Raw genomic sequence first — 104,802 nt, 5'->3', positions numbered from 1 at the left:
GGACACAGTAACTTTTGAGATGTGACACAACTTCATTTGCTTACCTTACATGCGATGCAAACAGGGTATTGGACCTGATGATCCTGGAGGTCCCTTCCAACTGTCATTAGTTAAAAAAAAAGTGTGGTTTCCCTTATTTTGTGACTTTTTGCTGTTATACACCCCACTCTGCTCTTCCAAAGCATCTAGAAAAGGGGGGCAGGTTTAAGCGGAGTGTGGTTTTTAGACAAACTTATTAAGAAATGTGACTTTTTATAAGTGCTATATCACTCCAGTATCTGGGTGGTGTAAAAAAATTTCTATTTAAAGATACAACTAACTTGTTGTAATCAGTGTGCAACATTTGATAAATGTGTTGCAGATAAGGCAACAAGGCTTCCAGCAGAAAAAAGCTAAAATCTTTCCCCTAGATGTATAGCCCAAGCCTTCATAGGGTTGTGCCATGATTGAACGTTAACCCCTATCCGCAAAGTACAAGATAAATTCAGACAGGTGGGGGTCCACCTGCTCAGACCACAGTGATCCTGAGATTTGAGCTGTGGCACATCCTGAAATGAGAGCAGCGGTGACCACACGTGCACAGCACCGTTCCATTGATTTTAATTGGGCTGCTGGAAAGAATAGCCCAAGTGCTCAGTTATCTCCACTTGAGGATGTTTTTTTTTTTTTTGGTAGAGTTCGAAGGGACCTCCATGGTCATCTGGTCCAACCCCCTGCTCAGTGCCGGAATTCTATTCTTGGGAATGGTGGGAGTCTCGGTGGTCAGACTACCAGGGAATTTAAAGTTATCCCTTTATCCTGTGGATAAGAGTATAACACTTAGTTATGGCACAATCCATTTTAAATGACCATTCTGGGTGACACCTGTTCGTTGGACCTCCTTTATCGAACTGTCTAACAGTAAGACTGTCTTTATTGCCCAACCAATCAGAACTCTGCTTTTTGTTTCTGAACCCTGGTAAATGTTTTACATTTCTGAGCATGTTCGATGCTGAACACATGCTCTGGCTGTTCATCAATGCTAGGAGCATCTCTTGAGCATGTTCTCTAGCTGTAACCCAACAATATAAAAATGAGGGTGCATTCAGACAAACGAGCGCGATATCCATGCGAAGAACTTAGACTGATACCGTGCCGCCTCATATCTATATACACACGTGAAAAGATCAAGCGGTTTCAATAGAAAAAATTGCAATTGCATGCAAATTCCATGGTGTGAAAGTGCAAAAAAATTTTTATTTTTTTTTAAGTTTCCTATAGGGATAATGGGCAATTCTTTTTTGAGGAATTGACAAAAAAATACATACAGCGCTTTTTCAATCTCACAGCAATGTTTGCAAGTGTTAAATAACTTGTGAATAAACACACTGAAATCGATGCGTTATCATGCGAGTTCCGTCCATATTGCTATTGGACAGAACTTGCGCATGAAACTTGCCGGCGTGAATTTGCCCTGAATATGTCTAAAATGAAAGCTGAGTACTGATTGGTTGCTATGAACAGGGACGGTCTTACTGTTAACTCATTGGGTCTTATGTCCTGTGCAGGAGTGAGGGGTAGCGGTGTATCAGTCCCCGGTCTAGGCGGTGCATGGGGTGTAGGTGTCTAAGATGTAACCTAAAAGGTAAAGCAGTAGTAGAAGTCCATCCTTTATTTCCAGACTCTTGAATCCACTTCTGATTTTTAGTGTTCTTGTTCGTCGTTCAGTTTCTGCAGGACTAATAATCACTGTTGGCCCATTCACTTGTTCGGTTTTAAACACTTCTTGCTCAGTGTTTCACGTAGTGAATGTGAACAGCAAACTTAATATCTGATTGTTTGAACAAGCTAAACGAGTGCAAACAACAATGCAGTGTAAAAGTATCATTAGGCTACAATCACACGGTTGAGCGCGATAATGACAAACTCGTCCCGATATCGCACTTGCTAACGTGCGTCTACATGCGGATGCTATGTGGTTTTGGTTCAAAAAAGCCTGACATTTCTGTGAAACTGCGATCTTCTGAAGAGCGTAAAACACCCATAAGAGGATTGCAAGTGTTCCCCATTGTTCATTTTCCGGTATACGAGTGCATGCAATGTCTTTACCCCTTATTGCCACAGGGCGTATGTGTACGTCCTGGCTGAAGGGTACTTAACGCAACAGGACGTAAACTTACGCCCTGTGGATAGCGCGAGATCGGAAGAGACCCGTGCCAGCCAGCCTCCCACTGCAACAGCTGAGGTGCATCAGGACAGGGCCCCCCACTCCACTGCTGTTGACACCTTACCTGCCAAGATCTATGGAGATCGGGTCATGTAAAGGGCTCACAGAGGGAGCGTGCTCCCTGTGTCGTCATCGGACCCCATGATGTCATCGCCAAGGACCGATGAGTTGTCATGGCAACAGGATGCTAGTGTCCTGCTTTGCCATTGCATTTTGCCTCAATTTTTTTAGGGTTTTTTTAATTTTGCCTCCCAAAACGCAATAAAAGTGATCAAAAAAGCTGTATGTAACCATAAAAACTACATGTGATTAGGTAAAGTCCTCACAGAGCTCCATCCATGGAAAAATAAAGTTATAGGACTTTGAATGCAGCGATTTGGAAAACTTTTTTTTACAAAAGAAGGGTTTTTATTATGGAAAAGTGGAAAAACCTAAAAAAAAATTTTCTTAGAATTTTGGTATCATAATCGTACTGACCCACTAAAAAAATATATTGTCATTTTAGGTTCCACGATTAATGCTCTAAAAAAAAAAAAAAAATCTGCAAAAAACAATGCCACAATTGATGTTTTTTGTCTTCCTGCGATCATAAAAAAAAAAAAAAAAAAACTTGTAAGTTTTACAATATAGTCTATGTACTTAAAAATGTCACCAATACAAACTACAGTTTGCCACACAAAAAGCAGGCACTCATATGCAATGTTGACATGTTGAAAAATAAAGTGGAGATGAAAATCCCCTAAAAATGTTCTTAAGGTGTTAAAGGTCCCATTGAAAATAATAATGGGCGAGGTGTTCCAAAGGGCGCCAAAAAAATAGGACATGCAGTGTTTTTTGTTTTTTTTAAATTCTTCTAACCTTGCAGCATTGCTGTGAGGCAAAAGGTCCATTCAAAATAATGGAGTTCACATTCGTGCGTCTCGCAGTGCACAAAACTCGTGTCTAAAGAAAAATTCCTCTGGCGGCTTATTGAGGAGTCTGGTTGTATCGGAGACTGTGTACTCGTTAGCTCTTGCTGATCACTACAATAAGCGGACTTCAAGTGGGTTTTTTTGGTGGAAAAATAATTGACTCGGTTGCCTTAACATGATTTTGTTAAGACAGATACTTTGTGTCTTTAATAATGCTAATCTGCTCCAACTCAAGAGACCAATCAAGTGTGTATTATTTTAGATCTAAACTTAATTGAATGGGAGAAATTCAGTCCTTTATTACTTTGAATGGTGGGACCGATTTTTTTTATTTTATTTATTTTTTTTATTTATATATTGCACTACACATACAACACTACCTTGTCTGGCAGCGATGTTGAGTGCATCGCAGGCAGCTACTAGAACAAAGTGTGGTACTTTTCACGTATCCCTTTTCTTGTCCAGCATTCCCTTTAGGAACCCATACAACCCAGCACGCCGTGGCTAGAGGGGACGTCAAGTGCATCCATTACCATATCTCTTGTCAAGCTCCGTTTCCACCTGCTGATCTCACCTTGGAGGGGACAACGTCAAGTTCCCTCCTTCGCTCATGCAGCCTGTCTTTATTTTCTCCAAGGCTTTGGGTGCCATGTCCTATGCAATAGCTTAGCCACACAATTCAGTGCAAAGCTCTTGCCTTAACCCTTTCCAATCTACTGTCTCACGACATTATGATTTAAGGCTGTACAGCTCCGATGTTGGAAGACGTCCTTCGGACTTCTCTTACTGTATATTGCCAGCCTCTCTGCAGTCGGAGCCTATCCAACGTGTCACCTCATGCAGTACTGGCTCTAACCAGCAGATAGCGCCGTTGTGTTATGGCAGAAAAAGAGTAAGCCCCCTAGGAAAACCAGGATACAAATTGGATTGGAAAGGTTTGTGCTAGGACTAAGGGCTTATTCTCATGGGGGAGAATCTCTTGCGGGTTTTGTGTGTTGCGAGGCACAAAACTCGCATGTATATGAATGGACTTATTCACACGATATTTGCTGCAGCAGCATGTTCTATTTTTGGCGTCCCAATGGAGCGCCTCACCCGTTGTTTGCAATGGGACCTTCAAAGACATCGCATGGAACTCGCATGACATTCGATGTGCTCTTTCACTTTGAATTCAATGGGAAACGCTTGCTGATCCTCTGACGTGTGATCGCAATTTCACTGAAGTGATGTGAGGAGTTTTTGAATGAAAAACTCATATCGGTGTGAAAAACGCATGTTGGCAAGCGCAATATCTTGCTCGCCCATCTGCATACAGTCTAACAAAAAATCCCAACTCCAAAAGTGCCTGGATTCTCATTACAACTATTCTCTAAAATAGGACCAATTCAACTGTATTAGTAATGCAGGTTGATGGGTAAGATGGAGAATTGCTATTTAGACTTAATTTGCCTGCCGATTTTATTTATGAACTTTGCAAATATCAATTCAATCAGCATGAATCGTAATGATAGTAGAGAATACTTCTTGACCTTGTATGTTACATCCTGAACAGGTTAGTTTGTATCTGTTGGTGATCACTTGTATCTGTTGGTAGCATCACTTTACAAGCCCTAGGCACTGCTCTCCATTCCCCCCTCCCCCCCCCCCCCCCCCCCCCGGACTGATGACAAGTCCTTTGCAGGCCATGCAAGCAATGTTTTTTGCAATCTACTATATTTACTATATCAGAGACTTGCTAATAATCTCACATCAGTGGAAGTGGCAACATATCTATTTCAAGGCCGCCTGCAGACGGCCGGGTTCGATCCGGCAGCGAGAATTCTCGCCGCAGGATCCGACCTGAGTGCCTGCAGAGAGCAGTGTGTACTCACCCGCGCCCCGCAGCTCCGGATCTTTCATGTGCCGGCTGCCGGTGAGTGACATTTCTGTGCGGGGCTCTGCAAGCCCAGCACAGAAGTAGAACATGCTGCGGTTTGTTTGGTGCGCGAGATTTCGCGCGGACAAACCGCAGCCGTCTGACTAGGATTGCGTTTGCTAATGCAATCCTATGGCAGCTTCCAAGGGCGGAAATTCCGCGAGAAATCCCGCCGCGGAATTTCCGCCCCTGTGCAGTGTGCCAAAGGCAGGGGTGTCAAAGTAGTTTTCAGGGAGGACCACGTCGGCCTTATGGTTGTCTTCACAGAGACCATTATAATTCTATAGTAAGGGTTCGTTCACATGAGCGTACTTGTGCAGCGCAATACGCAGTGAATAGAACCCATTGATTTCAATAGGTATGTTCAGATAATTGTATTTTTTCACATAGTATGCGATTGCGTAAAAAACTACATGGCATGACCTATTTTGGTGCGTATTAAAACTGCAATAGCCCATTAAAGTAAATGGGCGGGTGCAAATATGCAGGAAATGTGCATATTTGCGCACAATTTCAACGGATCTGTCTGCGTTCTCTTTTGTGTGTTCAAATACGAAGTGTATTTGTATACATAAAAACATGCCGGAGCGGCCGGAAAACACTGGTGGAGGCGATTTTCAACCACGCAAACATGCAGTGCATTTGCACGACTAAAATGCGCTCGCACCCGGTGTGAATGAACCCTAATAGTGACCTCCCATAGTGCTCTCCCACTATTGGCCTCCGGCTGGGCAGCGCCCATACAGGATTTCCACTCGCCAAGTCTGCAGCCACTACCAAGTTTGCCCTCTCACCCCAGTGTCGGTACTACCTATAGGATGACACATACAAACGCTGTCTGGGAGAGATCAAGGTTCACAGACTGCACTGCCGCCAACGGACCAGAGCTGCAAGGACTGACACTCTTCCCTGACTGATATGGCTGTGGATAGGAGCTTTGGGCAGGTTGAGTTTCAATGTCCAATCCTTTTGTTCTTAAGGGAGATGAGGTTAGGGTCGATTTTTAGGCCAATGTAATGAGCACCAATGAACAAATTATTTAGAGTGCTGCTACTTTGTTTCTTTTACAGGGGTTGAGAATCACTGGTATGGATATGAATTATTAGTTGCCATGATCGTTTGACCCATAGAGCCAACCGTACATCTTCCCATTCACACCGGAAGTCTTATAGCAGAACAGCGAGCCTTTTTTGTCAGCTAGAAAGCCACAATCAATCAATCAACCAACAAGTGAAGGCTGATTGTTGTCCCATTAGATGGCCCAATGATCGAGCCGTGTGTTAAGAACCCCATTCAGAAGACCTGCACGCTGTTCTGAGCATGCAAAGGGTGGTCTAAAAGAATAGTTTTGACTAAACATGCCTTCGGCCAACAGTTTTTGAGCGTATATGGGTATTGTAAATGTCCCTTCTAACTCAACATTCAGGTAACGTTGGCCAAACCCATTGGGGTAGAGCTAATTACCTGACATGACTCCCCATTGAAGTCCCACATTACCTTGCCAAACTTCCGAACTCTACAGTTTAGGCCCCCTGCACACGGCAGAGCCTGATTCTGCATGCGCAATCCGTCTCTGCCAGCAGTGGCCCGTACCTGATCACTTTCATTTTCATCTGTGCTGCGGATGGTCCGCACGGTGAACCGTTGGGCATGGCAATACAGATTTTTTTTTTTTAACTCCTTGGTGATGTCGCGGAATCCACGACCTTTCTGCAATCTGATTGCGGAAGGGCCACGGTTCGGACGACTTCCATTGACTTCAATGGAAGCTGTCCATGCAGAATCTGCAGAAAAAATGGAGCAAGCTTCGATTTTTCCTCCGCTTACGGAAACTGTAATTGGTTTCCGCAAATGTGCAGGAAGAATCGACTTCCCATAGCATGCTATGGGCGCTATTTGCTGCGGATCCGCAATGCGGACGCCCACCGTGGATATCACAGCAAATATCAGTCTGTGGGCAGGAGCCCTTATAGTAATACGTAGGATTATGGTTGCTGGAAATGTTCTGTATTTCTGTATAACCCTCCTTGACCTCTTCGTGGACAGATTCTTTCCAGGATGCTGCAGTATATTATATTGCTAAGTTAAGCCCAGCTTTGTTCGGCCTTTTGTCATCTACTCTACTTGCCGTTACAGTTAATGCGGGTAGCTTAGACCTGTTGACTTTAGCTTCCTCTACCAGTTTGCATGGATATAACCTTTGTCCTGCTGTACATTTTTTTTCCCTCCATGACGAATGAAGCAACATTGATTTGTTTCAGCGGGCCAAGGTCTGTTAATAAAAAATTCAAGACTGTAATAATGATTTTGCAGCAGCAACAATATGGCGTGTGGGAGGCACGTCACAGAACACGCCATGCCGTGGCATGTACTCAGTCATGGCTTAGGGAATAATGCTGCCTTTCTAAGCTAAAAAGAGCTGGGAGAACAAAAGGCTGATTGTCTGCTGCCGATGCTAAAAGCTTCTCTCGGACATCTGAATTGAAGATGCATTTGTGTCCTCTGAACGTACAAGAGATTGAATGATGTCTTACAAACTTTCCGACATCAAATACTTGGCAAAAAAGACGACTTCGGGGTGAGCCTTATTTATTCGAGAGTTGGGCGATTCTCAGGATGCCGGGGAGAAGCAGATGTAAGAGACCTTATATTAAATAACTCGCTGTTACGGTTTGCTTTGGCGTTCAGTAAGCCTAGAATAGGTTAATTTATAGAAATAGCTACTAACAGCCTGATTGAAAGTATACGGGACAGTAATGTGCGCCATATTTGTTAAGATTATGTCATTTCCATGTTTTTTTAGTCAGTGATTCTCAGGCCGGCTTTACACGACTGGGTCGGATCCCGCAGCAGATTCTGGCTGTGAAGCCATCGGTGACCCCACTTACCTGTGGTTTCTGCATTGCGTATGAACGCGGTCGGTCGCCGTCGGTCATGCGCAGTATAGATTTTTTATTTTTTTTAATATTTGGATTACCTGCGCGGGCGCTTAGCAATGATGCGGGTATCTGCAGCCCATATGCAATGTTAATCGCATATGTGCTGCAGGTTGGATATCGTCCATTGACTTCGATGGAGGCCGTCCACAGCAAAACATAGCACGCTGCGATTTTTCCTCCGCTTGCAGAATACGCAATTTGTATCCGTGAGTGTGAGCGGAAAACCGAAAGTACATGCCTTTCAATGTGTGCCATTCGCTGTGGATGCTGATCGTGAATTCTACAATAGGAATACAGTCGCTTGAAGTCGGCCCAAGGGTATACACTTGGCTCTATACATTCCAACATATGTCCCAGGCCTGTATGTAGTATCTGCCACTGGTACTGGTAGAAAATAAAAAGTATGCCCCACATATCCTTTTTATTTTGTAGGACCCCTTGGTTTATAACATAGTCGCCTAATCATTGCAGTACAGTATAAGGGCTCCTTCACATGGCCGTGTTTGCGGATGCTAAATTCAGAGAATGGAACCCAATGGGTTCGTTCTTATAAGTGCGTTTAGGACCTACTTCTATTTTCTTGTGTTTTGCGCTGCAGAGGCCCCATAGAAGAGGTGCAAATAAGCAAGGGGAAGGGTGAAACACTGTGCAAAACGCAGGAAAAAAAGACAGCTGGTTTAGGCCTTAATAGCCAATCAGTTCCACGGAAAGGAGTGTGAATTGGCCCGCGCGCGCAAATATTAAAGTAATATGCGCTAACACGCTCGGAACTCGGAGTATCATAATACTCTGAGTCGAGCCAATAAACCTCACAGTTAGGCCGGGACATGCATTCGTATAACGGACGCAAAAATGCGGCTGTAATATGTTTCTCTGAAATTGGCGTAAGACTGGAAATCCACATGGTAAAAATCCATAGCCTGTTTCAGGGAGAACCGCAACAAATAGCTACATGTCTAATGCGACTCATCTACAGGCAGATTTAACCTGCGACAAATCCAGTCTCGTGTATGTAACTTGAGTTTTATTGATTAGAGAATAATTATTTTTATGTTGGAGATGTTTTTTAGTTGGGCGCGGCCGTATTGGACATACACAATTCTTTCCTGTGTAGAAGGGCATGTGCTTTAGAACAGTTAACTTCCAGATAAATGTTAAATTTGAATGCTCCTGCGATTCTCTTTGCCCAATCGAATGAGCTGATGACGTCATCACCAGTTTGTTCGAGCAGCCCGTTAAGATTGCATGATTCGTTGCGTCCTCAGGCATTTATTGTTCAGTGGGTCACATTCCTACGTGGGTCGGGAGGGGTATCTATCTCTCCTTAAGCTGGTCTAACATGGGTGGATTTGAATTGCGGAGTCTGCACAGAGGATCTGCAGCAAATTGCATGCATTGCAAGGTATGTAAAAATCGCGGGTACCCACGTCATCACAGGAAAAACATATATAGCGAGCATACTCTGTCATCCACAGTACAGAAAAAGAAGGTATGCTGGGTCGCCGGCCAGGGTCACAGCCGGATTATAGAGTACCTAGAAGGCAAGTGGGGAGACAAATATTTCCTCTGGGAAATATTCTATCTTCCTTATTTGCATATTACTCAGAGGAGTATACATGGCCTTATAAGTCTTCTCACACACCTTCTAGGTGCTCTCCTTAAAGAGAAATGATATCCCCCCCAGACCCACATCATAGACCTCTAACTAGTCAAGCCAGAAACCTACCGCACACTGATGAGGGGCAAAAACCCAGAAACAGCTGTCTGTGTATGGTATTCTGGCTTTTGGTCAATTCCCAATCATTGTTATAAAGACCTGTATAAAGGGTTGGACATTAATTTGCAGAAATGCTGCAGAGGTATTGTTCCATCTTCCTTATTTACGCATTCCTATGTGAAACACGGAGCGATCAGTGTGTAAACGGCACGATAAGCGCACGAGCTGAAGCTGATGTTTATGCCAGCTGAAACGGAACGACAAGAGAAAACCTCATGATTCCTGTTCATCGTTCATTCGTTTGCCTGTGTTTAAACTGAGCGAGTATCATTCAGTTTCATTCATTTAAATGTCTAAACAGGGTATTAGTCTTCCGGAAGTGGTGCAGTACAGTCCTATCCCCCCAGAGACCACAGAGTGATAAAGGAGATGCAAACACAGCCTTAGGCCAGGCTCGCATGAGCATATCTCGCAGCGTGCCGCCCCCGCAAGAGATATGCGCAAAGGACGCAGGAAGTACGCAATTACATTGTGTATTTACTGCGTGCCACCAAACGCCATGTAATATCTTGGCATGTATTTACGTAACATGCGCCAAGGTAGAACATGCTGTGATTTTTCTTGTGAGTGTATTTTGCGTAATTCGTGTGAGCATTGGTACAGCGTATTCCGCACGCAAAACCTGAGCACGGATTACGCTATACCAAGAGGCTTGTATGAGCTTATCCTTACCTGTGTGTGTGTAGTGTCGCTATCCTGTTTTATGTAGACCTCCAGCAGTACAACAAACAGATCATGAAAGAGGTTTTCTATTGATTAACTGTCATTGTCAGGGTTGGGGTTGGAGACGGAAGTGTCATAGCGGGCTAGGACTTCACTCCCATTGAAATCAATGGGAGCGCTACCTCCTATTACACTTCCGCGTTCGTTGCCAGTGTCAGAGACAGAAGTGTAATATGAGGCTTCAGCTCCCATTGATTTCACTGGGAATGAAGCCCTCTATGACGCTTCCTCCTATGACCTTGATGATGAGGTCTTGCCATGCTGCGGGCCCGAGTGGCGGGTTCCCGGACGTTAACGATTAATGACCTATTTCAAGGATAGCTCATTAATAGAATTTGCCTCGAATGCCCTTTTAATTCCTTCAGCCTCTGCTAATCATGTCCAAGTCTCCATAGTTAAGCTGACAAATGAGTTGGACTACTTTTACACGAGATAACTATAGCTTCTGTGCTTTCACACAGGAGTGCTAGTTGTTCTGTGAATGGAGGAGGAGCGCACCGGAGATCTCTTGGGGCCGTCCACCTCCATTCACTGAACAGGTAATCGTTCACAGATGAATAACTGCCTGTGTACGCTGAGCTACAATTCGCTCACTAGTTTTGTTTTAGTGAGCTGAAACAAAGTGACTAATGAGCGGTTTCGCGCTCAGTAGCCTATTGTGTGTACTCTAATAGCTGGTATGAAAATTGGAATACTGGTTTTACAAGATTTTTCTTATGTGGATAGTGAAGTTAAAAAAAAAATTAACCCCTTAAGGATGTATCCTTTTTTTTCATTTTTCCTTTTTTTCCATTTTTTCCTCCCCACTTTCAAAAAATCATAACTTTTATTTATCCATTGAAATAGCTGTCGGAGGGCTTTATTTTCGCAGGAAAGCTGTATTTTTCAATGGTACTCTATAATGTACTGAAAAAACTATTTAAAAATTCCAAGTGAAGTGAAAAAAACAAACAATTCCCCCAACTCTGGAGGGGGTCTTGTTTCTATGCGTACATACTGCAGCAAAAATGACCTAATAACTTTATTCCCTGGGTCAGTACGTTTACTACCATACCGTGTGTGTGTATATATATATATTTTTTTTTTATTATTTATTATTTTTATTTTTTTTCTGTAATACTTTTAAAAAATAAAATATCTCTGGAAAAAAATGTAATAAATTTCTGCTGCCATCTTCTGTCAGCCATAACTTTTTTTATCTTTATGTTGACAGTCGTGTGAGGGCTCGTTTTTTGCAGTACGTCCTGTAGTTTACATTGGTATCATTTTGGTGTACATATGGCTTTTTAATTGTTTTTTAGTAATTTTTTTCTTGGAGATAGAGTGACCAAAAAATATCAATTCTCTATTTTGCATTTAGATTTCTGACGACGTTCACCCTGCGGGGTAAATAATGCACTGCTTTGATAGATCGGACTTGCTATAATCCTAGTGTTTAATCTAGTAAAAGCCAGTAATGCTGCTAATTGCGGGGTAAGGTAGAACTGTAGACCAGTCAGCGGGGTTAGGAGAAATGCCTCCAGGGAATGTTTGTTTTGCAAATGTCGTAGTGTTATAGGGTAAGGCCTCATGTCCACGGGGAAATTTGGGCCTGCACAGATTCTCCAGCAGAATCCTGTGAATCTGCCCTCCGTCGTGGCCGGGTCTTCTTTGTTTGGCCCGACGGATGTGCTCGGCACACCGGCAGCGTGCCATGCGCATACGCCGTGCACACTTTTTTTTAAACTCCTGCTGTCCCGCGGCATGGACGCAGTGACAGCTGCGGGAGCCTCCGTGTGGGAAAACCGCATAAAAATGGAGCATGCTGCGGTTGTTTTCGCCTGACGGGAAAATGACATCTGCAGGTAATTAACTACCTGCGGGTGTCCAATGATTCCCTATGGGCGCGGATCACGTGTGCGGGACACCCGCGCAGACTTCTTTAATCCATTTTGCCCATGGACATTGGGCCTAAATGTCACAGAGATAGTTGCAAAGGGTAATGATAATATAATACAGGGCGGCCACGGAAAAGTAGTCTCCCACCATAATCCTATGAAAGCTGTCTAAAAGAACATCTTTCTTCGCTGCCAATAGCAACCAATGACAGCGCTGCTTTCATTTTACCTCAGTAGTATAAGAAATAGCAACCCCCCGTAGATGTGTAGCGTACAACTGATGGTTGAAGTATAGCTTATACCATTTATGTTGGGTTTGGGGTTCCTATACCATTTTTCACCACTCTGTGGCGGAATTCCTGAACAGAAACACTCACTGTTATGAGTGAAACAGAGGCCACTTTGGTGACCGTTTTATAAGGTTTCTGTTATATTCGGAGTGTAGAATAATTGCACTATTCGGTACTCCAAAGTACAACGGAAATGGACAGAACCCTTATTAACCCCTTGAGGACCAGGGTGTTTCGGTCCTAAAGGACCACACACTTTTTAGGGATTTTATGCCCCTACTTTTTTTTCTTCAGGAACCAAAATAATTTTTGCTATGCTTTTTTTTTTCCTGTGATATATAGGGCTATTATATCTTTTTTCACAGATTTTTTTTTCTGTTAAAAAAAAATAAAAAAAAAAAAAAAATATATATATATATATATATATATATATATATATATATTATATATCTATAATTAGTATAGTCTTAAATTACTGGGTGCATGTGGCGACGGTTTTGGTTGGCAGTGGGTCGCATTCTTTTTTTTATATATATATATTTTTTATTTCATTCTGTCATTTTTAAAACCTATTTTTGTAACTATTTTTTTTACCATCTATGTCCCCATGACGTTATATAAGACCTCTGGGGTCATTCCCATTGTCCCTTTTTTTTTTTACAGTTTTCTACCATAGCTTGGGCATCCATAGGAGCCCCAGTTACAGGGAAAATAGTGACAGTAGTCACTAACAGAGCTGATCTGGGTCTGCTCGGACCCTGCAGCTCTTATGTGACAGGGGCATGTGATCGCCAGGTTGAGTAGCGCAAGTGGCATTTCCGCTTTCTGAATTCACTACATACTGCAAATTGGGCAGTGTGTAGTCTGCAGGAGAGAAGGTGGAAGTAGTTGGTCACAGCCAAGGACCCAACCTTCAGCTGGTTTCCAAGAGCTTTAACCAATCCAATTTTGGATTCAGGGTTTCCTAAAAGGCTTTCTCTTTTTGCTGTTATACAACGGTTCCATCTGCTGGCTAAGGCCAGTGCGTGTGCACTAGAGAGGCTCCGACGGAGTGGCTGGAAGTAGACGGTACGAATACCCTGTCGGACGTCTTAGGATATTGGAGCTGTACAAGCTTCAATCAGAATGTCGGAAGATGTCAGACAGTGAATTGGAAAGGGTTAATCCTTTGCCGTATTTATACCAAAGTGGTGTCCATTTCAGAAGTTGCAGGAAATGGTTGTTCGTTCCCGTTTGGCTGTTTTCAGCACCTGTGACGAAATCCCAAATCATAGTGAAAGATGATGTGTGATCGCTCCCTAACAGCCACTCTCATGGCCACGTGGAAATGTCTGTGTGGTCCTCAATTGAGATCTGAAAGTGCAAAGCACGACATCTCCGTCTTGGACAGACTTGTGCATCTATGGATGAATGAAAGAACATGTGTATTATGGAGCGTGCCAGGAGTACAAACATCTGTGAGAGATTGGTGCAAAGTTGGGATGACCCAGCCCTGAGCCACTACAGAAGCCCTAACAGCCGTTGTGAAAGATGTTGGGAGCAGCCTGTGAGTGAGTTGTGCATGATGCCCTGGAGCCTCCGATACGGAAGAGAAATAACCGGGCAGTCGGACCACAGTAGCTGTGGTTAATACAGTCGTATTCCGCTGTGTTGCTCATAGACAGCAAATAAGGGAGATCTTTATATAAGTCTTATAACTGGGAATTAAAAGCCAAGCCAAAATCCATACATGGACAGCTGTTTCGGGGTGTTTGCCCTTCATCAGTGCGCAGTAGGTTTCTGTCTTGGCTAGCGAGAGGTCTGTGACGTGGGTCAGGAACGCTATCTTTTCTCCTTAGGGAGAGCACCTACCGTAGAAGGGAAGTGAGGAGACTTATAAGGCCATTCATGCTCCTCTGGGTAATATGTATCTTTTCTTCTTAGAGAGAGCAGTCATTGTTACAAGGCTTTTATAAAGAGTCTAACATTGACTTGCAGGAATGCTGCCTTCCAATAGGTGGCGCTGCAGAAGTAGTGTTCCGCGTTATCGCCTGACCGACGGTCATCCGCAGTAGAGAAAGAGAAGGTACGAGGGTTCGCCAACCAAGGTCAAAGCCGGATTCCGCTGCGGTATCCCGCATGCAGAATCCGTATCGTTCGTGTGAGCCTGACCTAAGTGAATTGATTTGAATACCTGGTAATGCTAATTGTTGTTTCTTGCTTTTTGTTTTGTGCTCCATCTCTTAGTCCACCTGCACATGGCGGTCCCCCACACACTGTTGATCACAGCTGTTAACTGTTTAAATGCTCCAATCGTACTTTAGGGGTCCTGAACAGAACTGTCCTAATAGAACTATTAATTAGTCCGCATGGTGAACGTCAGCAGAAAAAAAAATAAACAATACCAGAATTTTTTTGGGTGGGTTTACCCTGTTTTTAAGAAACAAAAATTGATAAAAAGCAATAATAAAAAGTCTCGTACATTCCTAAATAATACCAATAGAAACCACGGGTTATCCCACAAAAAACGAGCCTGCACACAAGCCTATCAACAGAAAAATAAAAAAGTTAAGCCGATCACTGCTAAGCCTGCTTATTATGAAGTGTGTGAAGCATTATGTAAAAGGTCCTCTCTGAAAGAAGTGTCATCGCTCGTCGCCCACACTCAGTCCCACATTATAGTGATATTGCAGATGGCTTGCCCACGTTCGTTTAGAGATCAATTGCAGAAATTTTTACTGCCCACCGGGTTACTGTTGTTCTTCCCTTTATATAACAGACTGTCTGGTGTTCATTATATCACATTCAACCAAACAAAAGGAGAATTATATGGAAACAGTGATTCATGAAGCACTGAGCTGTCTGCCATGGTCAATTTTTATAGAAATTCAGCCTTTAAAAATCTGCAAATCAAGGTTTTTGCTAACATTGCTCAGTAAAAGTTTCGCGTGACTGCTACTTTAGTGCTGATCTATTAAGGGACTTCAGACACTCTCCAATAAAAATGTAAAAAATGTGAACTTTTCCATTGACCTCTATAGACTTTGCATCGGTGGAAAACCAACCATCCATTATGTAATAGACTTATTTTAAAGGGGTTTTCCAACAGTAAAAGAAAAATTGCATAGGCAGAAGATGGGCTGAAACTACAAAAAAACATGACTCACTGGCTAGATGATGCCTCAGTCCAGTGCAGGAGCTTGGTTCCTGCCACTTTGGGCCATGAAGAAGGTGAGTGTCATGTGCCATACATGTTACCGCTCAGGTAATCATTAGCTTTAAAAGGGTTGTACCGAAATTGCAAGTTATCCCTTATCAAAAGTAAAGGGGGGAACCTGCTGGTCGGTGGGGATCTCACCTCTGAGATCGCCCTCAAAATGGGGGTCCCCTTTACCCTACTGCAGGTTTACTGCACCCCCTGTAGTGAGGAGAAGACTGAATGAAGCGATCCTCACGAGATGGCTGAGCAGCAAGTACTCCTTCAGTCCCATCGAAATGAATTCAGCGCTGTCTGTGCATGCTCAGCCATTCACTGTGATGTCAGGTACAACCCCTTTAACGGTCACATACCGTTCATTGCAGTATTTCCACTGAAACCAGTAGTTGGCTGAGTGGTCATATGTGCAGTAAATGGCACAGGACTGCTACAGGTTCTTCCGGGATCGGAGCAACAGGGACCCTTCATGTAAAGTTTTTTTTTTGTGAAAAAATTTTATTCTTTGTTTTCCTTGTTTTTCAGTGGCTGCGATGGCGTCTGGGATCCTGATTCAGAATGACCTGCTGTGTTGTACCGCCGCAAACAACATGCAGCAAGCGGCAATGAGTTCAGGTACTAATCTTCATATCTATTGCTGGAGGCAGATATTATGAGAACTGTGAACCCAACATTACACATATTAGGCCAAGGTTTTATTACCTACAGTTATTTGAGGACCACCGTGGTGACATCTCTGTGCACCAGGTGCACCAGGAGCTCCACTTTGTGCAAACCAGTGGATGTAACGATACCAACTATGTCGTCTATATGAAGCACCCAATGAGATACTAGGATGACATGCTCCACATTTGCTACCGGTAGTAAGTTTGCCCTCTTGAACAATCAGCAGCACAAATTTCTTAACAAATTGCAGAAAAAGGACATATCAACTCAAAAATCACTGACAGCAGCCATACTTACTGATACAAAATACGAGGGCAGGTGAAGAACCTCATTCCCCAGCATGCAGACTGGCAGAGTGCTATATGAGTGAGCATTGCACACGTGCAAAATACTGATCAATAACCACTCACTCACCTACCATATATTAAGGGGTAAAGGTGGTCTACTTAGTATTATACTATCTATCTATCTATCTATGTAGTCTGGGCCGACTCTCGGACACTTTATGGATCAGCCCTCCATGCGGCTCTCTGTTGTACCGCTTCCTTCAGTTCGATCATTTGCATGTTGGTGTCGGGTTTGATAGTATCAACCAGCACATTCTTTTGCCGCTGACCATTCCAAGCATTATCCATGTAACTAACGAATTAGCTTGCATCATGTGGCCGAAGTATGGGAGTCTGTTTTGTAATTTTGCCCTCCAATGAAAACTTTGGTTTGATGCGGTCTAGAACTGTTTTCTTTGTGATCTTGGTGATGCGAGGAATTCGTAGGAGTTTCTTCCAGCACCGAGGTTCAAAGGCATCAATCTTCCTCCGATCCATTTTCTCCAGTGTCCAACTTTTACTCTCTTGTCTTACGTAGTCGTAAAATGTGCCCAGCAAAACGGAATCGGTGTTTGATGACTTGGGAGTAGAGTGGCCGTGTTTTCCAGAGCAGCGTTAAATTTCTCTATGCATAACCCAATCATAGTAAATGACCTTGAGCAGATGACGAAGGCATCGTTGTTGGAAAACATCAAGTCACCAGTTGACACGTGTGGTTGCCTTCCATGTTTCAGAGGCATATAGTGCAGTTGAAAACCACAATGGTGTTCAGAAGTCCTATCTTCATTTGTAATGAGGCAATTGTGCATATAGGTCGTAAATGTTGGAAAGTTGCCCGTGCCAGTCCAAACTTTATTGTAAATGACCCCTTCTGTCACACCTTCCTTAATGTCTGAATGGAATATGAACACAATAACAAGATAGATTGATGGCTGATATAGACGATGCAGGAGTAATGTAGTAGTTCCATTCAAGCCCTAGTGCCTAAAGAGCCTGGAAGGTCTTTCTGTCACATAGGAATACATGCCCCTGACTGTAATGGTTGCCACCCAGTACCCATTAGCCTTACTGAATACCACAATGCACGTTAACTAATCTTAACCCCTTCCCGCTCCAGGACGTACATTTACGTCGAGGTATGTATGAAGAGAGGTTGCGGGGCGACCTCTCTTCATACAGCGTGGGCGTCACCTGTTTATTACAGCTGACACCCGTGGGCTATAGCCGCGATCGGCCGATCACGGCTATTAACTCTTTAAATGCCGCTGTCTATTCTGACAGTGGCATTTAAATCCCGTCCCGTATGCCCCCCCACCCACCCCGCGGTGAGATCAGGGGAGCCGTGCAGGTGTCATGGCAGCCGGGGGCCTTCTGAAAGGCCCCAGGGCTGCCTTAGCTGACTGCCCATCAAGCCATCCCCACGGAGTGGCTTGATAGGCTGCCTGTCAAATTGCAGTATGACATAATGCTGTAGCATTACGTCATACTGCAGGAGTGATCAAAGCATCGCATGTTGTAGTCCCCCAGGGGGACTTAAAAGTAAAGTAAAAAAAAGATCAATAAAGTTTTTTTAATTGTAAAAAAAAAAAAGTAATAAAAGTTTAAATCACCCCCTTTTGCCATACCTATAATTAAAAAATCTAAATAAGAAAATAAAAATACATAATTGGTATCGCGGTGTCAGTAAAAGTCCGCTCTATCAAAGTAGCACATTATTTTTCCTGCACAGTGAACGTTGTCTGAAAAAAAAAAAAAAAAAGAACGCCAGAAATGCACTTTCAGTCACCCTGTCTCCCAGAAAAAATGCAATAAAAAGCGATCGAAAAGTCGTATATATTCCAGATTAGTACTAACGGAAACTTCAGGACATCCCGCAAAAAATGAGCCCTCACACAACTACGTTGACGGAAAAGTAAAAAAGTTATTTTGCGCACAAGATGACAGCAGAAAATAATTGAAAAAAATTAAATGTCTTTGAAAAATAAAAAGAGTAGTATAGTAAAAAAAAAAACTATACAAGTTTGGTATTGTAGCAATCGTACCGACCCACTATCATGTCGTTTTTGTTGCAGTTTGTGCACCATAGAAACAAGATGCACTGAAAGATGGTGGAATGTCGTTTTTTTTTTAATTTTACTCCTCTTAAAATTTTTAAAAAGTTTTTCAGTACATTATATGGTACATTAAATAGCACCATTGAAAAATTCAACTCGTCCCGCAAAAAACAAGCCCTCATACAGCGACGTCGATAGATAAATAAAGAAGTTACGATTTTTTTAAAAGGGGGGACGAAAAAATAAAAATGGGGAAAAAAAGGGGCGGGCTGCATCATTAAAAGGTTTAATGGTAGCCATTATCACATCCATAGCAGTTGTCATCTGCATGTCCACTGTGCCTTCATGGCATATAAATCTTGTACAATGCTACATTCCCCATCTCCCTCTTTTCTGCCGCTCTGCCTGTGTGTCAGCTGCGTACTCTCTGTATGAACGATCCTATTGGCACAGATGCCCTTAGTGAACTCGAGGCTACCTCAGAGGACAGGGTGCTATAACTCATAAATTAACCCCTTCATCCTAAATGATGTACATGTATGTCCTCCATCATCAGGGCTTGTATGCGGTGGGATCAGGACCCGATCCAGCTCTATATACAGCAAGGACCAGCTATCTTTGACAACTGCCACATGCCCACAACAGCTGTGATCAGCGTTCACACTGATCACAGCTGTTAATGCTTTAAATGTTGCTGTCAATTCTGTTAGCAGCATTTATGCCCTAATCGGAGTTCAAGGGGTTGTCTCGCGGCAGCAAGTGGGGTTCAGCACTTCTGTATGGCCATATTAATGCACTTTGTAATGTACATCGTGCATTAAATATGAGCCATACAGAAGTTATTCACTTACCTGCTCCGTTGCTGGCGTCCCCGTCTCCATGGATCCGTCTAAATTCGTTGTCTTCTGGCGTTTTTAGACGCGCTTGCGCAGTCCGGTCTTCTGCCTGGTGAATGGGGCCGCTCGTGCCGGAGAGCTGGTCCCACGTCATCATCGTAGCTCCGCCCCGTCACGTGTGCCGATTCCAGCAAATCAGGAGGCTGGAATCGGCAATGGACCACACAGAGCCCACGGTGCACCATGGGAGAAGACCCGCGGTGCATCGTGGGTGAATATCCCGGCGGCCATCCTGGAGAAGGAAGAAAGAAGTTGTCGCAGAGCGGGGATTCGGGTAAGTAATATATATATATTTTTTTTTTTAACCCATCCTTTGGGTTTGTCTCGCGCCGAACGGGGGGCCTATTGAAAAAAACAAAAACGTTTCGGCGCGAGACAACCCCTTTCAGTGGTCCTGAATGGCTCCCCTATGATAAGATCATGAAGTGCTGTTCAATTGTACATTACAAGTAATGCAAAATACAAGCATTTTCTTAAAAAGACATGTCAAGTGTAGTCATAGGTCCTGTGAGCACAGATTTCCTGTACAATCGCATGCAGTCCTAACAAACCTTCGGAGCTTCCAGGGTCTGTTAACTCCCTAAGGACGCAGCCCTTTTTTCCTTCCATTTTCATTTTTTCTTTCTACCTTATAAAAAAATCATAGCCATAAATTTATAGCTGTGGCTTATTTTTTTGCAGGACGAGGTGTATTTTTCAATGGTACTATATAATGCACCATATAATGTACTGAAAAAACTTTTTGTTTAAATTCTAAGTGAAATGAAAAAAAACAAACTATATTCCGCCGTCTTTAGGTGCGTCTTGTTTCTATGGCATACACACTGCAACAAAAGTAACATGTTAACTTTATTCTATGGTTGAGTATGATTACTACTAGAGATGAGCGAACACGTTCGGCCCCGCCCCTTTTTCGCCCGAACACCGAACTTTGCGAACACTTCAGTGTTCGGGCGAAAAAGTTCGGGGGCCGCCGTGGCAGCGCGGGGGGGTGCGGCGGGGAGTGGGGGGGAGAGGGAGAGAGAGAGGGCTCCCCCCTGTTCCCCGCTACTGCCGCCCGCGCCGCCGCGCATCTCCCCGCCCCCGGCGGCACCCGGACCTTTACGCGCGAACACTGCAGTGTTCGGCAAAGCCGGTGTCCGGGTGCGGATGTGTCCGTAACGGACATGTTCGCTCATCTCTAATTACTACAATGCCAAATTTATATAGTCTTTTTTTGCTGTACTACTTTTATGTTTTTCCAAAGATATTTAATTTTTTTAAATTATTTTCTGCCATCACCCTCATTGTATGGAGATTGATCGACCCACGATCCCCCTCTATACATACCCTGAACCTGCAGGACAGAACTGTGCGTCCTGTAGCGTTAACGGGTTAGGCCTCGGTCAGACGACTGTTTTTTGCCGCGATTTGTGGATTGCATGACAGATGCGCATCCGCAAATCGCGTGACCGGGGCTGACGATTCACCAAAAAATCTGCAGCTAGCAGCGTTTTCGGCAAAACGGGCTAGATCAAAGGAGCACTGTCCGCCCATTGAAATTTAATGGAGCCGGCAATACAGCCGGCTCCATTGAAAGCAATGGGCTGCCGGCAAGCGCAGGATGAATTTTCGGGAACGGCTTAAACATATAAGCCCTTCCCTGAAAACTATCCAAAAATGTGTAAAAATAAAAAATATATATATACTCACCTTGTCCCTGCAGCCGGAGGTCAGCCGCGGCCGGCAGTTCTCCTGAACTGCTCTGTGTAGTATTCAGCAGGCGGGAATTTTAAAATCCCCGCCTGCTGAATGGGCTGCCTCTGATTGGTCACAGCCCTCACCAATCAGAGGCAGCTCTCACTTACCCATTCATGAATTCATGAATGGGTGAGTGCTTCCTCTGATTGGCTGAGCGCAGGAACCAATCAGGGGCAGCTCTCAGCTGTCATTCAATAGCTGAGAGCTGCCCCTGATTGGTCCTTGCGCTGAGCCAATCAGAGGCAGCACTCACCCATTCATGAATTCATGAATGAGTGAGTCAGAGCTGCCTCTGATTGGTGAGGGCTGTGACCAATCAGAGGCAGCCCATTCAGTAGGCGGGGATTTTAAATCCCCGCCTGCTGAATACTACACAGAGCAGTTCAAAACTGCCGGCGTCCGCGGCTGAACTCCGTCTGCAGGGACAAGGTGAGTATAAATTTTTTTTTTTTACACATTTTTGGATGGTTTTCAGGCAAGGGCTTATATTTTTAAGCCCTTCCCGAAAATTCATGCCGCGCTCGCCAGCAGCCCATTGCTTTCAATGGAGCCGGCTGTATTGCCGGCTCCATTGAATTCAATGGGCGAACATCGTTCTTCTCTGCCACAGCTGTTACAGATAGGTGCGATCTGCGATTCGTCGTGTCCTATAATTTATCGCATATCCGCATAAAAAGCGGATATGTGACCGATCCCATTGCGAAGCAATGGCTCTATATATGCGCAGACCGCATGCGCAAATCGCGCGGAAAAACGCTCGTCTGACCGAGGCCTTAATCTGATGTATTTTTTAAGGAGGACCTATGACCACTCTTGACATGTTTTTTTGTTTTTTTTTTTATTAGAAAATACTTATACATATTCCTAATGCAATAACAATTCTGCAGCATTTTTTCTTAGAACTCTACAATGTGCATTTCCTCTATTATTCCTCCTGGAAATTGTATGAATAAGTTGACAGTTAGCATTCCATAAGGGTGTCCATAAGCATAAAGTGAATGCGAGAGCATCCAGGGTGCAGTAAAAGCAAGATCTTTATTCTTCCGTAAACAGCAGCAGGCGCCTGATCAGACCCAGCGTGTCCCACTCAGCTCAGAGCAAACAATCATGTATGCGCATGCGCAGACCATAACTGGCAGGCACATGCTAAAATCTGCACCAGATTGCATGCGCTACTAGTTGCCACTAGAAAGAGGCATCCAAGCGCTGCTATGGCAACTTCTATGTAACTGATCAATACCCGATCATATGATCAAAACAAATCAATCTGCAGTATATCGATCCAAACTAGAGAAGTGGACATCATCATATACAGTTGACATCCAAAATAACTTACCACAAATAGATTTTATTATACGTCAAAAGAAGCAAATAAACATAAAAGAAAAGAAAACCCTTTATCAAGGGATAAAATATGCCAGTCATGATTCATCTGTAAGTCATGAAGTATGTATGCACAAAGGTCGGGGCTGGCAACTTCCTTAAAGACTGCAAAGAAACAAACTTACAATTAAAATCACATATAACACACCATAAACTCATCATACACAGAAGAAACCCCAAATCCCAGCCTATGCAGCTAATACAAGGCTGACCTCTATATTCCGTATTAAGCCCCATTGGGAACATGCTGTCCAATAGGTAAATCCATCACAATTCTTTCTTTTTAAGCAATTCACGCGATCACCTACCCTTTTTGAACATGGCACATGGTCAATGACCCTAAAATGTAACGATTAATGCTCACAATTCGTTCAACCAAACGAAAACGTGTGATAATTGTTACGTCTAAATGCACAGCCATCTCGTGCATTATTTGTGTATTTTTCGTTTGTTGCTCACTTTAAACCAGCATAAAAATCATCACTGGATCGCTGACTTCTCGCTTCGTGTAAACGCTTCTGCTCAGAGCTTTATATGGAATAAGAAGCGATGAGCGAGAAACCAGCGGTGATCTGCCTGTCTAAACACTCTGCACGAGCGCCAACAGCTAGTAGGCGTCACTCACTCTTTCAGTTGTTTAGACCAGCAGATCATCCCGTTTGAAGGGGGGGGGGGGGGGGGGGAGACTTGTGATTTATGTAGCACCAACTTTTTCTGCAGCACTCTAAGGTAATTTATTTAGTACTCCCCAGCAAGCTGGATACGTATTGTACCGGCCTCAGAAGGATGGAAGGCTGCCTGAACCACGCGGGGATTGAACTCGCAACCTTTAGGTCCTGAGCAAGAGCTTAGGACTGCATACTACATACCCCTCGTGTATGGTATGAATGCATTGCTCATCTCCATGAAGTGTCTAGGGATTGGTTGGTCTATAGACTTTAGTCTGTATAGTGCTCTTATGTTTGACTATGCGAGAACGGACTTCCATTGTAGCTTCTCTCAGCTAGATCAGCCCACAAGGGCGCACAATCAAGTACACGATGACATACACTATATGGACATAAGTCTTTGGACACTGCAAGTGATTTTTGCTTGTATCACAACGGCAGCACGGTGAGGCATACTTTCCACAAGTTCTCTGTATGTCTGGGCAGGAATAGCTCGCCATTCCTTACGCAAGGCTGTAAGAAGAGATTGTTGTGAAGATGGGTGTGGGTGGCAGTGTCGTACCCGTCGCTCCAGTTCGTCCCACAAGTGCTCAATCGGATGAATGAATAGTTAGTACGAAATGAGCAGCTTTTTACTTTACCCATGCCCTTCCCAGCATGCCGTTCGGCAAACCCAGTATTTGCATGTTTGCTGATTATCTGCAGTGTCCAAATACTTTTGTCCATATAGTGTACATGTCTACCTATGTTTAATCTTAACAGATCTACCTGTAAGAGGATGAGTAACCCTATCACCCTTCAGCAGATTGTTACAGCAGGAGCAGTTGAGGCACTGGAAATTATCCACGTTGGGGGGGGGGGAACAGGACCAACCAAGTATTTGAACCAATCAAAATTTTTACCAGCTTATCTCTCAAATTGGGGCCCTGTTTATGACATTATTGGCATATTTGCAAATTCAGGAATGCTCGAATATCCCTTAGATGCATCTTTCTTTTAACAAGTAGAAGCGTGTGTGCTCTGGCGCAGATTCGAGCATGCACCCTAATATGGGTTCACTTGTGCAGACTAGTTATTGTTTACGCATGCACATTGGTGAGGGCTCACACATCCGCATACATGATTGTTTGCTCTGAGTGGGACATTCTAGGTCTGATGAGGCAGCGCCATGATGCATATGCACGTGGGTTGACATGCTATCACGTTCCCTTTATGGTTTGCACATTGGGTCCATGGATCCTGGTCTTGTGTAACTCCGCATCGTTGCCCAGCCACTAGGGTGTTTGGATTGTGCTGTTGACTACCTGTTATCTTTGTGGGTGCCAGTAAATAGTCTGACACTAGCTGCTCTGATTGGACAGTGTTTGGCTGTAAAAGGACACACCCCTAAATGGGAACACCCAGCTGTCAATTTATTCTCAAATTTCTGTGAGAAATAACTGAAGAATGGTAAAGTGTAAAGTTCAGTGGAAAAATTATCTAGAAATTCTATATATTGGGAAATACAAATATTTACTAAAACGGACTTTTCAGGAATACTTGTCAGGAATATGTCAGCTCCTAGGAACCCCATAAACTAAGGGTATGGGTTTATAGGCCCGAGGCCACTGCGTCTGGGGATATGACTTACATACTCACTTGCACTGTCATTCCCTTTCTGTCCACCTCTGAAGCCGGCACTTGGTCCATTGAATGGATTGCTTCTCTTCATTGCATGGCCACGCTCTCCATGATGAGAGTACAGTCTGTGCACGGATTCACAACGAAAAGTTCTTCATTCCATGGACTGATTGGTGGTTTCACAGCTAGGAAACAACGAGGCAGGTAAGTATGAATGTCATTTGAATATGTTCTTTCGAGCAATTTATTATTTGGCCAATAGTCATCTCATATTGTCCCATTTGAGTGCCCTCTTATATAGTAATGACGCCATACATAGTAACATTGCCCCCTTATATAGTAATAATATTACTACATAAAGGAACAATGCCTCTTTATGTAGTAATAATGGCACCATAAAAAAGAATAATGCCCCCTTATGTAGTAGATGTAAATCCCAGCATGTGATCTGGACTTTGCACTCAGCTGCATTTTTTTGCATGGGCTGCTGTGGGCTGTCAGCTGAATACAATGTAATCAGCTGCTCCCATGGAGAACACAGCGTGCGGTCCCTGCTATCTCTCTCCGGCTGAAAGATGGATTTTATGCCCACCTAAAAATCATCGTTCAATGGGAATATTAACCCCTTAGTGACCGGCCTATCGTGTTTTTACGTCCTGTATCGCCAGGCTATATATGAAGAAAGATCACGCGGCGATTTCCCTCCATACTTTACGGCTCCCAGCTGTTTCTTACGGTTGACAGCCGCTGGCAGCAGCTCTGATAAGCCGCATGGCTCATCGGAACTGTTAACCCTTTAAATGCCACTATCAATTCTGGCAGCAGCAATTAAATCCCCTTAACGATATTCGGGGGTCCTGTACGGCCCCCCACGATTAGATCGCAGGGAGCCGTGCGGGTGTCATGGCAGCCGGGGCCTTCTAAAAGGTCCCAGGGCTGTCATGGCAGACTGCTTATTAAGCCATGCTCATGGGTTGGCTTGATAGAATGCCTGCCCGATTGCAGTGTAATGTAATGCTATGGCATTACATTGTACTGCAGGAGTGATCAAAGCATCTCAAGTTGTTGCCTCTGGGCACTAAGAAAAAAAGTAAAACTAAGATCAATAAAGTTTTACTAATTATTAAAAAAAATAATAATAATGAAAGTTTAAACCACCCCTTTTGCCATCTTTTTAATAAAAGAATATAAATAATAAAACAAAAATACATATTTGGTATTGTTGTGTCCATAAAGGTCCGATCTGTCAAAGTAACGCATTAATAAGCCCGCACAATAAACAGGGTCACCCTGTCTTCAAGAAAAAATGTAATAAAAAGCGATCAAAGAGTCGTACGTATTCCAAAATGCTGCCATCGCAAACTACAGGATGTCCCACAAAAAATGAGCCCCCGCACAACCATATCGATGGGAAAATAAAAAACCTATTGTGCGCAGAAGATGACAGCAGAAAATAATTTTTAAAAATATAATATCTTTAAAAAACATCCGAATAGTACAGCAAAAAAACTCTATAAGTTTGGTATAGTAGTAACCGTACTGACCCATAGAATAAAGTTATCATGTCATTTTTGTTTCAGTTTGTGTGCCGTAGAAACAAGACGCACTGAAAGATGGCGGAATTAGAATTTTTAAAAATTAAATAGTACCATTGAAAAATACAACTCGTCCCGCAAAAATCAATCCTTCATACAGCGACATCGATGGATAAATAAAGGAGTTATGATTTTTTAAAAGGGGGGTGAAAAAAATGAAAATAGGGGGTGGGGGGGGAGCTTGGTTACTAAGGGGTTAAAAAGTTATGGCTCTAGGAATACAACGATGAGAAAAACTGAATTAGTTGGTCAGCAAGGCGCAAAACAAGGGGTTAAACCGGATATAATAGAAAGTTGTAGAATTGTTTCTAATCAGTTTTACTGACATAAATCTAGAAAGTCTTCTTAGGTTCTGATATTTGTATGTAACAGAGTGATAGAAGAAGGATAAGAGCGTCACCGTACGGCACAGAGACCACTCTGAACCCCACATGGCAGCTGCAGGTGTAGACTCCCTGAGTTGGTCTAGCATGGACCTATTATTTTACTCCATCAATGAGTCAAGCTGTTGGTTTCTATAGAAACCTCGCAGCCTATAGAGACGTGCAGTCAGAGGCTATAAATTCATCGGCACATTCCCAGCAAGTTGTATGCTTCCCAGCAGTTGAGTGATAGGTCTAGCACAGCTGGCTCTACACAGCTCGCCATGCAGGGATCACACCGGAGACATTCAGCTGTGAGTATCCTCAGGAACTTTCTCCATGGACGCAGACTTTCCACCTCTGCTCCTGTCATCTGCCTCCAGCGACGGCGCTCATCAGCCATTGAGGTACTGTCCGCTTCTACTCATAGGGTCATGGTGGCCATGACATCAGTCAGCACAGAAGACGGGGCTATCAATATCTTCAATATAAAAAGTTAAGTTTTGAACATTTATACATTAATTCAAGGGAGATTTTTGATTTGGTTTGATTTTTGTAAATTATGTAATTTTTATGATTTTTTAAATGGCAAATTCGGCTACAACCTTAGTATATTGTTTCTGAAATGTAAATAATGTGTGTGCTCATTTCCTGAATTCCACATCCTTCACCTTTTATGTAAAGTCATAGGTTTAGTACATAAAGTTTAATAGCCAGTAGTCATAGAGATACAATAAGAACCTAATGTATAGCCACACTGTTACCCTGTTTCCCTGAAAATAAGACGTACCCTGAAAATAAGACATATCATGATTTTTCAGAATTTTTGAGGATGCAAAATGATTTTTCAGGCTTTTTGAGGATGCTTGAAATATAAGCCCTACTCCAAAATTAAGCCCTGCTGACAGTTAATTAAAAAAGCCAATTTAAATAGTGTCCAGGCAGCTATACATGTAAAAAAGTTAAACCTTTTTGAGCAAAAATTAATATAAGACACTGTCTTATTTTCGGGGAAAGACGGTAAGATTTTCTGTATGGTGTGCATCGTATATATCACCCACCATGGTAATGAAAGGTAATGGAGAATTTTTGTAAACCGGTTACAGTTTGTGTTACTTCATACGTTATTTACGTCCAGAAGAATAATATAATAATAATATAGTAATAATTTTTACACGGGACGACAGTCGCCTGAGTGATCATGCGAAAGAGCAATTGCGGATGACTGATGGCCCGTATGAACATGGGACCCAAAAGGGCAACTGAGCAAGAACCACTCACTTGTTAAAGTCACTTGGTTTTTTAGCTCATCTAAAAACCAAACAACTGCCGTCCTATATGAACACAGGATGCAATAAAGTATTGCAGACACGACTGTCTTTCTACAAGACCTTCCATTCCTGAATATCCACTTTAAAATTTCATGTTTTCATAAAAACACATTCTAAAACCTCCCTCACACAGCTGGTGACCCCCCCCCCCATGTACCTGTCTGGATTGGTCTTCTCTCTGCTGCGGATTTGCCGGCCGCCGCACATGCGCAGTGCAGAGAATGCTGCGCTGGTGCTGACACGGATCTGCGGCGATTTCTATGTTCATTGCTTTTCATTGGCAAGAGAAGATCATTACAGCTCCCTGTCACTTCATTAGGATAGAACTGACAAGGCGGCGGACTGATCTTTTTATTGGCAGAACAGTAACACTGACCTATATTGTGACTTAGGCCGGCTTCACGCAGATGTATTTGTGTGCACAAACTTTTTGCGCACACCATATTTAGAGGATAGAACCATTCATTTCAATGGGTTCGTCACGTGTGTATTGTGACACACGCATTTCATTTTTGTTGCATAACAGCTTGAGATTAAAATGGATCTTTTGGGATCTGTACCATTTGATTTACACAACATGCTGACCACTTTGAGGGTGCAAACGTTTTTTTATTGAGAGACAAACAATAACTAAGACAAAACAGGGAGAACTTTATTGTGGCTAAGTATTCGTCCCCTGAAAGTGGACACCTTGTGCAGCAATTACCGATGCAAGTCTCTCGGGGTATGTGTCGATTAGTTTAGAACATCTAAACACTCAGACTTTTGCCTATTCTTCCAGGCAAAACTTCTCCAAGTTGGATGGGTTGTATGTTGGACAAGATGGCGCCAAAATGTTTGACTTTTCTATACCATAAATATGACTCAAAACCTTAAAAAAATGTGCATCTATGTGGGTTGGTATGGATGTGTATAATCCCTGGTGACTCTTTATACATTACACGCATCACAGGCTGTTCGTGCGCCTAAGCAGAAGTCTACGCCATCAGCTGGAGCTGAACTCTGGTATAAAGTATCTGGAGTAAAGTATGTTTAACGCAACACTCTGGTCCTGGACAATCAAAGATGACTGCATGGCTCCTCTGACTACCAGATGCACTCTGTGCATTAGTAGTCTAAGACACTATATGCTGCTCTGACTGGTCAGTGGTGCTCACATGGGTAGTACTGGCCAATCAAAGCAGTGCATAGTTTCTTAGACTAATGATGCAAACTAATACACAGTGTGCACCAGGTAGTCAGACATGGTTTAGCCATCTTTGATTGTCCTGGCCCAGAGGGTTGCTTTAAATCTGTTGGATTGGGTGGCTATGCCCCTCCCGACAAGACATGACCACTTTTCATAAACTCAAAAAGTCACAATTTAGTTTTGCCAAAAATTGCCACTTTTTACACCACCCTTCCCTGCATAAATCCCTCCTGTGTGTGTGTGTGTATGTATGTGTGTGTATATATATATATATATATATATATATATATATATATATATATATATATATACACATACACACACTACAGAAGCCTCTTAAGTTAGCAGTAGTTAATTAATGAACTCAATTTTTATGATTCTGTTACTTAGGAAGCGGAAGACGTCCAACTTCCAAATACACCAAAGTGGGAGAACGTCTGCGTCATGTCATCCCTGGCCACATGCAGTGTTCAATGACTTGCGGAGGTCGTGCATGTAAATATGAAAACCCTACCCGGTGGAGTGATGAGGAACAAGCTATTAAGGGACTGTATTCCTCCTGGTAAGCACTGCACTGATTCCTCATTAATCATGTTGGGAGCAAAGAACTCATTTATGTCTTTTCAAAACCAAAGTTTAGCAGTACCTTCTCAGTTGTCCTGATGCCAGGTTCTTCTGTTACTAGCTTCTAGTTACAGATGTGGTTAAATACAGAATGCAGTCAGCAAGACGGATCCAGCACTATTCCTCACTATTGGTGTATATTGAAAAAAGTAAGGAAAGTGTACTCAAAGTTCTCCCTCTGCTATGATACATGCGCCGTCGTTGGACCTGTGTTCATTCCAGGAACTCTCAATGTGGATCAGCATCTGAATGTCCTACAGATGACGGTGGATGACTTCCTAGGTGATCTGTCCCAATTGTAGCAGAAGGAGGCCACTTCCAGTACACTTTCCTTCAGTCATACGGTAGTAGTGGTCCAACAGAGCTTAGGGCTTTTTCAATCGTATTTGCACACGTTTTTGGGCACGTAAAATATATACACGTGTGCAATGCACAGATGATAGAACCCATTGATGCCAATGGGTTCGTATTATACAGCAAAGGCCCCCATAGAAGTCGTAGTGAAATGAAAGAAGTCCCTGCAGCCAAATCACATGGGGGCCCTGTTAACCCTTTCCAATCCACTGTCTGACCTGTGAAGACATTATGATTTAAGGCTGTACAGCTCCGATGTTCGTAGATGTCCGTTGGGGTTCTCTTACTGTATATTGCCAGCCTCTCTGCTGTCGGAGCCTATCCAACCTGTCACCTTATGCAGTACTGGCTTTAGCCAGCATATAACGCCGTTGTGTAACGGCAGAAAAAGAGTAAGCCCCCTGGGAAAACCAGGATACAAATTGGACTGAAAAGGGTTAATAGAATGCGATTGTCAAAAGGGGATAATCTTTTTAGGTAAATCATTTCTGTTGTAAATTAAATGTTTCACTGGGTATTGTATGAAGAGACCAGGCAGATGGGAGACAAAAATGCCATTTTGACTTTATGCTTATTTCAGGATCACGGACAACATACTGGCAATGGCTAGACCATCTACAGAAATCCTAGAAAAGTATAACATCATTAAGCAGTTCCAGAGGTAATTGTGTACATATGTCAGTACAGACAGTAAAGCAAATGCCAATATGACAGTAAAACTAAATTAAAGTGACCTTCTGGTCCCAGAACCAAAGGGAGAATCATATTACCTGATGCCACTCTCTTCTTAATTCACCTGCTGATCCACCTTCTCTGATTGGCTAGTGATGCTCATGTGAACAGTGCTAGCCAATCATGAATAGCATGTGCTCTCCGACTACCAATGCACAGTGTGCATCGAGTAGTGACAGCGATGCAGTGGCCATCTGCACCAGTTGACGGGTTGGTGGTAATGCCTGCAGTGATGTATAACCGGTATACACATGTGACACTGGATCAAAGTATGTTAAATGCCCGCATAACTGCAGAAATGGAATGTCCCAGCCATCTAGCACCCAATACCATGCTTCTTTCGAACTCCGATAATTCACATCGCCTTGCTGTGAGCACACTGGCCATTGTTCAGCCTCACAAATATGGTAACCAACACCTTACAACTTATACAGGTGTGGGGGCTCTCAGGTCACACTACTTACATGGCTGCCATCCTATGACTTTGGCATGTCAGGGTTCAGTTTCATATAAAATCTTCTATCCATGTAATGAAGTAGAGCAAACTGTAATCTTAAATGTGTTCCTTTTCTTATTTACCTCTATTTCCAAAGCTGTGGGATAAAAACCGTAATTAACCTGCAGCGTCCTGGCGAGCATGCGAGCTGTGGGAATCCTTTAGAGCAAGAAAGTGGGTTCACGTATCTTCCAGAGGCCTTTATGGAAGCTGAAAGTAAGTCTTATCCTGCTGTGTGTTCTCATTAATTATGAAACATCATCAATTTGTGCTGCTGGGCAATGCGGTGAGGACCGTTGTGTAAGATTCTACATTTGGCTCCGCCGCTCATTGCTACAAGTAATTGGAAAGTAAGTTTCACGCTGAGTTGTCACAGATGTTCTAGGACACTTTGACTTTTTACATTAAACCTTTACTTCCTGCTATATTGACCGTGCTCTAGTAAACGTATTGTAATTAAGCCTAAATATATAAATATTCATTCCTGTTTTGAAAATACAATTTACCTTAGAAACTAAAGTCCTCTTCAACTTGGTTACCACAAAGCACGGGGTACCTATTGCAAAATTTAAAACAGACCTCGTTCTAATGTTTGGCTCATACCATCTGCAAACGCTAGTACAGATCCTAGAGCAGTATTTGCCAAACCAACGCCCTCTTTGAGGCAGAGCAAGGAGTCTGTAAGGTGTAACTTCAGCCAATGGCTGCAGAGCAGGAAGTTATGTCAGAGAAGGGGTGTGTCTTTGGCACCATCTATACAGCAACTTGTAGCATGTACAGGTTTTTTTTATTGTCTGTGGGCCTATAGTGTATAGTACACCTTGAAAGCTTACATTTGGGGGAGCAGAGTGTAGGAATTAAGAGCCCTGGTAAATTTTATGATTCTAGTCAGTCCTTTTAAGTAATTATAAAATGCGCCTGGAAGGGTTGTACCAAGATGACATCTCTGTTTCCTATGGTCTATTAAAGCATATGAATGTCATAGAAAGAGAGCCCCCTATGTTCCAGAGCGGAGAGCTGCTGAGTAAGAGCAGCTCCCGTCCTGGTGGACCTTTTGCTATCTTATTATTAGTGGACAGTGATTCATGTGAATGCCCATCCTATAAGACTGCATTTTCCCTGCAGAGGCCGCTGCAATAGAAATATATGTCAGACTGGCCTTGACTTCCCCCTGCAAAATCAGATGTTTGCTAAGGGTGCAGAGAATGGGATTCTGGGCGATTGTGAGCCTTGTTGAAAATACAGATTTGTTACACCTGGAACCGTGAATGGGGTCTCCAATTGATATTCAATAAATGTATCTGATTGGAAACTCCCTAAATCCTGAAGGACCCCTTTAAATTTGAAATGTATACTGCAGGTGGGTAACAAAATCCACATCCTTCATCTACATAGCACACTGCAGTCTGTGACACAATGGGCCAGCATAAGCAGAGATACTGTGCAATTAGTCCTGGGCCTAATAATTGGGATAGAAGACCCTATTATATCATCTTTATGAGGTCAGTTGCTCTTCACATTTCACGCGTCCTGCGCTATTCACAACAGGATGACGCTCTGTTCTATGGCTCCTTTGTTATAGATGCTGTTATATTCTTGCTGCTAATTAACAAGTTTTCACCTGTGAGGGGGCACACAATATATGCAGTAGCAGACTGACCCCAGTGCACATTGTGTGTATGACTTATTCTCACAGTTTTCTGCAAGAGTTAAAAAAAACAACTTATTTTTCTCTTTCAGTATATTTTTATAATTTTGGATGGAAAGACTACGGAGTCGCCTCCCTGACAACCATTCTCGACATGGTTAAAGTTATGTCTTTTGCCTTACAAGAGGGAAAAGTAGCTATTCACTGCCATGCTGGACTTGGGCGGACAGGTAAGGTTGCTCCATAAAGTTGCAGTCCTTGTGATCACCTGTTAAAATTATATTCAGGTATCTCCATCAGTTTCTGGGAAAGCTGGGTGCCTTTATAACTCCCACAAAAGTTGCCACTTGCCTTTGAACCAGAATAGTGAATCTGCCTAGCTTTGTAATGGTAGTAGAAGGGAAGATTTACATTATTGTTGCATAACTTGCACTTTAGGGCTCCATTTAATGTATATGTCAAAAAAAGGTCTAAATATGGCACCTTAGGCTCTGTGAACATCTGTGTAAATAGGCTCTGTTCAGGCACTATTTCATGCAGGAAGATGCTGGGTGTCATGCTGGAAGTTGAATGCATTCTGTGATAGTCATTGGGGTTTATCTGGTGCCGAACTATGATGGAGCCAAATAGCCGCAAACACAACAGTAGTGTTAACAAAGCCTTAGGCATTTTCTTTACATCTGTTTCGGAGGCTCTATTCAGAGTCTCCAATCACACGTCCGGCATAAAATAGCACAGCATGCTGTGCTTTTTCGGCTGAGGAAATGCTGGGCAGCATGACAGAAGCTGGATGGATCCCATTATAGTCAATTGGGTCAGTCCAGCATCGTCTTATGATGGAGCTGGATAACAGAAAACATATCAGCAGTGGGAACGAGGTCTTAGGCTCTGGGGCAGATCTGGGCCAGATTCAGCACAAAATCGGCATGCTGTACTATTTCATCCAGAAAACTTTTAGAAGGCAGATTCCATTATAACTTCTCACTGCCAGCTATCAGATGTAGATCTGAGGTATTACATAAGCCACTCAGGAAAAAATCCCCCCATTAAAAGCTATACCTTATTAATATACATTAAAAATAACCTCCGATATAGTATCAATCTCCTATTAATCAGAGAGTCCCTTGGAAAGCCCTGAACTGTACTTGCCTGACTGCAGAGTTAGCGTTCCGAGAAGGACGGCCCCGCTCGCCGATAGCTCTCCACTGATAACTACCTATTAAACCCTACGATGTCACACAAATATGGATAGTTTCAGAGAAATTCTCAACGCGTTTTCCCCTCTTATGGTAACTTAGAGGGTTCATTAGGGGACAAAACAAGAATATTAGGGTATCGCCAGTGACATTTGATAAGTTGCACACCTCCCTATGATGTGTGACCTCCAGATAGTCGTCATACCTGAGACCACCAAGCCGAGTTTTGTTTTTAATCCCAGGCCATGTCCACAATGTATCAATCCTGCTGTCTGGTACCTCAGATTTTGTAAAGGTATACATTATTGGGTCATATTGTAAAGGTGAATGCATTCACTTCCAAACGTTATGTACACCAATCACATCTCACTGGTAAATCATGCATGCACCATAAACCTCTTACGCCAGGGTTACATTCATTAGCTAAGTCTGCTTCTGATATCATCAATAGCGCATGCATCCGGTGACACAGCGGATACATGCCTGCAGAGTTATGCATGCATCATGATCATCACATGGATATACCTTGAATTATTTTAATCATATTATGTCCATAGCATGATGTCTGCCCATACCATTTATTACTTTAGTTGCCCGTCTTTGTACCTGCTCAATTTCTGATATGTCCTTCTTGAGTACCGGTGCCCAAAACTGTCCACAATATTCCATGTGTGGTCTCACCAGTGACTTGTAAAGAGGAAGAACAATGTTCTCGTCATGTGTCCCTAGACCTCTTTTGATGCATCCCATGATCCTATTTGCCTTGGCAGCAGCTGCCTGACACTGGTTGCTACAGTTAAGCTTACAGTTAACTAAAATCCCCTGTCCTTTTCTATGTCAGTGTTTCCCAGGGGTTTCCCATTTAGTGTGTAATTGTGAAATGTATTTCCTCTGCCCATGTGCAGAACCTTACATTTATCAGTGTTTAACCTCATTTACCATTTTTCTGTCACCAACTTATCCAGATCCATCTGCAACCACATACTGCCCTCTCTTGTGTTAATTTCTTTACATAGTTTTGTGTCATCTGCAAATATTGCTATTTCAGTAACTAGATTGACCCGATGTTCGCTACACAAACATGAAATGTATGGAAAAGTGGTTGTTGTGAACTTCTAAATCTGCTTGGTTAGTTGATTATTCAGAGTGTAACTTTGTATTTGGAGCAGATATCTAAAATAAAAAAAGCCTACAGGTGTCAGTCTGTTTCTCTCTGTTTGTCTGTCTCTCTGTCTTAGCATTGTACCTTTGAACCCGCCTGACAGCTTCCTCAATGTATTAAACTCACATTTGATGATTTTACGGCATCGGTGAGCATGTAACTAGTCTAATGACACCAAAATCATCCACCAAATGCCAGGCAAAGGGTTTAAAAGTGTGATGCAAGAAAAAGGCTGTAGGCTTTTTTATGTTCGATATAGTGGATTTTGGAGCTGCACGGAATGTTCCGCCTGTAAATTGTTGCAGAAATCCATGGCTATTCTGCCACGGCTCCATGTGTGGATTTAGCTCTATGAATGGGCAAAATACTGAGCTACTACTTTTGCTGGAGTCTGGCCGTAATTGTGCTGACCCACAGAATTAAATGAACAGGTCATTTATACTTCTCAGTGAACGCCATTAAAACAGAAACAACTAAAAACCAATGCCAGAATTACAGCTTTTAGTTAGACTTGACTCCAAAAAAGTAGAATAAAATGTCATGTCATGTTTTCACAAAAATGCTATTAATGAACTTCTCATCCCGCAGAAAAACAAGCCATGATATAACTCCATGGATGGAGAATACAATGATGCAAAAACAAATTTAGCATTGCATTTCAATGTAGAAATCCACAGCAGAGAGTCAGATGTAGATTCTATAGTGGGTTTTTCAGATGAAGAATTCGCCATGTGAACCAGGCCTTAGCATTGTGTACCTTAAGGGTTTATCTGGGACTTTACTCCTTGGGATAGTTGATCAATAGTTGATTGGTGGGGGTCCGATCATTTGTTCACTGGGCTCACTGTCATTGCAGAACAGAGCTGGAAGCAGAAAGCTCTGTCTGTAGCGCAGCAACCCAGGTTGGTATTGCAGGCTCCACTCCTACTGAATTCATTGGAAGCTGCACCTGCATTACCACACCTGCCCACTGCGCTACGGATCTGTGTACTTCCTGCTCGGTCTGCAATAACAACTGTCCCGATATCAGCTGATCAGTGGGGATCCCGAGGGGCGGATCCCCGCTGATCAACTATTGATAATCTATCTTGAGGATAAGTCATAATTAGTAAATTTCTAGAATGCTATTATTACTCACCTCAGAGTTGGATTGGCACTTTGCCGGCAGCTGGATAGAGGAATAGAAAAGTGTCAGAAGTCACCTTATGTCATTTTGTGTTTCAGCCTGCATTGCTAATTTAGGCAAAGAACGTATTTAAGTGAACACTCCCATTTTCGGACATATAGATGACCTGTAGAACAACCAGCTATTGCATGGTGCTCACTAGGAGCTGACACAAATATAATGCTATATCTGCTCCAAATAAAAACAACTTCTTAGTATTGAAAACAAGCTATGCATTTTAACACTGGAGTGAGGTGGTCTTATTTTTGCAGCTTCATGCTTGAAGAAGACCCCCCTCCAGAGTTGAAACATAATGCCCGTTTTCACACATAAAAAGTTGATTTTATTTGGAGCTGGTTTGGCACCATATATGAGTCAGGGACCAGTGCCCACTAGCTGGTTGCTCTACGTACTATCTATTGAGCTTACATGGTTTTGAGTCACAGAATAGGCCCAACCAGTGGACCATCTAAGGTCGTAATATTCTCAATTGAGTTGCCAAGCTTGACCCTGAAGCGATTTCATAAGGGCTGTGCTCATCTTTGGCACAACCGCACCAGATGAGAGCATTCACTTTGGCACCTCTTGTCTTTCTTGGTTGTCTGAAAGTGCTACACCAGATAGCGCCTCTGTTGCTCTCCTTTTTACCCTTTCCTGAGATTGTCAGACATATATCATTGTATAAATCTAAATATCCTCTTCTATATTTTTTTTAGGTGTCTTAATCGCATGTTATCTAATATATGCCACCAGGATGACTGCAGATCAAGCAATCCTTTTCGTACGTGCAAAGAGGCACGATGCAATTCAAACCCGGGTCCAGCTCGTATGTGTCAGAGAGTTCACCCAGTTTCTAATCCCACTGCATAACGTCTTCTCCTGCTGCGACCCCAAAGCCCATGCAGTCACTTTATCCCAGTACTTAATACGACAGCAGCACTTACTTCACGGATATGAAGCGCGACATCTGAAATATGTGCCAAAAATTATTCACTTAGTATGTAAGTTATTGATAAACTTGGTTGAAAACAGGTTGGTGGTAGAAGAGCAGATACTAGATGTTCCAGATCTCTCTGCCGAAATAGAGAAGACAATGTCTCAGCTCTCCACGGAGCAACTTGATAAAGTATTAGGTAGTGATATGGGGACAGATACTTTGACCCATTCAGTCACCACTGCAGCTTGTTTCGGGGGTCAGGACGGAGTTTTGTCCAGTGAACAGGAGTTTGACCCATTATGGAAAAGGAGAAATGTAGAATGTCTCCAGCCTTTGTCTCATCTAAAGAAACGCTTAAGTTACAGTGACTCCGACCTAAACAAGGCCGAAGTTCTTTTAGAACAAGGTGAGACTTCTTGGACAGAACCATCACAGATGACTTTCTTAAGCAAGTTACATGAATACTCAAGAGTAAAGCAGTGTTTTGTTTCTGGAAACAGTGAGGACGCTTGTTCTACACTCATGCCAAATTTGAAGAAAGAAGCTTGTGTACCCACTGCGTTCTCCTTCTGGAGTCAAAGTAAAGGTGGTAGCATAGATGTTCCTCGAGACAACTCTCCGCTGTTCTACAGACGGAAATTACCAAGGGAAATGCAGAGAAGCCGTACTTTTTCCTTAGGATATTCCACACCGTTCAGTGGCCAAATGTCATTAACGGACTCTGAATTCTCAGCGCCAAGCATGACTCCTCAGGACACTCCAGATTGTAGTTGGGTTACCGGAAGCAGCAAAGTTCTGGATGACGAGAGCGCCTCTGAAGATCAGGAAGGTGAAGTCACATCTTCAAAAGTGTCATTTTATCTTGGGTGTAGTGAGACACCAGATGTCATCCCACAGATTGTCTTACAGTCTGAATTAAATCTGGAGGCCAGGAGACTGCTGGCTGCCACGGCTCTTGCAAATCTGGATTGTGATGATGCAGAACTAATAGCCGAAAAAGTCATCACGTGGCAGGTAGGCATTTGTTCTTGGTGGGGTGGATTTTTATAAGTTTTTTCCACTATCTAGTTACATAAGATAATACATATGTTCTATTGTTACAGCACCCAGAATACACTACATTTAATCCATTAATGACCTGTAATGCATTTTTTATTGCGTCCGCTAAGGGGCTGTATTCTACACCACCATGTTTTTATAGCACTTTATAAAGTTTTTAAGTCGGACTCTCTTAAAGTACCTTAAAGGGGTTTTCCAAACAAAAACTTTTGATGAACTATTCTCGGAACTCTTGAAACTCTGTCCACGAAAAAATCAAAAAGTTACAGTTGCTGAAATGCATTGTGTCAAAAATGAAAAAAAAATTGAACGGGTCATTAAAGGGGGTGTTATAAGGGCATATGAACATATTACAGTGCGGTCCTCTGATCGTTACATCCTTATGAAACATAAAACAGCAAACCTCTCTGTAAGGCCGGCTGCACACAAACGGATTTTTGCTGCGGAATCCGCCGTGGGCGTCCGCATGGAGGATCCACAGTAAATGCTGTTCCAAGCATACTAAATAAAATCGCTTCTTCCTTCACGCCCCCGGGAACGAATTGCGATTTCCGTGGCTGAAAAGTCATAGCATGCTCTATTTTTGTGTGGACGCCATGCAGACGACTTCCAATAAAGTCAATGAAAGCCATATGATCTGCTGTCCATGTGATTTTATTTCATTTTTATTTTTTTAACATTAAATAAATATTTAATAATTTTTTAACTTTTTTAAACTTTTTTTTATTTTTGTCCCTTTATTTGACTTCCACAAAGACCCATCAGGACCCCCTGATCAAATTCCAGGGGTCCGATGGTGACAGCCCTTTACATGCTGCAGTCGCATAGACCGCAGCATTTAAAGGGTTAACACAGCAGAGATCGGAGGTTTTCTCTGATCTTTGCTGCAAGAGCTGGTGCCTGGCTGTCCTCTGACAACCAAGCACCAGCTCTCCCTGCCACAGAGACCATCGGCTTGCTTCTCACAAGCCGATGGTCTCTATGGCAACCTGTAAACAAAACAGGACTTTGAATTTAGAAGCGGGAGATCGCCAACAGATCTGCAATATCTTCCAGCTTCTGTTTTTCAAAGTCCTGCACTGTTCTGTGTGGGTCTGTGCAGGCAAAGCACAATGCCACAGCTTGTGGCATTGTGCTCTGCAGCTCCCATAGTGAAACATAGCCCGGAAATCTTCCGGGCTATATCGCTATGGGCAGTGGAGCTTGTCCCGGAAAATTTCTGGGCGTGCCACTCAAAGGATTAAAAGGCTCTTTAGCCTAATGAGGTCCAGATGTGTTCCTTTTTTTCACTGAATTGCGCAACTAATTGAGCATTTGCGCCCCTGGGCGTGCATATTTGCACACCTCCCATACATTTCTATAGGGACCTCGGTGCGAAAATCCACAGGATTAGCTGGGACAGGTTGTGCATTTATGGTCCCGAAAGGCCTGGTCATTAGATCAACACTTTCATAGTTGTTGGTATCTGATAGGAATATGTCATCGATAAATGTGACACATATATCATGTTTTGTTAAATCCTGTTTTTGTTGTTTTTTGGCAATAACTGAATATGATCTCCATTCACTTCCATTCCATCAGAAAGAGCTGAATTCTAGAGAAACGGCCTGGGACCGGATCTGTGCCGAAAGAAACCCCTTTGTCCTCAGCAATTTAATGTGGTCATGGATTGAGCAGCTGAAAGAACCAATGATCACGAAGGCCGGCATTCACTTACTGGCAAGCTATTGCAGTGACCCAGACAGCGCCCTCTACCTGCTAGAGAAGGTAAATGTCGTTAGACTCATATGGACATGTGGCATGAGTATCTATGACCACGCTGCGGTAGGGTTTGGCTGTGAATGATCAAACGCCAGCTTTGGTTGGCTAGCGCTCGATCCAATCACAGCACTCGCTTTGCTGGGGGCGGGGATATTCAATGCCCCATTACCAGAAAGAAGATGATATCTCAGCGCGGAGCACACGGCAGCTTGCTGCAGCACCAAGGACTGTCGTAAGGCATCGGGACGCCACAGACCAGGTGAGTATTGATGTTTTTTTTTTTCATATACTTTAGCTAGGGCTTATTTTTAGTGGACTGCTTATATTTCAAGCCTCCCTTGAAAACCAGGGTAGGGATTACTTTCGGGTTAGGTCTTACTGTTGGGGAAAACAGTAGCTATTTAATTTTATTTAAGTCATTCCGTACCCCAGGGTAAGTTATTTTTTTTTTTAACAAATAGTTTTTATTGGGTTATTACATGGGTAAACAGTACATGAGAATACATGTGCACAATGTGTAACATATTGTATATTCATGAGAAAAATAGGGTACACATGCTTTGTCCAGCAATTAAAACTTTGTCCGTGTGAATCGGACTATTTCCCACAATTTTCATTTATAGTCCGATGCGTGGGTTAAGAATTAAGTTTAAAGATAATTAGCAGAAAGATGAAACTAAGGAAAAAATCCTTGAAAACTGAAATGCAGTCATTTGATCACTACAACATCTATATCTGAGTTTCGTTATGTGTGATTACTTTCTCAGCAAGGGGGAGGGGAGGTTATGTTAGAATAATATTGTGTCCAGGGGTTCCATGTGCGATGGAAATTAGGCATAGTTTCGTTGGATAGAGCATAGATTTTTTCATATGAGCAGTGGTCTGCCATAATATCATGTACCTCCATTATTGTGGGGGGGAGATTAGACCTCCATTTCCTGGTTAGGGCTAGTTTGGCTACCATAAGCATGTGGCAAGTCCATTTCCGCACCGTTGGAGGGATCTCGTCACATCTCAGTAGCAGTAATGCCAATTCTGGTCTTTGGGGGAGTGCGCTATGTGTGACCTTACGTATGGTGTGGAAGACCGCCTTCCAGAATTTATGGATGAGTTGACATTCCCAAAGTATGTGGATTAACGTGCCTTCCTGTCCGCAACCTCTCCAGCAGAGTTTGTCTGTGTTGGGGAAGCATTTGGCTAATTTAGCAGGTGTGTAATACCATCTGGTTAACACTTTGTAATGTGTCTGGAGAAGGTTTGCGGACAGCGTGGACTTATTTGCCCAGTTAAAGGAAAGAATCCACTGTTTATGGGGAAATGTGCTTTTTAAGTCGCGTTCCCAATTTAGGAGATGAACTTTTTTTTGTGTACCCATATCCCCGGTCAGGATATTATAACAATATCTCGTATGTGAAACATCCTTTGGTCCTTTATTGAAAAGGAAGGCAATCAATCCCTTGGGGAGGGAACAATTCTCCAAGTGGGACATGTTTAAATATGACCTTATTTGGCAATATAGGTGAAAGTCATCTGAGGAAACACCGAAGGACATTCTCAAGGTCTGAAAGGGAGCAATCTTCTCTCCCGCGAACAAGTCACGCACTCGTTTGATTCCAAGTCTAAGCCACCTCGTGATCGATATATCTGGAATATAATAAGTTAGTATTTCCAGGGGGAGGTCAATTGAGCCCACATCGGGACTCGGTTTCAGTCTCTGGGTGTAGAGATTCCAGGCCTGCAGGGTTGCCAGCATAGGGGGGGAAAGCCTCTGTACGTCCAGGTTGGCCATGGGAAGTGGGTATATTCCACTGATTGCAGTCGCTTTCAGCAAGGATCTTAGGCTTCTGTTATTATTTAGGTTTTTCTCTATATAAGCCCATGTTGTGGTTACAGAGTTAGATAGCCAAGGATTAGATAAGTCTAGGTTTATGGCTTGGCAATATGACCACAGGTCAGGAACCCCCAAACCACCTTGTCTTCGGTTGAGATAGATTATAGAAGATGCGACCCTTGGTCTCTTATTGTTCCATATAAATCGTAGTAGTTGTTTTTGAAGTTCGTTAATTTTATTATACGGTATTGGGAGAGCTATATTGCGGAAGATATATAAAATTCTTGGGAGAATCAGCATTTTAAATAGTGTGACTCTGCCAAACCAAGAATATTCAATTTTACCTAACTCTTCTAGTTCTTTTTGTATTGAGGTGTAGAGTGGATCCAAGTTTGCAGATATCATTTCTGCTGTCGGAAAACATAAATTTATACCTAAGTAGGGGATTGATGAGTGCCATTGAAATTTGAATTCCATTTTAATGGCTTCCTTCAGGGAAGGAGGGATGTTGATACCTAGAATTTGGGATTTATTAATGTTTAGCTTGTAAAAGGAAACCCTACTAAAAGATGAAATGATGTTATATATCTCTCTTAGGGAGTCTAGTGGGTTAGTGAGTGTCAGGAGCACATCATCGGCGTATAGTCCGATTTTGTGCTGTCTACCACCCATCGAGAAGCCTCTGACATGCGGTGAGCTTCTAATTAGTTCTGCCATAGGCTCCATTATTATTACAAACAGCAGAGGGGAAAGGGGGCAGCCCTGCCTTGTTCCATTGGTTATCTGGAATGGGTTGGACAGCGCGCCATCTACCAAAACCCTGGCCGATGGAGCTGTGTACAGGGCTTTGATTGCTCTTAAGAAGCCTCCCCTTATTCCGAATTTTTTCAGAACCTCAAATGCGAAGTCCCAATGAATTCTGTCAAACGCCTTCTCCGCGTCCAAAGAAAGGAGGAGAGAAGGCACTCGATTTGTCCCCATGCCCGACATTAGGTTTACCATTCGTCTTGTGCCATCAGAGACTCGTCTACCTTTAGTAAATCCAACCTGATCATTATGGATTATGGCCGGGAGTATCTGAGTTAATCTCATGGCTAGAATTTTGGAGTACAATTTCGTATCGGTATTAAGGAGCGATATCGGTCTGTAGCTCGTTGTAGATTCCGTTGGCTTTCCCGGCTTGGGAATGGTAATAATGGTGGCCTGTAGCATTTCCGGGGGCATGGTTCCTTTTAACATTGCTTCATTGAATGTGTTTGTAAGATAAGGGGTTAGAATGTGGGCGTATATTTTATAATATTCGTTAGCAAACCCGTCAGGTCCCGGTGACTTGAAATTTTTTAGGAGTTTAATTGCCCTTTCAACTTCTTCGGTGGAGATAGGGTTATCCAAGTTATGGATTGTGGTGTCAATTCTAGGTAGATCTATTTTTTGTAGGAAATCCTTAATTATTGTTGAATTTGGTTGAGGGGTTGCTGGGTCTAGTTTCAAGTTATAGAGGTTAGCATAAAAGGAGCTAAACTCGTTTGCAATGTCCTGTGGGTGGGTGAGTTTTATGCTTGGGGTTTTTGTTTTGAGTAGAAAAGGGGTTTTTGCTTTGATATGTTTAGGTCTGGCCAGGTTTGACATTAGTTTAGAGGGTTTATTGTAAAAGGAGTAATAATTTGCTTTTAGGTATTTAGTATTTTTGTTGAATTCCTCTAATAGAACTGATCTGAGCGTTCTTCTTGTCTTTGCTAGCTCTAATAGATCAGGGCCGGAGGGGGAGTTCTGTAGGTTTAATTCAAATTTTTGAATCTGCATTAGAAGCTCGTCAATTTGTTTTTGTTTGTTCTTTTTATATTGCGCATTTAATTTGATCATGGTGCCCCTGATCACTGCCTTGTGGGCATTCCATAAGGTAAAAGGGTTTATTTCAGGGCTGTTATTTAGACTGAAGTATTCCTTTAGGGATTCGGCTATTATTTTTTTGTTTTTGGGAGATTTAATTAAGGAAATATTATTTCGCCATATTCTTGTTGTTCCTTTGGGGGGTCCTAGATCAAGCTTTAAAGATATTGGGGCATGATCTGACCAAGTTGCTACATGAATTTCAGATGATTTAACTGCGGGTAGGGTCCATCTGTCTACTATAAATAGGTCGATGCGCGAGAAGGATTTGTGCCTCGGGGAAAAAAAGGTGAATTCCCTAGAAGTGGAGTTAAGACACCTAAAAGAGTCATAGAGTGCCTCCTTACATAGCCATGGGAACAGATTGGGAGATGTTCTTTGTTTGTTTGTGGAGTCCATTTCTCTGTCTGGGGTTATGTTAAAATCTCCACAGACTACTAATTTCCCCTTTTGCATCTTTTTTACTTTTTTAATAACTTTGTTTAGAAAGGAGATCTGGGCTTTATTCGGAGCATATATGTTGGCTATTGTAATGGGACACTCGTTTAGGGTACCTACAAGGATGAGGTATCGTCCCTTAGGATCAGCGAGTTGTTCTTCAAGCACAAAATTAACATTAGTTCCAAATGCAGTCAAGACCCCTGCTCGCTTCTTGGAGGCGCAAGACATAAATATTTGTGGGAATCTCTTGTTGGAGAATTTTGGGCAGGCCATGGAGGAAAAGTGTGTCTCCTGCAGGCAGACAATGTCTGCTTTTGTTTGTTTAGCGTCTCTCCATACTGAGGCCCTTTTAAAGGGTGAGTTTAACCCCCTCGCATTCTGAGAAATGACTTTAAGTGTCATGGCTAGTTAAGTGAGATGCATTGATGTTTTGTTCGTGAAGTGTGACTGCATAAATAATAACATTAAAACAGTTAAACATACGTAATGAGATGAACATAGCAGGATCGCCTCGAGTTGAAGCTGTGGCGGGACGATTCTGTTGCCTGCAAAAATAAGATAGAAAAACAAAACATATACAGAAGATGTATAGAAAGGCAGGATTTGATACCTGCATGTTATCAAAGGGGGGAGGGAAAAGTTCGCCTGACGTTTGTCAGCCTTCCTTAAAAATAGAATTAAGGAAATATTTCCAGAAGAGCCGGAGAGTAGAGAACGGTCTCCCGATGATGGAGCTGTCAATTACTTTCACGGATGGGTAGGATGGGTAGGATGGGTCCCATTTTTGGATGCTTTCTTGGTCTTTGCCGCTGGGGTCAGGTGCGCTTTTTCTGCAGTGTTTATTCCCCATGTCTTTAGAAGTTTCCCTCCTTTTTTAAGGTTGGTAATGATATGCAGGGAGCCATCTTTGTGGATTAGTAGCTTTGTCGGGAATCCCCATTTGTACAGAATTTTGTTAGCACGGAGAGCTGTGGTAATGGGTGTCAGATTACGTCTTGCTTGCATTGTTGTTTTAGACAGGTCTATGAATAGCTGGATGCCAGAAAATGGGTTAGGTAAATTATTGGTTTTCTGTGAAGACTGTATCATGGCCTCTTTAATGTGAAAAAAGTGAATTCTGGCAATTACGTCTCTTGGAGTATCTGCATGAATAAAGCTTGGTTTGGGCAGTCTGTGTGCCCTATCTATGAGACGTTCTTGCTCTGAGGAGTTTGGGAGGATTGTTTGAATCAATTGAGAAAGAAAGTCTTTCAGATTAGATTGAGTGACAGTTTCTGGGATTCCTCGGAATTTGACGTTGTTACGTCTATTTCTGTCTTCTAATGTGGCGAGTTTATTTTTTATGGCGACTACTTCTTCTTCTAAGGCGTAGTGCGAGTCGATTAAGTTATTGTGGGAGGAGGTCAGTTCCGCCATTTTACTTTCGATGTGATCTGTTCGGTCGCCTAGTTCTTGAATTGTGGGATTTACTGAGGAGGACAGCTTGTGCAGGTCTTTTTGCATAGAGTCTCTCAGTGCTACCACTAGATTTTTAATGAATAGCTCTGAAGCTGGTTGGTTTGTAGAAGGTAGACTTAGAATAGGGTCTGCAGTTAGATCTATCATATTGTCTGGGGGAGAGGGAGAAGACACTCTCTGCCTCTGCTTCTCCAGGCTAGCAGTGGGGGAAGGGCTTGCCTCTGATTGAGAGCTGTGGCTGGGAGCCATTTTACATGTTGCACTTTTCACAGGGGTCTTAATGGAGAATGCACTCACCCCTTCTTGCAGTGCAGGAGATCGCTGCTGCTCTCTGGATGTTTCCATAAAGTCTTCTGCAATGCCTGCTGTGGGAGAAACCTCTCTGCTGTGTGGAGAATCAGCTGCTGTCTCCTTATCTGCAGGAGAGCAGGAGGGAGGGGGGGAGCTGCGGGGCACAGCAGTCTCTCCTCTATCAGCACTTCGGGCTGTAAAGAAACTTGATACTCTCTGTGGAGGAGCTTTGGAGATCTTTCTTTTAGCTGTCACTGTACTCCCACCGGCAAGTGGAGCAGCGGATTGTGTTTTTCCTCTTCTGGAATGCATTGTAGTAGCTTTTAGAAGGCTTAGACGAGCAGAGGTTACAGGGATGTGTCCAGCTCGGTCGGCAGTCAGGCCACGCCCCCGTAAGTTATTTTTTTTAAACATTGGAAAATCCCTTTAAAAAACCAATGCTGATCATGTCATTTGGACACAATCAAGAAAGGTTTTTAGTCATTGGAAAGAAAAAAAAAGTTTCATACGTTGACAGCAAGCATAAGTTATGAAATTGGTGAGGAATTGAAATAAACTGCATACTGTCGGCTCGATTATTGCAACTCGCTGCTGATCAACCTCCCCTGTGCCAGACTCTCCTCCCTCCAATCCATCCTGAATGCGGCAGCCAGGTTCGTCTTCTTGTCCAGATGCTACTCGGACTCCTCTGCCCTGTGTCAGTCACTGCACTGGCTGCCCTTTAAATATAGAATTTAATTCAAACTCACCACCCTCATCCACAAAGCCCTCCACAGCACCACGCCACCCTACCTTGCCTCCCTCATCTCAATCCACCACCCAGCCTGCGCCCTCCGCTCCACTAAAGAAATCAGATTAAGTGTCCCTTTAATTAGAACCTCTCATTCCCACCTCCAAGACTTCTCCAGAACATCACCTGTGGAACGTGCTATCAAAACCTGTCCGGGCAATCCCTGTCTCACACAACTTCAGGCATGCCCTAAAACGCACCTCTTCAGGGAGGCATACCATATTCCCTAAACCAACCCCCGCTGTACTCTGCCTGATAACATGCTCCCTGTCCTACTGATTGCAGTTCCTGCCAGCCGTAATCAACTGACAGCTGCAGTTATACAGATTCCGCCACTGTGGCCTGACCATTGTCTGTGTGTATAGCATCCCTCACTCTCCCTCTCGCTATACCGCGCACATTTCCAGCCCCTTTACCTTCTGTATCACCCCATTACCTGTAGTATGTAAGCTCGTTGGAGCAGGACCCTCAACCCTACTGTCTTCATCAACTGATTACTATGTAATCGTGGAAAAGTCATGTCTTGTGCTGCCCACATCTTGTGAGGAACCCGGCAGCCCCATCTACTGATGTCACCTTCTGACAAAGACATTGTATTGCATCCATGAGGCTACACTCACGCGGGCAAGCGCGGAATTGGTCCGAGAAACTCGGCCCAATGTCATGCCTGCCAACGTGCGTTTTACCAGCAAATGCGAGGCGTTTTTTATTTAAAAACAACTTGCATCACTTCGGTGAAATAGCGATCCTCAGGCCTGTGTTTCAGGTGTGCATCATAGGATCACAAGTGTTTCCCACTGATGTTAATGGGAAACATCACATCGCACTGGCATGCACATCACATGGCATATGGGCGAGGTGTTCCAAGGGAACATTAAAATATAGGATATGCAGGGATTTTGATCCTTGCAGCATCACGGTGAAGGAAAAAAATCGCTCACGTGAGTAAGTCCATTTAAAAGAATGCAGTTCATATTCTCGCTCGTGTGCATGTAGCCTAATTCTTATATTTCTCTTTTTCACGCTTCTCCTAGCGTATTGCGCACGCCCCCATTTACTTCTATTGCGACTTTTGATGCGCAAATGCACAGGAAAATAGGGCATGCTGCGGTTTATTTTTGTGTGACCGATATGCGCAGAAAAATCAATGGGTTCCATTCTTTGTGTATTGCGCGCACAAATGCGCCCGTGTGAAGGGGGCCTAAGTCAACTTTCATGTGAGTGTGGTGCCGGTCTACTTTTCCGTGTCCCACTGGGTATTTTTGTGGTAAGACCAGTGGTCAGACCTGACAGCTGATGCCCTTGACTTCCGAGGCTGTAGTAAAGGAAACAGTCGTTGGTGGCTTGTAGACTGATGTATGACTGTGTCGGCCCAAGCTAACCAGCGGCAATCAACAAAGTATGTTGATCAGCGCCCACTTAGTTCCCATAAAGATGGCGGTATATTTTCCCATTCACACGGGGAGATGTACGGACCATCAGCGAACATTGTTATGCTTGCTAAAAAGCAATAATCAGCTGACAAATGTCCTTTTTCCACAGATCGGGTGAACATTTGTACCCAATAAGCGGGCCGTGTAAAAAGAAGGATGCTGAATAGAGATGAGCGAGCACCAAAATGCTCGGGTGCTCGTTACTCGGGACGAAATTATCGCGATACTCGAGGGTTCGTTTCGAATAACGAACCCCATTGAAGTCAATGGGCGACTCGAGCATTTTTGTATATCGCCGATGCTCGCTAAGGTTTCCATTTGTTAAAATCTGGGCAATTCAAGAAAGTGATGGGAACGACACAGCAACGGATAGGGCAGGCGAGGGGCTACATGTTGGGCTGCATCTCAAGTTCCGAGGTCCCACTATTAAGCCACAATAGCGGCAAGAGTGCCCCCCCCTCCCAACAACTTTTACTTCTGAAAAGCCCTCACTAGCAATGCATACCTTAGCTAAGCACCACACTACCTCCAACCATGCACAATCACTGCCTGCATGACATTCCGCTGCCACTTCTCCTGGGTTACATGCTGCCACACCCCCCCCCCCCCCCCCCGCGCACGACGCAGTGTCCACAGCGCACACCAAAGTGTCCCTGCGCAGCCTTCAGCTGCCCTCATGCCACACCACCCTCATGTCTATTTGTAAGTGCGTCTGCCATGAGGAGGAACCGCAGGCACACACTGCAGAGGGCTGGCACGGCTAGGCAGCGACCCTCTTTAAAAGGGGCGGGGCGATAGCCCACAATGCTGTACAGAAGCAATGAGAAATATAATCCTGTGCCACCGCCATCAGGATCTGCACACGTGGGCATAGCATAGCAATGGGGAACCTATGTGCCACACACTATTCATTCTGTCAAGGTGTCTGCATGCCCCAGTCAGACCGCGGTTTTTTATAAATAGTCACAGGCAGGTACAATTCCGTGTGCACCCACAGCATGGGTGGCTCCCTGGAACCCACCGGCGGTACATGAATATATCCCATTGCATTGCCCATCACAGCTGAGGTAATGTCATTTTTAATGCAGGTGGGCTTCGGCCCACACTGCATGCCCCAGTCAGACTGAGGTTCTTTAGAAGTGGACACATGCAGTTACAACTCCGTGTGGACCGACAGCATGGGTGGGTGCCAGGAAGCCACCGGCGGTACATAAATATATCCCATTGCAGTGCCCATCACAGCTGAGGTAACGTCCGATTAAATGCAGGTGGGCTTCGGCCCACACTGCATGCCCCAGTCAGACTGGGGTTCTTTAGAAGTAGACACATGCAGTTACAACTCCCTGTGGACCCACAGCATGGGTGGCTCCCTGGAACCCACCGGCGGTACATAAATATATCCCACTGCAGTGCCCAGCCCAGCTGATGTACCGTCAGCTTTAATGCAGGTGGGCAAAAAATTAATTGGATTACACTGTAGGCGAGGGCCCCAAAAAATTGGTGTACCAACAGTACTAATGTACGTCAGAAAAATTGCCCATGCCCAACCAAGAGGGCAGGTGAAACCCATTAATCGCTTTGGTTAATGTGGCTTAATTTGTAACTAGGCCTGGAGGCAGCCCAGTTAAAATAAAAATTGGTTCAGGTGCAAGTTTCAACGCTTTAATGAGCATTGAAACGTATAAAAATTGTTTACAAAAATTATATGACTGAGCCTTGTGGGCCTAAGAAAAATTGCCCGTTCGGCGTGATTACGTCAGGTTTCAGGAGGAGGAGGATGAATATTATACACAGATTGATGAAGCTCAAAGGTCCACGTTTTTGATGGTGATAGAGAACAATGCTTCCATCCGCGGGTGCAGCCTACGTATTGTTTAGGTATCGCTGCTGTCCGCTGGTGGAGAAGAGAAGCCTGGGGAAATCCAGGCTTTGTTCATCTTGATGAGTGTAAGCCTGTCGGCACTGTCGGTTGACAGGCGGGTACGCTTATCTGTGATGATTCCCCCAGCCGCACTAAACACCCTCTCTGACAAGACGCTAGCCACAGGACAAGCAAGCACCTCCAGGGCATACAGCGCGAGTTCAGGCCACGTGTCCAGCTTCGACACCCAGTAGTTGTAGGGGGCAGAGGCGTCACGGAGGACGGTCGTTCGATCGGCTACGTACTCCCTCACCATCCTTTTACAGTGCTCCCGCCGACTCAGCCTTGACTGGGGAGCGGTGACACAGTCTTGCTGGGGAGCCAGAAAGCTGTCAAAGGCCTTAGAGAGTGTTCCCCTTCCTGTGCTGTACATGCTGCCTGATCTCTGCGCCTCCCCTGCTACCTGGCCCTCAGAACTGCGCCTTCGGCCACTAGCGCTGTCGGATGGGAATTTTACCATCAGTTTGTCCGCCAGGGTCCTGTGGTATAGCATCACTCTCGAACCCCTTTCCTCTTCGGGTATGAGAGTGGAAAGGTTCTCCTTATACCGTGGGTCGAGCAGTGTGTACACCCAGTAATCCGTAGTGGCCAGAATGCGTGTAACGCGAGGGTCACGAGAAAGGCATCCTAACATGAAGTCAGCCATGTGTGCCAGGGTACCTGTACGCAACACATGGCTGTCCGCACTAGGAAGATCACTTTCAGGATCCTCCTCCTCCTCCTCAGGCCATACACGCTGAAAGGATGACAGGCAAGCAGCATGGGTACCCTCAGCATTGGGCCAAGCTGTCTCTTCCTCATCCTCCTCATGCTCCTCCTCCTCAACACGCTGACATATAGACAGGAGGGTGCTCTGACTATCCAGCGACATACTGTCTTCCCCCGCCTCTGTTTCCGAGCGCAAAGCGTCTGTCTTTATGCTTTGCAGGTAACTTCTCAAGAGGCATAGCAGAGGAATGGTGACGCTAATGATTGCAGCATCGCCGCTCACCATCTGGGTAGACTCCTCAAAGTTTCCAAGGACCTGGCAGATGTCTGCCAACCAGGCCCACTCTTCTGTAAAGAATTGAGGAGGCTGACTCCCACTGCGCCGCCCATGTTGGAGTTGGTATTCCACTATAGCTCTACGCTGCTCATAGAGCCTGGCCAACATGTGGAGCGTAGAGTTCCACCGTGTGGGCACATCGCACAGCAGTCGGTGCACTGGCAGATGAAACCGATGTTGCAGGGTGCGCAGGGTGGCAGCGTCCGTGTGGGACTTGCGGAAATGTGCGCAGAGCCGGCGCACCTTTCCGAGCAGGTCTGACAAGCGTGGGTAGCTTTTCAGAAAGCGCTGAACCACCAAATTAAAGACGTGGGCCAGGCATGGCATGTGCGTGAGGCTGCCGAGCTGCAGAGCCACCACCAGGTTACGGCCGTTGTCACACACGACCATGCCCAGTTGGAGGCTCAGCGGCGCAAGCCAGCGGTCGGTATGCTCTGTCAGACCCTGCAGCAGTTCGTGGGCCGTGTGCCTCTTCTCTCCTAAGCTGAGTAGTTTCAGCACGGCCTGCTGACGCTTGCCCACCGCTGTGCTGCCACGCCGCACGACACCGACTGCTGGCGACGTGCTGCTGACACATCTTGATTGTGAGACAGAGGTTGCGTAGGAGGAGGAGGAGGGTGGTTTAGTGGAGGAAGCATACACCGCCGCAGATACCACCACCGAGCTGGGGCCCGCAATTCTGGGGGTGGGTAGGATGTGAGCGGTCCCAGGCTCTGACTCTGTCCCAGCCTCCACTAAATTCACCCAATGTGCCGTCAGGGAGATATAGTGGCCCTGCCCGCCTGTGCTTGTCCACGTGTCCGTTGTTAAGTGGACCTTGCCAGTAACCGCGTTGGTGAGGGCGCGTACAATGTTGCGGGAGACGTGGTTGTGCAGGGCTGGGACGGCACATCGTGAAAAGTAGTGGTGACTGGGAACTGAGTAGCGCGGGGCCGCCACCGCCATCATACCTTTGAAAGCCTCCGTTTCCACAACCCTATACGGCAGCATCTCAAGGCTGATAAATTTGGCTATGTGCACGTTTAACGCTTGAGCGTGCGGGTGCGTGGCGGCGTACTTGCGCTTGCGCTCCAACACTTGCGCTAGCGACGGCTGGACGGTGCGCTGAGAGACATTGCTGGATGGGGCCGAGCACAGCGGAGGTGAGGGTGTGGGTGCAGGCCAGGAGATGGTAGTGCCTGTGTCCTGAGAGGGGGGTTGGATCTCAGTGGCAGGTTGGGGCACAGGGGGAGAGGCAGCGGTGCAAACCGGAGGCGGTGAACGGCCTTCGTCCCACCTTGTGGGGTGCTTGGCCATCATATGTCTGCGCATGCTGGTGGTGGTGGCTCCCCGGCTGATCTTGGCGCGACAAAGGTTGCACACCACTGTTCGTCGGTCGTCTGCACTCTCAGTGAAAAACTGCCAGACCTTTGAGCACCTCGGCCTCTGCAAGGTGGCATGGCGCGAGGGGGCACTTTGGGAAACAGTTGGTGGATTATTCGGTCTGGCCCTGCCTCTACCCCTGGCCACCGCACTGTCTCTTCCAACCTGCCCTGCTGCTGCACTTGCCTCCCCCTCTGAAGACCTGTCCTCAGTAGGCGTAGCAAACCAGGTGGGGTCAGTCACCTCATCGTCCTGCTGCTCTTCCTCCGAATCCTCTGTGTGCTCCTCCCTCGGACTTACTCCAATTACTACTACCTGAGTGATAGACAACTGTGTCTCATCGTCATCGTCCTCCTCACCCACTGAAAGCTCTTGAGACAGTTGCCGGAAGTCCCCAGCCTCATCCACCGGACCCCGGGAACTTTCCAAAGGTTGGGCATCGGTCACGACAAACTCCTCCGGTGGGAGAGGAACCATTGCTGGCCATTCTGGGCAGGGGCCCGGGAACAGTTCCTGGGAGTCTGCCTGCTCCTCAGAATGTGTCATTGTAATGGAGTGAGGAGGCTGGGAGGAAGGAGGAGCAGCAGCCAGAGGATTCAGAGTTGCAGCAGTGGACGGCGCAGAACTCTGGGTGGTCGATAGATTGCTGGATGCACTTTCTGCCATCCACGACAGGACCTGCTCACACTGCTCATTTTCTAATAAAGGTCTACCGCGTGGACCCATTAATTGTGAGATGAATGTGGGGACGCCAGAAACGTGCCTCTCTCCTAATCCCGCAGCAGTCGGCTGCGATACACCTGGATCAGGAGCTCGGCCTGTGCCCACACCCTGACTTGGGCCTCCGCGTCCTCGTCCACGTCCTCTAGGCCTACCCCTACCCCTCAGCATGCTGTATTACCAGTAGTGCAGAAACAGAACGCAGTAATTAAATGTGCTGCTTATTGGCCTGTGGTTGGAGGCGGCTGACTTCCCTTACGGAACGCACAGCAGAGCCAGGAAAGAATTTTGCGCACGCCATTAGTGAGACGTAGGTGCGTATGACTGAGCTAGTGGAATTCACAGCGCAGAAGCAGTCAAGTGGCCAAAGGCCAGTAGTAGGCCTTAAGTATTTTGCTTCTATTTTTTTAAAATGCTGAGCTGATACAGCAGACAGATACTGTAGGCAGCGTATAATATTATGTATACTGGTTCCCTCTGGCGGGATGACGGCGATCATGTAACAGAGACAGCAGATCCAGGAAACAATTTTGCGCAAGCCTGCTGTAACGCTTAGCTGCGTATTAATTACGACTACTACCCCCAGCAGATAGATACTGTAGGCAGCGTATAATATTATGTATACTGTTTCCCTCTGGCGGGATGACGGCGATCAATTTTTTGGAAAAAGCCCACTGCCTATATAGCCTGAATATCTCTTTCCCTGCCTCACCAGTACTGGCCCTATACTCTGTACAATGACTGCAGACTGCGGACGCAATGCTCTGCACGGCCGATATACAAAAAAAAAAAATTGTGCAACACTGCTAAAAGCAGCCTCAACAGTACTGCACACGGTCAGATGTGGCCTTAAGAAGGACCGTTGGGGTTCTTGAAGCCTAAAATAACTCCTAACGCTCTCCCTATAGCAGCTCCGGCACCAGCAGCACTTTCCCTGATCTCTGTCAGAATGCATCTGTGGCGAGCCGCGGGAGGGGCCGATTTATATACTCGGGTGACACCTGATCTTGCCAGCCACTCACTGCAGGGGGGTGGTATAGGGCTGGAACATCACAGGAGGAAGTTGTAATGCCTTCCCTGTCTTTCTATTGGCCAGAAAAGCGCGCTAACGTCTCAGAGATGAAAGTGAAAGTAACTCGAACATCGCTAACGAGCATCTCGAACACGCTAATACTCGAACGAGTATCAAGCTCGGACGAGTACGTTCGCTCATCTCTAATGCTGAACTTGTTATTGTGACCATACTGAATTACCGAGTATTTCTTGACTTCTAGGGGCAGCATCAGACCATCATGTGCATTTTGCAGTGTGTGAATAACCTGCGTCCGCTCCCCGTTGACGTGGAGGATGCCATACTGATCCGAATGATCGCAGCTTTGACTATGGTAGGTAATGTACAGCGTGGGTGTCAGTATCCTAAGCAGGAAAGTCCTCGGGTATGAAGGAGGTATAGATAGCTACCATTGTTGGCTAGTTTACATGAGATATCCGGCTCCTTGCAACTGAATATTTTTCAGTTTTTTTTTTACTCAATAACAGGCAAATTAAGCTACAATATTCGACAAAGACTGTATCATAATATCTAATGCACATAGACTGGTGACAAATAAATTGCCTGGATTGTTGTAATCCAGTGATGAAAACTATATAGGCTTCGTAGGAGTTCCATAAGCAAGTCGCTGTTAGGATAGGGCTTGATGGCAGCAAGTGATTCACAGGCTTTCTTTCGCAGTGTAAACATTGAAGCTGCAGGTGAGTCACGAACCGCAGACCTCACTGTGGAGCTCTAGCATAAAGATGTACTGATAATTTCTAGTATTCTGTACATTATTTTGTGCCTCATGGTCACATCTCTAATTGCAGTCAGTAAGGGTGCTTCAACACAGGACAATCTGTCAGGCGCAGATGCCCAACAGGCCATCGCAGTGATGATCGTTCCTGTGCTTTTACACAGTGAATACAGGAGGAACGTCCGGGGATCGTTCTGACCCGCCTCCATTCACAGTAAACAGGCAGTCGTCCATAAATGAACAACTGCCTGTTTACATGGCTGATCCGTCATTCAGTTTTTATGCCTGCAGAAATTGAGCAACAAAGAAATTTATCACCGCTCAGTTATGAATGCAGTTACTGTAGATTGAATGATAATTGTTCAGATTCTCGCTGATCGCAGGAATCTGAATGATTTCTCGACCCATGTATAAGGGTGCCACATGACAACATTCAGAGGGTCCATTTAAAAGGATTTTCTGGCTTTGTAAAAAAAAAAAAAAAAAATACAGCAGCCATGTGTGTAAACCAAACAGCAGAACTAGTACTCGCTTCTTGTTTTCTCCGGTGATCGGACACGGCAGCTCCCCCACCTGTCTGCACGACGTTTTGCACTGCTGGTGACTGCTGCTATTAGTCAGTGGCTGCATTTGTCTTGTGCCTGACTCCTGGCATCATGCCTCTCATCACTGGTGGTGGTGACGCCAGTAATGCTGGGACATGAACGCTGCTGACAATGATCGGCTGTTGCAGCCACATGCTAGACCAGAGGCAGTGCTGGAGCTGCAGTGCTCGATCGTCAAGGGAAAATGATTTGAGTATTAGTACTTTTTTTTCTTTTACACACATGGCTGCTGTTTTTAAAAGCTGCAGACGAGTTCTAATTCCTGTCCAGATGACTCGGGTACAAACAGCGCCTTTACTGCAGTACTTGACAAAGTGCCAAATGTGTAAAATGTGATTAAAAAAATTGGGGGGGGGGGGGGGGAAGCAGCTGCGACCTAAGATAATGATAGGATTACTGTATTTTGCCCAACTTCTCTCCTTATTATAACCATATATATCAAGAAATATATGCGTTTCGAAGCTAGTGAGTCTCTTCCTCAGTATTTGCTGGGACGTGTGGGGAGCACAGTTCCAGTGGCATGTTCTAAAGTGAGAAGTTCGGCACATTTTGCATCACACTTTGCACTTCCCGCTCACACGTCCACCTTGAAAGTTGTACAGAGAACCTCCTCCCAGTATAGACCTAAGTTACACGCGGTCACTGAAGATATAGTTCACACACTCATTCTTCCTCTGGTACTGCAGTGCAGTTGCTGTCTGTGGCTCACCTGCAGAACCAGACACAGCAAGATGGACAATAGCAGTGTTATGTGCTGCAGTGATGGGGTGCTAAGGAAAGGCCAGCGTAGTTAAAACGTAGAAAACCCTTTTTAAACGTATTGGCACTTTCTCTTATAGTGAGCCTCTCTCAACAGGACAAAATCTTGGGAACTTTTCAGAATTTGGATGATTTGGCTGGTTTACACGGAGTGATGATCGCTCAAAGACCACTCAAATGACAGTTTGAGTGACAGCTTTGAGCGATCATTATGCATAAAAATTAAGTGGTATTTAAGTAGCTACTCAGCTACTTAAATACCAATTAGGTATGCAAATGAAGCCTTTACTGAATGCAGCTAATAGCCGGAGGCTATTATCTGTGCTCAGATCCTTTGTTCTCCATGAGGAAACAATGCTATGAGCACTCACCTGTGGAGAACTGCTGATAAAAGTGAGGGCCGATTTTTATGTTGGTTTGAATTTAACGATCAGCCAGCAGTGCCCGAAAAGTGGATGATGGGCGCATATTTACATGCACCGATTATCGCTAAAACGGTCACCAATTAGCGATTTTTTCTTAGCGATAATCGTCTGGTGTAAATGGGCCTTAACCCCTTGAGTGGCAGGTTTCCTACCACCCTGTCGTGCCCACCAGGGCAGGTTTTTTAAAATGGTCTAATCATTGAATTTCAACTAGTTTTGCAGTTGCGTCTCAAGAGCCATAACTTTTTCATTTTTCCATTGACATGGCCATATAAGTGCTTGTTTTTTGCGGGACAAGTTGTGATTTTTTAAACAGGGGGGAGGAAAAAAAGAAATGGGGAAAAAAGAAAAAAAGGGGCCATGTCATTAAGGGGTTAAATAATGTATTAACTTCCTTCTCTGGGTCATTACGACGCACACGGATACCACATGTGTGATTGTATTTTTGATTTTTTACAAAGTAAAGGGAGACAAGTGTTTTTTAAATTTTTTTAATAATTTTTTTACTTTTTTTTTTTTAATTTTTGAAAATTTTTTTTTTGTCCCTTTAGGGGACTTCCACAGGGACCGATCAGGACCCCTGATCACATTCCGGGGGTCCGATGGTGACAGCCCTTTACATGCTGCAGTGACAACCCTTTACATGCTGCAGTCACATAGACTGCAGCATGTAAAGGGTTAACACAGCAGAGATCGGAGGTTTTCTCTGATCTCTGCTGTAAGCTAGTACCTAGCTGTCCTCTGACAGCTAAGAACCAGCTCTCCCTGCCACAGAGACCATCGGCTTGCTTCTGACAAGCCGATGGTCTCTATGGCAACTTGTAAACAAAGCAGGACATTGCCGACATGTCGGCAATATCTTCTGCTGGTTTTTCAAAGCCCTTGCACTGCTCTGTGTGGGTCTGTGCAGGCAGAGCACAATGTCACAGCTTGTGGCATTGTGCTCTGCAGCTCCCATAGTGATACATAGCCCGGAAATCTTCCGGGCTATGTTGCTATGAGCAGTGGAGCTCGTCCCGGAAAATTTCCGGGCGAGCCACTCAAGGGGTTAATGGAACCATTCACTGTCAGTAGTTAAACTGACACCACTTTGATGTTCATGTGACAAAGGTTACTTTTGTTTCAGCTATATTTGGAGTATACAACAGCATAGTTGACAGGTTCCTTTAATAAGCAATATTAAAATATTAAAAATCACTACATACTGCAATACTGAAGTATTGCAGTATATAGTACAAGCGATAAAGTGATTGCAAGTTCAGGTCTCCTATGGGGACTAAATGAAATTGTACAAAAAGGTTTAATAAAATGTTTTAAACAGTAAAAAAAAAAAAAAAATCTTAACACCTCCCCCCTGCTCATTTTTCTCATAAAAATCTAAATATTGAAAATAAAACCCGACATATTTGGTAAAGCCATGTTCAAACCTTCAAAAGTTCAAACTATTAAAATATCACAATATCATAATGTCATAAAACAAAAAACTACCGTTCCAGAACTGCAGGGTTGTTTTTTGTTGCCCCAACTCCCCCAAAAATTAAATAAAAAGTGGTCAAAAAGATATGTGATCAAAGATGATACTAATGAAAACTATATCTTGCCCTGCAAAAAAACAAGCCCTCACACAGCGCAATCGACAAAAAAATAAATAAAGTTATGGGTATCAGCATATATAGACAAAAAGCTAATTTTATTTAAAAAAATTTTACCATACTTTTTAAAAGTAGTAAAGCATAAAAAATTACATAAATGGGGTATCAATTTAATCTTACTGACGCACAGAACAGAGTGATTTTTTCCTGTTATTTTTACTGCACCGTGAAAGCTGTAAAAAGTAAACCCACCAAAATTGGCACAATTGCATTTTTTTCACATTTTTCTCCATTTAGAAGTTTTTAAACCGTTTTCAGTACATTATGTGGTACATTAAATAGCACCATTAAGAATACAACATGTCCCACAGAACAAGCCCTCATACAGCTATGCCAATGGGAAAATAAAACGAGGTAGTTCTTGGAAGGTGGGTATGAAAAAAATGAAAAATCTTTGATTTGAACACGTTAAATGGATATTCCACGACTTTTTAAATCCTAGCTATCTTTGACAGGTCATCAATAGATGATCAGTGGTGACCCGCTGCTCGGATCCCCAGCGATCAACTGATTTCTAAGGACACTGTCACCTTGGTCAGTGCAGACAGTGCTGTCCATAGCGCAGTGGCCCATGTTGGTATTGCAGTTGCAGCTCCTATTGAATTCAATGTGCTTTCTGCACTGACTATATTGGCAGCGTCCCTGGAAATGAACTGATCATTTTTGGATCCGAGCAGTGGGTCTCCATCAATCATCTGTTGATAGCCTGTCAGGCATCAATATCAAAAATGTGAAAAATCATTGAATACCTCTTTAAGTAATACAAAAACATACAAGCAAGGAGAAAAAAAACGTAATAAAATACTTTGCAAACTGTGAAGGGAAAATAGCTGCAATCAACTGTTTTATGTTGTAAATTGCTTTTGTATATAAGCTGGTATTTCCATGCAGTCTGGTATTTTAGGTACATTTTAGGCCAAAATTTGTACAAAGTTTGAATTATTCAGGTCACATTTTATGGTGGTAAAAGTGAACAGTAAATACCAAGCACGGATCACACACAAGATGGACTTGGCCTGAGGCTACTTGAGAGTCAGGGGGGTTCAGCAAGGAAGAGGCGAATGTATGAAAGATAGAAAATGTCTTAAAGCCAAATGCTTCCATGTGGTTGTAGTTACTAAAGCAATTAAGCAGTTAGCATTCAGTTATGTTCGGGATCGGTTCTCGATGGCATTGCGCCAGAGGGCGCACTTGAAGCTGGACTCAGAGGGTACACTGGCGCATCCTGCCTATTACACTGTGAAGTGGTGATATTAGACAGAGCTATATACAAATGAATGCATATATATCCTATACAGTGTGAAGGGAGGGCTGGGAGGGGAGCTAGTATAGATTTTGCATTAAGGGTATGAGCTTTCTGCTCTGCCATTGTCAGGTCTTAACATGCCATTTAGACGAAATACTTGGACTCTTGGATACAGGAAGAGACATCATTAGCAATAAACAAGAATGTGCTGGGACATGTTTGTCAGGAGCTGTATGTGTTAACCAAAGCTAAGCTAACTATTCCATTTTAGAAACATTGACTAGAATGGAAGTAAAGCCAAATCTGGAAGGATGCTGTCCGGTAATGGAATGTTATCAAATGTGCTATCACAGGAGTTCATTAGGGTAGAAAGTGTGGATAGACTTGTCCCATGAAAAGCAGTTATCTCCTATCCACAGCACAGGGAGTCACTGTCTGATCAGTGGGATTCCGGTTGCTGGGATCACAAGAATGGGGGGCCCAAAAGGTGCACGAATGAATGGAGTGGTTGTTCAAGCATGCGCACTGCTGCTCCATTCATTTCAAATGCTTGGCTCTCTCCAGCATTCCCATTGAATTGAATGAAGTGGTAGTGCACATGGGTGACCACCATTCTGTTCATTCGGAGATCTTCGGCATCTCTGTTCTCATGATCGTTGATGGTCCCAGAGGTCGGAACCCTACCGATCAGATAGTTATTAAATGGGACAGCCCATTTAAAAGTGTTCTTTAGGACTTTAAATGGAAACTAAACTTATAGAAAACTTCTGATATGTCATAGTGACATGCTAGAAGTTTTGATCAGTGGGATTCGGATGGCTGAGAACCCAACCAATTACCAAAATGAAGTAGCAGAAGGGCTTATCTGTTCACTGTGCTTCTTCGGCTCCACTAAGAGTGGTGGATGTGCTTGATAAAAAGTCTTTGAATCTGTACACTACTTGACAATCAGTGCCAAAGAGTTACAGCGCTTACCCGAGCACTTCTGCCTTTTCCTATTAGTGGGGGTCTTAACACCCGTACCCTACAGGCCAAAACTTCTAATATTTCTCTATGGCATCAGAAGTTTCTTAAAAGTTTATTTACCCTTTAACATTGATGGCTTATCCTTACGTTAGGCCATCAATGTTAGATAGTTGGGGGGTGAGACCCCCATGATCAGTACTCTGAAGGGGCTCTTATGAGTGATTGTGACTAGTATTGCAGCTTGTCTCATTCCTCCTGTCCCTTTTGCAAAAAGCCTAATGTAACTGAAAAGAAAAATTCCAATAGCGGTAAATACGTAAATAAAACATACACTATCCTACCAAAAGTAATTGGAAACCTGACCAAGAATCAGAAGTAGTATTTATTTACATATGTTAGTACTAAATGGGTCCTCCTTTGGCCCTAATGACATTGGATACTCTATGTGGTATACCTTCTACTAACATCTGATGCACTTCAGCTGGTATTTCCATCCATTCATCTTGCAAACAACTGGCTAGTTCTGTAAAGAAAATGGACACTGTTCATATTTCTTGACCCAACGTTGCAATTAGTCCCAAAGATATTCAATAACATTCAGGCCGGGACTCTGCAGACCAGTCCAGACATAGAACAGTATTGCCACATTGTCGGCAGCACATTATTGTCTAGAATGTCAGGGTACACCTCCGTGTTCATGGTTTTTACCACTCCAACCAATGAACCGAGACCATGCCACGTAAAACATCCCCAGATCATTATGGAACCTCCGTCGTACTTAACTGTTGGCACAACACACTTGGGTAAAAGGCGCTATCCAGGCATCCCCCACATCCATGGACACTCATCTGATCAGAAGATAAAGTAGCAGGATTTATTTTAAGTGCACCATTGTAGACAGGCCATCGCATCTTCTTTGAGAGAACTTACTAGACGTTTGCAGGATGAATGGAGGGAAATACCAGCTGAAGTGTATTAGACTTAGTAAAAAGTATGCCACATAGAGTATCCAATGTCATTAGTGCCAAAAGAGCCCTACTAAGTATTAACATATGTAAATAAATACTACTTTTGATTCTTGCTCAGCTCTCCAATTACTTTTGGTAGGTTAGTGTACTTGCCAAACTTTGGCTGCTGCTCTAACTTCAGAATTACTAAGCTGTGGACTGTTTTACATTTTGCAAGGCAATTTTTACATATTGCTGCCATAAGGAAAAGAGACTTATTGCCCATTTGGCCTTTGCACTACAAATTGTAGTATATTGTATCACCAGTATGAATAACCTTGAGATATATTGATTTTGCAGATTCCACCAGATTCAGAAGACAGTTCCATGGTTTATAATACCCTGAAACCAATCTTTCAACATGCCTTGACGGACATCCGAAAATAAAGAACCCAGGGCGGCTCTCCAGTACACAAGCTTGGCCTTGCAATGTTGAAGCTTGGGTGCACTTTTATAAGCGTCATTTGTGTTTCCTGTGAGGTTTGTGTTTACATGTCGGCTACATAAAGGGCTCAGACTACAGAGAATGTAGAAAACTCTCGGTGACTTCTATTAGCTATTTTATCTTTACTATTTGTTTCTACCCAGCTCGGTTCACTGTGTTTAGCAGCACCTTTATATGTCTGTGGGCCAGTTTATTATTTGTAGCTTGTTGTATGAAATGTATGTGTTGTATTTATTATATTATTGGGCATACTGCGAGCAGAACGTGCCCATGGAATGCACTGTGATAACTGTGTGAAGGATTGGATACGGCAGGTCAGATAATATTACAGTAGACCTACTGTAACTTATAGAGCCATACATCTATGTAGGGTTGAGGTATATTTCTTAGAGGTCAGCAGAAGAGACCTCTTTTAACAAGAAGCCTAAACTACAGTAAACTAGACTAAATAGCCCAAAATGTGTCAAAATCTCATGCATACAGTATGTAAAGAGAGCAGCACCTCCCACTGAAACTTCTAGGAAGTTAAAAGCATCAATATGATAACTTCTGATGCTTTGATCAGGTGGGGACATGGCCATGTGGGATGAGGAGAGGCTGTGTACTGTCTGAATACAGCAAATATTAGGTTTAAAGGGTGCAACCCATCTTATACTTTTATGGCATATCTCTAGGATATGTCATCACTTTATGGTCTACTGGGGTCCGACCACCCGACTTTCCAGAAAACTACAGCGTGGCCACATTTACTTGAATTTTCGCCGGATGCCACAGTGCACAGATCACTTAGTAGGTTGCGCAACTTTTTTTAAAATTACAATCTTTGATATTCTTTTTCCAAACTTTTCTCAATTTCAATCATAATTTCTTTTTCTTCTGTTTTTTTTTGCTAAACAAGGCTTTGTTCCCATCTAGATCAGAAATTCATTTTGAAGCCTCCAACATAAAATCCTGGGCATAACAGTGTATCTTGCTGTGCTACTTTGTGCAGAAAAATACCGGACAGCATGACGGAAACCCAGTAGACCCCATTATAGTCAATCAGGGTCTGTTGGGCACAGTTCCTGCCCATCATGTGCTTGAAGCAGCACTTCACTTATTTTTGTTATTCGCCTTCTTTGATGGAGCCGAATAACAAAAATAATAGCGCAGGTCTGAAGCTTGCCTAAAAGAATATCTGGACACATTTTTTTTACACAAGGGAAGTGCATGCAAAGCAATTCCTGAATATATACTAATTCTGAGAATTATACGGGATAATTCTGATACTACTACTTATTAAGGAAATGCTGTGCACACATTTCCTTTATGTAGAAAAATGGGGTACGGACATCAAATTATATACACGTAAAACATGGGATTCCACTCCCCAAGTCAGCACAATCTCCCGCGATGTACAGCCCCTCCAGTAGGCTTAGCTCCCCATCATGTACAGCACAGTTCCTCCAGGTACCTCATAGATCCCCACGTCAGCCATAGCTCACTAAATCAGCACTGTGGCCTCTTCATTTTCAGGCCTCCAACTCATCATGAAGTGATGGCATAGCCTAGTGACTCGGATGGGAATAGTCCTTTGACCTACTAATGTGCTTCTAATTGAAGAGTTGCAGAGGATTTGTCATAGAATCGGACTATTTCTTAAAAAAAAAAAAAGGGAATCTTTAAAATTCACTCTCAGGCCTTATATTTGTAACTTATATTCTGGACCAGAAGATTTCATTTGCTATAACTTATTCCTTTATGTACTTTATTTCCATAGCTTGTATGCCTGGTCAGTTCAGTCCAGTCAATCAATTAAAGGGATTTTCTCATTTTAGACATTTATGGTATATGCCCAACCATCTCTTCTCAATGTCTGATAAGAGGAGGTTCCACTACTAAGATCCCACCTATTGGTTAAACATGGGGGAGGGGCAAGAGGAGACCTTATCTGGGCTGAAAATGAATTGACTGCGGATATGTGTAGTTCTCTATTAAAGCAAGCCTGTGGGGATCTGACAATTAGACAATTATTGCATATCTTGTGGATTGTTCATAAATATCAAAGATGAGAATAACTTATTTTAAAGGGATTTTTGATTTTGAAAGCTTTACAGATATTTCAGGGTGGGATTTGTCATTTTACATGAGCTTTTGAACGTCAGCCTATTTATATGTCTATATGTTGTTGTTCAGTGGTTCTATATGTTCACGATGAATATGTTCATTTTTAATGTGTCTATTTAAATGTCTTGAACTGCGTAGATTTGGAACTTACACAACATCAACATATTATGTAAGGCCAAAAAAAGAGATATGTCCATCGAGTTCAGCCTATACACCCCCAATGTTGATCCAGAGGAAGGCAAAAAAAAAACAATGAGGTAGAAACCAATTTTCCCCAATTAAAGGAAAAAAATCCTCCTAGACTACAATCTGGAGTCCAATCTGAATAATCCCTGAAACACTGACCCTACTAGTCTTCAATGTTACCTGTATGAGAATAGCCAGATGAAATAAAGCCTAAATACTGCGGGCAGATAATGCTTATACCCTGAATGGCCGCTTCATTAGAGTCAGCCATCTAAGTAAAGCATTGGCCCTTCCTCGGCCTTCATAACCTCAGCAATGTGTTGTTGTGTAGACTCCACTGGCTGTTGAATTTGTTCTACAGGAATATTGGCTGATGTGGACAGGATTCTTTCTTGCCTTTGCTGTAAATTAGAGGGAGATACTGACATATTCTAATCAGCTGACTGGAGGGTTTATTGATTCATGCTGCTTGCGCCAAATTCTGACCGCAGCATTGTGCAGCCGTAATCTGGATTCAGCTAAACAGGTGATGATTTTCCACTGCTCGGTGATACAATGTTTGCACTCTTTTTATCACTGGAGTCTTGTCTTTTTGTATATCCTAAACAACAATGGCACTGAAACTTGGTGGCCTGTTGTAATAGCCCATCCATGGTAAGGAATGACTAGTTGTGCATTTGATCACATTAGCCGGAGCACCAGAGTTGCATTCATCTACAATTTGCTTGACGTATTCAGATCCTCTTCCGCTGGATATTTTTTTGCAATCACACCATTTTTGGGATACTTTCCACACTGTTGTACGTCTCGTATAATGTTGGCAGTTTTTAAATACTGGCACCGATGACCATTCTTCATTTGACGTCGATCTGATCACTCAATTTCCCCATTCTAATGTGGATTAACCCTGAAACCGATCCACAGAAACCTCGCTCACTTGATTTTATTCTCCATTCCAGGGTCACGGGTCTAATTTCCATACAAGGAAGCTCCAATAGTAAAAGGGTCGGTGTCTGTAATAAAGTGGCCATTCAGTGTATTGTTGAATATTTACAGTGAAAATGGGTGTCTTAGGCTGGGTCCTACTAATTAGGCTGTATGTAATTTGGTACAAAAGTGGAGGAGTTAGTTAGTGGTGATCCGTTATAATTAGAAGGAGACATTTGGATACTAGGGAAGAGTGGAGGCAGGGAAATTTACTAACTTAATCCACAACTGGTCTCCCCATGGTTGTCAACAGAATATAAGTAGGATTTGTAGCCACTTTATTTTGTCAATGAGGAGGATTTTGATCATGGCCTTGTCTTCTCTGCATTGACAGAATACAGGTGACCTTTGAATACAATATTGAGAACATCTATTGTGAGATATTTGATTTTCCTTAATTTGGTTTCCCATATTACTTGAATTGCAAGCACTTGTAGGAATTTAGATAGTAGATGGATATTACATAGATTCTGCACGGAAATTTGTTTTCACAAAAATCTAATTACTATGGCATTATGTGGTAGAGGGTAGCGTGGTTAGTGTACGGCCATGCATCTCTTCCCCTCATAGTTGAGCTTAAGACCTCTGACAGTCTACTTGCTAGGCACACCCTACTTGCAACCTTTTTCAGAAAGGCTTCAATTGTTAAAGGGGTGTTCCAGCCTTTTACAACTCATGATCTGTCCTCTGGATAGGTCATCAGTAGTTGATCGACAGATCTGCTGCTCGTGATCTTCGTCCACCATCAGATCGTCTGGCCTGCTGTCAGTTCAGCAGGTGGCCATCACCATGAGTGGTCAGGGGAGGAAGTGAAAGCTCCGGTTTACTTCCATTGAAATCAATGAGAGAGGCGCTCTTCTATTACACTTACTGCTTATGGTTAGGGTTGGACTTCCAGTCCAGACCCTAAGAGGAACAGGAAGCGTAATAGAATCATGGCACTTTCATTGGTTGCACTGAGAGTGAAGCTGATGCTTTCACCTCTTGCCCTGACCACTGATGATAATGTCCACTCACTGCACTGACAGCAGGCCAGACGATCAGTTGATGGACAGGGGTGCCGAGTGGTGGTTGGTTCCCTGTCGATCAACTAATGATGGTCTACCCAGAAGATAGGTCATCAGTTGTAAAAGGCCACAATGCTCCTTTACGAATTGTATTCCTAGCAAACAGATTTGTACTGTGCTGATATATAGCCATTTTGTGCAGGATATTTCTGAATGTATGCAAAGTTCTGTATATAACACATATAGCCTTCACCATGCATTAAGTGGCCTGTAATTTGCATGTGTGAAGTGTGCTTGGGTACAAAAACTGCAATGAAAAAGGTATTTTGGCGTCAATGAATGCCAAATAAACTTACATTGTCATAGACTAAGTAAATATGTAATTTTCTTCTAAGATAAGCCATCTCCCCAGCATTTATTAAGGGCATTCTCACTTAGATTCAACATACCAGGATATTCCTTAGCATCTTCTTTCTACCCACTCTTATAAAACATGATTTCTTAAAGGGATTGTCTTATCATAGACTCAAAAATATTAAAGGGGCCATACAGGATTATAAAAAAAAAAAAACATGGCTTCTTTCTTCCAAAAACTATGCTACACCTATCTACGGATTGTGTGTGGTATTGCAGGAAAGCAACATTGAAGTAAGTGGGCTGAGCTGCAATACTACACACAACCTGCAGACAAGTGTGGCACTGTTTTCCAAGAAAGCAACCGTATTTTTCTAATCCCTTACAACCTCTTTAATGTTCCTAAGCATATATTTAAAAAAAGAATCATGGGTGATGTGTTATCTCCAAAGTCAATAGCGCAGTCACTAAATTAAATGGCCATCTACCAATCGGGAATGGTAGAGCAAAGGGGATAAGAGAAATGGCCCTTTTGCAAACTTTAAGTGGCCCAAAAGGTTGTTCACCTGGTCATTCTTCCTCCTGTAGACAATCACACTGTCAGGAGCACATCCGGAAAGAAGTGCAGTCGACAACACAGTTTTGTTTTTTTTTCGGCTGCACAAAAGATGCAATAAGCTGAGCATTGGTGGAACATGTGCAGCTTCACAGGGGTCGACAATCGGGCAAACGAGCGTTCCTAGGAACGTTTGTGCCTTATTTTCTAACCTGTGTAAAAGGGCTCAAAGTAATTCTTCAATAAAAAAAAAAAAATGCAAGTGCTATACATTGCATGATAAGTTGATTTGTCCATTTTTAAAATAAAGAGCAGTCAGAACAGACAACGGCATTTAAAGGGTTAACAGCCACGATAAGTGTTCATGCTGATCACTGCTATTGCCTTTGGTCACTTAGCAACGTTGTGTATAAACCCGCACATATACAATGTAATTGGGCATGTACAATGTTCTGTACGCACCGATAGGGAGCAATAGGCCTCTATCGCACTTAACCCTTGCCAGTCCACTGTCTGACGTCTGAAGACATTCTGATTGAAGGCTGTACAGCTCTGATGTCGGAAGACGTCCGGCAGTGTATTCCTACTGTATATTACTGGCCGCTCTCTTGTCAGGGGCCTCTCTGGCATGTCACATACTGCAGTACTGGCTCCAGCTAGAAGACGGCTCCATTGTATAATGGCAGAAAGAGAAAGCGCCATAATCCAAAATTGGATTTCAAAGGGTTAATACTGTAAAATAGAAGATGCGTATTGTACACAATGAAGAAATGCTGAGTGTAACAGCAGGAAAACAATGTCTTTGAATAGCCTGGATATATTGTGTATTACAACGCAATTCAACATTCCCTTGTGTGAGTCTGGCCTGAGGCGTCAAGCCTTTTGTTGAACTGCACCAATTAGTTTCTTGACACGTCTTTTAATGCCAATTTTCGCCCTAGAAAGTCAGCAGCATTTCTGTTGCACGTGATTGTACCCGTAATGTGCCTTTAAAGGGGTTGTCCCGTGCCGAAACGGGGTTTTTTTTTTTTTCAATAGCCCCCCCGTTCGGCGCGAGACAAACCCGATGCAGGGGTTTAAAAAAAAAACGGATAGTACTTACCCGAATCCCCGCGCTCCGGTGACTTCTTACTTACCTTGCGAAGATGGCCGCCGGGATCTTCACCCACGGTGGACCGCAGGTCTTCTCCCATGGTGCACTGTGGGCTCTGTGCGTTCCATTGCCGATTCCAGCCTCCTGATTGGCTGGAATCGGCACACGTGACTGGGCGGAGCTACGATGAGCAGCTCTCCGGCACGAGCGGCTCCATTCAGAAGGGAGAAGACCGGACTGCGCAAGCGCGTCTAATCGGGAGATTAGACGCTGAAATTAGACGGCACCATGGAGACGGGGACGCTAGCAACGGAACAGGTAAGTGAATAACTTCTGTATGGCTCATATTTAATGCACGATGTATATTACAAAGTGCATTAATATGGCCATACAGAAGTGTATAACCCCACTTGCTTTCGCGGGACAACCCCTTTAATCAATTTTTAACATCCATCTGCAACGACACCTATCACATTTAAAATGTAGACATTGGGCAGATTTTTGAAGGCGTACCGTCTTAAACTGAAACTTGTTGGAGTGAAAAGCGCCAAATTTATTAAGAAGGCTGCCCTTATGCCAGAATTGGAAAACAAAATTGCGCTATAATTTTTGCCAATTCTTTGCATAAATGATAGTAAATCTGCCGATCTGCTACAACCTGCAACCTTGTGCAAAATAATTTGAGACTTTTTCGACACCGTAGAACTAGCGTAAAGCTTTTAATAAGTAGCCATTTTGTAGGATGAAGAACTATCGCGTATGTGAATTCACCTACAGAAACTCCATAGACTACCTTTGTATCATATAGAGGATGCAATGTGCTAATTACTAGCCAGAAATGCCTAAATTTCATATCTAGGTTGCCCAAAAGGAAGAAACTGGCTGTAAAGTGTCACTTACATGCGAAATATGTCAATTAATCTCATTCCAGAAGGTATTTTAGCGTGGCCATACACATTAAATATATATCATCTGGACTTGCCTATTAGGCCGCTAACCGGAATTTTTCTGGATAACTTACCCAAGTACGAATTTATTACCAGCATTTATTGTGAGCCATAAAATGACAATAATTACAGTTATAGTAACCTGCTCAAGTAGCTACAGCCTAGAAAAAACGCATGGGCGCAACGTTTGTTTTTTTTCAAGCTTGAGAAAACGTCATTGATGAAACGTCGCATAAGATGAAACAGTGCGAACAACAAAGGATCTTAAGTGCCCTTTTATTTGGAGCGATTATCATTCAGTTTCTCACCAGATCGAAAATCGTTCAGTGTAGACAATGCCAGCGACGGAATGATAAACAATTATTTGTTCGCTAATCGTTTGGCATCCAGATTAACCCTTTCCAATCCACTGTCTGACCTCTGAAGACATTATGATTTAAGGCTATACAGCTCCAATGTTGGAAGACGTCCGTCGGGGTTCTCTTACTGTATATTGCCAGCCTCTCTGCTGTCAGAACCTATCCAATGTGTCACCTCATGCAGTGCTGTCTTTAGCCAGCATATAGAACCGTTGTATAATGGCAGAAAAAGAATGAGCCCCCTAGGAAAACCAGGATAGAAATTGGATTGGAAAGGGTTAAGCAAACATAAAAATCAAGTGACAACCAGCCTGTGTAGACAGGCAACCGTTCATCTATAAACAACTGCCTGTTTCCTGGAAGTGACAGCGGGCGGTAACAATCTCTGGCGCACTCTGCCTTCATTCACTGAGCGGTTATTGCTCTTATATGAAAGCACAGAACCCATAATCATGGGGGTGACTGTTGGGCGCTACAGTGCCCATTAATTGTCCTGTCTAAAAGGACCTTAACTTGGAGTACTGCCCATGCTGCTTTTTCGGTATGGAGGTGTCAGGAGCGTTTAGCAAACAGCTGTCTAATGTGTATTGACATCCTTAGGCTGCACATTCCAAAAACCATTTGCAGCCAAGACTCCACCCAATCTTGCTGACCTTATCAGCAAAATCATGCTTCCATTGGCTGGGCAAATTTTTAGCTGCAAGCGATTTTTTAGATGTGAGAATGCAAGTTATTGCGCTATTATAGGAGCGTTAGTGGGTGCTACTAAGGCCATTTTCTTGGACGACATGGCATTGCCGCGAGAAACTCGCAGTGATATCACATCGCTGGTCCGTGATTTTGCAGCGCGACTTTGTAGCATCACATGCGAGGATTTTCAGGGGAGGCTGATCATCTTCTTCTGTTCTGGCCGGGGATTGAAATATTCCCGCTTTCTGGAAGCACTGGCTATGATTGGCTGACGCTTAGCCAATTACAGCCAGCACTCGATGAATGACTGTGATTGGTTCAATCACTGCCATTCATCAAGTGCTGTCTGTGATTGGCTAAGCGTCAGCCAATCACAGCCAGCACTTCCAGAAGGTGGGGATTTTTCAATCCCCAGCCAGAACAGATGAAGAAAATCAGTGCCGGGACCCAGAAAGAAGAAGCGGCTGGGCTGACAGCGTGTCTAAGGTGATGTATGTGTATTTTTTATTTTTCCCTGCAGCTAGGGCTTAGTTTAGGCTTTGACAGTAGGATTTCCTACCGTCAAAGTTGCATTGCACTGCACAACAACCACGTTTTCATGCGATGCAACAGAGAGGAAGGCTCTATAGGGAAATATGGGCTACAATATCTCACGAGTCGCGTGCATATCGCCGGACCCGCAAAGTTTTTGTGTCGGGTTGTCGCATGCTACAAAATATCGCATGTGTGAAGTAACCCATAGGAAAGCATGGGCTTCACATACATGCGATTTGTAACACTGTAGCAACGCTACAAAATTGCCCGACTTTGTTGCCCATGTGAATGAGGCCTTACGCTCATGTTTTCCCGAAAATTGCCGGGCTGCACCTGCAAGCACAGGTGCAGTCCAGCCATTAGCACTATTACCTGAGTATTACCTATGGTGCTTATGTAATAGTCTCCATAGGTAACTAGAGACATCTTCTGTGGACAGTTCTGTTTCAGTACTTTGTATCTTATCAGCAGATGGATTAGTCATGCATTGTGGTATGCCAAGGGGAAGCCTTACTATTTAGGAGATCCAATAAAAAGTTAGGAAAGACTCCAGTCAATGCTCTTTGGTAACTATGAAGGATAGCCACGTCAATGGCACTAGAGGGAAGTTTCTTATAATAATGAGAGCTGTTTGCTTTTAACGATCAAGCATTGCCTAGAATTTCCCTACTTTTCTGCTATTTGCCTAAAGATGGTGAGGGCATTTATGTTGTGAAATAGCGCACTGATAAGAGTGATGTATTTAAAGTTTACATGTCTATTTTTTTCACATTTATTTATAATTTATGCCACAAATCGGCATAAAGTATGCCAGAAGTGTACGCCAGGTTGAACCGGCACATGGAGCTGACATGATGCAGCCAAGCAGTGGAGGAATGATACTAAACTCGCCGTTACAAATGCCAGTCTTAGTAAATTTCCCAGAGTGTATGTAGAGGATCATACAGTTTGAGGTACGGCACCAGATGGAGCTCGCTACAGTTTTTATGCAGACGCATTGCAATTCGTGATTTGTAATAGTGATTTGCTCTTATGTACGCCTTGAGTATGTTTCCGTATTCAATAAGACCTGTTATCTTACCCGTTATGTTGTAGCAATGTCAAAACAGCGGATATGGATCCACTGTGCCTCAAAATTTGGTGTAGGATAGATCTAGGGGCTGCGGGTGGGGTTACCTGGATTTCACCCTTTAACCGCACTAATATAGAAATATAGCAGAAATAGTCTAGTTTAAGGCTGCCTGCCCACGGGCGGATTTGCCTTGCGGAATCCGGAGTGGGCGTCCGCCTCCGGGTTCCTCAGAAAATACCTTCCACAGCATGCTATGGAAAAGTGATTCTTCCTACACGCGAGCAAAAACCAATTGCGGTTTCCACTCGCGGAGGAAAAATTGCAGCATGCTCCATTTTTGAGTGGATTCCATGTGGGCGGCTTCCATTGAAGTCAATGGCAGCCGTCTGATCCGCGGCCCTTCTGCAATTGACATTGTGAAAAGGTCGTGGATTCCACAGCATCGCTAGGCGATGATGCGGGAAAAGCAGAAGTTTTAAAAAAAATCTTTACTGCGAATGTCCGACGGGAAGCCGTGTGGACCATCCGCAGTGCAGATTAGAGAAAAAGAAAGCAGGTACGCTGCAGGATTCCACATGCAGAATCCGACCTGCTTGTGTGCGGGCGGCCTTAGACGTAGCAGATACAACTTGGTCAGGTTTACCATAATGGAGTACCGGAGGATGTATATAAAGATGTCACTGCAGGCTAAATACGTTTGTAACAATGAATCAGGCCATGGGTCAGGGCAGGCTGTAGAAAGAATAAATGGTCCATAAACAAGCCAAGGTCAGGAGAGTAGAAGTCGGGAAAGCTGAGTGGAACAGGCATGGATCAAAATCAGGAGAGCAAACAGAACACCTTTGCACAGAAGGAAACTAATTGATCAGGTACCTGCTAGTGGGAGAGGATGCCTTACATAGCCAGATGCTTGTCCAGATTGGCCGGAGATGGAAAAGCTGAGTGCACATCCTAGCCCTTTAAGAGGGAGTCCAGACACATATGCACCTTATAATGACCAGGAACCTTGACAAGACATGCGGTGTCTACCACAGACAACGCAGGGGAAATGGCACTGGCCATGACAAACAGCAAGAGGACCATGACCAGTGTCCATAACAAGAAATAAAGGCTTAACCTCGAAAAATGTAACCTATCTATGCCCATTCTGTCCAGGATAGTGACACATAGCTAGTGGACTTGGTTTACATACTACACAAGTCATTTGTATTTTCATTGCCAGTCTTAAGAGTTCCTGCTATTCAGGGATTTTTCTGTTAGGGTATGTCTGCCAAAGTGTTGCCAAAAAAGACTCCGCTCATGTCGTGGCTTTCAAAATGATTGATAATAGCCACATAATAGCTGCACAATTTTGTAGGTAAATAGCTATTTTAAACACAAAACCAAGTGACCATTAACAATTCATTTTAAAACTGCGCTGATTTGAGACCAAACCACATTACTGCGTGGTTTTTGGCAGCATCGCAGCTGTGTCTTGGCCTCTTGACAGCCATTCCATGTGGCCGTAGCCTTGCTGATGAGCTATGGTCTACACGTTACTTAGGTAACAAATAGGGGCTAACCTATAATGGGTGCAGAAGATGTGATTGCACCTGGGCCCTGGAGCCTTTGGAGGTCTTCCCCATGTTGGGAGACCAGTACTATAAATGAAGCATTATAGTTGGGAGCCCAGTTACAGCTTTTTGCATTGGGGCCCAAGAGCTTCAAGTTATGCCTCTGGTAACAAGTCTAAATAAAAATGTTACCTGTCGAATGTTTACCATTATATTTATATCTGGGGCCAAATCATGCTTGGATGTTGTCCTGTGTGTGTACATACTGTATGTATATGTTGCATCGTGTCATTTACACTTGTATGTTGGCATGATGACCACCAACATTTGACTTGCTAGGTCCTAGAAATGATAGTATATTTATATTGTCGAGATAATTATTTAAAGAAGAAGCAGCCATCTAGAAAAAGTTCAGAACTAAAAGATTATTTTTGTTGCTTTTGTAAATGCTTATAACATCATTTGTAGTGGGGAAGTCAATTGAGAGGCTGAGGAGTAGCCTCATTGGCTGTATAGCTCTCTTAATCTTTCTATCGATCTTTGTCATTTTACCGTTTCATAAATAAAAGCTTTTTTAATCCTTCTAATTCCGGCTTCCGTTTATTCCTGTTGCAAAAGAAAATCTGCATACAGTTCTTGTATTCCAGTTCTATCTTATTAACCTCCTACAGTTTACACCGAACAGAGCTCCTGTTCTACTTCAAACGACTGGAGCTCTGGTTCTACGAGAGTTCATCTAATCATTTCTCTATGCCGTTTAAACCCACAGATGCCGGTGACCAATAAACGTTTTTACAGGAACAAAACAAATTTCATTTTTTTCTCCCCTAATAAGCTTTAATTATTAAAAAAAACTGAAGGTAGCCGGGAACCAGGAGATGGATAGCGGTGATCGCGAAAAAGTTTTAAAAAAGTAAAAATCAGCTTAATTTCACCTCCCCTCATGGATCGGATCCATGAGGGGAGGTGAAAATACTCACCCCCGGTCCTCAGCGGCGTCCCGGTCTTCCGGGATCTGAGTCCCCTTCTGCGCATGCGCGCCCGATGATTGACATCAGGCGCGTGCACAGAGGGGCTCAGGACCCGGGAAATTTAAAATCCTTCTGCTCCTGACTGCCATGTGTAGCCCGGAGCAGAGGGATGTCACTGCAGAGATGATCACTGTTATCTAATGGATAGCAGTGATCATTTAAAGTAAAAAAAAAGTTTAAAAAAGTAATTAAAAAAAAGTTTAAAAAGTAAAAAAAAAAAAAGAAGTTTAAAACGCTTACATTTCATCTCCCCTCACGGATCATATCTGTGAGGGAGGATGAAATTACGTACCTAAGGTCCCCGGATTTATCCGCGGACCTTACCACAGCTTCTGCGCACGCGGCCGTCGCCAAAGCCGCAGACGCATGCGCAAAAGCCGTGGATTGCCAGGATAACTTAAAATCTCCCTGCTCTTGGCTACAAAACTTAGCCGAGAGCCTGGAGATTTCACGGGGGCCGCAGTGAGCAGTTCCTGATCACGTGTTCGCCGTTATCCATTGGATAACGGCGGTCACGTAAAAGTAAAAAAAAAGTTAGTTTCATCTCCCCTCAGCGATGCGATCGGTGAGAGGAGATGAAACTTTTTAACGGAGGCCTCCGTATTTGCACCCCGGCGCGATTTTCCTTCGTGAACTTTCCCGGATTCTGCACATGTGACCACCAGCAAAACACCGGACACATGCGCAGGAGTCGGGGAGCCCAGGAAACTTAAAATCTCCTTGCTCTCAGGCGACCAACTTGGAGCCGAGAGCCTGGAGCAGTGACGGGTGGCCTCGTTTAGCGGTCCCCGGTCACGTGATAAAAAGGTAGCGATCTACCTTAGGTCGGTCTCACATGACCGGATACGAATTACGGATTCCGCATGCATTTGATTAGCGGTAATACGCAGATCAATCGCATTGGATTACACAATTCCGCTCACATTAGTGGGTTAGAATTGTGTAATCTACTCGCAGAAAAGAGAACGCAGCAGGTTCTATTTTACCGTGGATATCCGCAGCATAGAGCCTATTGTGCTCCGTGGTCGCGGATATACCCGCTGCCCATACGCAACTACATTGTGTACGGGCTGCGGGTACCCGCGTCATCGCTAAGTGACGCTGCGGAAAATACAAACAAAAAAAAAGTACTGCGCATGACCGCCCATGTGAGTAGGCAGTTATGCGCAGTACATTACGCGGCTGTACGCAGGGACACAGCCGGGCTCACAGATGGGATCCGCTGCGGGCCTCCGCAAGCGGATTCTACCTACGGCTGCGTGAGCCCGGCGTTATTCAGACCGCTACCTGTAATTCGTAATTTACAAGAAGCCCCGGGAACGCTCGCCTTCATGCAGTTCAAGGAGCAGCTTGTTGAGCGCCTTGTGTGTGAGACCGCCGCACTGCAGCAAGATTACAAAGCCTCACAGAGCGCCACTTTTTACACCCTATCCCCGCCGCTGAGGTCAGGAAATACCCCCAAGCGAGAGAGGAGGGGGGATACCCGGTTTTCTTGCCCCATGTGCCCAACCCAACCAGCCTCCGTAATTACCCCTGTCTTCGGACATAAAACGCGGTTTATATTATCACTTTTATCTAATATTTAGGGAATGCCAAAAAATGGGGATGGCGGGGGTTGTTGGGGGTTATTTTTAGGAAGTCAATTTTTTTTCCGTATAAGTGGGCAATGGGGCCTTGAATTTATTCAGTTGTACCCTGAAATCCAGCGAGCATTCCCTCCATTATGGGCCTAGCCATGTGTCCTGTAAGTAGTTTAGGGCCACAATGGGTATGTTTCTGAACACGGGACAAACGGGGGTATCCATTTTGGGGTGAACGTCTTCATGCTTATGTGTGCTGTACAAAAAAAACCTGTTTTTAAATTGACAAAATTGCCAAAAAAATGAAATTCGTAATTTTTTCCTTCTGCTTTGCTTAGATTCAGTCAAATACTGTGGGGTCAAAATACGCAGTACACCCCTAGCTGAATTGATTAAGGGGTCTAGTTTTCAAAATGGGGTCATTTGTGGGGGTTCTTTTTCGTTTTGGCCGCTCAATGGCTCTACAAGTGTGCAATAGGGCCTAAATCTCCTTCAAGCAAAATTTCTGTTCCGAAAGCCACCGGTTGCTCCTTTCATTTTGGGCCCCATTGTGCATACAGACGTAATACTGAATTGGAATTCCGTTCTACATTGCATGAACCATATTGATGGTTCAATATGCAAAAATAAAGAATAAACTTGCCTAATTTGTTACCAATCTCTCTTTGTCTTCTCATAGAGGTACTAATGTCTAATAGCATCAGTGCAGCCTCATTTTAGACTACTGCTTCCACCTATATAACCAAAGCAAAAGCCTGAAGTTATGGCAAAATCCCTCACAACTACTACCATTCTACTGCTACCTGGATTTTCATAGGAACACATTGTCCGGTCTGTGTACACCTGCTCAAACCCTGCTGTTTTATGAGAAGTGGCCCTCAGGCTGGAAGGTCGATTTAACTGTTTCCAGAACACTGGGGCACTTAAAACCCAAACGTAACAGTTTCTCATCACCATACATGTTACACAGTAACTTACGATCTCTGCAAATAGGAATGGTTTTAAAGGGGTTTTCTGGAAGTAAAGAAAAAAAAAGCACATGGGCAGGGAAACGCAAAAAATTAATGTTGAGCAAACTTTTAAAAAGTTTGTTCGGTTTGCCGAACTTCAGCAAAAAGTTCAGTCCGAATTAATTGGAACTGAACCAGAATGTCACCAAAACCTCTAAGGGCTCATGTCCACGGGCAAAATGTGATTTAAAATCCGCAGCGGATCTCCCGCGCGCGGATCCGCACCCCATAGGGATGCATTGACCACCCGCGGGTAGATAAATACCCGCGGATCGTCAATAAAAGGCATTTAAAAAAAAATGGAGCATGAAAAAATCTGGACCATGCTCCATTTTCATGCGGGTCTCCCGCGGGGACGGCTCCCGCGGGCTTCTATTGAAGCCTATGGAAGCCGTCCGGATCCGCGGGAGACCTAAAATAGGAATTAAAAGCATTTACTCACCCGCAGCGGGCCGCGAAGCTCTGCTCTTCCTCACGGCCGCATCTCCCTTGCTTCGGCTCGGCGGATGTGCCCGGCGCATGCGCGCGGCACGTCGACGACGTGCCGGCGACGTGCCGCCGGCGTCAGGAATTCATCCGCCGGCCGAAAATGAAGATCCGGCCGTGAGGAACAGCTGACCTTCCCCGCACGCTACGGATAGGTAAATGCTTTTAAATTCCCATTTTCAGCGCTCATGTCCGCGGGGCAGGAGGGACCCGCTGCAGATTCTACATGTAGAATCTGCAGCGGATCTGATTTTCCCCGTGGACATGAGGCCTAAAACTAGTTTATAACACTAAGAGCAATAAAGGTTATTTTTCTTCTCATAAAATGTATGCGCTATACAAGAAAAGGTAATTATTATTATGAAGAAGAACCCCACACAAACAGGACCCCAGCGCTGTAGGGCAACAATGCTAACCACTGAGCCATCATACTTGTTCATTATCCAGAGAAGGAAGAAAGACGAAGTAGAAGAGAAAACAAAAATCTTAGGTTTGGCTGAGATGAATCATCTGAGGTTCAGGTTTGCTGTTCATTGTGCACGTAACCGCCAATCACAGGTTTCAGCGGTGACTGCTAAAGCCTGTGATTCGCTGAGCAGTCAGGTGTACAATGAACAGCACGTGACTGCCTCAGCTTTTTCTGAGATCAGTGTGCAAGGGACCGCAGAGCTGTTAAGCTGAAACTCTGGGGTTACAAAAGAGGGGAGTATGGCTTATTTTTCTATTTTTAACCTTTCTCTGCCGATATATATATATTTCACTTCTGGAAATACCCTTCAGGCAGGAGGACGTAGGATAAGAGTTCTCCATTTCGTTTTCTGTAGGATGAGGAAGAGGGTGTAACCTTATAAAAGTTATGAGTCTTGAAAAGCTTGAGAATTTTGAAGCAAATCTCCAGACCTTGTATTAAACTGTATTAAGCTCTCTTCACATCATACTAAGAGTCTGCGTTGGATATATACAGCGGGAGGATACAGAAGAATGTAGGACAGCCGTCCATGACCTCAAGCTGGCCAAGTGCTGGGTGATACAACAAGTCAATAACTCATGTAAATCAACTATAGAATGGTTGAAAAACAAGATTTGGGTTTCAGATTGACCAAATCAGAGTACTTATCCCTATGAAGATGCCGTGGCATGACCTAAAGGCCTCCTTCCCACGAGCGTGACGGGCTCCGCCGCGTAATATTCCGCTGCGAAGCCCGTCACGGCGCCCCCCAGAGCCCCTATACTTACCTGCGGGAGATGGCGTGAAATCGCTTCCCCGCCCACCGCCGCCGCGTCACCGCCCGTCACCGCCCACCGCTGCCGCGTCACCGGCCGTGTCACGTGCACGGCCGGCCGTGTCACGTGACGCGGCCGGCCGCGTCATATGACGTCATATGACGCGCGGCGGTGGGCGGGAAAGCGTTTTTTCACGCTATCTCCCGCTGGTTACAGCGGGAGATAGCGTGAATGGACGGCTTCCATTGACTTCAATGGAAGCCGTCAGTGCGTACAGCCCGTCCTCACCCGCAGAAAATAGAGCATGCTGCGGGTGAGGACGGGAGAAATCGCGATGCGTAATTCCGCGGTGGAATTACGCATCGTGAGCATTGTGCTATTAGGTTCAATAGAACCTAATAGCTGCGGGCAACGCAGCGGATTTTCGCCGCGAATTACGCGGCGGAAATCCGTTCGTGGGAAGGAGGCCAAAGAGGGCTTTTCACAGAAGACATCCCAGAAATACTGATGAACTGAAACACATTTGCAGGGAGAAATGGCTCAAAATTTCTCAACTTTGTGTAAATCGCATTCTCAGCTAGAGAAAATGTTTGCTGCAGATGATTGCTGCTAAATGAGGTTATTGAATTGAAAAATTCACTTACTTTTCTTCCACCTGCATCTCAATAAAAGACATGACTGGAACAACTGTTTGTGTGTTATCAGTTTATTTGGATTGCGTTTGTTCATAATTGTGACTCAGATAACAATCAGACCACATTTTACTAGTAATCAATGCAGAAATCCAGATAAATCCAAAGGGTTCACTTACTTTTTTTTAACACTAGAACCACCATTGGGACAAATCTGTCCCCTTTTAAATTTGTTCTTTTCGCCGTTTAATTTTCGATGCAGCTGGCTAGTTTTTTGTGACTTTTCATCAATAAGAGTCTACATCAATTTCCAAAAAAATTTTGGTCAGGGGGTCAACCCGCCCCCCTGAAAACAATCTGCTTTTACCTAGAACTGCCATGGAGACGCTTTTGTCCTCTTGACCGTAATATTGCATTGTTTGGGATTTAATCTTTGTTTTAACTATATTTTTTGTTGTTTGTTATTTCATTGCTTTTTGATGTTATGATAATTTTTGGTCTCAAATACCACTAATTGGAAGAACGAGCAAGGGGCAAGGTAGGCAAACCGCACAGCATAAACATTTTTTCTTCTATGAACCATAATACCTTTTGTCATTTGTATGGTTTCTCTAGCTAAGTGACGGGTGTGTTGTGTGTTACACTATGGCTTATCAACATAGAGGATTGACATCAGCGGAGATCGTTGCAGCATTGAATAACCTCTCTGCGAATGAATCTGAGGGTGATCTAGTTGACTCTTCTAGTGACGACAAAGAACTACAGTTGCTCATCTCAAGTTCTGCCACAAGGGACAGCAAGGCCGTCAAGTGGGACACCAGTGCCTGTTTGGGGATGCCGCAGTCGTGCCAAAAATGACACAACCTCCCTCAAGCAGCAGCATACTCTGACTACACGTGATCACGGGCAGGTCCAGAGTCGTGGGCGAGGTGTCAGTCGTGGCCAGGGGTGTACTCGCCAAACCATGATCGTGGAGGAAAAAGAGGGCTCCATTGACCACCTTGGTGATGATGAAGATAACGATGGAGCAGCAGGCAAGCAACCAGACCGTGATGCTGTTGTCCCACGTGGACAACTGTTAAAACTCCTTGTTGGTTAAATCATCATGGCAGCAGATGGCACTCAGTGGACTGTTCAAGCTGTAAGGGAAGCTTCATCTGGCTGACGGGGTGAACAGAAAGTTTTCAGAGATCGCCCTGGCCCCACCCCTCACGCCAAAGCGTTATTTTGACAACACTATCAGTGCTTGGAGGTTGATGATGTCTGAAAAGATCCTGAAACATATTGTGACATGTACTGAACTAGAAGCACGTCATGTTTTAGAATGTAACGATTGGTCAATCATGATTGAGGAACTAGAAGCATTTCTAGGAATAATGTACATTAGGGGAGCCATTGGTACAAAGGGCCTGGAGTTAGCTTCTCTGTGGTCTGAAAAATGGGGAACTCCATTTGTCAGAGAGTCTATAAGCCACAATAGATTTAGGGAAATTATGAGGTTTTTGTGATTTGACATTCAATCAACCAGATCTCAGCGAGTGACTGATGATACGTTTGCCTTGATATCTGAAGTTTGGTATGATTTTATTTCCAATGCTCAATGTTGCAACATACCAGCTCCTTATATTACCATTGATGAGCAACTTTTTCCATCTAAATGTCGGTGTAGATTTACACATTTCATGGCATCCAAGCCAGATAACTATGGGCAAAAAAGTTGGATGGCTGTGGAGAAAGATTCTAAGTATCTAGGGAAGGACGAGGCTAGGGTTGACAATGAGCGTCTTGGCGACTTCATTGTAAAGAAGTTGAAGGGCCCTTACTTTGGTAAAGGTAAAAATGTAACTTGTGATAATTTCTTCACGTCTGTCACCATTGCTGAGTACTTAACCCCTTGAGTGGCACGCCCGGAAATTTTCCGGGACGAGCTCCACTGCTCATAGCAACATAGCCCGGAAGATTTCCGGGCTATGTATCACTATGGGAGCTGCAGAGCACAATGCCACAAGCTGTGACAGTGTGGTCTGCCTGCACAGACCCACAGAGAACAAAGTAAGGGCTTTGAAAAACCAGCAGAAGATACTGCCGATCTGCCGGCAATCTCCTGCTTTGTTTACAGGTTGCCATAGAGACTGGTCTCTGTGGCAGGGAGAGCTTGGTGCTTGGCTGTGAGAGGACAGCTAGGTACCAGCTCTTACAGCAGAGATCAGAGAAAACCTCCGATCTCTGCTGTGTTAACCCTTTACATGCTGCAGTCTATGTGACTGCAGCATGTAAAGGGCTGTCACTGCATCATGTAAAGGGCTGTCACCATCGGACCCCTGGAATGTGATCAGGGGTCCTGATGGGTCCCTGTGGAAGTCCCCTAAAGGGACAAAAAAAAAGTTTAAAAATTATTTTAAAAATTATAAAAATACTTGTCTCCCTTTACTTGGTAAAAAAAATCAAAAATAAAATCACACATGTGGTATCCGTGTGGGTCGTAATGACCCAGAGAAGGAAGTTAATGCATTATTTAACCCCTTAATGACATGGACCCTTTTTTTCTTTTTTCCCCATTTCTTTTTTTCCTCCCCCCTGTTTAAAAAATCACAACTTGTCCCGCAAAAAACAAGCCCTTATATGGCCATGTCAATGGAAAAATGAAAAAGTTATGGCTCTTGAGACGCAACTGCAAAACTAGTTGAAATTCAATGATTAGACCATTTTAAAAAACCTGCCCTGGTGGGCACGACAGGGTGGTAGGAAACCCGCCACTCAAGGGGTTAAAGGAGAAGTCTACAAGTATAGTTGGGACTATGAATAGAGCTCGCAGGGAAGTACCTGTGGTTATAAAGAAGGCAAAGGAAGCATTGTAGAGTAGAGTACTGCTAAAAAAGATGACATATCACTCACTGTATACCAAGGTAAACAAAATAAGAATGTCTTACTCCTAAGTACCATGCACGCGTACATCCAAATTGATGCAGCTGAAAAAAAATCCTTGACGCTATCAGTTATTATAACAGCAGTAAATATAGTGTAAAAACATGAACCACAAAAAAGTTCTGGTAAAACTGCAGTAATGTAAAAAATAGCGATGGGGACAGATGGGTCCTCTTGGCGGTTCTAGGGGGGTACCCAAACCTGGTGGTTCTAGTGTTAAGCTATGCCTTTGGCCTCATGCCCACAGCCGGGTTGGATTCCGACTGCGAAATCAGCGGAATCAGACCCTGTACCCTGGCATTGATCCCCATGTACCTGTCTTGCCTTCTCTCTCTGCTCTGTGGATGTGCCAGCAGGCGCACCGCCACACATGCGCAGTGCAGAAAGTCGTGCCGACGATGACGCAGATCCACTGCGACTCGCGGCGTGAACAGACAGCTTCCATGGACTGCAATGGAAACCGTACCTCTATTCTCAGCGTATTGTGCGTACAATTTTCGTATGCGCAAAAACAGTCATGCGAATTCCGCTTTCATTCAGCTTCACAGGAGCACAAGGGTATTCGCGCATGCATGAGGGCCGTGTATTTGCGGAATTAACTATATTTTTTGCATGCACATCAGCGTATATTTTGCTGTGTTTTTTCGTGCACCAAAAAAAAGCATCTTATGCTCCCAAACTAAGTGACCAGATTTTCCCAGGGTCAAAGAGACAGAGGGGTGTGGTCAGGGGGCGGGGCTTATCACAACATATGATTTTACCTCCATCATAATAAAAAGTACAGGGCTGTTTCAAAAAAGTCAGGGAGCAAATTCCGCAGCATTTATGTCAGCTCTTCCCAGCTAATGCTTCCCAGTGGCCTGCTGTGGCCTCACCTGACCAGAACTGGACGTCAGGGAGCGCTGACAGCGGGAAGCCTTCGGAGAAGGTGAGGGGGTGTGCAGCATAGTATGAAATCAGCTGTGGGTACGCGGCTGATTTCCAGTCAAAATCTGCACCAATGGAACAGATTTTGACTGTTTTCTGGACGCAGAATTGCTGTGGAATTTGCAGCGGAAATTTCCACTGCAAATATTCCACAGCATTTCCGCCACGTGTAAACATACTCTAAGTCAGCTTGAGGTATGCTGCCACGTGCAGAGTGACCTCAGTAGTAATAATGTCCCCTATATCAGCCCCAGTAGTAACAGTGACCCCCCACAATGGCCCTTGTAGTAATAGTGCTCCCCACAGTGATCTCAGTAGTAATAGTGACCCCCACAGTGGTCTCAGTAGTATTGCTGACCCCACACAGTGGCCTCAGTAGTAATAGTGACCCCCTACAGTGGCCTCAGTAATAATAGTGTCCCTTATGTTAGCCCCAGTAGTAATAGTGATCCCCACAGTGGTCTCAGTAGTAATGGTGATACCCACCGTGGCATCAGTAATAATAGTGTCCCCTATGTTAGCCCCAGTAATAACAGTGACCCCCACCGTGGCATCAGTAATAAGTGTCTTTTATGTTAGCCCCAGTAGTATTAGTGACCCCCACAGTGGCCTCAGTAGTAATAGTGACCCCCAGAGGGGTCTCAGTAGTAATGCTGACCCCCACAGTAGCCTTAGTAGTAATAGTGACCCCTACAGTGGCCTCAGTAATAATGGTGTCCCTTATGACCCCCACAGTGGCCTCAATAGTAATAGTGATACCCACCGTGGAATCAGTAGTAATAGTGACGCCCACAGTGGTCTCTGTAGTAACAGTGACCCCCACAGTAGCCTTAGTAGTAATAGTGTCCCCTATGTTAGCCCCAGTACTAGTAGTGACCCCCACTGTGGCATCAGTAATAATAGTGTCTCCTATGTTAGCCCCAGTAGTATTAGTGACCCCCACAGTGGTCTCAGTAGTAATGCTGACCCCTACAGTGGCCTCAGTAGTAATAGTAACCCCTACAGTGGCCTCAGTAATAATAGTGTTCCTTATGTTAGGCCCAGTAGTAATAGTGACTCCCCCAGTGGCCTCAGTAGTAATAGTGATACCCACCGTGGCATCAGTAGTAATAGTGACCCCCACAGTGGTCTCAGTAGTAATGCTGACCCCCACAGTGGCCTCAGTATTAATAGTGACCCCCACTGTGGCATCAGTAATAATAGTGTTCCCTATGTTAGCCCCAGTAGTAATAGTGACCCCCATCATAGCATCAGTAACAATAGTGTCCCCTATGTTAGCCCCAGAACTAATAGTGACCCCCACCATGGCATCAGTAATAATAGTGCCTCCTATGTTAGCCCCAGTAGTATTAGTGACCCCCACAGTGGCCTCAGTAGTAATAGTGACCCCCCACCATGGCATAAGTAGTAATAGTGACACCCACAGTAGTCTCTGTAGTAATAGTGACACCCACAGTGGTCTTTGTAGTAATAGTGGGTACTGGTCTATCTTGACGCCACCAGGAAGTACTGGTCGAGTCAAGATTGACAGGGGGTGACACCCCCTGTACATGATTGGCTGCAGAGGTGGATGGGCTGCAGATCCTGGCAGCCCACTAAGGATTTATCAGCAAGGCATAGTGTCCCCTGCTGCAGGTAGGCAGCCCAAGCTGCAAGGTCCTTCCCTGCCAGAATGCGTTCTTTGAAAAACATACCACGGCCCCCACTGTAAGGGTGTTCCCCGAAGCGCACAGGGTCGGCAGCAGGGACACCACAGTGCCGTGAAGCTCCTTCCTCGCCGGCACTACCCATTCACCGGAGAAGGGGGCCGTCAGCAGGAATACCACAGAAGGCGTGAAGCGCCTTCTCTGCCGGTGCTGCAGCACGGAGGGCAGAGCGCTGTGGGACACAGACTCAAAGCAGGTGGCCGCAGCGGACAGCAGTAGGAAAAGAAGAGCTGGGAGCCCATACAGCGCGGGGGGACAATGACTCACTGCCACCGCCTGCTGAGTACCGGCAGAGGACACCAGGGAGGCCACAAAACACAGTGACAGCCGACAACAGCGAGCTCATACAGCGCGGGGGGACAGTCACTCAGTGCTGCAGGGAGGCCACAGCGGCAGGGACAGTGAGTGACAGCCGGCTTACGCACAGCACTGCCAACTGACATTGAGGCTGGGGAGGAGAGTCACACGTCTGGGAAATAATGCATCCTAGGACCTTTAATTCTTGCACCAATCGGGAGCTAGGGGTGTGACAGGGGCGTTCCTCCATGGAAGCCCTGTCAAACCCCTAGCTTCCGGTGGCGTCAAGATACACCAGTATCATAATAGTGACCCCCACATTAGCCCCAGTAATAATAGTGATCCCCACAGTAATGCTGACCCCTACAGTGGCCTCAGTAATAATGGTGTCCCTTATGACCCCCCACCGTGGCATCAGTAGTAATAGTGACGCCCACAGTGGTCTCTGTAGTAAGTGACCCCCACAGTAGCCTTAGTAGTAATAGTGACCCACCATGGCATCAGTAATAATAGTGTCCCCTATGTTAACCCCAGTGGTAATAGTAACCCCCATCATGGTATCAGTAACAATCGTGTCCCCTACGTTAGCCCCAGTACTAATAGTGACCCCTACTGTGGCATCAGTAATAAGTGTCTCCTATGTTAGCCCCAGTAGTAATAGTGACCCCCACCCTGGCATCAATAGTAATAGTGACCCCCAGAGTAGCCCCAGTAGTAATAATGATCCCCAGAGTAGCCCCAGTAGTCATAGTGTTCCCGACTGGCAATCACTTTAATGGTGACCAGGCGTCCCGCAAGTGGAAGAAGCGGCTGTTCTGCTTGGGTCCCGGCAGAAAGTTGGAACAGGGTCCCAAAGCTGGACTGTCCCGCCTAAATCAGGACGTATGGTCAGCTTACCCCAGACATTCAACGGGCTAAATTAGTCTAATGACTTCCAGATGTCCAATTATGCGTATTCTGTGCACATTTGCATATCCCCATTAACTTCTACCGGGAATTTTGGTGCACAGGATGATGTGCAGGGAAATATCGGATTTCCCGAGGTTTTTTTGGCGCAGCTGCAATGCGCAGGAAAGTAGCATCCATTTAAATCAATGCGTTCTATGCGCAAACACGTCCGTATGAAACCGGGGAGAATGTGCAACATATTTCTGGTCGCCATCCACCCGGCTATCACAGTATATACTCTGTACAACATCAGTGAGAGCCTCTGACTGGTGCCGTGTTCCACGCAGTGTGACGGGACGGACGCGCGGGAGGAATCAATCTCTCCTACAGTCTCCTCGCTCCAGCACTGACTGGGTTAAGCCGTAATGAGATGACCACGTGACCACCGCGCGGGACTCGCATCTAAACTTGACTTCCTGCACGGCACCCAAACTGTATTATCGCGTTCTAATTGGCTAACTCTTAGCGCTTCGTTCTCTGATTGGTAGAAAAAAAAGTAAATCTGACGTGTGGGTTCACGTCACTTCCGGCTTAGGCAAGCTTGTCTGACCGGGAGACCTTGTGGGCTGTGACGGAGGAGGTGTGACTGGGAAGCTGAGTGCAGGGAGCTGGGATGTGGAGGAGGTGTGACAGGGGACTGGTGCTAAGGGAAGCGACAAGGACGTGTGACAGGTAACATGGGCTGAGGGGAGCTGCTAGTGCTGGAGGAATGGGGCAGTGTAGAGGTGTGACTGGGTGGAGGTGCCACTGCAGGAGGCACTCTGAAACCTTGGGATAAGCTGCTGGAGACGTGGCCGGGGAGGCTGGCAGCGTCACTGGAGTTGTCACCAGGGTGAGGCTGGCAACGACGTTGGAGACATTGCCAGGGGGGAGGATGGCAGCGACGCCGTAGACGCCGCCGGGGGGAGGATAGCAATGCCGCCAGGAGGGTGGGTGGCAGCGACGCTGTAGACGACGCCAGGAGGGAGGATAGCAGTGACGCCATAGACGTCGCCAGGAGGGAGGGTGGCAGCAACGTCGCCAGGAGGGGGGTGGCAGTGGCAGCGACGCCGCCAGGGGGGGGAGGGTGGCAGCGACGCCGCCAGGGGGGGGGGGGAGGGTGGCAGTGACACCGTGGACGCCACCAGGGGGGAGGGTGGCAGCGATGCTGTGGGCGACGCCAGGGGGGAGGGTGGCAGCGACGCCAGGGGGGAGGGTGGCAGCGACGCCAGGGGGGAGGGTGGCAGCGACGCTGTGGGTGACGCCAGGGGGGAGGGTGGCAGCGACGCCAGGAGGGAGGGTGGCAGCGACGCCAGGAGGGAGGGTGGCAGCGACGCTGTGGACGACGCCAGGGGGGAGGGTGGCAGCGACGCCAGGGGGGAGGGTGGCAGCGACGCTGTGGACGACCCCAGGGGGGAGGGTGGCAGCGACGCCTGATGGCAGCGGTGCTGGAGATGTAGCTAGGGGGAGTCCAGTGGCAGAGCTGGAGAAGGCTGGCGGTGGTGTTTTTAGATGCTGGAGGAGGTTGGCCGTTGTGCTGGCGACTGTGCCAGGGAGGGTTGATGCTGTCCATGTTGATGCTGCGGGGGGCTGGTGGTGTGACTTGAGGGGCTGGCGGTGTCGCTGGTGATGCTGTAGAGCTGTGTTCCCCAACTCCAGTCCTCAGGGACCGCCAACAGGTCATGTTTTCAGGATTTCCTCAGTATTGCACAGGTGATCTCATTATTGTCGGTGCCTCAGACATTACCACAGGTGTACTTACTATAGGAGATCCTGAAAACATGACCTGTTGGTGGTCCCTGAGGACTGGAGTTGGGGACCCCTGCTAGAGGGCTGGCGGTGTCTCTGGGGGGGGGGGGGGGGGGACGGGGACGTAGCTGCTGTGGAGAAGTGTGTGAAGAAAGAATGAGGGGTCTTCAAGGGAAGTAGATGTAGGGAGTGAGGATGCAAGAGTAAGGAAGCTTAATGTAGCAGCCAGTCTGGGGGAAGCTATGTGAGGAAGTTTATGGATGACATGGTCCTCAGAGAACATGTGTGAGGGTACAGCAACTGAGGTGAGGAAGGGCATAAAGCAGCAGGTAAAAGTATGGTGGATGAGGAGGTGTGTGGAGATAGTATGAAGTTTGTGTGTCTCGGGGTGAGTATGGATAAAGAAGGTTGTGGCTCTTGGGCGACTCTTGACTGGAGGATCTCAGAACTGTTTGGCAATGTCCATGAGTGTTTTGCACCTGATACAGATGACTAAAATATCTGGTTTTGGAGCATCTCATCCCATAATTCTACTAGAAGTGTTGGATGCAGCAGAGGTGTAAGTAACGTGTCCACAGCAGTGATTTGTTAGCGCGTCCTTGTCATCTATAGCTAGACCTAAAACAACCCTTACTTTCCTAATGCATTGAGCAGACAAGGAAGCAAACCATTATCACGTATTAAAGGGGTTTTCCACGTAAATACTATTGATGACCTATCTTCAGAGTAGGTCATCAGTAGTTGATCGGCTGCGGGTAATTATGTACTCGTTGGTCAGTGCCGCAATGCTCAGGGGCCGGAGTGGAAGCAGTTGGCTCCTACTCTTGTGTAGTGGCTGGCATTGGTAACTGCAGGTGTAGTGCTCATTAATGTTAATGCAGCTGCACCTGCAATCACAAACACAGGCTATCATAAAGGCGTCAGAGCCAACTGCTTCCGCTCCGACCCCTGTGTGATCGGAAGCACTGCTCATCGGCCGGGGTCCTGAGTCATGGACTTCAACTGATCAACTATCGTTGACCTAGAAAATGGGACACGTTGGCTACAGTAGTGAAGGCGACCTGTATTCCAGCTTTGACCGATGCCATAGGTACTGTTAGATCTACCCCAGACTCAATTACACAGATTTTCTATTTCTTTTATAAGTCTTTATATTCTTCCAAGCTGAAAAAAACTTTGCCAGAAGCTGAGGCCTACTTGGCATCAATTCCTCCACCTGAACATTCGCAGAAGATGTTTCTTGAATCCTGTCTGACTTTAGATGAGATCCAGGAAATGGAGCTTCGTTATCTAATAAGTCATCGGGTATGAAGTCTAGAAGAAATGTGGGGAGGTATTGTTGCCACAGCTCCTGGAAGTTGTCCTAGATCCTGTGGAACTGTTGCTTGCTGCCACCATGACACAGGCTGTTAGAAGAGTTCTCCTTAAATCCGGGAAGCGCCCATTGTTACCAGAGTCCTATCTCTCTATGTCATTATTACTGGTAGATGTAAAGATCTTGGCTATAGTTTTAGCCCCTAGGCTCTTAGGAGTCGTATGATCCTTGGTTCATCCGAACCAGACTGGTTTTATACCAGCGAGGTCCACAGCGCTTAATATTTGTAGGGTTTATCCTAACTTACAAACCTTGGGAAATCCTATTTTTGCTCTCTTAACACTGATGGTGTGGAATAGGCATATGTTTGGGCATTGTTGACGGCCATGGCGTTTGGGCCGCAATATCTTGCCTGGGTCCAGCTTTTGTATACCAAACTCACAGCCTGTGTCTATCAATGGGCAGCTGTCGCCCCCATTTTGACTCTATAGGGGTACGAGGTAGGTCGCCATTATTATGAGACTTGGCGATAGAACCTTTGGTGGTTCAGATAGATCTAATGAGTGTGTAGTGGGGTTCAAGTGGGAAGCTTTGGAGGAGAAAATTGCATTATATGCAGACAATATATTGTTTTTCGAGAACTTTGGGAGGGCATTAGAAAGGGCTCAGTTCTAACGGACTCTGGGTCTTTCTCGAGAGCTAAAATAAACTGGGACAAATCTGTAGTTCTGCCAGTTGATAAACCTGAATTAAATCCTACTTCTATCTCGGCCCCTCTACTTTCATCTCCCTCCTTTAAGTACCTGGGAGTATATAGGTATCTACCAGTTTACAAGATTATGAAACTTGAAATATTGTGCTGCTGCTCCTCCTGTGATTTCGACAGACGTTCGATATGGTGTAAATTGCCTTTTTGGCCAAAGTGGGGAGAGCAAATTTCATTAAAACAACATGGATGCCACAGCTGTTCGATTTGTTCCATAATTCCTCAATTGACATACGACATCAGACCTTCTATAAGGTGAATAAACTATTCCCGGAGCTTATCTGGGGCAGTAAACCACCTCGGATAAAGTTAGAAACGCTTTTTTATGGCAACAGATGAAGGGGGTCTGGCAGTGCCCAATCCACAGCTATATTATCTGGCCTCTCGATTGCAGCATTACAGGGGATGGGCTTCGGAGACTACGGGGGGCACTAACTTTTGCCGCTTTAATATTTTCATGACATGCACCTATGAGAGGCGGATAAGTTTAAGCATACTCAGCATAGTTTACCTACTCTGCATCTTCGGTATACCATTTGGTGGAAGGTTAGAAAGCTCATCGGGATGAAGGGCTGCACACCATACACTTGAGGGCCCTGGTTGGCCAAGCTTAACCGCTGGAGGGTTTTGGTCGATGGCAGAGGGCAGGTCTACGCCATATTATACCATTAGCAACCACAGAGGGTATTCATCCGTTTGCTCAGCTTCAAATGGAGTTTCAGCTGCCACTTTCACAATTGTGAACAAATACCTGCAACTCAAGCATGCGTTCCGTGCAGAAATGTTAATTTCCGATTTACAGGTCACATCATTATATCCAGCAGAGCTTATTGGTAATGCAATGATTTTAGCTATCTATTCCAAAACTAACACTAAATGAAGCACATAGACTCTCCTACCTTTTAAATGATACATAAGGTATATAGAACACCTGAATTTTGGTACACCATGGGATTGTGGGACACCCTATGATGTCATCGGTGCAGGCCTTCTTCACATGTTGTGGTGTCTATCTAGCTATCTCTCCTGAGGATGTCATCAATAGTATTTGTGTGGAAAATCCCTTTAACCCTTTCCAATCCACTGTCTGACATCTTCAGACATTCTGATTGAAGGCTGTACAGCTCCGATGTCAGAAGACGTCCGGCAGGGTATTCTTACTGTATATTACTGGCTGCTCTGTTGTCAGGGGGCCTCTCCAGCATGTCCCATTGCGTAGTACTGGCTCATAGATTTTGGACCCCCAGCAATTAGACATTTATTCCCTTTCCAGTGGATAAATGTCATAGTGGGAAGGCCCCATTAGCTGCCATTGTTCCTCCAATCTACTGGATCTGGGTGTTGTTTTCAGTTGTCCAAGATGGCCACTGCACTCTTCTGACCACCTAATCTACACAGTGCATTGGTAGTGTTTGACTACTAATGTACTATACCTTGCTCTAGGATTGGTCAGTGCCGTTCACTTGATTAACACTGGCCAATCGGAGAGCAGCACACAGTGTGTATTAGTTAGAAGAGTTCTGCAGATCTTGGATAGCTGAAAACAGGACAGTGGATGGAAGGGAGAGCAGCACAAAATGCAATGGCAGTGATTGGAGATAGCTGTGATTCCTGCCATTAACTGTTTATATGCTGCTGGAAAGTTGACAGGGCATCTAAACCGGTAGGGGTGACTGCGCTGCGGTGGCCCATTGGATCTCCCGCAACACAATTTCTGGGTGTGGGTTTACATGGCAACCCAGAGCCTAGTGATTGCTCCCAGGATTGCCATGTATTGCAGTCTGTTGAGCTCTACTTGTGGCTGGGTTTAAAGGGGTTTTCCAAGAAAATGCTATTGACCTATCCTCAGGATAGGCCATCAATAGCTGATCAGCTGCAGCCTGCCGCTCAGTACCCCAGCTGACTGGGCTCCTGCTGACAGCGCCAGTATACACTGGGGTTGGAGTGGAAGCTACTGCTCCAGACCCTGTGTAGTGGCTGGTGCTTGTAACTCCAGGCTGGGGGCTGATTGAAATCAGTGGCTGCTGCTCCTACAATTATAAGTGCTGGCCATTAAACAGAGGTTGGAGCAGCGGCTTCTGCTCTGATCTCAGTGTATACCTGCGCTGTCAGCGGGTGGCTGGTCAGCTTGGGTCCCGAATGGTGTGCCGCAGCCAATCAACTAATGATAACCTATCCGGAAGATACGTCATCAGTAGTATTTTCACTAGCACCAGTGTTTCTGGTGGTGCAGTGTGCCACTTACTAATATAACCTAACACGGCTTTGCATGTTTTAGGACATGTGATTATGTCACCATCATGTGATCAGGGGTGAAGCTAATACGCCCGGTAATTGATCACATGATAGAGACATAATCACATGTAACTCACTCAATCAGTCACTCATCACTCACAGAAAGGTGGTCGTTAGTATTTTCATTAAAGACCCCTTTAATAGATTGTTTAAAAATACAATATACTGCAATACTTAAGTATTGTTAAAATGACCTAATAAACTATTGCAAGTTCAAATCCCCTTTTGGCATTTAAAAAAAAATCTAAAAAGGTTGAAATGTTTAAAAAATATTTAATAAATTAAAGGTTTAAAAAAAAACAAAAAAACATTCCCCATATAAAATTAATGAAGTGAACAGAATTAGTATTGCTGTATCTGTAAACCTCTGAACTATTAAAATATATAATTATTTATCACACATTGTGAATGTCATAGAAAAAAACCCCAATAACGTCAGAAGTGAATTTTTTTAGGCAACACGTCTCCTTTTAAAATTTGAATAAAAGGTAATCGAAATATTGTATGTATGCCAAAATGGTACGAATAAAAACTACTATTCACCTTGCAAAAAAGGCAATTCCACAGCCCCATCAATAGAAAAATAAATTATGGGGGTCAGAAGAGGGCAAAAGAAAGTAATTAAAAAAAGAAAAATGGTTCTTTTTGTTTTTTGAAAAGTAACAATACATAAAAAAGACTAAGTAAGGCCTCATCCAGACCAGCGTGTTTATGTGCGTACATAGGTCCGCACAAAACCACGCGTCTATTAGAACCATTGGTTCCCTATAGTGTGTTCATATGTCCGTGTTTTACAAAACATAGGACCCGTGTGCACCATAGGTCCGTGGTGCGCGTCAATATTCTTCGCTGGGAGACCTCCTGTCACTGGACACTGTGACAGCGCTGTGACAGTGTTTAGTGACAAGGGGTCTCCTCGTTGGTAGTAAAGAATCCCCTGCCACAGCTGTGACAGAGAATCGCGATGTTCTCTCATTGCCTTTCATGGGGCTGCTGCTGGCGGACCCATTAAAAGCAATGAGCTGCCGGTAATCCCTGCAGTGATTTTCGGGGAAGGGCTTCAAATATAAGCCCTTCCCTGAACATCATTCCTAGCTTGTGTAAAAAAAAAAAAAAATTTTTTTATATATATAATTACACACACTCCCCTGCCCGCTTGGGTCCTGGCACTGTAATAAATTCAATAAATGGGCGAGTGCTGCCTGTGACTGGCTGAGCGCTGTGACCAATCACAGGCAGCGCTCAGCTGTCATTCAATGAATGGTTGAGCGCTGTCTGTAATTGGCTGAACGCTTAGCCAATCAGATACAGCCTTTTCAGCAGGCAGGGATTTTAAATCCCCGCCTGCTGAAAGAACTTCATTACAGTGTCGGGACCCAAGTGGCTAGGCGCGCCTGAGCCCTGTCAGCGATGGACGTGTGTGTGTGTAATATATATATAAATAAAAGTTATATTATTTGTTTTTATTACTACAGCTAGGGATGATTTTTCAGGGAAGGGCTTATATTTAAAGCCCTTCCCCGAAAATCACTGCAGGAGTTGCCAGCATCCTATTGCTTTGAATGGGACCCATTAAAAGCAATGCTGCACAGACCTTCACTCACGCGTGTTTGTGCACGTACGCGCGCGCCCGCTTTCTGCGCAGAAATCCCACCAGATACAGCAGCAAAGTGGACGAGACATACAAAAATCTCATCCACACACTGCGGAAAAGCTGTGGCGGCCAAGCCGCGCTGAAACTGATGTGCCGCGTGGAATACAAAGCCGCGGCATGTCAATTTTATCAGTGTCTCCACTGGAGCCTGTCTATGGGGAGAGATGGCCGTAGCGGAATGGAGGCGGTGAAGCTGCTTCAAAACCCATACCAAAGGGTGCGAGTTTCGAAGCTGCATTTCCGGCGCAGAAATAAGGGTATTTCCTGACTGTAAGTACACCATGCTTAGTTGTGTAGCACTAATCCCTTAGTATTCAAAACCTCTTCCCTGATGGCAAGCAGAGGCTGGGGGTTGTAGTAGTGTGAGGGTGTACCACCAATATCCTACCAACCGACAAATAGTGGCGCTAGGGCAGCTCTGGGCCACTCGCTGTGTCTGCAATAGGCACTACTTGGCATTTTCTAGACAGCCACATGGTCATCCAGTGGCACAGGGCTTTCCAAGGCCCCCTGACTATCATTGTATTATACAGGGTGGGTCACAGAAAAGTAGCCTGGCACCACACTGCTCTGAAAGCTGTCTAAAAGAAAATCTGTCTTTGTTGCCCCTAGCAACCAATCACAGGGCAGATTTCATTTCTTCTACTGCTGAGGTAAAATGAAAGCTGCGCTGTGATTGGTTGCTAGGGGCAACAAAGACAGCTTTCTTTCAGACAGTTTTCGTGCGGTGCCGTGGCCCACCTGTACTAGAACTTTGCTTTTCATATCTTTTACATGAATTCCTCAATGTAGAGAGGTTCCAGGCCTGCGCTGCCGAGTGTCATACCAGAAGCTTCCCTCTTCCGAAAAGCCAAACCTTCCTCAATACATTTAGAATTTGTTGTCTGGTTCCCCAAGAAAATTCACCTGGATGAAGATGTATGAAAACCGGCGAGCGCAATATTGGGCAAAGACACCAGGCCCAATGTCGCGCTTGTCAACATACGTTTTACCTGCGGATCCGAGGCCTTTTTCATGCAAAACCCCCTCCCATCACTTCCCTTGTGAAATTGCCATCCTCCGGCGCTTGTTTCACACGTCTCCTGCGTCTCGCAATGCACAAAAATTGCACGGAATTCACACTCGTGGGAATGTAGCCTCAGGGCATGCTAACGCAGTGGAATTCGCAGCGCAATTTTCCATGGCCAAACCCGTGGCTTTTTGCCGCTGATCCACGCACGGAGTTTGTCCTGTTGGTTGGCAAAATCTAGGTGTGGAATTTTGACACAGAAAATTGTGTTTCGGCAGCCAGAAGTGACATGTCGCATCTTGCTGCAGTAACGTGATTTTTCCGCTTTAGAATTTTGCATGCCAGTCTTGCCCATTGACAGGGCACATTCTGTGTGCGGCAGAAAGTTACGGATTTTGATGCATTCTTTTAAGGCAGAATTTGCCATATGAACATTATCTAAGGGGCTGCTCACCTGTAGCGAAGCTGGTGCGGATTGGCCACAGCAAAACGCCAAAAAGGTCAAAATCCACACCATTTCTGCTATGTGTGAACACACCCTAATAGAAGCGACCAATCACAGAGTAGCTTTCACTTTTCAAGTACTATGTGGAATGAACACTGCTCTATGATTGGTTGCAACGGGCAATAAAGAAACATCACTCATCTCAACGAAGTGGGCTGTACCCGTGACATCGAGACGCGACCGCCGAAGAGGCGTTTTATTCAGCGTACTCAGTTCATTGTTCGTGAATACCGGTGAAGGGGTTAATTTAAACCATGTCCGAGGCAATTTGGTAATCTTTATGGTAAAGGATTTGTACCGTCCAAATCCTGGTAAGAAAAAATTGGAAACAATTGGATGTGTTGCTTTCAGCAAGATGGCGCACGTCTAGAACAAGCAGAGGGGAAATTGAAAGTTATTTCCATGACTGATTAATTTTGAAAAATGCGTGGCCACCATGATGACCGGACCAGACGCCACTTGTGGGGTTTACTGAAGGCACGTGTATACAGTAATAAGCCGTGACATGACACAGCGGGAGGGGGCTGCCATTACAGGCGTCCGTATGCGGACTCGCATCAAAAGTTCTTGGATGCTGGAGGCGGCCATCTTCATAATATGCTTTAGGCGATTGTTTCCCAACTCCAGTCCTCAGGGACCAACAGGTCATGTTTTCAGGATATCCTATAGTAAGGACACTTGTGGCAATGTCTGAGGCACCGACAATAATTACATCACCTGTACTGAGGAAATCCTGAAAACATGACCTGTTGGGGGTCCCTGAGGACTGGGGATGAGACGCTGAGGTAGTCGGACCTTGTTGTACAACATACATGCAGCTTCAGATCAATTTTGATAGGGAACCAGACAAAAATTACAGTTATTGAGGAATATTTGCACTTTCTGTATAAGGGCGCCTACCCACTTGCGTTGCCGATTTTCGCGCGTGAAAAACGCTGCGTTTTTGCGCGTTTTTTTTGCAGCCCTCCATTGACAATCATGGGTGCATTAAGAGAAAAATAAGGAGACATATGTAACTGACAGTTCCTATGTGAAAAAACCCCACGAAAAAGGAAAAAAAAACCCAGATGGACAAGAACACATTCTATACTAATTGCTCTTGAGAAAAAACGCAAAACATCGCAGGAAAAAAAAATCGCAAGTGGGTACGCACCCTAATGGTACGTATCTGCTGCAATAAAAAAATGACCTACACTGAATGGCCACTTTAGCGACACCGGCCCTCTCACGATTGGAGCTTCCCGGCATGGAAATTAGACCCGTGACCCCCGAGTGCAACCTAAAATTACATGCACATATTTTCTGTGGATTGGTTTAAGTGTGAATCCACATTAGATGGAAAAATCCAGTAAACTGAGTGACTTGGTCATCGGTGGTAGACTAGCCGGGGCCAGGATTTTTTACACTGCCAACGCCGTGGGGCGTTCTTGTGTGGAGGCTATACTGAGAATGGTGTGGGTGAGAAAATAACATCCAGGGGTCCCGTGAACTTAAACAACTTATCAGTGAAAGGGGTCAGAGAAGGATGTCAAGACTCATTCTGATGAACAGGTGCAGCACACAGTCAAGTAAATTGTAGCTGAATACATCAGTGCTGCTCCAAGGCCCAACTCCTCCTTAATCAGCACAGATGGGCTGTAACAGCAGACAGCCAGTTCCAGTGTCATTGCTGTCTTTAGAGAAACAGAAAGATGACACTCCAGTGGGAAAGAACACAAAAATTAGATGACTGAGCAGTGCAAAACATCTGGTAAGATGAATCCTGATTTTTCTTGCACGGTGCTGATGGGAGGGATGGAATTTGGCACGAGCAGCATGAACAGATGACCCCTTCCTGAGAGCTGATCAGAGCCTGTCAACACCTCCCAGCTAATTTCCTGCAAGTCTGTCCAGATAGGTGATGAAATCATTCTGCAGGAATATCAGCCCAAGTCACAATAAATTACTAAAGGCAAAAGCAGGCCCAACCTGGAGGGTCTCTAAAAATGGCCATGCAGTGTATTTAGCCATTTTTTGTAGTCGGGCTTGGAATATGTTTCTGTGTTACGGTAAATATTTTATAGGCTCTTTTTTTTTTTCTTTTTTTTTAAGGTTGTATATCTCAGAGAAGAAGAATTTCCTCTTGTGACCGGGGAAGAAAAGTAAAATCTGCCTCGTTACAAAGTGACCGAAGCCGTACAGGTATTGTGCTCTTGTTATGGGGGTCATGGAATTGATGACTGCAAGCGCTGACTGGTCTGATGACCTCAGAAACCGCTAGCTGGCTCTTCCTGTGAATTATTAATGGCTGCAGGGAGAACCGGCAGGGATCCGCTCTCCACGCTCCGGCACTGATGATAAGAAAGACATTTTACAGTGCAAACCACTATTGCTGATGTCGTCCCCCACTTGTCACCACTGCAGAAGTGCTGCCCGTTGTTTCTTCTACCTACGGCTAATGTCCTTGGGTGGTTTTCACAGCATATTATGCAGTGAATGGAGACAATGAAAGTCAATCGGCTTTCAGTCTTCCAGGCACACTAGCGTGTGGACACTGTGTGTCAAAAATTGCTCTATATACGCGTATAGCCTCCATTGATATTTATGGATGCGCGTGCATACGCCGAGATTACGCAAGCCATTGCATAAGCCTTGTGTGTGAAACGCTTGTTTCCTAGCAAAATGCTAATTAATCACTGAATATACTTATTTCCCAGTGTTTTTTTTCTGCACACGCTTATGGAAGAACGCAAAAAATACACACTCGGAAGGAATATGCAGGCTTTGATACAAAGCGTTTTACGCATACGCTCGTGGACATGAGTCTTTAGGGCTCATATCCACAACCGTGTTTTCACCACGTATTGTGTGCGTTGCAGGGACACATGATACACGGTAAATGGAGTCAGTGGACTCTCATCGATAGACACTGCGTATCAACATGCAAGAGAAATAGATGGCAGCATGCTCTATTTCTCTGCACACCCCACATAGACTTCTAGGAGGACCTTTTGATGCGCAAAACTAAAATATGTAGCTGAGAAAATGGCTTCTATTCTCTGCGTATCACACACACAAATAAACCTGTGTGAAGCCACCCCACGGCAGTATTCACACGGGCGATTTTACCATACGAGTTTTGTCTGATTCCGAGATGGACAGAACTCACCCAGGTAAAAAAACATTCATTTGAAGAGATTAAGTCACACGGGCGATTTTTCTCTTGGAACGATAGTCCAACTTAAAGAAATCACAGCAGGTCCCATTTTTGGGCGATTCAAGAATTGCCCATCATTTCCAGTGGGAGAGTTAATGAAACACATTGCACTTACATGCTGTGTGATTTGCAGGTGAGCGTGATGAGTTTTTAATGCAGGAACCACATGAGAAAAAGAATTGGGAGAAAAACGCACTTTAAAAATTCATAAAAAATGATCAGCTCTTCACTGGCCAAAAGCATACTTGCCTGTGTGAAAAGTCTAAAGCGATTTGAATGGGGATATTCTATTGGGTGATTTTTTTTTTTACTCCGATGGACAGTCCCTGTAACACAAAACACAGCATGTCCTATTTTTGTCTGATTTTCTGATGAAATCGCCCATTCATTTAAAAAAAAAACGGCTTGCACTTGCATATTAGGAGTGGAAAAAGTTTTTAAATGCATTTTAATCATGTGAACCAAATTGAGAGTATCAGGAAGTGCAGCGCCTGTACACTTAGGCTGGCTACACACGAACGGGTCCTATTCCACATGCGGGAGCCCGCAGCAGGATCCGATACTATGCTCGCGCGTACCTATATTGCGGATGAATAATCTGTACTGCACATGACCTGTCGGACATGCATAGAGCAGATTCTTAAAAAAAAATAAAATAAAAATTCCCGCGCTGTTGCTAGGTGATAATGCTTAATCCGCTAACTTTCCGCAATGTTAATTGTGGAAGGGTCGCAGGTCGGACTGCTTCCATTGACTTCAATACAATCAGACCATTTTTAGGGATCGCAGTCGCCCATGTGAATACACGGGCTTCACACGGGCATACGTTTTATTTCCCCTTGCATTTGCGTTATGTTTATGCTTGGGTCTGTGCATATTTTACTGTACTTTTTGCACACGTATGCCCTATCTATTTGTGTACACAAATAAAGACACAAGCACGCGCCCATTGATTTTAATGGCCAATTAAGTTTAATTAGTTTAAAATGTTGCATTTTTGTTTTTCTTTTCATGACTGAAAGGCGCGTGAAAAAAACCCCATGTGACTGAACCCAATGAAATCAATGGGTTCTATTCACTGCGTACGCAAAATTGTTACGTATAATACTCAGCGCCAATGTGTTCATGTGAATAAGCCCTTAAGGTGGAGTTGTAGGTTTGCAGCATTTGGACAGATGGAGGTGGGGACATCAGTGTCATCTAGTCATCATTCCTCTGTTTCGGATGCTTAAAGGGCCCTGCTGGACCTATCATAGTGACATGTCAGAAGTTTTGACCTGATGGCTGATACAGAGGGGCAGAAGCGTTTTACGCGTAGAGCCTTGGGGACGAACCAGGCATTCTTGTGCTGATGACGGACTCCTGTTTGCTCTGAACCACGGGGATCGCAGACATCGGCTTTTCTATGGGCTGTTGCCTGGTATGGAGAATACACTGCCTCACCCAAGTTTCTGGCCGGGAAGTGGCTCCCGTTAGCAGCGTGTCTTACGTCTGACAGACGCATTTTAAAGGCGGTCTTGTATGACCCGTTGTTTTATGTATAGGCGAGGGTCCACCTACCTGTCTGTTCTTAAAGCCGCCACCACCCACATATCCTATGCAATGCTTTCTGTCCCAGTTTCAGATGAGCGTATTGCAACATATTCGTAATACGGATCTGTATTACAGACATGTCTCAGATGACCTTACAACCGGATGACATCACTATTTGATATGTTTTTGCCTCCATATATTTTATTTTCCATTGGGCAAATACCGGTACTAATCCGTATTTACCCAATAGAAAAGAATAACACAAAGGCAAAAACAGAAAACATAGGTTATACTGCACTTTTTTAAACAATGGTAGTGAATAATACAGCCGTGAATAGATACATAGATTTACATTTGCTCCGTTTTACAGTCCGCAAAACATGGATCAAATGCACAGCTAAAATATGCCGATCTGAAAAATGGCTTCACATAACAGCTGACAGCTGTCACATGACAGCCTCACATGGCTGTCAATTTGGTTTATGTTCATGTATTTCACAGACAGCACACAGACCCAATATATAGCCAATTAGGCTATACACAGAGACACTTTTTTTTTTACACAGATCAGCAGCATGGTGGCCCGAGAATCTTGGGTGCAACTCACATACGGCCATGTGAATCTGGCTTTAAAGGGATTGTCTTACTTCTAGCTATTGATAACCTATTCTCAGGATAGGTTAGCGGGGGTCCACTGCCCAGGAAACGCTGGGATCAGCTGTTCTCCTGGCTTTGTGTACTGAGCTGTTTTACTGCAGGAAGCAGACAGCTCTATACTTTATACAGTGGCCTAGATTAGTATTGCAAGTGGAGTTCCATTCGGTAGGACTCAGCCTGCAGTACCAACCTGGGCACAATGTGCAGTTTTTAAACTCTCTTGCGTTCTCCTTTGCAGGCTACACAGCGCTCAATGAGCGCTATGTACTAAAGAGTGAGAGTGGAAGTATTACCTATGCCACTGGGGGATCCAGTAACCGCCTGATGTCCCCCTATCAGAGCAGAGCTGTAGGGTCTTAGAAGATCCAGATTGGCTCTGCCATTGACTACTTTGACTACAGGTGATGTTTTCCCCTGTAACTGGGGCTCGAATGGATGCAGTTACTATAGATGCCCCAGCTACAGTGGAAAAGTGTGAAAGTAAAAAAAAAAAAAATGTAAGATCTTATATGACATCATACAGGACATAAAAGGTAAAAAGTAGTTACAATAATAAGTTAGAGAATTACAGAATAAGATAAAAATATATACATAAAAAAGAAAACAAATCAAAGCCGACGCCAACCAAAACCGTCACCGTATGTGCCCTATAATCCAAGACTAAACCAATATATATCAAAATGTCCGAAACAAGATGAGAAACCCATTGCCGTACTTTATTTTATGTACAAATTTTAAAAATAAACTATAAATTAAAAAAAAAAAAAAAAATTTTGCAGCTTTTTACCCCCAATAAAACTAACAGATTAAAAAAAGTCAGTGAAAAGAGAGAAAAAAATAATAGCCCTATATGTCACAGGGGAATAAATGCAGCAAAAATAATTTTTTTAGCTGAAGAAAAAAATAGGGCAGTGAAACCACCACATGGGTAAAATCCCTAAACAATGTCTGCTACTTTAGGACCAAAACACCCTGGACCTTATGGGGTTAAACAGCAAATGGCGTGACTTTTATGCAACTTGCTCTTGCATAACAGCCCTAGCCTAAATTGACAATTGGGCCTTACCATTCCACTTGTCAAGTGATTTTTTTTTTTTTCCCCTTGCAGTCAACAATGATCGGAGTGACTCAGCACTGATTGGACAATAGCGTGGGTCACCATAGCCAAAGGGCACCATATATTCAGGGATGTCTGCCCCCTGCAGGATTTGCTGAGATGGATCACGTGGCTGGCTTTTTAACATTTGCTCATAGCCCCCTGATCAAGGGTTTAGGGTATTTAGTGGACCACCAGAGGTATAAATTCAAGCCCGTTGCAAAATCTATAACGGGACCCCCCAAATATAAGGCCGTCTTCACATGGGAATCTCTGCAGCATTTACTATACAAGTCACAAACCTCTCGTCCTACGTAGCTGAAATGTGCTGCAGATTCTCAATTTTTGCCGCGGATTGCAACCTTTGAAATGCAAAGTTGAAACCTGCACCATTTAGGGGCAGACTTGCCCTCTGCAGATTTTCTGCAACTCACCAGCATCTCCTCATATGGAGAAGCTTTCGGACCTCCTAAGGCTGCAGGGTCCGGGTGTGACAGCAGCCCCAGCTCCCATGTAAAGCCTCTGGTAAATCCTCTTTACTTCACTCCTTCCTTCTGTGCAGATTCGTATCTCCAGGCTGTATTATTTCGTGTTAATCTAGGTCTCCCTTTCAAGGGTTAAACCAACCAAAAAGGACTCCCCGATGGGGTGTACATATGACTGATTGGATGCAGCTGCATGTTTGGGAGGAGGAGGGTGACTCGTCATGCACCTCACCCCTTCTGCTGTGTCATCCTGCCAGTGTCTGCCTCGAATTGTGCTGTGTAGATTTAACCCCGAAAATCCCCAAACCTCCATGCCGAGCCAATCCTAAAGTCCTCTAGTATACGGTGTATTCAATATGTTAGTTCAACCTTTTCACAGTAAACCTTTATTTCTTGCAGTCTTAATTCCCCGGAAACATAAAACCTAATTTTTTTTTTTTCTTCCTATTCCTCCCACGTCGCACAAGACGTACAATAATAAAGGAAGTCCTAGTATTCCTGCGACAGATTGCTCTGCGTATGGTGCTTCCTCTGTTCTTCACCCCAGCCGGTGACGTAGCTCCTCTTCGTGATCCAACCTCGTCGGGCAGGTTCTACCAGCGCTCTCCGGACATATAAATGTATCGGCCGCAAAAGGAAAAGCCAAAAAGCTATTTTTGCTTCGTGTACGTTTTTTTTTTGTTCGTCTCCTTGCAGAATATTTGCAATGACCGGATCGCTGAAGGCCCCGTGCCAGCACCTTTAAGAGGCTTCAGTTTTTGTCACCATGCCATCTTTTTTTTTTTATCTGTGTTTTGGGCATTTTGGACCAACTGCTCGTACCCATCTGTGTGCTGGAATACTAGAGAGAGAAAAAAAAAATCATTAGATTAGGTTTTGACGATAGGCATACAAGCCCATGAAAGGCTGTCTGGGATATATGCCAAGCGCTGGCAGAATACTAAATGACCGATTCTGTATTAACGTATTGTCAGCGGACCATTTCTGTCTTGAGGAGGAGATGGGCCAAGTGCAGGCAGGTATTGCAGCGTTGGCTTTGGTAGACATTATGCTTGTTTTGTCTATTCCATGTTGATGTCCTCTTTGTAATGGCAGGGTGGGTACCCGGCGTTGCCACCTAACGGAGCCGTCCCTGGGCTTTGTCGGAGAACAACAATGCCATCTTGCTGTACACCATTGTGGGGTTTTGTCGCTCCTCCTAATATGTTTGCAGTCATTTTGTTCCCTCTTTTTTACGTTGTTTCTCATTCCAGGATCGGCCTCCATTACAGCGACGCTTCCTCGCCGCAGGTATTGCTTTACTTTATTAATTTTTGTTATATTTGCAGCGGCCAGCGTCATCAGACCGGTAAGAGTATTAATTCGTAGATCTACCTTGTTGCTATTGAAAAGATGGCCACAATCCCGAGACTCTGGTGTACGGAGTACCTGCGCTGCTTGCTGGCTGGTATTAACTGTTTGCTGGGTTTATTTATATATTC

General features: G+C 44.5%; 1 protein-coding gene across 1 annotated transcript; it reads left to right on the top strand.

Annotated features, from left to right (window-relative positions):
* The first annotated feature begins 15,775 nt into the window (after positions 1–15,775).
* Positions 15,776–63,664, top strand: PTPDC1 (protein tyrosine phosphatase domain containing 1). Its single transcript, XM_066594904.1, has 10 exons — positions 15,776–15,848; positions 16,357–16,446; positions 30,052–30,223; positions 31,220–31,300; positions 31,965–32,083; positions 33,608–33,745; positions 37,755–38,989; positions 40,616–40,801; positions 55,252–55,362; positions 62,728–63,664. The coding sequence occupies exons 1-10, from the start codon at positions 15,776–15,778 to the stop codon at positions 62,812–62,814; spliced, it is 2,292 nt and encodes a 763-aa protein (XP_066451001.1). The 3' UTR covers positions 62,815–63,664.
* The last annotated feature ends 41,138 nt before the right edge of the window (positions 63,665–104,802 follow it).

This window comes from Eleutherodactylus coqui, chromosome 3, assembly GCF_035609145.1.
Source record: "Eleutherodactylus coqui strain aEleCoq1 chromosome 3, aEleCoq1.hap1, whole genome shotgun sequence".
Classification (NCBI taxonomy): domain Eukaryota; kingdom Metazoa; phylum Chordata; class Amphibia; order Anura; family Eleutherodactylidae; genus Eleutherodactylus; species Eleutherodactylus coqui.
Note: the sequence above shows the minus strand (reverse complement) of the source record. Positions and strands in the feature narration are given on the sequence as shown.

Coding starts and splice junctions, on each gene's coding strand:
- PTPDC1 (XM_066594904.1), top strand. CDS start 15,776: ATGACTCACTGGCTAGATGATGCCTCAGTCCAGTGCAGGAGCTTGGTT. Junction 15,849..16,356: donor CACTTTGGGCCATGAAGAAG/GTGAGTGTCATG, acceptor CTTGTTTTTCAG/TGGCTGCGATGGCGTCTGGG. Junction 40,802..55,251: donor CCCTCTACCTGCTAGAGAAG/GTAAATGTCGTT, acceptor CTTGACTTCTAG/GGGCAGCATCAGACCATCAT.